This window comes from Gorilla gorilla, chromosome X (assembly GCF_029281585.2).
Source record: "Gorilla gorilla gorilla isolate KB3781 chromosome X, NHGRI_mGorGor1-v2.1_pri, whole genome shotgun sequence".
Classification (NCBI taxonomy): Eukaryota; Metazoa; Chordata; class Mammalia; order Primates; family Hominidae; genus Gorilla; species Gorilla gorilla.
In genome coordinates this window covers 78,629,059-78,773,237 of record NC_073247.2, presented here as the reverse complement: position 1 = coordinate 78,773,237, position 144,179 = coordinate 78,629,059, and positions in this window count along the sequence as shown.

Here is a 144,179-nt window from a genome sequence, read left to right as displayed (position 1 = left end):
CAGGATGGTCTCGATCTCTTGACCTCGTGATCCGCCCGCCTCGGCCTCCCAAAGTGCTGGGATTACAGGCGTGAGCCACCGCACCCGGCGACAATATATTTTTTTAATATGGATGGAGGAACACATGAATGCAACAAGCTTAATAAATAATAGTTCTCCTGCTGAACTCATCCTCAATGTTTTGGGCATGGAAACATTAAAAGGCTATCCTCATCAGTCTAGGTTCCCTTTTATACCCAGCCATGTCTATCCATACTTCCCACTGGCTCTCCTTCTCCGCCTCAACAGATATCAGAGGACTGGGCATTCTGAGAGACTTATGACTGACTCCTTTCAGAAGCAGAAGGCTGAGAAATACTTGTATTTATGTTTAAGAGTGTTTGTGTCTGGTCCTAGATGAAATCAAATAGGGCTGATTTGGAAGCTACCCCAGATGGCAGAAATCTGGAGAGCCCCTGATCTGTGTAATTTACTGGGGGCATGTGGTGTCATCAGACTCAATGTCTGTATCAGTGTCAAGAAATTAGAGGAGCTCCTCACCCCCATCTCCACCGTAAGGGAAGACTCCAAAGTTTGAAACAACTACTAACTATAGGGTGGCTTGCCTAGGCTAGGCCTATTCTAGTCACCTTCAACTGCTGGGCTTTGGTTTAAAGATACCCATATAGAAAATATTAACACAAAATAAAAGTGTCTGCAAAGAGGCGGTGAAAGGCTTGGCAGGCTTAACTTCAGAATGAAACTTCCATCAGCTTATTGCAGGCTGCAGCTGCCACTGCTGAGCGTAACAAGAAAGAGATGATTACAATTCAACGATTCACTGCACTTAAAGGTCCTGTGCCATATATTGTGCTAAACACTGTAAGCAACAGAGAAAAGTGTAAATTTCCATTCTGGAACATAAACAGTCAATCAAGAGAGAGGTACCTACACAAGTTAATCAAAGGCAGAAATTGATAAGCACTATAATGAGAGAGGTGTAAACAAATTACTCTGAAAGTGTTGAGAAGGAAAGGCTGGCTTCTATCAAAAGTAATCCAAGAAGGTTACAAAGAGGGTGGCATTTGACCTGGGCTGAGAAAAACAAATTGAGTTTTTACACATACAGATTAGATGCAGGCAACGACATGGACTAATACACAGAAACAGGACAATGCAGAATACAGAATGTATAGTAATGGAATGAGAGAAGGTGATTATAGAAAGTAACACCAATAGTTAATATTAGTTCATTACTTACTGTATATCAGAAACAATACTGAGTTTAACATGTATTATCCTCACAATAACCCTAGGAGACAGATTAATATTATGAACATCATCATTCCCAGTTGACAGTTCAGAAACGGAGACCTACAGAAGTTAAGTAACTTATTGAAGATCCCACAGACAGCAAGTAGCAGAGTCAAGATTCAAACCCAGGAAGTTTGGATCCAAACTTCCTGGATCCAAACACATGCTCTCAACCTCTATAGCACATTACCTTTCAACAAAGGCTGGAAAAAGGTTATGAAGAAACTTGAATGCCAGGGAAAAGATTTGGGGCTCTATCTTGTAGTCTTTTGTTTGATTTCTGGCTCTAGAATTCACTAGCTGAGTGATCTTGTCCAAGTTACTTAATTTATCTGAACTTTTGTTTCCAAATTTGTAAAATGGAGATAATAAAATAAAATATTATGGGGATATATGATATAGTACATAGATTGTCCTGAGATACTTAGTAAATATAATTTCCAATATTCATAGTAGATGTAGTATGAGATGGGGGGCACATTCCAGTTGGAAGGAATAGACTGAAGTTTTCTGGTATTGTTGGAATATGGGCTATGATGATATATGGTGATGAAGCTAGGAAAGTAATGTGAGGAACAGCTTATGAAAGACCTTAAATGTGACCTTTAAGCATGTAGCCTTTATTCTACAAGTTACAAGCGACCCATTAAGCAGAATAAAATTTAAAAAGACATGTGTGAAAGGTAGAAAAAAATAATAGCTATATATGACATTCAACAAGTACCTGCTTTATACCCAGGCCTGGGCTAGGTGCTATGAGGCATACATAGATGAAGCCCCTGTATTCTAACCAGTGGGATTGATGAGACAAAAGCTCAGTCCTATTTCACAAGAAACAAGTGAAGGAGGGGGAATGTAAAATTATACAACCGTTTTGGAAGACAGTTTGGCAGTTTCTTTAAAATTTGTACTTACCACATGACCCAGAACAGCTCCTTTGAGCATTTAATCTAGAAAATTTAAAACTTACATTTACATAAAAATCTGCACATTAATTATAATATCCCTATTCAAAATCATCAAAAACTGAAAACATTACAAATGTTCACCAACGGTTGAATAGATAAGCAAACCGTGATACTTGGATTCCATGGGATACTACTCAGGAATAGAAAGGAACCAACTACTGATACATATAGCAGCATGGGTGTACTTGCAAATACATTATGCTAAGAATAAGAATCCAGATACAAAAACTTACTTACTATATAGTTGTATTTACATTATATTCTAGTAAAAGCAAAACTACAGGAGCAAACATGTCAGTGGTTGCCAGTGTTTAGGGATGGCAGATGTAACTACAGAGGGGATAAGGAAATAATTTGACATCATCAAAACTGCACTGTATCTAGATTGTGGTGATGGTTACATGAATCTATGCATATGGAGGAACTCATAGAACTTTATGCTCCCCAAAAAGTAATTTTTAAAAAGGTAAAATACAATATTATACTATGAAAAACTTCCCAATTCTGGTAAGTTGCTTGTCATTGTCATAAGTTTATGCAAATAATGCAGATAAAATGTCTTATGAGAGTTACAGAAAAGTGACTTATGTTAATATTTTGTCCCTTTGACAAGGTTACCAGACTGAAAGCATGCAGATAGACGTTGCTTAAAACTGTTGAAATCAAGTTATTAAAAGTTGTGACATCTTTGTGGACTGTTAGATGAGTCCAACAGTCCTGCTGTTGAGTGACTAAATGATTCATCTCTATAAGAACTCATTAATTTATGGAGGTCTGTACTGGAGTCCCACAGATTCTATACTGAGCTCTATACTACTTGATATCGGTGACATAGATCAAGATATTGGTTGTTTACATTTATGGATAATATCAAGCTTCATGGAATAATCAAGGTTTTAAATATCTGCATATTTTGTGGAAAATATATTAAGTCCCTGTATAAGTTTTACTGTATGAGTACAGGAGAAAGGTAGGATATATAACCTAGGCTTACGGGGATTCTGTGATGCACATCTCAGTATCAGGTAGCATTCATAATCTTTCTATTGGACAGATCCTCACCTACAATATAAGCCAAGCTTGGTTCGTTGGTCTAGGGGTATGATTCTTGCTTAGGGTAAGTGAGGTCCCAGGTTCATCAGATATTTTTGCTGTCTGAGACTGGTTGTATAAGAGTTGAATTTATCAGCCTTCATAGAATCGTCAAAAGTCCTTTGCTTCTTAGAGTTTCCTGCTGAGCCTGGGTGATAAAATAACAGTCAAAAGTTATTTAGAACCAGAAAGACCGTAGGAATGATGACAACCGTCATTTAGTGAGCCTCTCTTGTATCACAGCCAGTTTCCTGTTCATTGCTATATTTAATTCTCACATAACCACACAAAATTGATACCACTAGTATTCCCATTTTTCAGATGAGGAAACTCAGACTTAGAGTAGATAACCTGCAGAGCTGTAAATACAGAATTTGAAATTATGGGCCCAATCTCTGGTGATTTTGAAGATAATATTTTTGAGCTTCATGACATGTGGCAACAGATGGAGGCTACTCTGGCCATTCTAGAGAGGCAGGTACAAAGTCCTGGGGGCTCCAGTAGTTAGTTCCCTATGGTCCTGGAAAGGTGTTATCACTCTGTTATGTTCTTGCCTGGTGGCTAAATTTTGCTCTTAGTCTCCGCAAATCTGCAAAATGGGAACCCCTACTGCCCAGCTGGACAGTACTAGAAAAATTGAGTGGGCACTAATGGAAGCAGTGACCCTAGGCTCTTCCCAGAAAAACAGTGAAAGCAATAGTACCTCAGCTGGGTGGTAGGACAAAAAGGAACCTCAATTCTCAAACTCAATTAGGCATCAGGGCCTCCCTAAATGATGTACATGCAGATTCCCATACCCCAGCCCTTAAATCCTGATTCAAGAGGTCTGGTCATAAGACCCAGAAATCCGTATCTGGAATACACTCCCCAAGTGATTTGGATGCAGATTTTCCTGAGCTGTACCACCCTCATAGAGAGTTAGACCAAATAGACTTTGAAGTCTTTTATATCTTTGAAATTCTTACTATTCTTTAAGTATTCAGATACGTGGCTTGGAAGATAGGTATCCTGGTTAAATTAAAGAGAGGAAAGAGATGTTGGTGCGAACAGTTAGAAATATATGGTCAGAGATGGCTTCATGGGATCAGTCACCCTTATGCTGGATCTCGGAATGGAAATTGGATAAATACAGAAGAGGTAAATGATACACGCAGCAAGAGAGCTGAGAGAAGCAAAGCCTCAAGCACAGAAATGACTATGGTTTGTGTGTGATTGGGTGTAGCAGGAAGGCTGATATTAAGGAACCCAGCCAGTCTCCTTGAAGCAAATAACCAGAGATAACTTTATTAGAGAAGAGCCAAAATAAAATGAGTATTAGATGCAACCTGGAGGATTTAGGCCTCAGAAACAAATGGAGGTATTTGTAACTTTTGTTGCATAGAACAAAATGGAGTCTAAAGAAATACATTTGAAAATTTTTTGGCTGCGATCCATAGTAAAAAAAAAAAGTACATTATTAGTATTTTTGCGTGTGTGCGTGTGTGTGTCTGTGTGTATACATATATGTATATATATGTGTGTGTATGTGTGCATGTGTGTGTGTGTATATATATGTGTGTATATATATGTGTGTGTGTATATATGTGTGTGTGTATATATATATATGTATATATATATATATATATATATACATATATATATATATATATATACACACACACACTACTGGTCCCAATCCACCCACTAAATACATTTTATGCCTTTTCAGTGGATTATAAACTACAGTTTGAGAAACACTGGTCTAAAGTTACTGCCCTCCCTGTTTACTTTTTAAGCTAATAGGCAACTATAAACTTATCTAATGAAAGTCTTCAGAAAATTCACAGACATTTAATTTTAGTTTCATTTTTGAAATACATCTTAAGGATGTTTTCAAATTATCATAGTTAAAAACAGAATTCACATGCAAATGTGTGTGTGATGTACTAAATTTGGATTCTTTTGGAAACCAGTTATGAATTAACCTTGACTGCATGGTTAATTTGTTTGTCATTTAAGTAAGGATCCTGGAATTTCTGAACTTTATATTTAATCGTCCTCTAAGTGCACCACTATTCAGAAAGGTGTGAGTTTTGTCCAGTATTTCTTTGAATTCAGTCTGTACATGTCTACTCAAGTGGACAACCAAGGTTCAGGCCCATTGGTTTGGCACCTGCACTCTTCTGGACGTGAGTGATAGTCAGATGCAAAATATCAGAAGGATTTGTAACATGTTGCATTGTGATAATATTCTATTATGGATATTTTAAATGCTTGTGCTAAGTTTTAGATGCATCACATCAAACTTTTATATTTATTACTAGCTGTCTTAACTGATGTTGTTCAGAGATATCAATAACCTTGTTAAATACAGTTTAATAGAACAAACAAAATAATTATTCTTGGATTTATATTATTGACTTTATTTGTAATGATGAATATGGAGCTGTGGTAATTCTCAACGTTGAAATAAAGTTCTTTATACACCACCTTTGTTTTTCTACTGTAAATCTTTGAAATTCGTCACTCTAGAGCATGCTACTTAGAGCTAACCATGCAGGAAGCAGCTCTATCACAAATCAATGCCTGTTATTTGGAGCATTTGCAATTGTGACTTATAATAGTGGTTATGCTACAAAGCAAATGCTTCCAGGTAACTACAAAGTTTGAAAGCAATGAGGTCGTTCAAGGGTAGCTGGAGGAATTAGACTTACACTCTTTACCACAGCACTTTGAAATGTGCTGTTGCAACCTCTGTTGTTAGTTTTTTTATTTGTTTTAATTCCAAATGTATTCCATGAATCCTCTTTTCTGTGCTTTGGGATCTCAGAAGCTGGCTCCAAGATGACCTAACCATTGGAACAGAGTGTACTTTTAGCCTCACCTTTCCATTTCAGGGAGCTGAAGCAATGTTACTTAGCAAAGTCAATTTGAGCTTATTTGAACTGTCTGTTTGTTTTCATTCTTCAGAGCATGTCTCCTTCCAAGTGGCTGCCAAAAGTCCTTTTTGCTGGACTTTTCAACTAACTGGAATAAAGCCTCTCACATTGGCAGTCATGCACGCCCTGGGTTGTAGCTTGTTTTCAGCTCTTCTAGAAGGTAAATTCTTCTTGTTTGGTGCTCAGCTATTCCTTATACTGAACCTAACTCACAGTTGCTGCTGTGTCTCTGGCATCTAGCACAGGGTAGGCAAACGGCAGGTGCCCCATTAATTTTTGTTGAAAGAAGAAATGAAATGTCTTCTTCTCCAATAAGACATATATGGCTCTTCTGAAATTTATTACTTTTTTCCCAGAGATCTCATAGCACTTTGTCCATATGTTTATTAATGATTTTGTCACATCATATTTATAATTATCTACTTATCTGTCTATTTTGCTTATTGGACTGCAATCTTCTTGTTGGAAATAATGACTTGTCCTATTTGTTTTGGTCTCTGTAGTGCCTAGCACAGTGCCTATCACAAGTAGGCAATGAATATTTTTTGAAGGAGTATATCAATAAAAGTAAGGACAAGGCAAGGGATTATTTTTTTTTTGAATGTTAAAGGTTTATTAACATATATAATACTTCAGGTATTTATGAGTCATCTATGAATACTTAACTTCCCCAGTTATCATTGATCTTCTTTTTATTTATTCATTTATTCATTTACTCATACATCCATTTACAAATATTAGTTGACCACCTACTTTGTGCCAGGCACTGTTTTAAGCTCTAGGAATGCAGTACTGTATAATACAAAGTCCCTACTCCCAATAAGCTTACATTCTTGTGAAAGAGATAAGTAATTGGAGTTTAAGTAGTGATATGTTCTGTAAAGAAAAATAAAACAGGGTAAGAGTGATGAGGAGGTGAGATTTTAGATAGGAGAGTCAGGAAAGTCTTCTCTGAAGAAGTGACATTTAAACAGAGACCAGTGAAAGATTAGTTAAGTGAATGGGTACAGGTGAAGGGGAAAATAAATAGAAGAATAAATAAACAAACAAAAACATGAGTGGAGCCTTGCATGGATCAGTGATAACAAGTGCCATAAACTGAAACATATGAGTAACTCAACCTTGCCACATAAATAATTTTTAATGAAGTTTTACCAGTCTAAGCAAAAGAAGAAAACCCATTCATAGCACAAAATGTGATCCTTGATTCCTTGTTATATCCTGCCTTGAATTTGTCTTTTGTTTTATGAGTAGTAATCATATTTCCTCAACTAATTTTTAAGAACCTAAAGGAAGAATAATGGATTGTAATTTCTTTTCTTGTCCTTTATAGTGCCAAGGACTGTAAACTCCTCATGACATTCAACCTGTGCTCTTCTAATGCAGGGGTTTTTGTCTTTGTTTATGCACTGCTCCTACTATGCAGCAGGCACCGTTCTAGGTGCTTAGGGTGCTTTGGTGTGTCCTAAGCACCTAGAACAGTGCCTGTTGCATAGTAGCAGCAGAAGATGTTCTTGATGAATAAATTAAGTTAGCTTTTTGAAAGCAGTATCAACCATGGATTCATCTCTCTTTCATCAGAACTTACTACAGAATCTTGCACATAGTAGATACTCAGTATATGTGAGTTCTTTTCATTTGTTCTGCTCATCCTTCACTTCTACTGACCTTATTTTTTTTTCATTGTTGAAAGATTGATCTCTCTCAGTTGGAAGAAGCCCAGATATACAGAGCTTTTCCTATGTGCCACAAATTCTTGAATTCAGTCTTAACCAAAAGCTGTCTGTGTCTCCAGGCTAGAACTACTGACCTGCCTTAAGCTCTCATGGATTTTGTCACTACAGCTGATGTGGAATTCATACAGCGCTAGTTGGTGATACTCTATCTTTTGTTTAAGCTTAAGCTGTGAGTACTTTTTATTTCATTTCTCCTAACTGTGTTCAACACAAGCTCCATAAGAGAAGCCCACTGGAGGCTCTATAATATACCCCGGGTTGGCATGTGTAATTCAGGAAAGAACTAATTGTGATTATCTCATGTTCTCCCAACTCCTCAGATTAGAGGTGGGGAAACTGAGGCACAGTGAGACAATTAGACTGCTCTGTGGTCACACCAGCAGGCCGTGACAGAGCTGAGGTTAGAACTTATGTCTCATGTCTTGGCTGTGGATACAGAAACAGCCCTATATATTGGCTCGAGCCCCAACAGCTTCTTTTCTGAGAACAGTACTGACTGCCAGGATTCTGGAGGAAGACATGCCTATACACACCCTCAGAGGCAGGTCTGCAGACCTCAATCTCAGCTTTGGACCCTGGTATGGACTTGTGACCCATACCCATCTCTTCTCCTGGTAACAGGCCCATGGTATGTGGGTACTGAAGAAGACCCTTATCTCAGTGTCAGCCCTACTGACCAAGGCCCTGGAGACAGTCCAGTCCACCCAGGGTCCATGTCTGTATAAGTTTCTTGTAAGAGGCTCACCAACTGTGAACCACACTAAGGACCCAGCAGGAGCCACATAAGTTTAATCCAAACCCATTCAATTAAAAGCCAAGAGGCAATCCCATAAGACTGGGGACCCAACAGGAGAAGATCTTTCTCTGCCAAAACCAGTCAGTAAAGACTGGAAATGCACAGACACAAGGCTGCACAGATAATGAAGAATCAGGCAAACATGACACCACCAAAGAAAGCTAATAAAAATACAGTCACCAACCTCAAAGAAGTGGAGATCCATGAATTGCCTGAGAAGCTCAATGAGATGCAAGGAAACCCAGATAAACACCTAAAAGAAATAGGGAAAAGAAGATATGAGTAAAATGAAAAGTTTAATAAACAGAAAACATAAAAAGAATCAAACAAAAATTCCGGAGCTGAATAATGCAATGACAGAAAAGAGACTCATTACATTCAAGGTAAACTCAATAATGATATCAGCAAATTTCTTAACGGAAACTTTGCAGGCCAAGAAAGAGTGGGATGAATATTTAAAGTGCCAAAAGAAAAAACAACATGGCAACTTTGATGGTTAATAATGAGTGTAAACTTGATTGGATTAAAGGATGAAAAGTATTGTTCCTGGGTGTGTCTATGAGGGTGTTGCCAAAAGAGGTTAGCATTTGAGTCAGTGGACTGGGAAAGGCAGACCCACCATCAATCCTGGTGGGCATAATCTAATCAGCTGCTAGTGCAGCCAGAATAAAAGCTGGCAGAAGAATGTGAAAAGACTAGGCTGGCTTGGTCTCCCAGACTGTCTTTCTTTCATGCTGGATGCTTTTCACCTTCGAATATCAGACTCCAAGTTCTTCAGCTTTGGGACTCAGACTAGCTTCCTTGCTCCTCAGCTTGCAGATGACTTATTGTGGGACCTCACCTTGTGATTATGTGAGTCAATACTCCTTAATAAACTCCCCTTTGTATAAACATCTATCCTATTAATTCTGTCTCTCTAGAGAACTCTGACTAATATAGCAATGAAGAATAATACATTCAGGAAAATGGCTTTTCAGAAATGAAGGAGAAATAAAGACATTCCCAAACAAACGCTAAGGGAGTACATCAGCACAAGACCTACCTTAGAAGGATACTAAGGAGAGTTATTTGAGTTGAAGTGAAAGAATACCAATTAACAACATGAGAATATAAGGCAGTATAAAACACTCTGGTAAAAGTAAATATATAGTCAAATTCTGAACACTATAAGATTGCAGGAGTGATGTATAAATCACTTTTAACTCTGGTATAAAATGTAAAAGATAAAATTATTAAAATAGCTATAGCCACAATAATTTGTTAGTAAATACACAACATGATAAGATATTGTGATATCAACAGTATAAAATATGGTGGAGGGGAGTAAAAGTGTACATTTTCTGCATGCAATTGATGTGAAGTTACTACTAGCTAAAAGTGACTGTTATAACTATAAGATATTTCATGCGAGCCCATGGTAAACACAAATAGAAAACCTCTAGTAGATACACAAAAGATAAAGGGAAAGGCACTAAAGCAAATTTACTTTTAAAAAACTCAATAAATCACCAAATATACATAAAACAAAAAAAGGAACAAAGAATGCAAAAAATAGTCAAAAAGAAAGTAACGATCTTTACCTATCAATAATTACCTTAAAAGTAATTAGATTATATTCTCCAATCAAAAGACAAAGAACGAATGAATGGATTTTTTTCAGTGGGGTTGGTGGAGCAAGAGGGCTGAATAAAGGCCTCCAGCGATGATTCACTCTGCAGGAACATCGAATTGAAAAACTATCCACACAAAAAAACACCTTTATAAGAACCAAAACTCAGGTAAGTAATTACAGTACCTGGTTTTAACATCATATTAAGAAAAGAGGGTAGAAGAGGGCACTTGAATCTCATACAACACCCCTCCCCCATGCCCAAATAGTGGCAGCATGCCACAGAGAGAGAATCTGTACACTTGCAGGAGGGAAAGCACAGTGATTTGGAGACGTTGAATTCGAACTTGGTGCTGCATTGTCAAAGCGGAAAGCAACACAAAGTAGAATTCAGCTGGATCCCATGGAGTCAGCATTTAGAATAGCCCTAGCAAGAGGCAAATTGTACATACCAGTGGTCAGAAACTGAGGGCTGGCAAAGCGCACCACTACAGGCTAAAGTGCTCTGGGGTCCTAAATGAACTTAAAAGGCAGTCCAAGCCACAAGGACTACAATTCTTGGGCAAGTCCTGGTGCTGTGCTGGGCTCAGAGCCAGTGGACTTATGGTGCGCACAACCCAGTGAGACACCAGCTGGGGTGATCAAGGGATTACTTGCATAACCCCTCCTCCAACTCTAGGTAACCAGCCCACAGCTCTGGGAGATACTCCTTCCTTCTGCTTGAGAATAGATGGGTGAGTAAAGAGGACATTGTCTTTTAATTTGGCTACCACATCAACCACAGTAAAATAGGGCATCTGGAAGAGTCCAGAGGCCCCCATTCCAGGCTCTAGCTCTCAGCTGATATTTATGGACTTACTCTGGGCCAAAAGTGGCCCTGTTGCCTTGAAGAGAAGGACCAAATACTGGCAGGATTCATCATCTGCTGACTAAAGAGCCTTTGGGTCTTGAATAAGTGGAAGTAGTAGCCAGGCCTTATTTTCCATGGGCCATGTGTGACACTCAGAACTATCCTGACTTTGGGTGTGACCCAATACATTCCCAGGTGTGATAGCTATGGGAAGAGACAACTTCTGCTTGAGGAAAGGAGAGGGAAGAGAAAAAATGACTTTCTCTTGCAGCTTGGGTGTTAGCTTAGCCACAGTAGGGGAGAGCAACAAGTGGGCTTCTAGGGTACACAATTCGAGTCCTGGGCCCCTAGATAGAAATTCTGGACCTGCCCTGGGCCAGAGGGAGCACACTGCCCTCATGGGAGAGAGCCAGGCCTGGGAGCACTCACTGCAAGCTGACTGAAGAGCCCCCAGGCCTTGAGTAAATATCAGCAGTAGCCAGGCAGTATTCACCACAGGCACAGGGCAGTGGTGGCTATGGGAAGGAAAAGTGGGAAGGACTTTGTGTTGTGGCTTGGGCACAAGCTCAGCCGCAATAGAATACAGCACCCAGTAGATTCTTAAGATTTCCAACTCCAGGTTGTGGTTTCTGGATGGCATCTTCAGAATGACCTGAGGCTGGAAGAAACTTGCTGTCCTGAAGAAAAGAATGGAAGCCTGGCTAAAGTTACCACCTAATGATTGTAGAGCCCTTTACCTTGAATGGACATAGGCAGTAGCCAGGCACTGATCACTGTGGGCTTTGGGCAAGACCCATTGATGTGCTAGATTTGGCTCTAACCCAACACAATCCTAGTGTTGGTAACTACAAGGGTGTCTGTGCCACCCCTCCCAGCTCCAGGCACCTCAGCACAAAGACAGAGATTGTGTTTGTTTGGGGCAAAGTAAGGAAAGAGAACAAGAGTCTCTGCCTGGTAATCAAGGGAATTCTCCCAGATCCTACCCAAGGAAACCAAAATGGTACATATATGAGACTGGAAAAGCCACAGTGTTATTAGGCTTGGGGTGTCCACTAATGCAGATATGTCTGGAGGGACCAAAAACTTAGATCAAAACACACCTTTGAATACTTGGAAAGCCTTCCCAAGAAGGCCAGGTACAAACAAGACTAGAATGTGAAGACTACAAAAAATACCTAAGTCTTCAATGCCATAACACCAACAAACATCCACAAGCATCAAGACTATCTAGGAAAACACGAACTTACCAAACAAACTAAATGAGTCATCAATGACCAGTTCCAGGGAGACAGAGATATGTGACCTTTCAAACAGAATTCAAAATATCTATTTTGAAGTTCAATGTAATCACAGATACGAAAGAAATAATTCAGAATCTTATAAGATAAATTTAACAAAGGATTGAAATAAAAAGAATCAAGCAGAAATTCTACAGTTGAAAAACGCAATTAGTATACTGAAGACTGTAACAGGGTCTCTTAATAGCAGAAGAAAGAATCAGTGAGCTTGAAGACAAGCTATATGAAAGTACACAATCAGGGGAGACAAAATAAAAAAGAATAAAAAAGAATGAAGCACACATACAAGATCCAGAAAACAGCCTCAAAAGGATGAATCTAAGACTTACTGGCCTTAAAGATAAAATAGAAAGAGAGAGATCAGGGTAGAAAGTTTATTCAAAGGGGTGATAACAGAGTGTTTCCTAGACTTAGAGAAAAAATATTAATATTCAAGATATTATATTCAATATTATATTCAAGATATTAATATTAATATTCAAGATATTAATATTCAAGATAAAAGACAGTCTTTTATCTTTTATTTTAAGTTCAGGGATACATGTGCAGATTTGTTATATAGGTAAATGTGTCATAAGAGTTTGTTGTGCAGGTTATTTTGTCATCCAAGTATTAAGTCTAGTATCCATAAGTTATTTTTCCTAATCCTCTCCCTCCTCCCACACTCCACCCTCTGACAGGCTACAATGTGTGTTGCTCTCCTCTGTGTATCCATGTGTTCTCATCATTTAGCTCCCACTACAAGTGAGAACATGTAGTATTTGGTTTTCTGTTTTTGTGTTAGTTTGCTAAGTATAATGGCCTCCAGCTCCATCCAAGTTCCACAAAGGACATAATCTCCAGCTCCATCCAAGTTCCACAAAGGACATAATCTTATAATCATATATGTTTATGGCTGCAGAGTATTCTATGGTGCATATGTATCACAGATTTTTTTTTTTTGACGGAGTATCATTCTCTCACCCAGGCTAGAGTGCAGTGGTGCCACCTTGGCTCACTGCAACTTCTGCCTCTTGGGTTTAAGTGATTCTCCTGCCTCAGCCTCCTGTGTAGATGGGACTACAGGCACCCACCACCACACCAGGCTAATTTTTGTATTTTTAGTAGAGATGGGGTTTCACCATGTTGGCCAGGCTGGTCTTGAACTCCTGACCTCAAGTGATCCACCCACCTCAGCCTTCCAAAGTGCTGGGATTACAGATGTAAGCCACCGTGCCCAGTCCCACCTTTTTTTTTTCAATCCAGTCTACATTGATGGAAATTTAGGTTGATTTAATGTCTTTGATATTGTGAATAGTGCTGCAATAAACATACATACGCATGTGTCTATATGATAGAACAATTTCTATTTTGGGGTGTATATACCTTATAATGGAATTGCTGAGTCGAGTAGTATTTCTGTTTTTAGGGGAAAGACAATCTTAAGTAGCCGATATAACCGCTCTCATATCCCTGAGCAGTGGCTGGTGTGACCTGAAGGGAGAGTCTCTGCACTTGGCAGAGGGAGAGCACAACGACTGGGGCATTCTACTTTGAACTCATTGCTGCCATGTCACAGTGGAGAATAAAGCTGTGCTGGGGTCAGACAGCTTCTGTGCACAAAGGGAGAATTTATGGAACCCAAATTCTACTAATTTTGGGTTCAACTTACTCTTGCTTTTCTAGTTCTTTAAGATGTATTGTTAGATTGTTTATTTAAAGTGTTTCCCCTCTTTTGATGTAGATCTCATTTTTTATGGACGAATAGTGCTCTACTGTACAACAACATGGATGGAACTGAATGTCATTATGTCAAGTGAAAGAAGCCAGGCACCGAAGGTCAAATATTACATGTATTTACTTATTTGTGAGATTTTAAAATTGAAATATTTGAAATGGTGATAAAGAGTGAAAAGGTGGTTACCAAAGGCAGAGAAGAGCAGCATGGTGGGGGCGGGCATCGGGGAGAGGTTGAGATGGTTAGTGAGTACAAAAAAAAATAGGTAGAAATAATAAAGACCTAAAATTTGGTATCACAACCGGGTGACTATAGTCAATAATAATTTAATTGTACATTTTACAATAACTAAGAGAGTATAATTGGATTGTTTGTAACATAAAGGATAAATGCTTCAGGAGATGGACACCCAATTTTCTATGATGTGATTATTATGGATCATATGCCTGTAAACATATATCATGTACCTTATAGATATGTACACCTACTATAAACCCACAGAAAGTGAAAATAAAAAAAATAAAAACTACATAGACTGGGTGAATGGATAAACAAAAACAAACTAGACCTAATGATATGTTGCCTACAGGTAACACTCTTAACCAATAAAACACATATAGTCTGAAAATAAAGGGATAGAAAAAGATATTCTGTGCAAATGGAAACCAAATGAGAGCAGGCAAAGCTATATTTATATCAGACAAAATAAATTTCAAGACAAAAGTTATAACAAAGACAAAGGTCATTATATAATGATAAAGGGGTCAATTTAACAAGGGGATATAGCAATTTTAGATATGTATTTGCACCCAACACTGGAGTAGCCAGATTTATTAGATAAATATTATTAAAGATAAAGTGAGAGACATAGCAAAATACAATAATAGCTGGAGATTTCAACACCCTGCTTTCAGCATTAGACAGATCATGCAGAGAGAAAATCAACAAAAACAAACTTAATTTACACAATAGACCAAATGTACCTAATAGATATATACAGAACATTTCAATCAACAGCTGCAGGACACACATTTTTCTCTTCAGAACATGGATCATTCTCAAGAATAGACCATATGTTAGGTAACAAAACAAGACTGTAAAATGTTTTAAAAAGTAAAATTGTATCCAGCATCTTCCCTGACCACAATAAAATAAAACTAAAAATTAATAGCAATAAGAATTTTGGAAACTATAAGAACACACAGAAATTAAATCATACGCTCCTGAATGACTAGTGGGTCAATGAGGAAATTAAGAAGAAAATAGAGTAATTTATTGAAACAAATGATAATGAAAAATATTGTACCAAAACCTATTAAATACAGTGAAAGCAGTAATAAGAGGAAGGTTGATGGCTAAACGTGCCTACAAAAAAGTAGAAGAACTTTAAATAAACAACCTTAAGATGCATCTTAAAGTACTAGAAAAGTAAGAGCAAAACACACCCCAAATTAGCAGAAGAATGTGAATCATAAATATCAGAGCAGAAATAAATAAATTTTTAAATTTTTAAATTTTAAAAATGAAGAAAAACAACAAAAACTACCAATGAACCAAGGAGTTGATTTGCTAAAAACATATATGAAATAAACAAATCTTTAACTCAGCTAAATGAGAGAATAGAAGAATCAAATAAATGAAATGAGAGTTAGAAAAAAAGACAACACAACTGATACTGCAAAAATTTGAAAGCTCATTAGAGGCTACTATGAGCAACTACATGGCAATAAACTGGAAAATCTAGTGGAAATAAATAAATTGCTAGACACATACAACTGCCAAGATTGAACCATGAAGAAATAACAACAACGAACAGACCCATAGGAAGTAATGAGATCAAAGCTGCAGCAAAAAGGCTCCTAACATAAAATGGCTCAGGACACGATGGCTTCTCTGCTAAATTTTGTCAAATATTTAAATAAAATCAATACCAATTCCACTCAAACTATTCCAAAAAATAGAGGATGAGCGAATACTTCCAAACTCATCATTCAACCCAGTATTATCCCAATAGCCAATCCTGAGGAAGACACAGACAGAAAGAAAGAAAGAAAGAAAGAAAGAAAGAAAGAAAGAAAGAAAGAAAGAAAGAAAGAAAGAAAGAAAGAAAGAAAAGAAAGAAAGAAAGAGAAAGAAAGAAAGAAAGAAAGAGAAAGAAAGAAAGAAAGAGAAAGAAAGAAAGAAAGAAAGAAAGAAAGAAAGAAAGAAAGAAAGAAAGAAAGAAAGAAAAGAAAAGTAAAAGAAAGCTACAGGCCAATATCTCTGATGAATATTGATGCAAAAATCCTCAACAAAATGCTAACAATCCAAATTCAACAGCATATCAAAAAGATCATTCATCACAACCAAGGGGAATTTATCTCAAGGATGCAAAGATGGCTCAACATATGCAAATCAATGTGTACACTGTATCAACAGAATAAAGGACAAAGCCATATGACCATTTGAATTGATACTGAAAAAGCATTTGATAAAATTCAACATGTCTTCATGATAGAAACCCTCAAAACAGTGGATATAGATAGAACATATCTCAACACAGTAAAAGCCATATACAAAAAACCCACAGCTAGTATCGCACTGAATAAGGAAAAACTGAAAGCCTATCCTCTAAGATCTGAAGTAAGACAACAATTCCCACTTTCACTGCTGTTATTCAACATAGTACTGGAAGACCTAGCTAGAGCAATCAGACAAGAGAAAGAAATAAAGAGCATCCAAATTGGAAGGGAGAAGTCAAATTATCTTGGTGAGCTAGGCACAGAAAGATAAACTTTACATGTTCTCACATATTTGTGGGAGCTAAAAATTAAAACTGTTGAACTCATACAGACACAGAGCAAAATGATGGTTATCAGATCCTGAGAAGGATAGTGGGGTGAAAGGGGGAAGTAATGAAAGTAGTAATATTTAATGGGTACAATAATATAGCTATAATAAATATGGTCTTGTGTGTGATAGCACAGTAGAATGACTAGAGTAAAAAAAAATTGGACATTTAAAAATAACTAAAATTGTATAATTGGAGTGTTTATAACATGAAAAGGATAAATACTTGAGGTGACTGATACCCCATTTACCCTAATATGATTATTACCCATAGTATGCCTGTATGAAAGTATCTCATGTACCCCATAAATCTATGTACCCACAATTTTTTAAGTTAAAAAATAAGGACCAAGGTTATATTACTTAGAATAGACTCACTGTAGCCTTAATGAAACACATAGGCCTGAAAGTTAAAGAATGAAAATGGTAGTCTAAGAAACTTTTAGCCGATAGAGTGCATGAGTGGCTATACTTATATCAGGGAGAACAAACTTTCAGTTGAATTCTGTCATAAGAGACTAGGAACATCAGAATATAGTGATAAAGGGGTCAATTCACGAAAAGTGTATAACAGTTATAAATGAATACTCATGCAACATTGAAACACCTAAATATATAAACCAAATATTAATAGAACTGAAGAAAACAACAAAAACACAATATAGTAGGGGACTTCAATATTCCACTTCTGAAAATGAACAGATCATCCAGACAGAAAAGTCAATAAGCAAATGGTGAACTTGAACTACACTTTAGACAAAATGGGCCTAACAATAATGTAAAGAACATTTCTTGAAACAGCAACAGAGTACACATTCCTCTCAAATTTACAAAAATTGAAACAATATCATGTATCTTTTACAAACACAATACTATAAACTAGAAATCAACAACAGAAGGAATTTTGGAAAATTCACAAATATGAGGAAATCAAACAACACACTTCTAAAAAACCAGTAGGTCAAAGAGAAACCAAAAGGGAAATTTTAAAAATATGTTGAGAAAAACAGAAATGACACTACCACCTGCCAATGATCAAGGAATGCAGCAAAGGGAGTTCTGAGATGAAAAGTTAATAGAAATAAATGCCTGTAATAAGAAAAAAGAGACCTCAAATGAACAACCTAACTTTAGACCTCAATGAACCAGCAAAAGAAAAACAAAGTAGTCCAAAAAATAGCTGAAGGAAGGAAATACTGATGAATAAAGCTGAAATAAAATAAAGACAATAAAAAACATCAATAAAACTGAGTTGATATTTTTTCTTTTTTCTTATTATACTTTAAGTTTTAGGGTACATGTGCACAACGTGCAGGTTAGTTACGTATGTGTACATGTGCCATGTTGGTGTGCTGCACCCATTAACTCGTCATTTAACATTAGGTATATCTCCTAATGCTATCCCACCCCACAAGAGGCCCTGGTGTGTGATGTTCCCCTTCCTGTGGCCATGTGTTCTCATTGTTCAATTTCCACCTATGAGTGAGAACATGCAGTGTTTGGTTTTTTCTCCTTGTGATAGTTTGCTGAAAATGATGGTTTCTGGCTTCACCCATGTCCCTACAAAGGACATGAACTCATCATTTTTTATGGCTGCATAGTACTTCATTGTGTATATGTGCCACATTTTCTTCATCCAGTCTATCATTGTTGGACATTTGGGTTGGCTCCAAGTCTTTGCTATTGTGAATAGTGCCGCAGTAAACATACGTGTGCATGTGTCTTTAGAGCAGCATGATTTATAATCCTTTGGGTATATACCCAGTAATGGGATGTCTGGGTCAAATGGTAATTCTAGTTCTAGGTCCCTGAGGAATCGCCACACTGACTTCCACAATGGTTGAACTAGTTTACAGTCCCACCAACAGTGTGAAAGTGTTCTTATTCCTCCACATCCTCTCCAGCACCTGTTGTTTCCTGACTTTTTAAAGATCGCCATTCTAACTGGTGTGAGACGGTATCTATTGTGGTTTTGATTTGCATTTCTCTGATGGCCAGTGATGATGAGCATTTTCTCATGTGTCTGTTAGCTGCATAAATGTCTTCTCTTGAGAAGTGTCTGTTCACATCCTTTGCCCACTTTTTGATGGGGTTGTTTGTTTTTTTCTTGTAAATTTGTTCGAGTTCATTGTAGATTCTGGATATTAGCCCTCTGTCAGATGAGTAGGTTGTGAAAATTTTCTCCCATTCTGTAGGATGCCTGTTCACTATGAATGGTAGTTTCTTTTGCTGTCCAGAAACTCCTTAGTTTAATTAGATCCCATTTGTCAATTTTGGCTTTTGTTGACACTGCTTTTGGTGTTTTAGACATGAAGTCCTTGCCCATGCCTATGTCCTGAATGGTATTGCCTAGGCTTTCTTCTAGGGTTTTTATGGTTTTAGGTATAACATTTAAGTCTTTAATCCATCTTGAATTAATTTTTATATAAGGTGTAAGGAAGGGATCCAGTTTCAGCTTTCTACATGTGGCTAGCCAGTTATCCCAGCACCATTTATTAAATAGGGAAACAGTTCTCCATTTCTTGTTTTGGTCAGGTTTGTCAAAGAGCAGATGGTTGTAGATATGTGGCATTATTTCTGAGGGCTTTGTTCTGTTCCATTGATCTATATCTCTGTTTTGGTACAAGTACCATGCAGTTTTGGTTACTGTAGCCTTGTAGTATAGTTTGAAGTCAGGTAGTGTGATGCCTCCAGCTTTATTCTTTTGGCTTAGGATTGACTTGGCAATGTGGGCTCTTTTTTGGTTCCATATGAACTTTAAAGTAGTTTTTTCCAATTCTGTGAAGAAAGTCATTGGTAGCTTCATAGGGATGGCATTGAATCTATAAATTACCTTGGGCAGTATGGCCATTTTCATGACATTGATTCTTCCTACCCATGAGCATGGAATGTTCTTCCATTTGTTTGTATCCTCTTTTATTTCATTGAGCAGTGGTTTGTAGTTCACCTTGAAGAGGTCCTTCACGTCCGTTGTAAGTTGGATTCCTAGGTATTTTATTCTCTTTGAAGCAATTGTGAATGGGAGTTCACTCATGATTTGGCTCTCTGTTTGTCTGTTATTGGTGTATAAGAATGCTTGTTATTTTTGCACATTGATTTTGTATCCTGAGACTTTGCTGAAGTTGCCTATCAGCTTAAGGAGATTTGGGCTCAGACGATGGGGTTTTCTAGATATACAATCATGTCATCTGCAAACAGGGACAATTTGACTTCCTCTTTTCCTAATTGAATGCCCTTGATTTCTTCTCCGGCCTGATTGCCTTGGCCAGAACTTCCAACACTATGTTGAATAGGAGTGTTGAGAGAGGGCATCCCTGTCTTGTGCCAGTTTTCAAAGGGAATGCTTCCAGTTTTTGCCCATTCCATACGATATTGGCTGTGGGTTTGTCATAGATAGCTCTTATTATTTTGAAATACATCCCATCAATACTTAATTTATTGAGAGTTTTTAGCATGAAGGGTTGTTGAATTTTGTGGAAGGCCTTTTCTGCATCTATTGAGATTATCATATGGTTTTTGCTCTTGGTTCTGCTTATATGCTGGATTACGTTTATTGATTTACATATGTTGAACCAGCCTTGCATCCCATGAATGAAGCCCACGTGATCATGGTGGATAAGCTTTTTGATGTGCTGCTGGATTCGGTTTGCTAGTATTTTATTGAGGATTTTCGCATCGGTGTTCATCGGGGATATTGGTCTAAAATTCTCTTTTTTGGTTGTGTCTCTGCCAGGCCTTGGTATCAGGATGATGCTGGCCTCGTAAAATGAGTTAGGAAGGATTCCCTCTTTTTCTATTGATTGTAATAGTTTCAGCAGGAATGGTACCAGCTCCTCCCTGTACCTCTGGTAGAATTCGGCTGTGAATCCATCTGGTCCTGGACTTTTTTTGGTTGGCAAGCTATTAATTATTGCCTCAACTTCAGAGCCTGTTATTGGTGTATTCAGAGATTCAACTTCTTCCTGATTTAGTCTTGGGAGGGTGTATGTGTCAAGGAACTTATCCATTTCTTCTAGATTTTCTAGTTTATTGGCATAGAGATGTTTATAGTATTCTTTGATGGTAGTTTGTATTTCTGTGGGATCAGTGGTGATATCCCCTTTATCATTTTTATTGTGTCTATTTGATTCTTCTCTCTTTCCTTCTTTATTAGCCTTGCTAGCGGTCTATCAATTTTGTTGATCCTTTCAAAAAACCAGCTCCTGGATTCATTGATTTTTTGAAGGGTTTTTTGTGTCTCTATCTCCTTCAGTTCTGCTCTGATCTTAGTAATTTCTTGCCTTCTGCTAGCTTTTGAATGTGTTTGCTCTTGCTTCTCTAGTTCTTTTAATCTTGATGTTAGGGTGTCAATTTTAGATCTTTCCTGCTTTCTCTTGTGGGCATTTAGTGCTATCAATTTCCCTCTACACACTGCTTTGAACGTGTCCCAGAGATCCTGGTACGTTGTGTCTTTGTTCTCATTGGTTTCAAAGAACATCTTTATTTCTGCCTTCATTTTGTTATGTACCCAGTAGTCATTCAGGAGCAGGTTGTTCAGTTTCCATGTAGTTGAGCGGTTTTGAGTGAGTTTCTTATTCCTGAGTTCTAGTTTGATTGCACTGTGGTCTGAGAGACAGTTTGTTATAATTTCTGTTCTTTTACATTTGCCGAGGAGTGCTTTATTTCCAATTATGTGGTCAATTTTGGAATAGGTGTGGTGTGGTGCTGAAAAGAATGTATGTTCTGTTGATTTGGGGTGGAGAGTTCTGTAGATGTCTGTTAGGTCCGCTTGGTGCAGAGCTGAGTTCAATTCCTGGATATCCTTGTTAACTTTCTGTCTCATTGATCTGTTTAACATTGACAGTGGGGTTTTAAAATTTCCCATTATTATTGTGTGGAAGTCTAAGTCTCTTTGTAGGTCTCTAAGGACTTGCTTTATGAATCTGGGTGCTCCTGTATTGGGTGTATATATATTTAGGATAGTTAGCTCTTCTTGTTGAATTGATCCCTTTACCATTATGTAATGGCCTTCTTTGTCTCTTTTGATCTTTGTTGGTTTAAAGTCCATTTTATCAGAGGCTAGGATTGCAACCCCTGCCTTTTTTTGTTTTCCATTTGCTTCGGAGATCTTCCTCCATCCCTTTATTTTGAGCATATGTGTGTCTCTGCAAGTGAGATGGGTTTCCTGAATACAGCACACTGATGGGTCTTGACTCTTTATCCAATTTCCCAGTCTGTGTCTTTTAATTGGACAATTTAGCCCATTTACATTTAAGGTTAATATTGTTATGTGTGAATTTGATCCTGTCATTATGATGTTAGCTTGTTATTTTGCTCAGTAGTTGATGCAGTTTCTTCCTAGCCTTGATGGTGTTTACAATTTGGCATGTTTTTGCAGTGGCTGGTAGTGGTTGTTCCTTTCCATGTTTGGTGCTTGCTTCAGGAGCTCTTTTAGGGCAGACCTGGTGGTGACAAAATCTCTCAGCATTTGTTTGTCTGTAAAGGATTTTATTTCTCCTTCACTTACGAAGCTTAATTTGGCTAGATATGAAATTCTGGTTTGAAAATTCTTTTCTTTAAGAATGTTGAATATTGGCCCCCACTTGTACAATTGGCTTGTACAATTTCTGCCAAGAGATCAGCTGTTAGCCTGATGGGCTTCACTTTGTGGGTAACCCGACCTTTCTCTCTGGCTGCCCTTAACATTTTTTCCTTCATTTCAACTTTGTTGAATGTGACAATTATATATCTTGGAATTGCTCTTCTCGAGGAGTATCATTGCGGTGTTCACTGAATTTCCTGAATTTGAATGTTGGCCTGCCTTGCTAGATTGGGGAATTTCTCCTGGATAATGTCCTGCATTGTGTTTTCCAGCTTTGTTCCATTCTCCCCATCACTTTTGGGTACACCAATCAGATGTAGATTTGGTCTTTTCACACAGTCCCATATTTCTTGGAGGCTTTGTTTGTTTCTTTTTATTCTTTTTTCTCTAAACTTCTCTTCTCACTTCATTTCATTCATTTCATCTTCCGTCACTGATACCCTTTCTTCCAGTTGATCAAATTGGCTACTGAGGCTTGTGCATTCGTCACGTAGTTCTCGTGCATTGGTTTTCAGCTCCATCAGGTCCTTCAAAGACTTCTCTGCATTGGTTATTCTGGTTAGCCATTCATCTAATTTTTTTTCATGGTTTTTAACTTCTTTGCCTTGGGTTCGGACTTCCTCCTTTAGCTCAGTGTAGTTTGATCATTTGAAGCCTTCTTCTCTCAATTCATCAAAGTAATTCTCCATCCAACTTTGTTCCATTGCTGGTGAGGAGCTGCATTCCTTTGGAGAAGGAGGGGTGCTCTGATTTTTGGAATTTTCAGTTTTTCTGCTCTGTTTTTTCCCCATCTTTGTGGTGTTATCTACATTTGGTCTTTGATGATGGTGATATACAGATGGGGTTTTGGTATGGATGTCCTTTCTGTTTGTTGGTTTTCCTTCTTACAGTCAGGACCCTCAGCTTCAGGTTTGTTGGAGTTTGCTGCAGGTCCACTCCAGACCCTCTTTGCCTGGGTATCAGCAGCAGAGGCCGCAGAACAGTGGATATTGGTGAACAGCAAATGTTGCTGCCTGATCGTTCCTCTGAAAGTTTTGTCTCAGAGGAGTACCTGGCCATGTGAGGTGTCAGTCTGCCCCTACTGGGGGTTGCCTCCCAGTTAGGCTACTTGGGGGTCAGGGACCCACTTGAGGAGGCAGTCTGTCCATTCTCAGATCTCCAGCTGCATGCCGGGAGAACCACTACTCTCTTCAAATCTGTCAGACAGGGACGTTTAAGTCTGCAGAGAATTCTGCTGCCTTTTGTTTGGCAATGCCCTGCCCCCAGAGGTGGAGTCTACAGAGGCAGGCAGGCCTCCTTGAGCTGCAGTGGGCTCCACCCAGTTTGAACTTCCCTCCAGGCCTCTTTGTTTACCTACTCAAGCCTTGGCAATGGTGGGTGCCCCTCCCCCAGCCTCACTGCTGCCTTGCAGTTTGATCTCAGACTGCTGTGCTAGCAATGAGTGAGGCTCCATGGGCATAGGACCCTCCAAGCGATGCACGGGATATAATCTCCTAGTGTGCCATTTGCTAAGACTATTGGAAAAGCACAGTGTTAGGATGGGAGTGACCCGATTTTCCAGGTGCCTTCTGTCACCCCTTTGTTTGACTAGGAAAGGGAATTCCCTGACCCCTTGCACTTCCCAGGTGATGCAATGCCTTGCCCTGCTTTGGCTCATGCTCAGTGCACTGCACCCAGTGTCCTGCACCCACTTTCCGACACTCCCCTGTTAGATGAACCCAGTACCTCAGTTGGAAATGCAGAAATCACCAGTCTTCCCCATCACTCATGTTGGAAGCTGTAGACTGGAGCTGTTCCTATTAGGCCATCTTGGCTCCACCTCCTGAGTCAATATTTTAAATTGATAAAATCAGCAAACTCTTAGCTAGACTAACAGAAAAGAGAAAGAACTCAGATAAATAATATTTAAAATGAAAGAAAAAGCATTGCAATTGATACTACAGAATTACAAATATTCGTAATATGCTACAGTTAAAAATACTACACCAATATATTAAATTGCCTGGACAAAATGTATAAATTCTTAGAAACTTACAACCTACCAACACTAAATCATAAAGAAGCCGGAAATTTAAACAAACCAGTAACAAAGAAGGAGCTTAAAGGTGTACAAAAAACCTGCAACAAAAGAAAATTTCAGGACATGGTTTCACAGGTAAATCCTACAAAATTTTTAAGAAAAAACAAATGCCTACTTTCAAACACTTCCAAAAAAATAAAAAGAGAACACTTACAAACTCACTTTACAATTCTACCATACAAATCCGAATAAGGTTCCTACAAAAAATGAAAATTACAGACCAATGTCTCTGATGAGTAGATGCAAAAGTTTTCAGCAAAATACTAGCAAACTGAATTCAACAGCTTATGGAAAGAATCATACACCATGATCAAGTGTAATTTGTCCCTGAGATGAAAGTGTGGTTCTACATACAAAAATTGATAAGTGTGACATACCTCATTAACAGAATGAAGAATAAAAATCATATAATCCTCTCTATAGTTGCAGAAAAAGCATTTGGAAAAAAACAACATTCTGTCACAATAAAAAACCAAAAAATTTAGATGTAGAGGGAGTGTACCTAAACAAAATAAAGGCCTTGTGTGACAAGACCACAGAAAACATCATACTAAACAATAAAAAGCTAAAACGTTTTCCCCTTAAGATCAGGAGCAAGATAAGAATGCCCATTTTTCATGTCCTTTGCCCATGAACAGTAGGCACAAAAGAAGACATGCATACAGCCAACAATTATATGAAAAAAAGGCCCAACATCACTGATCATTAGAGAAATGCAAATTAAAACCACAATGAGATACCATCTCACATCAGTCAGAATTGCTATTATTAAAAGTCAAGGCCGGGCATGGTGGCTCATGCCTGTAATCCCAGCAATTTGGGAGGCTGAGGGGGTGGATCACCAGGTCAGGAATTAGAGACCAGCCTGGCCAATATGGTGAAACCCCGTCTCTACTAAAAAATACAAAAATTAGCCAGGCATGGTGGTGCATGCCTGTAGTCCCAGCTACTCAGGAGGCTGAGGCAGGAGAATCGGTGGAACTTGGGAGGTGGAGGTTGTAGTGAGCCAAGAGTGTGCCCCTGCACTCCAGTCTGGATGACAGAGTGAGACTCCATCTCAAAAAAAAAAAAAAAGTCAAAAAATAACAGATGCTAGTGAGGTTGTGGAGAAAAGGGAATGCTTACACACAGTTGGTGGGAGTGTAAATTAGTTCAGTCATTGTGGAAGACAGTGTGATGATTCCTCAAAGGCCTAAAGATAGAAAATCCATTCAACCCAGTAATCCTACTACTGGGTATATACCCAAAGGAATACAAATTATTCTATTATAAGGATGCATGCACACCTATGTTCATTGCAGTACTATTCACAATAGCAAAGACATGAAATCAACTTAAACTTACATCAATGATAGACTTGATAAAGAAAATGTGGTATATACACACCATAAAATAGTATGCAGCCTTATAAAAGAATGGGATTATGTCCTTTGCATGGACATGGATGGAGCAGGAGGCCATTATTCTTAGCAAACTAATCTAGCAACAGAAAACCAAATAACATATGTCCTCATTTATAAATGGGAGCTAAATGATGATAACACATGGACAAATGAAGGGAACAACACTCACTGGGGACTTTCAGAGGGTGGAAGGTGAGAGGAGGGAGAGGATCGGGAAAAATAACTAATGGATACTAAGCTTAATACCTGGGTGATAGTCTGTACAATAAACTCCCATGACAGAAGTTTACCTAGGTAATAAACCTATACTGGTACCCATGAGCTTAAAATAAAATTTAAAAAAATTATGCTCACTCTTGTCACTTCTATTCAATATTGTACTGGAAGTCCTAGCCAGAGCAATTAGGCAAGATAAACAAATAAAATTAATCCAAAAAAAGTAAAATTGTCTCTGATTGCAGATGACATATACTTACACATAGAGAATTCTAAAGACTCCACCAAAAAACTGTTAGAACCAATAAACATATTCAGCAAAATTGCAGCATACAAAATCCACACACAAAAATCAGTTGTGCTCTCATATACTAACAATAAGCTATCTGAAAAAGAAATTAAGAAAACAATTAGACTTAGAATAGCATAAAAATGAAATACTAAGAAATAAATTTAGGTACATTGAAAACTGTAGGAAATTGATAAAAGAAATTAAAGAAGACACAAATAAAAAGATACCCTGTATTCATTGGCCAGAAGACTTAGAAATGTTTAAATGTCTGTATTTTGCAAAATGATCTACAAATTCAATGCAATCTTTATCAAAATTGTAGTGACATTTTTTTTTTCACAGGAATAAAAGTAGAATCCCAAAATTCATATGAAATGACAAAACATCCTAAATATCCATAGCAATCTTGAGAAAAACAAGGCTGGAAGCATCACAGTTTCTGGAGTTAAATTATATTACAAAGCTATAGTAATCAAGGCAGTATGACGCTAATATTCAAAAAAAACCACATAGACCAATATAATAGATTTGAGAGCCCCAAAATAAATCCACACATATATGGTCAACTGATATTTGACAAGGACACCAAGAATATTCAATAGGGAAAAGTCTCTTCAATAAATGATGCAGGGGAAACGGGGTGTTCACAGACAAAATAACAAAATTAGACCCTTGTCTTACATTATATACAATAATGAACTCAAAATGGTTGAAAAACTTAAATGTAAGACTTGAAACCATAAAACTACTGGAAGAAAACAGGAAAAATATCTCCTTGGCATTGGTCTTGACAATGATTTTTTCAATATGAGACCAAAAGCCCATGCAAGAAAATAAATAAACAAGTGGCCTGCACCAAACTAAAAAGCTTCTGCACAGCAAAGAAAACAATCAACAGCATGAAAAGGCAATTCACAGAATGGAAGAAAATAGTTTCAAACCATGTATCAGATATGAGTTAACATCCAAAATTTATAAGAAACTGTCACAACTCAAAGACAAAATGAAATAATAAGTAAATAAATTTATTAATTTGAATTGAATGAGCAAAGGGCTTGAATAAACATTTTTTCCAAAGAGGATATACAAATGGCCAACAGCTATATAAAAAGGTGCACAGTGTCACTAATCATCATGGAACTGTGACTCAAAATCACAATGAGATATCACCTCACACCTATTAGGTGTCTATTACCAAAAACATGAAATAATGTGTCAGCGAGAGTGTGGAGAAAAGGAAATCCTTGGAAATTGTTAGTGGGAATGTAAATTAGTACAGCCACTATGGAAAACAGTATGGAGTTTCCTCAAATAGTTAAAAGTAGAATACAATCCAGCAATTCTACTTCTGGGTATATATCCATAGAAAATGAGAAGCAATTTTATTTCTAGGTATATATCCACAGAAAATGAGATCAGTATCTTGAAGAGATATTTGTATGTTCTTTGCAGCATTATTCACAATAGCCAACATATGGAAAAAACCTAACTGTCTGTTGATGGATGAATGGATAAAGAAAATGTGAGATAAAGATAAATTGATACATCATAGCTAACTAGCTAGATAGATAGATAAATAGATAGATAAAATGGAATATCATTCAGCCCTACAAAGAAGGAAATCCTACCTTTTGTGACACCGTGGATCAATCTAAAGGGCATTACACTAAGTAAGTTAAGTCGGACATAGAAAGACAAATGCTGTGTCATCTTACTTATATATGGAATCTAAAATAAAAAGTCCAATTCGTAGAATCAGAGAGTAGAATAATGATATCCAGGGACAGGGGTGTGAGGGAAATGGAGAGATATTGGTCAATAGGTACAAACTTTTATTTGTGAGATGAGTAAGTTCTGATACCTAACATATAGCACAGTGATTCAGATAACACTTCAGTTTTGATTACTTGAAATTTGTGAAGACAGTAGATTTTGTGTTCTCATCCCCAATACACACAAATCATAACTAATTGTGGTGATTGATGTGTTAATTAATTTTACTGTGATTATCATTTTGCCATGTATATGTATAGCAAATAACCACGTTGTACCCCTTGCGTATATGAAATTTTTATTTGTTGATTATAACTCAACAAAGCTGGAAAAAATATAAATTTCAACTTCTACTGCTGTATGGAAAATGGATTAAAGCAAAGGCCAGAGGTTGAAAGCTTGAACTTCTAGCATGAGTCTTGGAACTGGGCTGACAACCCTACATCTCCATCACTTTCTCCTGGCAGTAAATTGACATGAGCATGGTACTAATACAGCCTTTGCACTCCAGCTCTTTGCTTGAAAAATATAGCGACAGTTATTTTCATTACAAATATATTTATTTAACACCTACTCTTTTCTAGGTACTGCACTAGACAACCAAGATGGAAGTCTTAGCCCCCATCACCTTTAAATTCTAGTTTCAGATACCGACAATAAACAAATAAATGTAGAACCAAGCATTAAGTAGTAATATAAAATCAGTTTAAGTAGAGGAAATAGCTAGTGCAAAGGCCTCTAAAGACACAGGAGCTTGGTGGTATCAAAGAATAATTTAAAAAAAAAAAACTACAGCTGGTATATAGTGAATGAGAGAAAGAGTAGTATGAGATGAGATTGCAGATGTGGGCAAGGTTCAGGTTATATAAAGTCTTGATGGTGATTATAAAAGAGGTTAGGGCAAGAGGTGTTATTTCAAACAAATACATGGATACGTGAAAGACTATTATGTGACTGAGATGTGGCAAAATGTTTGGTATGTCTGGAAGATAGAGTAGAAAGCCAAAGGTAAGATAAGCATACTTCTTTTGTCCTTCTTAATGAAGAAGCCAAATGATCTGATCAGAAGATACATTTCTTGCTTGGCCCAGTGGTTCTATCACGGAATGTAGGATGGCATGGAGGCATCTTTAGAAAGTCACAGTTTAAAGGAAGCATCATGAGAAGGCTAAAAGCTAAGGCCCATTTGAAAACAAAGTTCATGGTACATGAGTGTATTGCTTAGGACCTCAGGGGTCCTAGGATTGGAAGATTCTGCTTTACAAGAGTAACAACAGCAAACTGGGGAAGACTTGAGGATTATCCTGGCATAATAGAAGATCCTCAGGCACCATAAGAGCTCTGCCAAGCCAGATTCCTATGATAGCTAGGATGATATCAGCAGGCTTGCTAATAGCATCTAGTCAGGTCTGTTTTCCCAGAGACAAAATTGAGGGAATGGGAACCCTCCCCTCTACAATGTAACTAGGCCTTTGGTGGTAAAGTAATATCCCAAATATGTCCTCCATTCACATATGTATTTTCCTCCCTTGCAAAACTGCAAATTAAGGACTACATAATGATCATCTTTAGGTCTCTCTTTTCACCTCACCCACTTTGTCAGGTCCAGTGCCTATAGAGTTATGCCAGGCACTTTTCATCTATAACCAGAAAAAATTATCCTGTTCCCTGAGATATGCTTTGGGATAGAGAAGTAGCTATACTCCTCCTCCTCCCATATTGGTGTTGGGCCCACAATCCTAGGCTATAGGCTTAAGAAACACTTTTTTCTCATAAAGACTCCTGGGAAAATGGGAATCCCAGGTCCTCTGTTCTTCATCCCCAGCTAAGAAAAATGTCTCTGGAACCTTTGAAAGCTTGACAAAATATCCTGTAGCTCTTCCAGTTGGGATGGAAAATTGAGTTAAGCCTTGGGAGTGGAGGTGGGAGGTGGGACCTAAGAGCAAAACAGCAGAAACTTGTAGGGAGCAGCCTGAAGAAAAGCAGTTAAGAAAGGGCAAGAAATGCCTAGCCTGGAGTGTAGTAACAGTTCCAAGAAAAGTGGCTGGCTGAAGTGGTGAGAAGCAAAATGACCAGAACATACTAGTATAACATGGAAGTTCCTTAGCTACTTCCAGAAATAAATTGGGGAGGAGAATCTGCTAAGACATGTGACTGCTTATGGTAAATGATATGAAAGTTGTTGGAACTTTAAAGGGAAGCGAAAGTGCTAAAGAAATCAGTTGAGTCTATTGAAGTGATGTCTTCATCACCTCCTAACAACAATCCATGTAGTGAGTGAGGAAACTGGGTTTAGAGGGTTCACTAACTTGCATAAGACTATAAGCTATGTGGCTATGAAAATGGGGCTAGGATTTGAACTAAAGCCTACCTGACTACAAAGCACTGTTTCATTGCTCCATCATAATAGACTGTAATATCCAAAACTAAATCTAAAAAATCTAGGAATGTAGCACAGACATATATGCTAATGTGGAAGGTGAACGAACATTGTCCTGGAGACTGAATTGGCAGCCTGACTTGGAGTGTTTTACGGGAAATCTCCACTAAGCCTTATGCTCCCTTAAATAACAAGGGTTCTTCCAACACTTAGTCTCCACAGAGTTTTTGTGACTACTGCACAGCTCTAATTGCTAGCCATCAGTTTGCAGCCCAGCTAAAAATCCAGACATCTTTGTGGGGGCAGGGAAAGCCTTCAATTATGAAAATGACTCTGTTAAGGATGGGTTTTGAGGCAGGAGTGTTGCAAGCCTCTGTCTGAGTCTGTGTCCAGCTAGGAATTATCTTGTTACTTGCCAGAAAGCAAGAAAACAGCTTTTCACTATCTGTTTTCTCCCACTGGAATATAAGCCCAACAGAACAGGAAAGTATCTGCCTTATTTAGTGTTCTGTTTCTAGTGTCCAGAGCGCTGCTTGAGTAAGTATTATAGTAAATATTTATCAAATAAGTTAGTAGATTCAGATTAGAGCAGAGAAAGGAATGGGCTATCTGCCTCTGGAATCAGATCCCTGGGGAATAGGGTGGGGCTGTGTGGCATTCAGGGCATTCAGGGAAGACGTGGTAAGTTGGATCAGGAGAACTTACTTTAGAAAACACTAACAAAATTCCAAAAGGGAGTTAGTTACCAAATTTCATAATGTAGCTCTCTTTTCTTCTGGCCAGACCCACATCAGGGGAGTAGCTCTAGACCCAGAACATGAAGAGAGACACAAACTGAGGTCTGTACAGAGGAAAGTGAGTAGCTTGGTGTATTAGTGTGCTCAGGCTCCTATTAGCAAAATACCATAAAATGAGTGCCTTAAACAACAGAAATTTATTTTCTCACAGTTCAGGAGGCTAGGCATCTGTGATCAAGGTGCCAGGAGCTTTGGTTTCTGAAGAGGAATCTCTTGCTGGCTTGTAGATTGCCACCTTCTCATAATGTCCTCCCATGGCTTTTCTTCATTATGTGAACAAGGGCATGTTAGGGAGCAAGCTCTGTGGTGTCTCTTCTTATAAGGAAACTAATCTGATCAGATAATGGCCCCACCCTTATTACTTCATTTAATCTTATGTACTTCCTTACTCCAAATATAGGCACACTTGAGTTGGGGCTTCAGCATATGAATTTGTGGGGCAAACACAAATATTCAGTTTAAAACAAAAAGGGCTTGGAAAACATTCCAATGAGGAACAGTTGGATGTCCTGGGGCTGTTTAGTTTGGAAAAGAGAAGAATCAGTAGGACTTGGTCTCAGACATCAGATTGCCCAAAGGCTATAACAGCAGAGGGAGCAAATGTTTTCAGTTTGTCCTTCGTGGAAGACTTCAGAAGGAAATAAACACATCATCATTGGGGACAGGAAGGCTGGTTCTGACATCATTTGGGAGGGATGGAGTGTAAGCTTGACTTGTGTGAGTAGCCTAAAATATTACTTCGGATTCCCAAATTCTGGAATAACTGTTATGAGAATACCTCCAAACCCTATTTCAACTTTCCTCAGCAAGAAGTTTTTCTGGGTGCAAGAACATTACTCTATCCCTCTTGTATTCTACCTCTTCACTCATTCCTTCCCAACCAGAGTCTCAGCCAAGCCAGGCCTGGCTTAAATTAGGGGGTGAATGAACTGCTCCATAATTTTCCTGAGTTCTAAAGAAATTTACCACCAAAAACCAGAAAAATGCATTCAGGTCTTCCTCATTGTCTCTTCCTATTATGCTAAGTTTTAGTGAGAAAATGTGGGTACCACAGCTATGTGGAGGCTATAGCAAAAGTAGTTAAGCATGTCAGCTGAGTGACATAAGAAAGAGGCAAAATGAAGCCTGGGGTTTTACAGGTTTTCCTTCCAGGGCCGGATTAAGCAACTATGCCTTGCCCCTGTTGGGAAAGTTGGCAGTGCTGGGTAGCAGTAGGAATGGGGCATGGAGAGAGAAGACTGGCTTAGTAATACTGATTGGACCCAGAAATGTCTTGGACTAGATCTGAAATAGGGAATGGCAATCTATGGCAAACGTTAAAGCATCTCATCTGTGTGAGAGAGGCCTTTTCTTTATATGCTAGATTTCTTCCTTGAGAGTTGTGATTCTGAAATGTGAGCGGACATAAAAATTCCCTACAGTGTTTGTTAAAATGCAGATTCCAAGCCCCCTTCTACAACAATTGAATCTAAATTTGTGGGGATGTGCCCTTGGCATCAACATTTTAAAAAGCTTCTTAAGTGATGTATAACACACTCAAGTTGGAATATCACAGACTAATGAAGTCAAAATATAAACAATTTTTGAAAAATAAAGTGCAGATACAGCTTATACTGAGTTTGATAAAAAAAAATTATAAGACCTTCAATAGAGAGATATTCCTGCACATGGCTTAGAAATACCTTAATGGTATTTGCTGATATTGCTGTTCTTCATAATTCATATTTTAAATTGACAAATACAAATTGTATATATTTATCATGTACATATTTTTTGGAAATATTTATACATTGTGAAATGAATAAATCAGTTTAATTAACATCTGCTTTACCTCATATTTATTATTTTTGATAAGAACATTTAAAATCTACTCTTTTAGTAATTTTCAAGAATACTATACATGGTTATTAATTATAGTCACCATGTTGTAAGACAGATCTCTTGAACTTATTACTCCTATCTAACTGAAATTTTAAGTCTTTTCATCAACATCTCAACTCCCCTACTCGTGTCCTCTGATAAACAATGTTCTACTCTGCTTCTATGTGTTCAGCTTATTAGATTCTACATATAAGTGAGATCATATGGTATTCGTCTTTCTGAGCATGGCTTATTTCACTTAACACAATGTTCTTCAGGTTCATCCATGTTGTCACAAATGACAGGATTTTATCCTTTTTAAAGGCTTAATAGTATTCCATTCTGTATGTATACAACATTTTCTTTATCCATTAATCCTTTAATGGACACATAGTTTGTTGATTTTATATCTTGGATATTATAAATAATGTTGCAATAAGCATGGTAGTGCAGGTATCATTTTGACATACAGATCTTATTTTCTTTGGATACATACCCAGTAGTGGGATTGCTGGATTGTATGGAAGCTCTATTTTTAGTTTTTTGAGGAACTTCCAAACTGTTCTCCATAGTGGTAGTACTAATTTACTCTCCCACGAAAAGTGTTTGAGGGTTTCCTTTGCTCCACATCCTAGCCAGCATTTGTTATTGCCTGTCCCACTACTTTACTGAATTCATCGATTAGTTCTAACAGTGTGTGTGTGTGTGTGTGTGTGTGTGTGTGTGTGTGTGTGTGATCTGTAAGGTTTTCTACATACCATCTGTAAACAGTGACTGTCTGAATAAAGACTACCTCCTTTCCAATTTGGATGCCTTTTATTTATTTCTCTTGCCTAATTACTTTGGCTAGGACTTATCTTACTGTGTTGAATAAAAGTGGTAAAAGTGACCATCCTTGTTTTCTTCCAGATTTTAGAGAAAAAGATTTAAAAGTTTCAACATTAAGTATGATGTTAGCTGTAAATTTGTCATATGTGGCTTGTATTATGTTGAGGTGCATTTCTTTTATACCTAATTTTTTTAACAGTTCTTTAATCATAAATAGATATTCAAATTTATTAATTTTTTTTGCATTCATTTAAATAATCATACGGTTTTTATTTTGATTGTTGTTAATACAGTGTATCACACTAATTGATTTTTGTATGTTGAACCATATTTTCAAGAAACCAACTCTTCATTTTGTTGAACTTCTATGTTGTTTATCAGTCTCTATTCTGTTTATTTATGCTCTTTTTTTATTATTTTTTATCGTCTACCATTTTTGGCCTCAGTAAGTTCTAGTTTTTCTAATTTTTTGAGATGTAGTGTTAGATTGTTTATTTGCAATATTTCTAATTTTTTAATGTGTGTGATTATTTCTATAAACTTTCTTCTTAGTATTGCTTTTGCTGTATCCAATACATCTTGGTATGTTGTTCTTCATTTCCATCTGTCTCAAAATTTTTTAAAATTTCCTTTTAATTTATTTATTGATCCATGTGTTATTCATGGGTATGTTATTTATTTTACATATACGTACATAATTCCCAAAGCTCTTCTTGTTATTCATGATTAGTTTTATTACATTTTGGTAAGAAAAGATACTTGATATAATTTTGATTTTGGGCCTAACATATGATCTATTCTAAAGAAAGTTTTATGTGTTGATAAGAAGAACGTGTATTCTGCAGCTGTTGGGTAGTTTTGTAAATGTTTATTAGATTCATTTGATCTAGGGTGTGGTGTTAATCTGATATCTCTTTGTTGATTTTCTGTCTGAATAATCTGTCCATTTCTGAAAGTGGGGTGTTTAAGTTTCCTCCTATTATTGTATTGCAGTCTATCTTGCCTTTTAGGTATAATATAACTTGTTTATATATTTTTGTGCTCTGGTGTTGGGTTCATATATTTTACAATTGTTATATTCTTTTGATAAACTGACACAGTTATCATTATATAATGACCATCTTGGTATTTTTTTACAGTTTTTTACATAAAGTCTATGTTAATTGATATGAGTACACCAACTTCTGCTTTCTTTTAATTTCCATTTGCATTGAATATCATTTTCCATCCCATTACTTTCACTTTATATGTGTCTTTTAAGGCAAAGTGAGCCTCTTCCAGACAGCATATAGATGAATCTCAGGGTTTTTAAAAATTATTTTAACCTTTATTTTAGGTTCACGGGTACATATGAAGGTTTGTTACATAGGTAAACTCATATAATGGGGATTGGTTGTACAGGTTATTTCATCATCCAAGTATTAAGCCCAGTGCTCAATAGTTATCTTTTCTTCTCTTCTCCCTCCTTCCACCCTCCACCTAAAGTAGACCTCAGTGTCTGTTGTTTCCTTCTTTGTTTTCATAAATTCTCATCATTTAGCTCCCATTTATAAGTGAGGACATACGGTATTTTGTTTTTTGTTCTGGCATTAGTTTGCTGAAGTTAATAGCCTCCAGCTCTATCCATGTTCATGCAAAAGACATGATCTCATTGTTTTTTATAACTCCATAGTATTCCACAGTGTATATGTATCACATTTGTTTATTCAATCTGCCACTGATGGGCATTTAGGTTGATTCCATGTCTTTGCTATTGTGAATAGTGCTGCAATGAGCATTTCTGTGCATGTGACTTTATGGTAGAATGATTTATATTCCTCTGGGTATATACCTAGTAATAGAATTGCTGAGTTGAATGATAGTTCTGCTTTTGGCTCTTTGAGGAATAGCCATAGTGCCTTCCATAATGTTTGAACTAATTTATACTCCCACCAACCAAGAGTGTATAAGTGTTCCTTTTTCTCCGCAACCATACCAGCATTTGTTACTTTTTGACTTTTTAGTGATAGCTATTCTGTCTGATGTGAGATAGTATCTTATTGTGGCTTTTATTTACATTTCTCTAATGATCAGTGATATTGAGCTTTTTTTATATGACTGCTGGCCACATGTGTATCTTCTTTTGAAAAGTTCATGTTCTTTATCGACTTTTTAATGGGGTTGTTTATCTTTGGTAATTGTTTAAGCTCCTTATAGATGCTAGATATTAGACCTTTGTCAGATGCATAGTTTTCAAATATTTTTCTCCCATTCTGTAGGTTGTGAGTTTACTCTGTTGATAGTTTCTTTTGCTGTGTAGAAGCTCCCATTTGTCAATTTTTGCTTTTTATTGCGATTGCTTTTGTTGTCTTTGTCATGAAATCTTTGCCCATTCCTGTGTTTAGGATGGTATTGCCTATGTTGTCTACCAGGGTTTTCATAGTTTTCAGTTTTACATGTAAATCTTCAATCCATCTTGAGTTGATTTTTGAATATGGTGTAAGGAAGGGGTCCAGCTTCAGTCTTCTGCATATAGCTAGCCAGTCATCCCAGCACTACTTATTGAATAGAAATGCTTTTCCCCTTTGCTTTTGTAGCTTTTGTCAAAGATCAGGACATTGTAGTTGTGTGGCCTTGTTTCTGGACTCTCTATTCTGTTTCATTGGGCTATGTGTCTGTTTTTGTACCAGTACCATGCTGTTTTAGTTACTGTAGCCCTGTAGTGAAAATAATTGTAAAATAGTTTTTTTCTAGTTATCTGAGTAATGTCATTAGTAGTTTGATAAGAATAGCATTGAATTTGTAAATTGCTTTGAGCAGTATAGCCATTTTAATGATATTGATTCTGCCTATTTATGAGAATGGGATGCATTTCTGTTTGTTTGTGTCTTCTCTGATTTCTTTGATAATTTTTTTTAAAATTCCCATTGTTGAGATATTTCACCTCCCTGTTTAGCTGTATTCCTAGGAATGCTATTTTTGTGGTAACTGTGAATGGGATTGCCTTTATGATTTGGCTCTTGTTTTGGCTGTTGTTGGTGTATAGGAATGCCAGTGAGTTTTGTATATTGATTTTGTATCCTGAAACTTTCCTAAAGTTTTTTATCAACTGAAGTAGCTTTTGACCCAAGACTATGGGGAATTCCACATATAGAGTCATGTCTTCTGCAAAAATAGTTTGACTTTCTCTCTTCCTGTTTAGATTCCCTGTACTTCTTTATCTTGCCTAATTGCTTTAGCTAGGACTTTCAATACTACATTGAATAGGAGAGGTAAGAGAGGACATACTTGTCTTGTGCTGGTTTTCAACAGAAATGCTTCCAGCTTTGCCTACTCAGTACAATGTTGGTGTGGGTTTGCCATAGCTGGCTCTTATTATTTTGAGGCATATTCCTTCAATATCTAGCTTATCCAGATTTTTTAACATAAATGGTATTGAGTTTTGTTTAAAGCCTTTTCTGTGTCTATTGAGATAATCATGTGGTTTTTGTCATTAGTTATGTTTATGTGATGAATCACATTTATTGATTTGCATGTGTTGAACCAACCTTGCATCCTGGGGATGAAGCCTACTTGATCATGGTTGATTATCTTTTTGATGTGCTGCTGGATTCAGTTTGCAATTATTATGTTGAAGATTTTTGTATCTCTGTTCATCAAGGATGTTGGCCTGAAGTTTTCTGTTGCTGTTGTGTCTCTGCCAGAGGATTAGGAAGATTCTCTAAGATCAGGCACAGGTATCAGGATGATGCTGGCCTCATATACTGAGTTGGAGCGGAGTCTCTTCTCCTCATTTTTTTGGAATAGTTTTTGTAGGAATGATATCAATTCTTCATTGTATATCTGGTAGAATTCTGCTGTGAATCCATCAGCTCCTGAGCTTTTCATGGTTGGTAGTCTATTACTGATTCAATTTCAGAGCTTGTTATTAGTCTGTCGAGGAAATTAATTTTTTGGTTCAGTCTTGGAAGGGTGTTATGTGTCCAGGAATATATGGTTCAGTCTTGGAAGGGTGTTATGTGTCCAGGAATGTATCAATCTCTTCTAAATTTTCTAATTAGTATACATAGAGGTGTTTGTATTTGTTTCTGATGGTTATTTTTATTTCTGTGGGGTAAGTGGTAACATTCTCTTTGTCATTTCTAGTTGTGTTTATTTGGATCTTCTCTGTTTTCTTCTTTATTAGTCTAGCTAGCAGCCTATTTTATTAATTTTTTTCAAAAAACCAATTCCCATAAGCATTGATCTTTTGAATGATTTTTTATGTCTCGATTTCCTTCAATTCAGCTCTGATTTTGGTTAGTTCTTGTTTTCTTCTAGCTTTGGGGTTAATTTGCTCTTGCTTCTCTAATTCTTTCAGTTGTGATGTTAAGTTGTTAATTTATTTCTTAATTTTCGATGTGGGCATATGAATTTCTCTCTTAACATTCCCTTAGCTGTTTTCCAGAGATTCTTGTATGTTGTACCTTTGTTTTCATTAGTTTAAAAGAACCTCTTGATTTCTGCCTTAATTTTATTATTTACCCAAAAGTCATTTGGGAGCATGTTGCTTAGTTTCTATGTAATTGCTTGATTTTGAGTGATTTTCTTAGTCTTGACTTCTGTTTTTATTGCATTGTGGTCTAAGACTGTGTTTGGTATGATTTCAGTTCTTTTGCATTTGCTAAGGATTGTTTCATGTCCAATTGTGTGGTCAGTTTTAGAGTGTATGCTCTGTGGCCATGAGAATGTATATTCTGTTGTTTTTGGGTAAAGAGTTCTGTAGAGGTCTATCAGATCCATTTGGTCCAATGTTGAATTAACTTCCTGAATATCTTTGTTAATTTTATGCCTTGATGATCTGTCTGGTACTGTAAGTGGAGTGTTGAAATCTTACACTATTACTGTGTGAGACTCTATGTCTCTTTGTAGATCTTTAATAACTTGCTTCATTAATCTGGGTGCTTCTGTGTGGGTGCATATATATTCAGGATAAATATTATTCCTATCCATATTCCAAATTCCATTTCTGTCATTTCAGCCAGTTCAGCTTGGTTAAGAACTCTTGTTGAAGAATTGGTCCAGTTAATTGGAGGACATACTCCAGTCTGGCCATTTGAGTCACCAGAGATCTTGCATTGGTTCTTTCTTATCTCTGCATGTGTGTGTTACTTTAACTGCAGTGTAGATTGAATACAGTTAATACACCTATTTTCTGGATGTTTACATCTGGCTGAGGATTTTTGCAGTGCCTTTATTTGAAACTGACTTTTTTTTTTGTTTCAGATTTGGGTACATTAGTGAGGTATTTTTGATGTGGAAACTTTGGGATGTGATTCAGTAGGTGGCACTTATTGGTCAGTTGGTAAACTCTTGCTCAGTTGTGTGGCTCCAATATGTTCCCTCACAGTGGCAGCTGTGTTCCCTGTCAATATTCTGAAAGTGTAGATTCCTCTCTTTCTTGAGTGCTGGCTGTAGATCATGGCTTGGAACTCCTGGTCTGCCCACTGCAGCTTTGGTTGGATCTCAGTGTTTATGTTTCTTCCCCAACTTGGGGGAGCAACAAAGGAAGGGACCTTATTAATGGTTGTAGAGTCTTTTGCTCACCTGCTAGAGTCTCCACCCCAGAGAATGCAGGTCATCGTCATTCAGTGCAATCAGCCCAGGATGGAGGGTCTGTGCTATGGGCTCAAGGTGGAAGTTCCCTGTCTGGTGATGAACGGAAGTGGGTGTGTGAGACCCATGGAAGATGGACTGGTCCCCTCTCCTTCAGTCAACTGAAGCTTGTTGGAGGTGTTAATAAAGCACTTAGGATCTTTGTTCCTTCATTAGTCCATGGGTGGAAAGGGCAGTTCCACTGCCGAGGTAGTGGCAGAGAGGCTTTCAGTTGCCCCTGGAGGCTTTGTCCAGGGAGCTTTTGAGTTACTACTGGCTCGATAGCTCTGGTGGAGGGTGGCTGGAGGCCTATGCCTGGAGGACCTGCCAATTGAGGAGATATGGGAGCAGGCACCCACATAATACTCTGTCCAGTTTTTCATAGGGCTGCTGCAGTATGCTGGAGGCCCATTCCATTCCCTAGTAGCCTTGGATTTTCCAGTACCTGGAAGTGTCACCAGTGAAGGCTGCAATATAGCAAAGATGACAATCTGCCTCTCCCTCTGGAAGCTCTCTCCCAGAGAGGTATGGACTTGTTGCTGGCCCAAACACACCTGTAGGAGGTACCTGGAGACCCTGATTGGGAAGTTGCTCCCAGTGGGGTGGAACAGGATTGGGGGCCCCTTTAAAAAACAGTCTGGCTATGTTTTTGTAGAGCAGCTGTGCTATGTTGAGGCTTCGCTTCAGCCCCCAATTACCTCAGACACTCCAAAGGCCGAAGCTGAAATAGCTAAGTCACCCAAACAGCAAAGATAATGGCCTTTCCCTCCCTTTGGGACATCAACCCAGGAAGGTTTCAAGTCTTTGTTGGATGAAGAGCACTGGTGAGGCTGACTGGAGACCCTAGTTGGGAGGTCCTGCCCAGTGAAGAGGGATGAGGTCAGGGATCTGTTTTAAGAAATAGTCTAGCTACATTTTCACAGAGCAGCTGTGCTGTGCTGGGGGGAACTGCCTCAGCTTCCATTTGGCTTGGACTCTCCAAAGCCTGAAGGTAGAAACAATTAAGTCACCTAAACAACAAAGATGGCGGCCCAGCTCTCCCTCTGGGAGCTCCATTCCAGAAACCTCTGTCAGCCAGAGAACACCAGTTGGGGTAACAGGAGACCCTGGTTGGAAGTCCCCACCTGGTTATGAGGAATGGGATGAAGAACCCACTGTAAAAGGCAGTCTGGCCACATGTTGATAAAACAGTCATGCTGTGCTGGAGTACCACTTTCACCTCCAGTCAGCTTAGACTCTCCCGAGCTTGAAGGCTTGAAAGGCTAAGTCACCCAAACAGCAAAGATGGTGGTCCACCCCTCCCTCTGGCAGCTCCATTCAAAGGAGACTTCAAATCTATGTCAGGTGAAGAACACTGGTTGGGGTGGCTGGAGGATATAGTTGGGAGAAATGAGATCAGGGAACTGCTTTAAAAAAAGCAGTCTGACCACATTTTGTTAAAGCAGCTGTGTTGTGCTGGGGGATCCCTTCCACCCCCAGTTGGCTTCGGTTCTCTAAAGCCTGAAGGCTGGAACAGCTAAACCACTCAAAAAGCAAAGAAGGCAGCCCTCTTCTCCCCCAAGGAGTTCCATCCCATATAGGTGCAGTGCTGCTACCGGTGGCTGGCTGGAATTCCAAGCCAGTGAGTCTTATCCTGCAAGTTCCTGTGGAAGTGGGATTTGCAGGTGTTCGCTGCTCAGCCCTTTGATTCAGCCTCTTTCCTAGAGGTATGTACAGGGGTCTAACCTCCCACTTTGCTGGAGTAGCAGCTACTTTTGCCAGGAAGACCAGAGAGCCTGAGTAAGGCTCCAAGGTCTCCATGTACTCCTAAGTAGCTGCTTTGCTGAGATTCCATATAGTTCTTTGTGTCAAACTAAAGGCCCTTGTGGAGTTGGTTCAGAAGGAAATCTCCTGACCTGATGGTTGCAAAGATCCGTGGGAGAAGTGTTGGTTCCCAGGGTCACACATTTACTCACTACTTCCCTGGGCAGGAGAAGTTCCCTTGGCTCCATGTCACTTTTGAATGGTCTGTGGTCCTGCCTTGCTCTTCTCCACTTTCTGCAGGTCAACTTGTTTCCTTGATTACTCGTAGTGCAAATACCTGGGCATTTCAGCTGATGGTGCTGTATTTACTCACCCCTTCCATTCCTCTTTGTGAGAGCCACACACACTAGCCTCTTCTAGTTGGCCATCTTGGCCACCTTCTGAATCTTGTTTTATAATCTACTTAGTTACTCCTTTTTTAACTGGAGAATTTAATTCACTTGCGTTTAAGGTTATTTTTGATAGGTATGGACATTTTTCTACCCTGTTATATAATTTTAGTTATTTTGTATTTTTTTGTTCTTTTATTCCTCTTTTGTTTTTTACCTGTGTGGTTTGATTGTTTTTCCTAGTGATAAGCTTTTATTATTATTTGGTCTCATTTATGTAGCTGCTGTAATTTTTTTTCTTTGTGGTTACTGTAGGGCTTACATTTAAAATCTTGTAGTTCTAGAATACTATTTAAGCTGATTACAACCTAACTTTGGTTGTATACAAATAGTCTAGACTTTTACTCTCCCCTCCCATAATTTGTAATATTCCTACCTTAATTTACATATTTTTATATTGTGTATTTCTTAGCAATTTATTATAGCTATGGTTATTGTTTGCTATTTTGACTTTTATCATTAGCGCTAGAGACCTGAAAGATTACATACCACCATTAAAGTAAAGACACAATTTGATTTTGATTATGATGTTACCTCTACCAGTGAGTTTTACGCTTTCATGATTTTGTGATAATAATTAACGTTCTCCTACTTCTGGTCAAAGCACTCCCTTAAGCATTTCTTGTAAGGCTGGTCTAGTGGTTACAAATTTTCTTAGCTTTTGCTTGTCTAGAAAATATTTTATTTCTCCTTCATTTCTGCAAAATAGCTTTGCTGAGTTAGTATTCTTGTCTAGCATGTTTTTTTAACACTTCAAATATAATATTCCACTTTCTCGCCCTCCAAGATTTCTGTGAGAAATCATCTAAAAATCGAACAGAAGTTCACTTATATTGACTTCATCCTCTTCTCTTGAAGCTTTTAGAATTTTTTCTTTGTCTTTTAGAATTTTTTCTTTGTCTTTGACTTTTGACAGTTTCATTATAATGTGCCTTGGAAAAGACCTCTTTGGGTTGAAACTAATAAGACTTTATAAGTTTTGTGGATCTAGATGTTCATATCTGTCTCAAAACGTGGGAAGTCTTCATCTATTATTTTATTAAATAAACTTTCTGCATATTTGTCTGCCTCATCTCCCTCTGAACATTTAATAATGCAAAATTTTGTTCACTTAATGGTGTCTCACAGATCTCAGATTTTCTTGGATCTTTTATGTTTTTTTCTTTCTGACTGAATTATTTTAAAGAATGGTCTTCAAGTTCAGTATTTTTTTTTAAATTCTGCTTGATCTAGTCTGCTTTTGAAGCTCTCATTTCTATTATTAATTTTACTCATTAAAGTCTTCACCTCCAGGATTTATGTTGTCTTAACAAGATCTCTCTCTTTTTCAAATGTCTCATTCAGCTAATAAATTGTTTTCCCAATTTTGTTGAATTGTCTATCTTTATTCTCTTGTATTTCAGTGAGTTTCCTTAAGATCATTATTTTAAATTCCTTTTCAAGAAACCCATAAATTTTCATTTTATAGGGTCTGTTTCTGGAGAGTTATTGTGTTTCCTTGGTAGTACTATATTTTCTTGCTTTTTAATATTTTGTGTGTCTCTGCATTGATATCTATGTGTCTGATGAAATGGTCACCTATTCCAATTTTATAGAGGTGTTATAATAAAAAAAATCACCTAAAGATGTGTCCCAGGGAGTCAATTATGTAGAGCATGTTGGCTTTGGTTCTGGATGAATGTAGTAGTGTAGTCTCTGTGCAGTTTCTTCATCTGTAGTCAATTTTAGCAATGCTTACAAATCCACTAGTGGCTTAGGCTGCAAGAATATGTGGATGCTCCACCAGGTCAGGTGTGGTTACCCTATTAGGGGTGGGGGTGCTGGGCTATTTTGTGAGTGTGCAAGGGCTGCTTCACCAAGGCCACATGCAGCTTTCCCACTGGGGACAGAGATGCCTGGCTGTTCCACATGCCAAAGGTGTGTGGAAGCTACTCTACCAAAGTAAGGCCCAACCCCTCTGCTGGGATGAAAGCGTCAAGGTAATCCCTGTGCCACAGGTGCACAGGATCTGTATGCCAGATCTTACAGTGGGAACTGCAGTCACTCAATTACAAAATTTAAATGTGATGAGAATAATTGAGTCCTGAGGTGTCAGGGGCCAAGTGGTGGCACTCAACCATCAGAGACAAGGTGGACATAGTTACCATAATAGACAGCAGAGGCAAAGTAGTAATCAGAGTAGTCTGAGTTGTGTAGAGCTCTATCATTGGCTAATTAATCACGGAGTTCCTAGAAGTGAAATTGATAGGAAGCCTACGGCATTCTTAATTTGTATAAGCAGAAAACATCCAGGTCGGTGGACAAATGACTAATATGAATTATTAAAATAGAAAATCATGGCCCCTCAATCAATTTCCAGGCTTGCATCATTTTACAGACCCAGAACCCCTTGAATGAAGGGGACGCTGGTTCCCCTTGAGGAAGGACCCCATTACACCACTGACAATTTATACTGGTAATCTTTATCCCATCCTTCCCCAAGAAGACCTCCAGCCTTTTACCAGGGTAACTGTGCATTGGAAAAAGGGGAATGATTGGACCTCTTGGGGACTACTGGACACTGCCTGTGAGCTGATGTTAATTCCAGGAGCCCCAAACATCACTGTGGCCCTCCAGTTAAAGTAGGGGGTTATGGAGGTCAGGTAATAAATGGAGTTTTTGCTCAGGTCTGCCTTACAGTGGGTCCCTGGACTCATCCTGTGGTCATTTTCCCTGTGCCAGAATGGATAATTGGCATAGACATACTTAGCAGCTGGCAGAATCCCCACATTGGCTCCCTGACTCGTAGGCTGAGGGCTATTATGGTGGAAAAGGCCAAATGGAAGCCATGAGAGCTGCCTCTACCTAGGAAAATAGTAAATCAAAAACAATATCACATCCCCTGGAGAGATTTTGAAGAGCAGTATCACCATCGAGATGCAGGGGTGGTGATTCCTATAACATCCCCATTCAACTCTCTTATTTGGCCTATGCAGAAGAGAGACGGATCTTGGAGAATGATAGTGGATTATTGTAAGCTTAACCAAGTGGTGAATCCAATTGCAGCTGATGTATCACATGTGGTTTTATTGCTTGAGTAAATTAACACATCTTCTTGTACCTGGTATGCAGCCATTGATTTGACAAATGCCTTTTTTTCCCCTTTCTGTCCACGAGGCCCATCAGAAGCAATTTGTATTCAGTTGGCAAGGCCAGCAATATATCTTCATTGTCCTACCTTAGGAGTGTATCAATTCTCCAGCTGTGTGTAATAATCTTGATCACAGATATCTTGATCGCTTTTTCCTTCCACAAGATATCACACTGGTCCATTACGTTGATAACATTATGCTGACTGGACACAGTGAGTGAGAAGTAGAAAACACACTGGACTAATTGGTGAGACATTTGTGTGTCAGGGGGTGGGAAATAAATTCAACTAAAATTCAGAGACCTTCTACCTCAGTAAAATTTCTAGAGGCCCAGTGATGTGGGAACTGTGGAGGTATTCTTTCTAAGGTGAAGGGTAAGTTGCTGCATTTGGCCCATCTTACAACCAAGAAAGAGGCACAACACCTAGTGAGCCTATTTGGATTTTGGAGACAACACATTCCTCATTTGGGTGTGTTATTCCAGCCATTTATCAAATTACCTAAAAGACTGCCAGTTTTGAGTAGTGTCCAGAACAGGAGAGGCCTCTGAAAGAGGTCCAGGCTGCTGTGCAAGCTCTTTCATCACGGAAAGGGCAGGGTTTGTCCTCACTAGAACAGACACTTACTCTGGATGTGGGTTTGCCTATCCTGCATACAATGCTTCTGCCGCAACTACCATCCATGGACTCAAGGAATGCCTTATCCACCATAATGGTATTCCACACAGCATTGCCTCTGACCAAGGCATTCACATTAGAGCTAAAGAAGAGCAGTAGTGAGCTCATGCTCATGGAATTCACTGGTCTTACCATGTTTCCCATCATCCTGAATCAGCTGGATTCAATGCCCTTTGGAAGTCACAGTTACAAAGCCAACTAGGTGACAATACTTTGCAGGGATGGGGCCAAGTTCTCTAGAGGGCTGTGTATGCTCTGAATCAGCATCCAATATATAGTACTGTTTCTCTCATAGCCAGGATTTAAGGGTACAGGAATCAAACTGTTGAATTGAAAGGGACACCACTCACCATCAACCTTAGTGACCCACTAGCAAAAATTTTGTTTCCTGTTTCCATGACAGTATGTTCTGCTGGCCTAGAGGTCTCAGTTCCAGAGGGAGGAATGCCGCCATCAGAAGACACATTAATAATTCTATTAAGGTGGAAGTTAAGATTGCCACCTGGCCACTTTGGGTTTCTCCTACCTCTGAGTCAACAGGCTAAGAAGGGAGTTACAGTATTGTCTGGGGTGACTGACCCAGACTCTCAAGATGAAATCAGTCTACTACTCCACAATGGAGGTAAGGAAGAGTATGTGTGGAATACAGGAGATCCCTTAGGGCATCTCTTAATATTACCATGTCTTGTAATTAAGGTCAATGGGAAACTACAGCAGCCCTATCCAAGCAGGACTACAAATTACCTAGACCCTCCAAGAATGAACATTTGGGTCATTCCACCAGATAAAAAATAATGACCAGCTAAGGAGTTTGCTAAAGGCAAAGGGAATACAGAATGGATGATAAAAGAAGGTAGTTATCCATACCAGCTGTGACCATATGACCAGTGGCAGAAATGAGAACTGTAATTGTCATGAATATTTTCTCCTTATTTAGTTAATAATATGCTTGTTCTTGTATACATATGTACTAAGAAAATATCTTTGTTTTCTTTTTTCCCTTTATCATGTGACATAAGATTTAGTGACTCCATATCAGCATTTCAGTGTTGTTAACTTCTCGTAATAGCATTTAGATTAGGGATTAGTGTGCTTCCTGTTGTACAAAGGATAGCTGTATTATGTTAGGTGTAATTGTGATCTTATTATTTTCTTTATTTGGATATGTATATGAGTTCAATTTGATGAGGAGTTGACTTGTGATGGTTAATATTAAGTGTCAGCTTGATTGGATTGAAGCATTGTGCCTGTGAGGGTGTTGCTAGAGAAAATTAACATTTGAGTCAGTGGACTGGGAGAGATAGTTCCACTTTTAACCTGGGTGGGCACCATCCCCTAGGCTGCCAGAGCAGCTAGGAAAAGCAGGCAGAAATGTGGAATGAGCAGGCTTGCTGAATCTTCTGGTCTTCATCTTTCTCCCATGCTAAATACTTCCTGCCCTCGAATATCAGACTCCAAGTTCTTCAGCTTTTGGACTCTTGGATTTACACTCTTGGTTTGGCAGGGGATCTCTGGCCTTCAGCCACAGACTGAAGACTGCACTGTAGGCTTCCCTACTTCTGAGGTTTGGGGATTCAGACTGATCCACTACTGGCTTCTTTGTTCCTCAACTTGCAGACTTCCTATCCAGGGACTTTACCTTGTGATCCTGTGAGTCAATTCTCCTTAATAAACTTTCTTTTATATATACATATATCCTATTTGTTCTGTCCTTTTAGAGAACCGTGACTAATACAATTACTTTTTATTCTTTTCTTCTCTGTTTATATATTTTTAAATAACCTGTCTTTGATTTCCCATATCTTTTTTTTTTTTTTTTTTTTTGCAAGGTATTTCTCTGTTACCCAGCCTGGAGTGCAGTGGCATGATCTCAGCTCCCAGAAGCCTCCAATTTCTAGGCTCAAGCAATCCTCCTTCCTCAGCATCCTGAGTAGCTGGAACTACAGGCATGTATCACCACACCCATCTAAGTTTTGTATTTTTTTTTTTTTTTGTAGAGATAAGATTGTGCCGTGTTGCCCAGGCTGGTCTTAACCTTCTGGGCTCATGATCTGCTTGTCTCAGCCTCCCTAAGTCCTAGCATTACCAGCATGATCAACCGCAACCGTCCTCACAGATCTTTCTTATACTTGATTAATTCTAGTGACCTTGATCAACTCTATTGGCATTCTCTATTGCATTTTTCATTTTTTCATCATAGTTTTCAGCTTCAGAACTTCTGGAGATTTTTTGTAGAGTTTGTATTTAGTTTAAATTTCTCATTTTAGTCATTTATTGTTTTCCTTACTTAATTAACTTGTTTCTTTGCATTTCCTTGAAATTCACTGAGCTTCCTTGAAAGTAAGTTATTTTAAATTATTTTTCAGACAGCTTGTGTATCTTTATTTCCTTTGGTTCTGTTACTAGAAGATTATTGCGTTCTTTTGATGCTGTTGTGTCTCTTTGGTTGTTCATGTTTCTTGTAGTCTTAGATTGATGTTAGTACATTAGAAAAAGTATGGATTTATTCCAGTCTTTGCAGACTGGCCTTATTTGGGGAATTCTTCACCAGTTAGCTGTTCAGGTTCCAGGCAGGCCATTTGGCATAATCCAAGGGTGGATTTGGTGCTGAAATCCCCAGGCAAGCTGACCTTGTGCCTGATTCAGCATGTGTGCAATCACTATACCTGTGTGTTTAGGGCTTGGCTTGAAGCTTAGATTTACTATGGTGAACCTGCTAATTCAATCTTCAGAGATAGGCCGAAAGCCGGAATCAACATGAGAGGCTTTGGAGCCCATATCTGTATGAGCCAGTCAGAAACCTAGGTTCATCAAGTTGAACCTGTCACTGAAATGGGTCCTGAGCTTGAGTCTGCAGGCTCTGGCAAGGTACTGAGATGAGCTTAATGCCTGAAACAACTGGCATAGGCTTGGAGCCTGAGTCCATAAAGACTGGCCCGGTACTAAGTCAGGCCTTGAAACTTATTCCATGGAGGTGGGTGTGGGTCCTGGGCACGTGAGGGCTGGCCTGCAGACTGGGCCTGAAGAGGTGGTATTAGAGCTCATATCCACAGGATCTGGGTGGGCACTTTGGTCTACTTGGGTGTGTCTGGTCATTAGGTATGCTACAACAAGCCAAGACTCAGAGTCCCTAAAGTCTGGGGCCACAGGGACCACCTTGGAGCCTGTGGCCAGCCTGATGCTATGGCCAGCATGGAGCCTGGGTCCATGGGGGCTACTCTGGCACCTAGGATCGTGGGTGGTGACCTGGTGCCTTGAGCTACTGGAGATAGCCTGGAGCCCAAGACTTTGGGGTTTAGCCTGGAGTCTTGTCCACTAGTGTCAGCCTGGAGCCTGGCTGTGCAGATGCTGGCCTAGAGGCTAGCTTCATGAGATCTGACCTGGGTCAGAGAGCCTCTGGGGCTAGCATGGGTGCTGGGTACACTAAGGTAGTCTTGAAGCCTGGATTTGTGGAGGCCAGTCTAGTGATGGGGTCTACTAACAGAACCAGAACTTGGGTCTGCTGAAGCAGAGTTGAACATTGAGTCTGCTGGAGCATGGGGCTACAGGGGCCAGCCTGGAAGATACAACTGCAAGAATCAGTCTGACACTGGATAGGCCAGGGCTGTTTCCATAGATGCCTGTCTGGTGCTTGAGGTCAAAATGCCAACCTAGCACAGTGGTGGATCTGAAGTCTGGTACCACAGGGGCTGGCTTGAAGCTCTGTAGACATGGAGTTTGCATTTTAGGGGCTTGACTAGCGGTTGGATCCTTGAGTGCCATCCTGATGACTTGGGATGATGCTACCAGCTTGGTGTTGGGCATGCATGATGTCCAGTTTTGTGAGAAGCAGCCTGGTTTTGGAAGCAGTCCAGAGCACAGGGCCACTTAGGTCAGCCAGGCAGTGATGCTTGTATCAGCTGATATTAGGTGGGGCAACCCAGAAATCAAGTCTGCCAAGCAGGCCTGGAACATGGGGCTGCAGAATGCAGCTTAGTTTCAAGGCAGGCCTGAAGGCCTAGTCTGATAATCTTTCTCCTGTCCTTCCTCAAGGAGACCTGTGGCCTCAAATGCCTAGATGTCCAGGCAGATATTTGCTGCAGATGTGGAGCCCTCATGAAGAACCTCTGCTAGGGCAGTGCAGAAAGGAAATGTAGGATTGGAACCTCACACAGAGCCTCCACTGGGGCACTGCCTAGTGGAGATGTGAGGAGAGGGCCACTGTCCTCCAGACCCTGGAATGATAGATCCACTGACAGCTTGCACTATGTGCCTGAAAAAGCCACAGAAACTCAATGACAGCCCAGAAAAGTAACTGAGAGGGAGGCTGTACCCTGCAAAGCCACAGGGGTGGAGCTGCCCAAGGACATGGAAGCCCACTATTTTCATCAGCATGACCTGGATGTGAGACATGGAGTCAAAAGAGATTATATAAGAACTTTGATGTTCAATGATGGCCCTATTGGATTTCAGATTTGCATGGAGCCTGTAGCACCATTTTTTTTTTTTTTGGCCAATTTCTCCCATTTGGAGTAAATGTATTTACCCAATGCCTGTACCCCATTGTATCTAGGAAGTAACTAATTTGCTTAGGATTTTACAGGCTCATAGATAGAAAAGACTGGCTTTGTCTCAGATGAGACTTTCAACTGTGGACTTTGAGTTAATGCTGAAATGAGTTAAGTTTTTGGAGGACTGTTGGGAAGGTATGATTGGTTTTGAAATGGGAGGACATGAGATTTGGGAGGGGCTAGGAGTGAAACGGTACAGTTAGGCTTCGTGTTCCCACCAAACTCTCATTTTAAATTGTAATCTCATAATCCCCACATGCTGTGGGAGTAACCCAGTGGGAGGTAATTGAATCATGGGGGAAGTTTCCCCCATGCTGTTCTATTAATAATGAATTAGTTCTCATGAAATCTGATGGTTTTATAAGTGTCTGACATTTCCCTGCTGGCACTCTCATTCTCATTCTCATTCTCCCTCCTGCTGTCATGCTGCTGCCATGTTAAGAGGTGCCTTCTGCCATAAATTTACAACAGAAGGTGCCTTCTGTTGTAAATTTCCTGAAGCCTCCCAAGCCATAAAGCACTATGAGTCAATTAAATCTCTTTTCTTTATAAATTACCCAGTCTTAGGTATTTCTTAACAGCACCAGGAGAATGCACTAATGTAGATGGTGACAGCCTCGAGTCTGGGGCTGTATAGGTATGCATAGTCCTGGGTTATACTGAGTTTGCAGGTTTGAGGCAAAGTCCTCCTAAGCAAATGGTGTCTCTCTCAATGTTGTGTTGCCTGGAATTTGCAGAAGGATGATGTGTGCAGTGTAAAACTAAGATTCATACTTTCTTCAATGCATCTTTTCTTATTTCTGTGCTATACATAGATACTATATTCTTTCACCTGGTTTTCTTAGTTCTTGTGGAGGTATTTTCACGTGTGAATAGTTGTTTGAACTGATATCTATGTGGGAAGAGGAGTATTGAAAGGTTCAGTTTTGTTGTATTGCTCACTGTTGTTTTAAGTGAGGATTTTAATTCACATTTAAAAGAAGAAAATTGGAGAAATTGGAGGAATATGCTCAAAATCAGTTTATATGGTATCTTAACTTAAAAAAATCAACAGGTACACTTCTAAGTTCTTACAAACTGTAAAATTAGAATTAGGAATTCAAATAAAAATCAACATTAGGGTGTTTGAGAGAAGTCTGCAGAAATGCCAGGATGTACTGGTAAATCCCAGCCTAAAACGATTATTGGTCAGCTTTCAAAGAGCTAGGTTCTGTTGGAAATAGGAAGCAAGGAGGAAGCACTAGTAAGTTATTTTCCACAAGAAGGCAAGAAGTCTTATATGTCAATATCTCACAGTAGTGGTTTGCTTAAGTAATGGTTGTAGATAGCAGACATTTTACAAAAGGAGGCTGGCATGGAGTGGAAAATTGCTCATGTGGCACTAAAAAGTAGAAATTATGCAACAAATTTTAGACTTATCCTCTAAGTTCAATAGATTATGTAAATAACTCAGGGTTCTTCAGAAGTCATCTCATTCATGTTGTGGTAAAGGCTTGTCCATCAAATAAAGAACACAAAGAAAGGCCATATTGTTTATTTTCAATTGTTTCAGGTGGCAAATATTAAGGAGTTTAATTGCACTAAATATCAGAGCTATGTATTTTATTTTTACATGAACAACTCTGAAAATTAATGTACTAGTTATGTGCAACATGAACAAATAATAATAACAATGTTGTGTAAAAAAAGCAAGTCCATTAAAATAATATATTGTGTATATATTGACTTTATATAAAGTTTAACAAGTTATTTTACTTGTATAGTAAAATCAGCATTAGGGTGTTCAAGAGAGGTTTGCAGAAATGCCAGTAGAAAAATATAAAAATATATTTTACAAAATAAACTGTTTGTATATTGTTTAAGAGGGCTTCTGGAATGATGTAGTGAGGAGTTGTGTGCCCTCTCCCCAGCAAAACAATAATTTAACAAGTGAAAATAATTTTTTAAAAATCTATCACATAAAGTCTTTGGAAATAGTCCTGAGAACAAAAAGGAAATGGAGAAATGTGCATTCAAAGAAATTTACTAAATTTCCTAAGACCAAACATCTAGCATTTGATCAAAAACCTGTTATTAACCCACCCACCTCCATTTCTCCATCCTATCTGTGTTTTACAGAAGATATACCTTGGTCACTCTACTCTGAGTATGTGCTGTCAAGAAGGTGGGAATTCTCTCTCCTGAGTTTCCAGTATGAGACTGTAGTTTCACATTGGAAGAGGCAGGCCATCATTAGCATTTCTCAGCCTCCCCGAAGCCCTGTGTCACCAATAATCTGTTAAACGTGGTTAAGGGAATCAGGTCTCTCTTCTCCCATCCAGTCTTTACTTATAAAATGAAACATCTATCCTTGGTGCAGTAGTGTCTTAGTCCAGTTAGTGTTGCCATAAAGAAATACCTGAAGCTGGGGAATTTATAGAGAAAAAATATTTATCTTTTTATATAATTCTGCTGTATAAAAGATTGGGCATCTGGTGAGGGCCTCAGGCTTCTTTCACTTATGCTGAAAGGTAAAACAGAGCTGACATGCGCATAGAACTCATGGTAAGAGAGGAAGCAAGTGGAGGAGGAAATTCAAAGCTCATTTTAACAACCAGCTCTTGTAGGGACATGGATGAAGCTGGAAACCATCATTATCAGCAAACTATTGCAAGGACAGAAAACCAAATACTGCATGTTCTCACTCATAGGTGGGAATTGAACAATGAGAATACTTGGACACAGGAAGGGGAACATCACACACTGGGGCTTGTCATGGGGTGCAGGGAGGGGGAAGGGACAGCATTAGGAGATATACCTAATGTAAATGATGAGTTAATGGGTGCAGCACACCAGCATGGCACATGTATACATATGTAACAAACCTGCATGTTGTGCACATGTACCCTAGAACTTAAAGTATAATAATAATAGAAAAAAGAAAATCATAGAGTGAGAACTTACTCATACGCCCCTAGGGAGGGCCTTAATCTATTAATGAGGGATCCACTCCCATCACCCAAGCACCTCTCATTAGACCCCACCCTCAATGCTAGGGATCAAATTTTAATATGAAGTTTAGTGTGACAAAAATCCAAACTATAGCAAGTAGGCTGCAAACATTGGGACCCAAAATATTTCTCCTACATTTCTTTGCTTACTTTGTGAACTGTAACAGAGGACTCTGGGCAACAAACACACATCCAACGGTAAAAAATATACATGTGACTGGCTCAAAAGCTAAGTCACTAAACAAACACACAACACCACCAACCACTGGGGTTGAGGGAAAGAGAAAATAGGGTCAGTGTCTAGAACTGGTTAAATATACTATCTCATATGTCCATGTCTAAACAACAAAAAACAATGACACACAAAAACATTGTTAAAAATAGTGTCTTGTACACAAAAACGAAAGCAATATAATTTTCCTTGAATGTGCTTAGATGACAGACATAGTAGATTAAAAAATCAAAAAAGCTGTAATAAGTATATCTAAATAACTAAAAATATGCTTAAAATGAAAGGAAATTATGGTGACAATGTCTCATGTAGAAAATATCAACGCAAAAAATATTTAAATGTTTTATTTAAAGATTTGTATAGTTTAGAAGTAGAATAAATAGAATACAAAATTCACTAGCAAACTGAATTCAGAAACACATAAAAGGAATTAGCCAGCATAACCTAATGAAATTTATCTCAGAAATGCAAAGTTGTTTTAACATCTGTAAACCACCTAATGTAATGCATTATATTAGTAGAATAAAAACCAAAATTACATAATAATCTCAGTAGATGCAGAACAGCATTCAGAGAAAAATCCAACACTCTTTTGTGATAGAAACATTCAATAAACTAGGAACAGAAGAAAATTTTCTCAACCTGGTAACAGGCATCTATGAAAAATCCACAGGTAACATTATATTCTATGGTGACTAGATATCTTACCCTTAAGACCAGTAACAACACCAGGGTGCATTGTCTTACTACTTCTAATTTAATATTGTACTGAATGTGTTTCATCCAGGGCAATTAAGCAAGATAACTAAATAAAAAGCATTCAAATTGAAAAGAAAGAAATAAAACAATCTCTACTAAGAGACAATGTAATTTTTTTTACAAAAATTCTAAGGAATCCACTAAAAACTATTAGTACTAATAAAAATACTTTAGCAAAATTGCAGAATACAAGATAAATATGCAAATGTCAATTGTAATTCTATACACTTGCAATGAACATTTCAAGAATAAAATAAACAGAACAACTGCATTTGTAACAGCAAAAAAATATAGACTTCTTGGCAATAAACCTAACAAATCAAATGAAAAATTTAAATTTGTAAAAACTACAAAATGTTAAAATAAATTAAAGAAGACCAAAATAAATGAAAAATATATATGTTTATAAATTGAAAGATGTAACATTGTTGTGATGCCATTATTTGCCACACTGATCTACAATCAGTACCAAAATTCCAGCTTATTTCCATGTAAAAATGGAAAAGCTGAGTCTAAATTTTATGTAAAAAATTGCAAGGGACTCAGAATAGCTGAAACAATCTTGAAAATAAAGAACCAGGTAAAGGAGATTCAGGCTGGCTGAATATAAACAGCACCAGTCTGCAGCTCCTAGCAATATCAACACAGAAGGTGGGTAATTTCTGCATTTCCAACCGAGGTACCCAGTTCATCTCACTGGGACTGGTTGGACTGTAGGTGCAGCCCATGGAGGGTGAGCAGAAGCAGGCTGGGGCATCACCTCACCTGGGAAGCACAAGGGGTCGGGGAATTTGTTCCTCTACCCAAGGGAAGCCATGAGGGTCTGAGCCTGAGGAGCTATGGCACAGATACTGGGCTTGTCCCATGGTCTTCACAACCTGCAAACCAGGAGATTCCCTCCGGTGACTACCCCACCAGGGCCCTGGGTTTCAAGTACAAAACTGGGTGGCCAATTGGGCAGACACTGAACTAGCTGCAGGAGCTTTTTTTTTTTTTTTTTTTTTACCACACTGGTGCCCGGAGACAGAACCACTTTTTTTTTTACCACACTGGTGCCAGCGAGACAGAACCATTCACTCCCCTGAAAAAGGGTTTGAAGCCAGGGAGCCAAGTGGTCTGGCTCAGAGGGTCCCACCCCAGCAGAGCCCAGGAAACTAAAATCCACTGGCTTGAAATTCTCACTGCCAGCACAGCAGCAATATGAGATCCACCTGGAATGGTCCAGCATGGTCGGGGGAGGGGCATCCACCATTACTGAGGCTTGAGTAGCTGGTTTTACCACACAGTGTAAAGGAAGCTGCTGGGAAGTTAGAAGTGTGTGAAGCCCACTGCAGCTCAGCATGGCTGCTGTGGCCAGACTGCCAGATTGTTCCTCTCTGGACAGGGCATATCTGTAAAAAAGGCAGCTGCCCATGTCAGGGGCTTATAGCAGACTTAAACGTCCTAGCCTGATGGTTCTGAAGAGAGCAGTGGACCTCCCAGCACAGGGTTAGAACTCTGTTAAGGGTCAGTCTGCCTCCTCAAATGGGTCACTGAACCCTGTGTATACTGACAGGGAGACACCTCCCAGTTGGGGCCAACAGACACCTCATACAGGAGAGCTATGTCTGGCATCTGGCAGGTGCCTCTCTGGGTTGAAGCTTCCAGGAGAAAAAAAAGGCAGCAATCTTTACTGCTCTGCAGCCTCCACTGATGATACCTAGGCAAACAAGGTCTGGAGTGGACCTCCAGCAAACTCCAGCAGACTGGCAGCAGAGGGCCCTGACTGTTAAAAAAAAAAAAAAAAAAAAAAAAAAAAAAAAAAACAGAAAGGATTAGCACTTCCACTCAAAGACCTCATCCGAAGGTCATCAACATCAAAGACCAAAGATAGATAAATCCACAAAGATGGGGAAATGCCAGTGCAAAAAGGCTGAAAATTCCAAAAATCAGAATGACTCTCCTCCTCCAAAGGATCACAATTCCTCACCAGCAATGGAACAAAACAGGCTGGAGAATGAGTTTGACAAACTGACAGAAGTAGGCTTCAGAAGGTGGGTAATAAACAACCCCAAGCTAAAGAAGCATGTTCTAAACCAATGCAAGGAAGCTAAGAACCTTGAAAAAAGGTTAGTTGAATTGCTAACTAGAATAACCAATGTAGAGAAGAACATAAATGACCTGATGGAGCTGAAAAACACAGCACGAGAACTTTGTGAATACACAAGTATGAATAGCTGAATCAATCAAGTGAAAGAAAGTGTATCAGAGATTGAAGATCAGCTTAATGAAATAAAGAGAAAAGACAAGATTAGAGAAAAAAGAATATTGTATATTTAGAAAATCTCATCCTCTCAGCCCAAAACCTCCTTAAGCTGATAAGCAACTTTAGCAAAGTCTCAAGATACAAAATCAATGTGCAAAAATCACAAGCATTCCTATACACCAATAACAGACAAACAGAGCCAAATCATGAGTGAACTCCCATTCACAATTGCTACAAAGAGAATAAAATACCTAGGAATCCAAATTAGAAGGGATGTGAAGGACCACTTCAAGGAGAACTACACACCATGGCTCAAGGAAATAAGAGAGGACACAAACAAATGGAAAAACATTCCATGCTCATGGATAGGAAGAATCAATATCATGAAAATGGCCATACTGCCCAAAGTAATTTACAGGTTCAATGCTATCCCCATCAAGCTACCACTGACTTTATTCACAGAATTGGAAAAAAACGACTTTAAACGTCATATGGAACCAAAAAAGAGCCCACATAGCCAAGACAATCCTGGGCAAGAAGTACAAAGCTGGAGGCATCACTCTACCTGACTTCAAACTATACTACAAGGCTAAAGTAACCAAAACAGCATGGTATTGGTACCAAAACCGATATATAGACCAATGGAACAGAACAGAGGTCTCAGAAATAACACCACACAGCTACAATCATCCGATCTTTGACAAACCTGGCAATAACAAGCAATGGGGAAAAAGTTCCCTATTTAGTAAATGGTGTTGGGAAAACTGGCTAGCCATATGCAGAAAACTGAAACGGGGCCCCTTTCTTACACCTTTTACAAAAATCAACTCAAGATGGATCAAAGACTTAAACATAAGACCTAGGGCCATAAAAACCCTAGAAGAAAACCTGGGCAATACCATTCAGGACATAGGCATGGGCAAAGCCTTTATGACTAAAACACCAAAAGAAATGTCAACAAAAGCCAAAATTGACAAATGGAATCTAATTAAGCCAAAGAGCTTCTGCTCAGCAAAAGAAACTATCATCAGAGTGAACAGGCAACCTACAGAATGGGAGAAAATTTTTGCAATTTGTCCAACTGACAAAGAGCTAATATCCAGAATCTACAAAGAACTTAAAAAAATTTACTAGAAAAAAGCAAAAAACCCTATCAAAAACTGGGCAAAGGATATGAACAGACACTTCACCAAAGAGGACATTTATGTAGCCAACAGGCACATGAAAAAATACTCATTATCACTGGTCATTAGATAGATGCAAATCAAAACCACAATGAGATACCATCTCATGCCAGTTAGAATGGTGTCCATTAAAAAGTCAGGAAACAAGAGATGCTGCAGAGGTTGTGGAAAAATAGGAACGCTTTTACACTGTTGGTGGGAGTGTAAATTAGTTCAAACATTGTGGAAGACAGTGTGGCAATTCCTCAAGGATCTAGAACTGGAAATACCATTTGACCAAGTAATCCAATTACTGGGTATATACCCAAAGGATTATAAATCCTGCTACTATAAAGACACATGCACACATATGTTTATTGCAGCACTATTCCCAAGAGCAAAGACTTGGAACGAACCCAAATGTCCATCAATGATAGACTGGATTAAGAAAATGTGGCACATATACACCATGGAATACTACGCAGCCATAAAAAAGGATAAGTTCATGTCCTTTGCAGGGACATGGATGAAGCTGGAAACCATCATTTGTTAGCCAACTATCACAAGATTAGAAAACCAAACACCGCATGTTCTCACTCACAAGTGGGAGTTGAACAATGAGAACACATGGACGTAGGGATAAGAACATCACACACCAGGGCCTGTTAGAGGGTGAGGGGCTAGGAGAGGGATAACATTAGGAGAAATACATAATGTGTGTGACGGGTTGATGGGTACAGCAAACCACCAGGGCACATGTATACCTATGTAACAAAACTACATTTCTGTACATGTAACCAAGAACTTATAGTATAAGAAAAAAAAAGAAAATAAAGAACCAAGTTGAAGGACTTGCACTTTTTGATTTGAAATCTTACTACAACGCAATGATAAAACAGTGTGGTGCTTGTACAAAATTAAACATAAAGATTAATGAAATATAATTAAGAGTCTGACAAATCCCATACATCTATGGCAAACTAATTTTCAACAAAGTTGTCAAGACTATGCAATGGGGAAAACATTGTTCTTTCAACAAAATGTGCTGGGAGAACTGCATAGCCACATCTAAAAGAATGAATTTGAACTCTTACCTCACATTTTACATGAAAAATTAACTCAAAATTGATGAACTAGCTACCTAAATGAAAGAGCTAAAACTATCAATCTCTGAGAAGAAAAAATAGGGGCAAATATTTATGACTTTAGATTTGTAAAACAATTCTTAGCTATTACACCAGAAGTGTGAATAACAAGAGCAATAAACAAATTAGTTAAAATTCATCAAAATTCAAAATTTTGCGTTTAAAATAACACCATCAAGAAAGTGAAAACACAACCCATGGGATGGCAAACATATTTGCTAATTATAAATCTTATAAGAAACCTGTATCTAAGGTTTATGAAGATCTCTTGCAACTCAATTAATAGAAAGACAAATATCCTATTAATCTGGAAAAATAATCTGAATAAGCATTTCTTCAAGCAAGATACACACATATCCAACAAGTGCATGAAAACATGTTCAACATTATTAGTCATCAGGGAAATATAATTCAAAGCCACAATGAAATGCCATTTCACATCCACTAAGATGGCTACAATCAAAATGAGAAACAGTAATAAATGTTGGTGATAATGTGGACAAATTCAATCTCTCATACACTTCTGGTGAGAAAGTAAAATGGTGGAGCTACTTTGGAAAACAATCTGGCAGTTTCTTTAACATATATACACATACCATAAGACCCACCAATTTCGCTTCTAGGTATATACCAAAGAGAAATGTAAAAAAAAGGTCCATGATACTTGTACATGAATGTTTATAGCAATATTCTTCATAATAGCCAAAAAGTGGAAAAAAACAGGTGCCCATCAATAAATGAATGGATTAAAAATTGTAAGATATCCATACAGTGGAATATTATTTAGCCATAGCAACAAATAAAGTGCTAATATATGCTACAATATGGATAAACCTTGAAAAAAACATGTTAAGTGAAAAAAGCTAGTCAGAAAAGATCTCATATTATGATTCTATTTACATTAACTATCCAAAACAGACAATTCATAGAAAGAAAGTAGGTTAGTGGCTTCTTAGGATTGTATATAAAGAGGGTGAATCATGCTGTGAAACAATAAAATTCTTTTTAAATTGACGAAGTTGATGGTTTCACACATAACTACTCATTTTAATTGGTGAATTGCATGAAATGTGAATTGTATCTTAATAAAGCCATATAAAACACTTTTTAAAATGAACTGAATAAAACTCTAGAATTGATAAGCACAATAACCAAAATAAAAAAATTCACTAGCAGTGCTCAACAGTAGATTGGAGTAAGCAGAATAAAAGAATTATCTAACTTGAAGATACATATTATGCAATCTGAAGACCAGAAAGAAAAAAAGTAATCCTTAGAGGAAAATTTATAGCTACATCTATATTTTAAAAGAGTAAATGTTTGAAATGAATAATTTAACCTTTCATCTTAAGAAACTCGAAAGATATCAAACCAAATTTAAAAAGCAGAAGATTAGAATGGGAACAAATAAAATGGATAACACAAAAAAAGAGAAGGTCGATAAAATCAAAAGCATTATCTTTGAGAAAAGACAACAAAATTGACACAATCTTTGTTAGACTGAGGAAAAAAGTGGATAAAAAAGCTACTAAAATAAGGAATAAAATAATAAACATCACTAATAACCAAACAGAAATAAAAAGAACTATAAGAGAAGAGTATAAACAATGGCTTGCAAAAAAGTTAGATAAATTACCTGGAACTGACAGTTGTTAGAAAGGTACAAACTACCAAAATTGACCCAAGAGTTAATAGAAAATCTCAGTAAATCTATAACAAGTAAAGGGAGTGAATTAGTATAAGAAAAAACTCACAATTAAAAGCCAAATCAGATGACATTACTGGTAAATTCTACAAAGCATTAAATATTGCATAACAATCTTTCACAAAATTTCAAAAAATAGAGAATCAAAAAATACTTCTTAGCTCAATCTGTGAGACCAGTATTACCCTGAAACAAAAACCACACAAAAACATTACTAAAAAACTACAGAACAATATCTCCTCTTAATACAGACATTAAAATGCTGAACTTCATACTAGTTAAATGAATCCTGCAACCTATAAAAAGGATCTCATGCCATGATAAACTAGAATTTATCCCACAAATGCAAAGTTGGTTAAACATTTGAAAATCAGTTAGCATAATATGCCATATAATATGATTTGGCTGTGTTCCCACTCAAATCTCATCTTCAATTGCAGGTCTCATAATTCCCACATGTTGTGGAAGGGACCTGGTGAAAAATAATTGAATCATGGGGCCAGTTTCCCCATGCTGATCTCGTCGTAGTGAATAAGTCTCATGAGATCTGATGGTTTTATAAATAGAAACCCCTTTCACTTGCCTCTCATTCTCTCTCTTGCCTGCTGCCATGTAAGATGTCCCTTTCACCTTCTGCCATGATTGTGAGGTCTCCCCAACTGCATGAAACTGTGAGTCCATTTAACCTTTTTCTTTATAAATTATGCAGTCTCATATATGAATTTATTAGCAGCATGAAAACAGACTTATTCAGTAAACTGGTACCAGGAGTGGGGCACTGCTATAAAGATACCTGAAAATGTGGAAGCGACTTTGGAACCAGGTAACAGGCAGAGGTTGGAACAGTTTGGAGAACTCAGAAGAAGACAGGAAAATGTGCGAAAGTTTGGAACTTCCTAGAGACTTGTTGAATGGCTTTGACAAAAATGCTGATAGTGATATAAACAATAAAATCCAGGCTGAGGTTGTCTTTGATGGAGATGACGAACTTGTTAAGAACTGGAGTAAAGGAGACTCTTGCTATATTTTAGCAAAGATATTGGTGGCATTTTGCCCTTGCCCTAGAAATTTGTGACACTTTGAACTTGAGGGAGATGATTTAGGGTATTTTGCAAAAGAAATTTCTAAGCATCAAAACATTCAAAGGGTAACTTTGGTGCTGTTAAAAGCATTCAGCTTTAAAAAGGAAACAGAGCATAAAATTTCAGAAAATTTGCAGCCTGGTGATGTGATAGAAAAGAAATACCCATTTTCTGAGGAGAAATTCAAGTAGGCTGCAGAAATTTGCATAAGTAATGAGGAGCCGAATGCTAATCGCCAAGACAATGGGGAAAATATCTCCAGGGCATGTCAGAGACATTTGCAATAGCCCCTCCCATCACAGGACCAAAGGTCTGGGAGAAAAAAAAGGTTTTGTGGGCAGGGGAAGAACTCTCCTGTTGTGTGCAGCCTAGGGACTTGGTGCCTTGAGTCCCAGCAACTTGAGGCCAAGATGCAACTCAGGTTGTGGCTTCAGAGGGTGCAAGCCCCAAACCTTGGAAGCTTCCACATGGTTTTGAGACTGCCAGTGCACAAAAGTCAAGAATTGAGGTTTGGGAAACTTTGCCTAGATTTCAGAGGATGTATGAAATTGCCTGGATGTCCAGACAGGTGTTTTGTGCAGGGGTGGGACCCTCATGGAGAACATCTGCTAGGGCAGTGCAAAGGAGAAATGTGAGACTGGAGGCCCCACACAGAGTCCCCACTGGGGCACTGCCTAGTGGAGCTGTGAGAAGAGGGCAAACATTCTCCAGACTCCAGAATGGTAGATCCACTGACAGTTTGCACCATGCACTTAGAAAAGCCACAGACACTCAATGCCAGCTGTGAAAGCAGCCAGGGAATGGGGCTATACCCTCCAAGAATGATAGTTACATTGACCAGCTTGCACTGTGCACCTGGAAAAGCTATAGACAATCAACACCAGCTTGTGAAAGCAGCTGGAAGGGAGGCTGTACCCTGTAAAGCTACAGGGGCAGAGCTGTCCAATACTGTGGGAACCCCCATCTTGCATTAGTGTGACCTAGATAGGAAACATAGAGTCAAAGTAGATCCTTTTGGAGTTTTAAGATTTGACTGCCCTTCTGGATTTTGGATTGCATGGGGCCTGTAGACCCTTTGTTTTGGCAAATTTCTTCCATTTGGAATGGGAGCATTTATCCAATGCCTGTACCACCATCCCCCATTGTATCTGGGAAGTAACTAACTTACTTTTGATTTTACAGGCTCCTAGGTTGAAGGAACTTGCCTTGTCTCAGGTGAGACTTTGGACTGTGGGCTATGAGTTAATACTAAAATGAGTTAAGTCTTGGGGGACTGTTGGGAAGGCATGATTGGTTTGAAAATGGGAGGACATGAGATTTGGGATGGGCCAGGGGTGGAATTGTATAGTTTGGCTGTGTCCCCACCCAGATTACTTCTTTAATTGTAGCTCCCATAATTTTCACGTGTTCTGAGAGGGACTTGGTTGGAGATAATTGAATCATGAACAATCCAAAAATTTGAATAAAATAACAATTCTTAAAAATAGCATAAAATGTAATAAACTACATAGAAATGAATTTACATGTGTAAGACTTACAGACTAAAAGTTACAAAACATCAAAAAATTAAAGATAAAAACACAACCACATTTTATGTTCTTAGATCAAAATAAATATTTAAATACATAATTTACATAATTCAGAATTCAAATTTAAATTAAATTAAATTTAATTTAAACTTAATATTTAAATTAAATGTTAAAGTTAAATATACAAAATTTTTAGAAAACAACAACACAGGAATAAATCTTTATGACCTTTAGTGAAAATGCATTATGACTTCAAAGCACACACAACAAACTATTAATAAATTGGACTTTATCAGAGATAAAAAGTTTATATGGTTCAAAAATATCATAAGAAAAGTGAAAAACAACCCAAAGAATGGGAGAAAATGTTTTGAAAGCATAATTTTGGTAAGGAATTTGTATATAAAATACATAAAAACCTCTTAACACTTGACAGTAAAAAGCCAAATAACACAGTATTTTTAAATAGACAAAGGAATTAAATAAACATTTATCAAAAAAATTAACATAGTCAATGAGCATATTTATAGCACATGGCTATAATAAAAAAGGGAAAACAATAATAAAAAAAGAAAACAATAATAAGTGTTGTCAACAACGTGGAAAGTTTGGAGTATACATACACTGCTGGAAGAAATGTAAAATAGCAGAGCCACTGTAAAAAACAGTCCGGCACTTCCTCAAATATTTAATATAAAGTTACATATGGTCCATCAATTTTACTACTAGGTATGTACCCACAAGAAATAAAAACAAGATGAGTGGAACAAGATGGCCAAATAGAAGGCTCCACCGATTGTTCCCCCTGCAAGAACACCAATTTAATAACTCTGTCTACACATACTTACACACAAAGCATCTTCATAGGAACTAAAAATCAGGTGAGCAATCACGGTACATGGCTTTAGCTCCATATTGCTGAAAGAGGCACTGAAAGATGGCAGAAAATACAGTCTTGAATCACTGATGCCACACCTCCTCTATACTCTGACAGTGGCCACGTGGAGTGGAGAATAAATCTGTGTTCTCAGGAGAGGGAGAGCACAGCAATTGTGAGACATTTGAGTAAAATCAGTGCAACCCTGTCACAGCAGAAAGCAAAACTGGGTTGAACTCGCTGAAACCCACCCACCAATGGAGCATTTAGAGCCAGAGGGAAATTGCCCATCCCAGTGGTCAGAACTTGAGTTCTGGCAAGCCTTATACCATAGAATAAAGCACTCTGGAAACAAAAATAAACTTGAAAGGCAGTCCAGGCAACCAGGGCTGCAACTCATAGGTGAGTCCTAGTGATGAACTGAGCTCAGAGCAAATGGAGTTGAAAGGCATGTGACCTACTGAGAAAACAGCCTGGGTGACTAAGGGAGTGCTTGCATCATCCCTCCTCAAACTCCATGCTGCACAGTTCATGGCTCCAAAAGAGACCCCTTACTTCCACCTGAGAAGAGGAGAGGGAAGAGTGGGGAGGACTTGGTCTTGCATATTCAATACCAGCTAAGGCTCAATAGAATATGACCCCAGTCAGAACCATGAGGGTTACTCTTTCAGGCCATATATCTCAGATGACCTTTCTTAAGGCAATCTGGGACAGAAGTAAACCTATTGCCTTGAAGGAAAAGACCCAGTCCTGGCAGGACTCATCACCTGATGACTCATCATGCTAGGACCCTGAATAATCAGCAGTATACTGTGGGCCTTTGAGGAAAGCAGATGGGAAAGTAAAGGAGTCTTTGTAGTGCACCTTATGTACCAGCTTGACCACAGGAGTGTAGAGAATCAAGGGGGCTCTTGTGGTCCCAATTCCAGGCCTTGGGTCTTAGATGGCATTCCTGGACCTTCCCTGGGCCAGAGGGGAGCCCACTGCCCTGGAGTGCAGGACTCAGGCCAAAAAACATTCAACTCAAGTTGACTTAAGAGCCCTTAGGCCCTAAGTGAACATCTGCAGCAGCCTGGCAGTACTACCCATGGGCCTGTGGTTGTGGTGGCCATGAGGTGAGGTTCCTCTGCATGTTGGAAGAGAAAATAAGAGTGGGAAGGACTGCAACTCATAATTTGAGTGCTAGCGCAGCTGCAATACAGTAGAGCACCAAGAGATTTGACTCCAATCTCTGGCTCCCAGATAGTATCTCTAGACTCACTTGGAGCCTGAGAGAACTTGCTGCCCTGAAGGGAAAAACAAACTTGGTTGGTTTTACCACCTGCTGATTGTACAGCCCCAGGATCTTGAGCAGACATAGGCAGTAGCTCGATAGCAGTCAAAGAGGACCTTGGGTGTGACCCAGTGCTGTTCTGGATTCAGGTCTGATAGAACAGTCCTAGTGTGGTGGCCACAAGGCCACTTGTGTTATTGGACTTTATTGGATTTAGCATCCCCAGCTCCAAGTAGCTCAGTATAAAGAGAGAGACTCCATTTGTTTGGAAGAAAGTAAGGAAAGAGAACAAGTCTCTGCCTGGTAATCCATAGAACACTTCCAGAACTCATCCAAGACCACCAAGGTGGTACCTCTACAAGTCTGCAACAACCACAGTGTTAGTGTGCTTGGAGTGTCTCCTAATTTAACCAGAGCTAAGATCACAACATCCAAGTCATTTTGAATACCTGGAAAGCCTTTCCAAGAAAAATGAGTACAAGCAATCCCAGAATGGAAAGAGTAAGATAAACACCTCTCTTCAATATCCAGAAGAAAATAAACATCCCCAAATATTACAAACATCCATGAAAACGTGACCTTACAAAATGAACTGAATAAGAAAGAAGATACCAATCCTGGAGAAAGGGAGATATGTGACTTTTTAGAAAGAAAACTCAAAATTGCTGTTGAGAAAATACAAAGAATTTTAAGGTAACAAAGAAGAAATTCAGAATTATATCAGATAAATTTAACAAAGAAAATGAAATAATTAATCAAGCAGAAATCCTAGGGTTGAAATAGGCTACTCACTTATAGAAAGAATGCATAAGAGTCTCATAATAGTGGAATTGATCAAGCATAAGACAGAATTAGTGAGATTAAAGACAGGCTATTTGAAAAGGCAGTCAGAAAAGACAAAAAATACAATTAAAAAAATGAAGCTTTCCTACAGAATCTAGAAAATAGCCTGAAAAGGACAAATCTGAAATTTATTGGATTTAAAGATAACATAGAGAGAGAAATGGGGGTAAAAAGTTTAGTTAAAGGGATAACAATAGAGAATGTCCCAAGTCTTAATAAAGATATAAACATCCAAGTATAAGGTTATAGAACACCAAGTAGATTTAACACAAAAAGACTACCTCAAAGCATTTAATAACTGAACTCCTAAAAGTCAAGAATAAGGAAAAGATTTTAAAAGCAGCAAAATGCAATAAACAATAACATACAATGGAGGTAAAATACATCTGACAACAGACTTCTCAGTGGAAAACTTACAGGTTAGGAAACACTGGCAGGACATATTTAAAGTGCTGAAAAAAATAATTTTTACCTGAGAATAGTATATCTAGTGATAATATCTGATATGGTGGGCTTTGTGTTCTCACCCAAATCTCATCTTGAATTGTAATCCACAAGTGTTGAGAGAAAGACCTGTTGGTAGGTGATTGGATCATGGAGGCAGTTTCCCCCATGCTGTTCTCATGATAATGAGTGAGTTTTCAGGAAATCTGATGGTTTTATAAGCATCTGGCATCTCCCCTGCTTGTACTTCTCTCTCCTGCCACCGTGTGAAAAAGGTCCTTGCTTCCCCTTCACCTTCCACCATAATTGTAACATTTCTGAGGCCTCCCCAGTCATGCAGAACTGTTAGTCTATTAAACCTCTTTTCCTTATAAATTACCCAGTCTCAGATAATATATTTATAGCAGTGTGAAAACAGACTAAAACAGTAAATTGGCGCAACAGAGAGTGGGGTACTGCCATTAAGATACTTGAAAATGTGGAAGAGACTTTGGAACTGGGTAACAGACAGAGTCTGGAACAGTTTAGAGAGCTCAGAGGAAGACAGGAAGACGTGAGAAGGTTTGGAGCTTCCTAGAGACTTGTTGAATGGTTTGGACCAAAATACTGATAGTGATGTGAACAATGAAGTCCAGGCTGAGGTGGTCTCATATGGGGATGAGAAACTTATTGAGAACTAGAGTAAAGGTCACTCATGCTATGTTTAAGAAAAATGACTGGTGGCATTTTGCTCTTGCACTAGAGATCTATGGAAATTTGAACGTGAGAGGGATGATTTAGGGTATCTGGCAGGAGAAATTTCTATGCAGCAAAGTATTCAAGACATGACCTGGATTATTCCAAAAGCATTCACATACATATGTTCAAAAAGAGGTGGTTTGAAATTGGAACTTATGTTTATAAATGAAGCAGAGCATGAAACTGGAAAATTTGCAGCCCGATAATGTGATAAAAAAAAAAAGAAGAACCCATTTTCTTGGGTAAAATTTAAGCTAGCTGCAGAAATTTGCATAAGTAATGAAGAGCCAAATGTTATTGCCAAGACAGTGAAAAAAATGTCTCCAGGGCATGTCAGAGATCTTCACAGCAGCCCCTCCCATCACAGGCCCAGAGACCCAGGAGGGAAAATTGATTTCATGGGCTGGGTTCAGGGGACCCTGCTGTGTGCAGTCTTGGGACTTAATGCCCTTCAAGCCACTCCAGCTCAGGCCATTGCTTCAGAGGGTGCAAGTCCCAAGCCTTGGCAGCTTCTGTGTGGTGTTGTGCCTGTGGGGGTGCACAAAATTCAAGGATTGAGTTTTGGGAATCTCTACCTAGATTTCAGAGGATGGATGGAAATGCCTGAATGTCCAGGCGGAGGTGTGCTTCAGGGGCAGAGCCTTCAAGAAGAACCTCTGCTAGGGAAGTTCAAAGGGGAAATGTGAGATTGGGGGCCCCACATCAAGTCCACAATAGGGCATGACCTAGTGGAGCTGTGAGAAGAGGGTCACCATTCTCCAGACCCCGTAATGGTATATCCACCGATAGTTTGCACCATGCACCTAGAAAAGCCACAGACACTCAATGCCAGCCATGAAAGCAGCCAGGGAAGGGGGGCTACACCCTCCAAAGCCACAGGAGCAGACGTGCCCAAGGCCGTGGGGGCCAACCTCTTGTGTCAGTATTACCTGGGTGTAAGACATGAAGTCAAAGCAGATTATTCTGGAGCTTTAAGATGTAATGACTGCCCCACTGGATTTTGGAGTTGTGTGCATTCTGTAGCCTCTTTGTTTTCGCCAGTGTGTCCCATTTGGAACGGGAGCATTTATATCATCCCTCTACCCCCATTGTATCTTGAAAGTAACTAACTTGCTTTTGATTTTGCAAGCTCCTAGGTAGGAGAAACTTGCCTTGTCTCAGATGAGACTTTAGAATTGGACTTTTGGGTTAATGCTGGAATGAATTAAGATTTTGGTGTACTGTTGGGAAGGCATGATTGGTTTTGAAGTGTGAAATGGACATGAGATTCGGGAGGGGCCAGAGGCAGAATGATATTGTTAGACTTTGTGACCCCACCCAAATCTCACCTTGAAATGTAATACCCAAATGTTGAGAAAGAGACCTGGTTGGAGGTGATTGGATCATGGGTACAGTTTGCTCTATGTTGTTCTCATGATAGTGAGTGTGTTCTCACAAGATCTGATGGTTTTATAAGCATCCTGCATTTCCCATGCTTGCACTTCTCTCTCCTGCCATCATATGAAAAAGGTCTTTGCTTCCCCTTTACCTTCTGCCATAATTCTAAGTTTCCTGAGGCCTCCCCAGTCATGTGAAACTGTGAGTCAATTAAACCTCTTTTTGTTATAAATTAACCAGTCTCAGGTAGTACTTTTATAGCAATGTGAAAATGGACCAATACAATATCCTTCAAACATAAAGGAGAAATAGACTTTCCCAGACAGACAAAACCGGAGGGATCCCATCAACACCAGACTACAAGAAATGCTAAAGGAAGTATGTAAATAAAAAAGAAAAAGATGTTAATGAGCAATAAAAGATCATCTGAAGGTATAAGACTCACTGGATAATAGTTAGCACACAGAAAAACACAGAATATTATAACACTAACTGTGGTTCATAAATTGCTCTTACCTTAAGTAGAAAGACTAAATAATGAATAAATTAAAAATAATAACTACAACAACTTTTGAAGGCATAAGCAGTACAATAAAGTATGAATAGAAACAACAAAGTGAAAAAGCGGGGGAATATTTTTAATGTGTAGCATTTTTATACATTTCATTTTTGCTTGTTTGTTGATGCAACCAGTGTTGCTAAAAGCTTAAAATATATGGTTATACAATAGTACTTGCAAGTCTCATGGTAACCTCAAATCAAAAAACATACAATGGATTTAAAAAAAGCAAAAAATTAAATCATACCATCAGAAAAAAATTACCTTTACTAGAAGGAAGAAAGCAAGGATAAAAAGGAGAAAAGCAAGGTGACAAAACAACAAGAAAACAGGTAACAAAATGGCAGGAGTAATTTCTTAATAATAACATTGAATGTAAATGAAGTAAACTATCTAATCAAAAGGCATAGGCTGGCTAAATAAATTAACAAAAATAAAATACAATAATCTGTTGCCTACAAGAAATGCACTTCATCTATAAAGACATCAACTGTGAGTGAGAACATGTGGTGTTTGGTTTTTTGTCCTTGCAATAGTTTGCTGAGAATGATTGTTTCCAGCTTCATCCATGTCCCTACAAAGGACATGAACTCATCATTTTTTATGGCTGCATAGTATTCCATGGTGTATATGTGCCACATTTTCTTAATCCAGTCTATCATTGTTGAAAATTTGGGTTGGTTCCAAGTCTTTGCTATTGTGAATAGTGCCGCAATAAACATACGTGTGCGTGTGCCTTTATAGCAGCATGATTTATAATCCTCTGGGTATATACCCAGTAATGGGATTGCTGGGTCAAATGGTATCTCTGCAGCTGTTGTTTCCTGACTTTTTAATGATCGCCATTCTAACTGGTGTCAGATGTTATCTTATTGTGGTTTTGATTTGCATTTCTCTGCTGAACAATGAGTACACATGGACACAGGAAGGGGAACATCACACACCGGGGACTGTTGTGGAGTGGGGGCAGTGGGGAGGGATAGCATTAGGAGATATACCTAATGCTAAATGACGAGTTAATGGGTGCAGCACACCAACATGGCACATGTATACATATGTAACAAACCTGCACGTGGTACACATGTACCCTAAAACTTAAAGTATAACAATAATAAAATTAAAAAAGAGAGAAAAGGGTTAAAAAAAGTTATCGTGCAAAAAAAGAAAGGAATTAAAAATAAAAGACTAGAATGTGATGCTAAAAAGAAGACATCAACTGAAAATAAACGGATGCAAAAAAAGTTTTCTATCAATAAAAACAAGAAAGAACAGGAATAGCTATAGTTGTAACAGCCAAAATAGATTTTAATATGAAAAATGAAAGAAGAGACAAAGAAGGTTACTATATAAAGATGTCAATTAGCAAGAGAATATAAAAACTGTATACATATGTGCACCTAACACCAGAAAACAGAGATATGTAAAGCAAATACTATTATAGCTAAAGAGAGACAAAGGCTCCAATAAAATAATAGCTGGTGATTTTACACCCCATTCTCAGCACTGAACACATCTTGCTGATAGTAAATCAACAAAGAAATATTGGACTTAATTTCTACTATAAACGAAATGGACCTAACAAAAATTTACAGAATATTTTGTCCAACAGTTGCAAATTTCATATACTTTTGCTCAGCAACACATAGCTTATTCTCAAGGATAGACCCTATTTTAAGTCACAAAAAAGTCTCAAAACATTTTAAAAAGATGAAATAATATCAAGCATCTTCTCTGACCACAATGGTATAAAATTAGAAATACAAAACAATAGAAATTTTAAAAACTAAAAAAAAATAGAAATTAAACAATATGTTCCTGAATGACACATGTTCTTCTTAATGAAGAAACTAGAAGAAAATTTAAAAATTTCTTGAAAAAAAGATAATGAAAATGCAGCATACTAAGGGATACAGAGAAAGCAGTACTGAGAGGAAAGCTTATAGCTGTAAGTGCCTATTTCAAAAAATACATTTATCAAACAACATAATAATGCATCTTTTTTTCTGTTTTTTTTATTATACTTTAAGTTCTGGAGTACATGTGCAGAACGTGCAGTTTTGTTACATAGGTATACACGTGTCATGGTGGTTTGCTGCACCCATCAACCCGTCACCTGCATTAGGTATTTCTCCTAATGCTATCCCTCCCCTAGTCCCCCACCCAATGACAGGCTCCGGTGTGTGATGTTCCCCTCCCTCTGTCCATGTGTTCTCATTGTTCAACTCCCAATTATGAGTGAGCATATGCAGTGTTTGGTTTTCTGATCCTGTGTTAGTTTGCTGAGAATGATGGTTTCCATTTTCATCCGTGTCCCTGCAAAGGACATGAACTCATCCTTTTTTATGGCTGCATGGAATTCTGTGGTGTATATGTGCCACATTTTCTTAATCCAGTCTATCATTGAGGGACATTTGGGTTCGTTCCAAGTCTTTGCTATTGTGAATGGTGCTGCAGCAAACATACATGTGCATGTGTCTTTATCAGAAAATGATTTATAATCCTTGGGGTATATATCTACTATGGGACTGCAGGGTCAAATGGTATTTCAAGTTCTATATCCTTGAGGAATCCTCACAATGTCTTCCAAAATGGTTGAACTAATTTACACTCCCACCAAGAGTGTAAAAACATTCCTAATTCTCCACATCCTCTTCAGCATCTGTTGTTTCCTGACTTTTTAATGGTAGCCATTCTAAGTGGTGAGAGATGGTATCTCACTGTGGTTTTGATTTGCATTTCTCTAACAACAAGTGATGATGAGCATTTTTTTATACATTTGTTGGCTGCATAAATGTCTTCTTTTGAGAAGTGTCTTTTCATATCCTTTGCCCAATTTTAGAGGGGGCTGTTTGTTTTGTTTATTTTTTCTTGTAAATTTGTTTAAGTTCTTTGTAGATTCTGGATATTAGCACCTTGTCAAAAGGATAGATTGCAAAATTTTTCTCCCATTCTGTAGTTTTCCTGTACACTCTGATGATAGTTTCTTTTGCTGTGCAGAAGCTCGTTAGCTTAATTAGACCCCACTTGTCAATTTTGGTTTTTGTTGCCATTGTTTTTGGTGTTTTAGTCATGAAGTTTTTGCCCGTGCCTATGTCCTGAATGGTATTGCCTATGTTTTCTTCTAGGATTTTTATGGATTTAGGTCTTATGTTTAAGCCTTTAATCCATCTTGTGTTAACTTTTGTATAAGGTATAAAGAAGGGTTCCAGTTTCAGTTTTCTGCATATGGCCGCAAAGTATTCATAACACCACTTATTAAATAGTGAATCATTTCCCCCTTGCTTGTTTTTGTCAGGTTTGTCAAAGATCAGATGGTTGTAGAAGTGTGGTGTCACTTCTGAGGTCTGTGTTCTGTTCCATTGTACTATATATCTGTTTTGGTACAAGTACCATGCTGTTTTGGTTACAGTAGCCTTGTAGTATAGTTTGAGGTCAGGTAGTGTGATGCCTCCAGCATTGTTCTTTGTGCTTAGAATTCTCTTGACTATGCAAGCTCTTTTTTAGTTCCATATGAAATTTAAAATAGTGTTTTTCAAATTCTGTGAAGAAAGTCAATGGTAGCTTGATGGGGATAGCATTGAATTTATAAATTACCTTGGGCAGTATGGCCATTTTCAAGATATCGATTCTTCCTATCTGTGAGCATGAAATGTTTTCCATTTGCGTCCTCTCTTATTTCCTTGAGCAGTGGTTTGTAGTTCTTCATGAAGAGATCCTTCACTTCACTTGTAGGTTGTATTCCTGGATATTTTGTTCTCTTTGTAGCAATTGCAAATGGAAGTTCACTCATGATTTGGCTCTCTGTTATTGGTGTATAAGAATGCTTGTGATTTTTGCACATTGATTTTGTATCCTGAGACTCTGCTGAAGTTTCTTATCAGCTTAAGGAAATTTTGGACTGAGACGATGAGGTTTTCTAAATATACAATCATGTCATCTGCAAACAGAAACAATTTGACTTTCTTTTTTCCTATTTGAATACCGTTTATTTCTTTCTCTTGCCTGATTGCCCTGGGTAGAAAATTCCAGTACTATGTAGAATACGAGTGGAGAGAGAGGGCATCCTTGTCTTGTGCTAGTTTTCAAAGGGAATGCTTCCAGTTTCTGCACATTCAGTATAATATTGGCTGTGGGTTTGTCATAAATGCCTCTTATTATTTTGAGATACATTGCATCAATGCCTAGTTTATTGAGAGTTTTTAGCATGAAGGGCTGTTGAATTTTGTCAAAGGCCTTTTCTGTATCTATTGAGATAATCATGTGGTTTTTGTTGAATAAAGAAGAATCAAATAGACACAAAAAAATGACAAAGGAGATATCAGCACCAATCCCACAGAAATGCAAACTACCATCAGAGAATACTATAAACTCCTCTATGCAAATAAACTGGAAAATCTAGAAGAAATGGATAAATTCCTGGACACATACACCCTCCCAAGACTAAACCAGGAAGAAGTTGAATCACTGAGTAGACCAATAACCGGCTCTGAAATTGAGGCAATAATTAATGGCCTACCAACCAAAAAAAGTCCAGGACCAGACAGATTCACAGCCAAATTCTATCAGAGATACAAAGAGGAGCTGGTACCGTTCCTTCTGAAATTATTCAAATCAATAGAAAAAGAAGGAATCCTCCTTAACTCATTTTATGAGGCCAGCATCATCCTGATACCAAAGCCTGGCAAAGACACAACTAAAAAAGAGAATTTTAGACCGATATCCCTGATGAACGTAGATGTGAAAATCCTCAATACAACACTGGCAATCTGAATCCAGCAGCACATCAAAAAGCTTATCCACCACGGTCAAGTCGGCATCATCCCTGGGAAACAAGGCTGCTTCAACATATGCAAAGCAATAAACATAACCCATCACATAAACAGGACCAACAGCAAAAAACACATGATTATTTCAATACATGCAGAAAAGACCTTGGACAAAATTCAACAGCCGTTTATGCTAAAAACTCTCAATAAACAAGGTATTGATGGACTGTATCTCAAAATAATAAGAGCTATTTATTACAAACCCACAGCCAATATCATACTGAATGGGTAAAAACCGGAGGCATTCCCTTTGAAAACCGGCACAAGACAGGGATGGCCTCTCTCACCACTGCTATTCAACAAAGTGTTGGAAGTTCTGGCCAGGGCAATCAGGCAAGAGAAAGAAATAAAGTGTATTCAATTAGGAAAAGAGGAAGTCAAATTGTCCCTGTTTGCAGATGACATGATTGTATATTTAGAAAACCCCATCATCTCAGCCAAAACTCTCCTTAAGCTGAGAAGCAAATTCAGTGAAGTCTCAGGATACAAAATCAATGTGCAAAAATCACAATGATTCCTATACACCAATAACAGACAGCAGAGAGCTAAATCATGAGTGAGCTTCCATTCACAATTGCTACAGAGAGAATAAAATACCTAGGAATCCAACTTACAAGGGAAGTGAAGGACCTCTTCAAGGTGAACCACAAACCACTGCTCAATAAAATAAAAGAGACACAAACAAATGGAAGAACATTCCATGCTCATGGAGAGAAAGAATTAATATTATGAAAATGGCCATACTGCCCAAGGTAATTTAGAGATTCAATGCCATCCCCATCAAGCTACCAATGACTTTCTTCACAGAATTGGAAAAAACTACTTTAAAGTTCATATGGAACCAAAAAAGAGCCCACATTGCAAAGACAATCCTAAGCAAAAAGAACAAAGCTGGAGGCATCACTCTACCTGACTTCAAACTATACTACAAGGCTACAGTAACCAAAACAGCATGGTATTGGCATCTCAACAAATATACAGACCAACGGAATGGAAGCGAGACCTCAGAAATCACACCACACATCTACAACCATCTGATCTTTGGAAGCCTGACAAAAACAAGCAAGGGGGGAAAGGATTCCCTATTTAATAAATGGTGCTGGGAAAACTGGCTAGCCATGTGTAGAAAGCTGAAACTGGATTTCCTCCTTACAACTTATACAAAAATTAATTCAAGGTGGATTGAAGACTGAAATGTTAGACCTAAAACCACAAAAACCCTAGAAGGAAACCTAGGCAATACCATTCAGGACACAGGCATGCGCACAAGAACTTCATGTCTAAAACACCAAAAGCAATGGCAACCAAAGCCATAATTGACAAATAGGATCTAATTAAACTAAAGCACTTCTGTACTTCAAAAGAAACTACCATCAGAGTGAACAGGCAACCTACAGAATGGGAGAACATTTTTGCAATCTACCCATCTGACAAAGGGCTAATATCCAGAATCTACAAAGAATGCAAACAAATTTACAAGAAAAAACAAACAAAAGTGGGCAAAGGATATGAACAGACACTACTCAAAATAAGACATCTATGCAGCCAACAGACACATGAAAAAATACTCATCATCACTGGTCATCTGAGAAATGGAAATCAAAACCACAGTGAGATACCATCTCACACCAGTTAGAATGGAGATAATTAAAAAGTCAGGAAACAACAGATGCTGGAGAGATGTGGAGAAATAAGAATGCTTTTACACTGTTGGTGGGAGTGTAAACTAGTTTAACCATTGTGGAAGACAGTGTGGCAATTTCTCAAAGATCTAGAACTTGAAATACCATTTGACCCTGCAATCCCATTACTGGGTATATACCCAAAGGATTATAACTCATGCTACTATAAAGACACATGCATACGTATGTTTATTGTGGCACTATTGACAATAGCAAAGACTTGGAACCAACCCAAATGTCCATCAATGATAGACTGGATTAAGAAAATGTGGCACATATACACCATGGAATACTATGCAGCCATAAAAAGGATAAGTTCATGTCCTTTGCAGGTACATGGATGAAGCTGGAAACCATCACTTGTCAGCCAACTATCACAAGATTAGAAAACCAAACACCTCGTGTTCTCACTCATAGGTGGGACATTGAACAATGAGAACACCTGGACACATGGTGGGAAACATCACACACCAGGGCCTGTCAGGGGTTGGGAGTCTGTGGGAGGTATAGCATTAGGAGAAATACCTAATGTAAATGACAAGTTAATGGGTGCAACACACCAACATGGCACATGTATACCTATGTATCAAACCTGCATGTTGTGCACATGTGCCCCAGAACTTAAAGTATAATTTTAAAAAACCTGTCTTATAAAAAAAATTCCCTCTACACTCTGCTTTAAATGTGTCCCAGAGATTCTGGTACATTGGGTCTTTGTTCTCATTGGTTTGAAAGACCATCTTTATTTCTGCTTTCATTTCAATATTTATCCAGTAGTCATTCAGGAGCAGGTTGTTCAGTTTTCATGTAGTTGTGTGGTTTTTACTCAGTTTCTTAATGCTGAGTTCTAATTTGATTACACTGTGGTCTGAGAGGCTGTTTGTTATTAATTCCGTTATTTTGCATTTGCTGAGGAGTGTTTTACTTCCAATTATGTGGTCAATTTTAGAATAAGAGCGATGAGGTGCTGAGAAGAATGAATACTCTGTTTATTTGGGGTGGAGAGTTCTGTAAATGTCTATCAGGTCAGCTTGGTCGAGAGCTGAGTTCAAGTTCTGAATATCTTTATTAAGTTTGTCTCTTTGATCTTTCTAATATTGCCAGTGGGGTGTTGAAATCTCCCACTATTATTGTGTTGGAGTCTAAGTCTCTTTGTAGGTCTCTAAGAACTTGCTTTATGAATCTGGGTGCCCCTTTATTGGGTGTATATATATTTAGGAAAGTTAGCTCTTCTTGTTGCATTGATCCCTTTACCATTATATAATGCACTTCTTTGTCTCTTTTGATCTTTGTTGGTTTACAGTATTTTATCAGAGATTAGGATTGCAACTCCTGCTTTTTTTTTTTTTTTTTTTTTTTGCTTTCCATTTGCTTGGTAAATATTCCTCCATCCCTTTATTTTGAGCCTATGTGTGTCTTTACACGTGACATGGGTCTCCTGAATACAGTACACTGATGGGTTTTGACTCTTTATCCAATTTGCCAGTCTGTGACTTTTTATTGGTGAATTTAGCTCATTTACATTTAAGGTGAATATAATTATGTGTGAATTTGATCCTGTCACTATGATACAAGCTCGTTATTTTGCCCAATAGTTGATGCAGTTTCTTCATAGTGTTGATGATCTTTATGATTTGTTTTGTTTTTGCAGTGGCTGGTAATGGTTTTTACTTTCCATGTTTACTGCTTCCTTCAGGGACTCTTGTGAGACAGGCCTGATGGTGACAAAAACTCTCAGCATTTCCTTCTCTGTAAAGAATTTTATTTCTCCTTTGTTTGTGAAACTTAGTTTGGTTGCATATAAAATTCTGGGTTGAAAATTATTTTGAGGCCAGCATCATCCTGATACCAAAGCCGGGCAGAGACACAACAAAAAAAGAGAATTTTAGACCAATATGCTTGATGAACATTGGTGCAAAAATCCTCAATAAAATCCTGGCTAACCAAATCCAGCAGCACATCAAAAAGCTTATCCACCATGATCAAGTGGGCTTCATCCCTGGGATGCAAGGCTGGTTCCATATATGCAAATCAATAAACATAATCCAGCATATAAACAGAACCAAAGACAAAAACCACATGATTATCTCAATAGATACAGAAAAGGCCTTTGACAAAATTCAAAAACCTTCATGCTAAAAACTCTCAATAAATTAGGTATTGATGGGACGTATCTCAAAATAATAAGAGCTATCTACGACAAACCCACAGCCAATATCACACTGAATGGGCAAAAATTGGAAGTATTCCCTTTGAAAACTGGCACAAGACAGGGATGCCCTCTCTCACCACTCCTACACAACATAGTGTTGGAAGTTCTGGCCAGGGCAATCAGGCAGGCGAAGGAAATAAAAGATATTCAATTAGGAAAAGAGGAAGTCAAATTGTCCCTGTTTGCAGATGACATGATTGTATATCTAGAAAACCCCATTGTCTCAGCCCAAAATCTCCTTAAGCTGATAAGCAACTTCAGCAAAGTGTCAGGATACAAAATCAATGTACAAAAAACACAAGCATTCTTATACACCAATAACAGACAAAGAGAGAGCCAAATCATGAGTGAATTCCCATTCGCAATTGATTCAAAGAGAATAAAATAACTAGGAATCCAACTTACAAGGGATGTGAAGGACCTCTTCAAGGAGAACTACAAACCACTGCTCAAGGAAATAAAAGATGATACAAACAAATGGAAAAACATTGCATGCTCATGGGTAGGAAGAACCAATATCAGGAAAATGGCCATACTGCCCAAAGTAATGTATAGATTCAATGCCATCCCCATCAAGCTACCAATGACTTTCTTCACAGAATTGGAAAAAACTACTTTAAAGTTCATATGGAACCAAAAAAGAGCCTGCATGGTCAAGTCAATCCCAAGCCAAAAGAACAAAGTTGGAGGCATCACGCTACCTGACTTCAAACTATACTACAAGGTTACAGTAACCAAAACAGCATGGTACTGGTACCAAAACAGAGATATAGATCAATGGAACAGAACAGAGCCCTCAGAAATAACACCGCATATCTACAACTATCTGATCTTTGACAAACCTGAGAAAAACAAGCAATGGGGAAAGGATTCCCTATTTAATAAATGGTGCTGGGAAAACTGGCTAGCCATATGTAGAAAGCTGAAACTGGATCCCTTCCTTACACCTTATACAAAAATCAATTCAAGATGGATTAAAGACTTAAACGTTAGACCTAAAACCATAAAAACCCTAGAAGAAAACCTAGGCATTACCATCCAGGACATAGGCATGGGCAAGGACTTCATGTCTAAAACACCAAAAGCAATGGCAACAAAAGACAAAATTGACAAATGGGATCTAATTAAACTAAAGAGCTTCTGCACAGCAAAAGAAACTACCATCAGAGTGAACAGGCAACCTACAAAATGGGAGAAAATTTTTGCAACCTACTCCTCTGACAAAGGGCTAATATCCAGAATCTACAATGAACTCAAACAAATTTACAAGGGAAAAACAAACAACCCCATCAAAAAGTGGGCGAAGGACATGAACAGACACTTCTCAAAAGAAGACATTTATGCACCCCAAAAACACATGAAAAAATGCTCACCATCACTGGCCATCAGAGAAATGCAAATCAAAACCACAATGAGATACCATCTCACACCGGTTAGAATGGCAATCATTAAAAAGTCAGGAAACAACAGGTGCTGGAGAGGATGTGGAGAAACAGGAATACTTTTACAGTGTTGGTGGGACTGTAAACTAGTTCAACCATTGTGGAAGTCAGTGTGGCGATTCTTCAGGGATCTAGAACTAGAAATACCATTTGACCCAGCCATCCCATTACTGGGTATATACCCAAAGGATTATAAATCATGCTGCTGTAAAGACACATGCACACGTATGTTTACTGCAGCACTATTCACAATAGCGAAGACTTGGAACCAACCCAAATGTCCAACAATGATAGACTGGATGAAGAAAATGTGGCACATATGCACCATGGAATACAATGCAGCCATAAAAAATGATGAGTTCATGTCCTTTGTAGGGACATGGATGAAGTTGGAAATCATCATTCTCAGTAAACTATCGCTAGAACAAGAAACCAAACACCACATATTCTCACTCATAGGTGGGAATTGAACAATGAGAACACGTGGACACAGGAAGGGGACATCACACTCTAGGGACTATTGTGGGATGGGGGGGAGGGGGGAGGGATAGCATTGGGAGATATACCTAATGCTAGATGACGAGTTAGTGGGTGCAGCACACCAACATTTCACATGTACACATATGTAACTAACCTGCACATTGTGCACATGTACCCTAAAACATAAAGTATAATAATAATAATAATAATAATAATAATAATAAAAGAAAATTATTTCGTTTAAGAATGTAGAATATTGGCCCCCACTCTCTTCTGGCTTGTAGGGTTTCTGCAGTGACATCCACAATTAGCCTGATGGGCTTCCCTTTGTGAGTAACCTGACCTTTCTCTCTGGCTGCCCTTAACATTTTTTTCTTCATTTCAGCCTTGGTGAATCTGACTATTACGTGTCTAGGGGTTGCTCTTCTCGAGGAGTATCTTTGTGGTGTTTTCTATATTTCCTGAATTTGAATGTTGGCCTGTCTTGCTAGGTTGGGGAAGTTCTCCTGGATAACATCCTGAAGAGTGTTTTCCAACTTTGTTCCATTCTCACCGTCACTTTCAGGTACATCAGTCAAATGTAGGTTTGGTCTTTTCACATAGTCCCATATTTCTTGGAGGCTTTGTTCATTCCTTTTTATTCTTTATTCTCTAATCTTGCCTTCTCACATTATTTCATTAAGTTGATCTTCAATCTCTGATATCCTTTCTTCCACTTGATTGATTCAACTGTTGATATTTGTGTATGCTTCACAAAATTTGTGTGCTGTGTTTTTCAGCTCTGTCAGGTCATTTGTGTTCTTCTCTAAACTGATTATTCTAGTTAGCAATTCATCTCACCTTTTTTCAAGGTTCTTAGCTTCCTTGCATTGGGTTAGAACATGCTTCTTTAGCCCAGAGGAGTTTGTTATTACCCACCTTCTGAAGCCTACTTCTGTCAGTTCATCAAACTCATTCTCTGTCCACTTTTGTTCCCTTGCTGGTGACAAGTTGTGATGCTTTGGAAGAGAAGAGGCATTTTGGTTTTTGAAATTTTCAGCCTTTTTGCACTGGTTTCTCCCCATCTTTTTGGATTTATCTACATTTGTTCTTTGATGTTCATGACCTTCAGATGGGATCTTTGAGTGTGTGTGCCCTTCCTTTCTGTTTGTTAGTTTTCATTCTAACTGTCAGTCCCCTCTGCTGCAGGTCTGCTAGAGCTTGCTGGACCCTACTCCAGACCCTGTTTCTCTGGTATCACCAGTGGAGGCTGCAGAACAGCAAAGATTACTGCCTGTTGTTTTGTCTGGAAGATTTGTCCCAGAGGGGCATCTGCCAGATGTCAGCCAGAGCTCTCCTGTATGACGTGTCTGTCAGCCCCTACTGGGAGGTGTCTCCCAGTCAGGATACATGGGGTTCAGCGAACCACTTGAGGAGGCAGTCTGAACCTAAGCAGAGCTCGAATGCTGTGCTGGAAGATCTGTTGCTCTCTTCAGAGCTGTCAGGTAGGCATATTTAAGTCTGCTGAAGCTGCACCCACAGCTGCCCCTTCCTCCAGGTGCTCTGTCCCAGGGAGATGGGGGTTTTATCTGTAAGTCCCTGACTGGGGCTGTTGCCTCTTTTTCAGAGATGCCCTGCCCAGAGAGGAGAAATTGGGGAGTCTGGCCTCAGCGGCCTTGCTGAGCTGCCATGGGCTCCACCTAGTTCAAACTTCCCAGTGACTTTATTTACACTGTGATGGTAAAACCGCCTACTCAAGCCCCAGCAATGGCAGACGCCCCTCCTTCCACCAAGCTGGAGTGTCCCAGGTTGATCTCAGACTGCTGCTGTGCTGGCAGCAAGAATTTCAAGGCAGTAGATCTTAGTTTGCTGGGCTCCGTGGGTGTGGGACCCACGGAGCCAGACTACATGGCTCCCTGGCTTCAGACCCCTTTCCAGGGAAGTGAACAGTTCTGTTTCACTGGCATTGCAAGCACCACTGGACTATGAAAAAAAAAGAAAAAGAAAAAGAAAACTCTCTTGCAGCTAGTTTGGTGTCTGCGCAAATGGCCATCCAGTTTTGTGCTTGAAGCCCAAGGCCTTGGTGGGGTAGGCACTGGAGGGAATCTCCTGGTTTGTGGGTTGCGAAGACCATGGGGAAAGTGCAGTATCTTGGCTGGAATGCACTGTTCCTTAGGCTCATTCCCTAATGGCTTCCCTTGGGTAGGGGAGAAAATTCCCCACTACTTGCACTTCCCGAGTGAGGCAACGTCCCACCCTCCTTTGGTTCACCCTCCATGGGCTGTACCCACTGTGCAACCATTCCCAGTGAAATGAACTGCAGACCACAGTTAGAAATGCAGAAATCACCTACCTTTTTCATCAATATTACTGGGAGCTGCAGACTGGTGCTATTTTTATTCGGACATATTGCCAGCAGTCCCAATAATGCATCTAATACACTAAAACAGAAAAATCAATCTTAACATAAAATTAGTGGAATAAAAGAAATTCCAAGGATCAAAGCAGAAATAAATTTAAAATACAGAAAACAATTAAAAAGAGCAATAAAATAAAAAGTTGGCTTTTTAAAAAGGCAAATAAAATTGACAAACTTTTAGCCAGACTAAGAAAAAAAGAGAGAAAACCAAAATGAATAAAATCAGAAATGAAAAAGCAGACATTACAACATGTATTGCAAAAATCCAAAGGCTCATTATTGGCTATTATGATCAACTATATGTCAATACATTCAAAAATCTAGAAGATATGGACAACTTCCTAGACATATACAACCTACAAAACTGAACAATGAAGAAATCCAAAACCTGAACAGACAAGTAACAAGTAATAATATTAAAGCCATAATATAAACACTCTGAGGAAATAAAAGCCTGGAACCTGATGGTTTTACAGCTGATTTTTTTTTAGATGGAGTCTCACTCTGTCACCAGTCTGGAGTGCAGTGGCATGATCTCCGCTCACTGCAACCTCTGCATCCCGGGTTCAAGTGATTCCCCTGAGTGAGCCTCTCGAGTAGCTGAGACTACAGGTGCATGCCACCATGCCCAGCTAATTTTTGTATTTTTAATACAGATGGGGTTTCATCATGTTGGCCAGCATGGTTTTGATCCCTTTACCTCATGATCCTCCCGCCTCAGCCCTGCAAAGTGCTAGGATTACAGATGTGAGCCACCGTGCCTGGCCTGCTGAATTTTGAAAAACATTTAAACTAGTACCAATTCTACTCAAATTATTCTGAAACATAGAAAATAAAGGAGTACTTCCAAGCTCACTCTATACAGCCAGTATTACTGTGATACCAAACCAGACAAAGACACATTAAAAAAAAAAAAACTATAAGCCAATATAACTGATAGATATAGATGCAAAAATCCTTTAGAAAATACAAGAAAATCTGTTTCAAAAACATCTTAAAAAGATTATTCATCATTACCAAGTGGGATTTACCCCTGGGAAGCAAGGATGGTTCAACACACACAAATAAATTAAGGTGATACATCATATTGGAAGAATAAAGGGAAAAAATAAATGATTATTTCAACTGATGCTGAAAAGTTATTTGATAAAATTCAACATTCATTTATAATAAAATCCCTCAAAAAGCAGGGTATAGAGGGAACTTACCTCAACATAATAAAAGCCATTTACAACAGGCCCAGAGCTAGTATCATACTAAATGGCAAAACAACTGAACGCCTTTTTTCTAAGATTGAGGAAATAGCAAGGATGCCCACTTTCACTACTGTTATTCAATATAGTAATGGTAGACTTCACTTGTGCAATTAAACAAGATAAAGAAATAAAGGACAAATAAACTGAAAAGAAAGAAGTCAAATTATTCATGCTTGTGGATGATATAATCTTATATTTGGAGAAATTTAATGACTCCACCAAAAAACTTTTAGAACAAATAAACAAATTTAGTAAATTTTCAGAATATAAAATCAACATAGAATAATCAGTAGCATTTTTATATGCCAACAGTGAAAAATCTGAAAAAGAAACCGAAAATAATCTCACTTACAATAGGTACATATATAAAATATCTATGTATTAACTTAATGAAATAAAGATAAGATCTCTACAATGAAAACTATGAAATAGTGTTGCAAGAAATTGAAGAAAGCACGGAAAAATGGAAAGAAATTCCATGTTTATGAATTTGAAGAACTAATATTGTTAAAATATGCATACTACTCAAAGAAGTCTAAAGATTCCAGCAAACTGCAACAGACCTGCAGCTGAGGGTCCTGACTATTAGAAGGAAAACTAACAAACAGAAAGGACATCCACAACAAAAACCCAACTGTATGTCACCATTATCAAAGACCAAAGGTAGATAAAACAGCAAAGATGGGGAAAAAGAGCAGAAAAAACGGAAACTCTAAAAATCAGAGCGCCTCTCCTCATCTAAAGCAACGCAGCTCCTCGCCAGCAACGGAACAAAGCTGGACTGAGAATGACTGACGAGTTGAGAGAAGAAGGCTTCAGAAGATCAAACTACTGCAAGCTAAAGGAGGAAGCTTGAACCAATGGCAAAGAAGTTAAAAACTTTGAAAAAAAATTAGACGAATGGATAACTAGAATAACCAGTGCAGAGAAGTCCTTAAAGGACCTGATGGAGCTGAAAACTATGGCACTAGAACTACGTGATGAATGCACAAGCCTCAGTAGCCAACGTGATCAACTGGAAGAAGGGGTATCAGCAATGGAAGACGAAATGAATGAAAGAAGTGAGAAGAGAAGTTTAGAGAAAAAAGAATAAAAAGAAATGAACAAAGCCTCCAAGAAATTTGGGACTATGTGAAAAGACCAAATCTACATCTGATTGTTGTACCTGAAAGTGACAGGGAGAATGGAACCAAGTTGGAAAACACTCAGCAGGATATTATCCAGGAGAAATATCTGGATTACCCAATCTAGCAAGAGAGGCCAACATTCAAATTCAGGAAATACAGAGAACGCCATAAAGATACTCCTCGAGAAGAGCAACTCCAAGACACATAATTGTCAGATTCACCAAAGTTATAATGAAGGAAAACATGTTAAGGGCAGCCAGAGAGAAAGGTCAGGTTACCCACAAAGGGAAGCCCATCAGACTAACAGCTCATCTCTCAGCAGAAACCCTACAAGCCAGAAGAGAGTGGGGGCCAATATTCAACATTCTTAAAGAAAAGAATTTTCAACCCAGAATTTCATATCCAGCCAAACTAAGCTTCATAAGTGAAGGAGAAATAAAATCCTTTACAGACAAGCAAATGCTGAGAGATTTTGTCACCACTGGGCCTGCCCTACAAGAGCTCCTGAAGGAAGCACTAAACATGCAAAGAACAACCAGTACCAGCCACTGCAAAAACATGCCAAATTGTAAACACCATCGAGGCTAGGAAGAAACTGCATCAACTAACGAGCAAAATAACCAGCTAACATCATAATGACAGGATGAAATTCACACATAACAATATTAACCTTAAATGTAAATGGGTGAAATACTCCAATTAAAAGACACAGACTGGCAAATTGGATAAAGATTCAAGAGCCATCAGTGTGCTGTATCCAGGAAACCCATCTCACGTGCAGAGACACACATAGGCTCAGAATAAAGGGATGGAGGAAGATCTACCAAGGAAATGGAAAACAAAAAAAGGCAGGGGTTGCAATCCTAGTCTCGGATAAAACAGATTTTAAACCAACAAAGATCAAAAGAGACAAAGAAGGCTATTACATAGTGGTAAAGGGATCAATTCAACAAGAAGAACTAACTATCCCAAATATATATGCACCCAATACAGGAGCACCCAGATTCATAAAGCAAGTCCTGAGTGACCTACAAAGAGACTTAGACTCCCACACAATAATAATGGGAGACTTTAATACCCCATTGTCAACATTAGACAGATCAATGAGACAGAAAGTTAACAAGGATGTCCAGGAATTGAACTCAGCTCTGCACCAAGCGGACCTAATAGACATCTACAGAACTCTCCACCCCAAATCAACAGTATGGCCATTTTCACGATATTGATTCTTCCTATACATGAGCATGGAATGTTTTTCCATTTGTTTGCATCCTCTCTTATTTCCTTGAGCAGTGATTTGTAGTTCTGTTTGAAGAGGTCCTTCACATCCCTTGTAAGTTAGATTCCTAGATATTTCATTCTTTTTGTAGCAATTGTAAATGGGAGTTCACTCATGATTTGGCTCTCCATTTGTCTATTATTGGTTTATAGGAAAGCTTGTGATTTTTGAACATTGATTTTGTATTCTGACACTTTGCTTAAGTTGCTTATCAGCTTAAGGAGATTTTGAGCTTAGATGATGGGGTTTTCTAAATATACAATCATGTCATCTGCAAACAGAGACATCCTGCTCAAGTATCCCAGAAGTTAAAGTATAAAAAAAGCATCAAAGCCTCTGTGACATATGGGACATCATAAAGTGAACAAATATTCAAATTTCCAGAGTCCTGAAAGGCAAAATGAAAATTAATAGATGAAAATAGAACAAAACCAGAAAACTTACTTAACATAAAAACTAAAAGATGAAAATTTCCAAAGTCTAGCAAGACATGTAGACATCCAGATACAGGAGTTTCAGAGATCCCCAAATAGATACAATGCAAAAGGGTCTTCTATACATCATATAATATTCAAAAGTCAAAGATAAAAAGAGAATTCTAAAAGCAGCAAGAAAAGTGTGTCTATTCATCTATAAAGTCACCCGCATCAGAGTAACAGTGGATTTCTTAGTAGAAACCTTACAAAACAGGACAGAATGGAATGATGTATTCAAAGTGCTGAAAGAAAAAAAAAACCTGCCAGTCAAAGATACTATATCCAGCAAAACTATACTTCCTAAATGAAGGAGAAATAGTCTTTCTCAGACAAGAAAAAGCTGATGAAATTCATAGCCACTAGACTGGACCTACAAGAAATTCTTGAAGGAGTTCTACCACCAGATGTGTAAGAACCTTATCTGCCATTATGGAAATATAAAAAAAACACAGGTAGAGAAAATACACAAACAAAAGAGAAAAGATTCAAATGTTACCACTAGAGAAAACTACCAAATCACAATGATAAACAATAAGAGAGAAAGAAAAGAACAGAAAATATTCAAAGCAGCAAACAATTATTTAATAAATTGACAGGAATATACTCTCACATGCCTCGAGTAACTTGAATGTAAATGGCTTATAGTTTCCACTTAAAAGATAAAGACTGACTGAAATATTTTTTAAAATCACTTAACCATAGGCTGCCTACAAGAAACTCAACTTCCCTGTAAAGAAATACAGATTGAAAAGAAAAAAAATGTAAAAAGGTATTCCATGCAAAAATAAGCAGAAGTACCTACACTTAGATAAAACAGACATTAAGTCAAAAACTGTAACAAGAGACAAAGAAGATCATTATATATTGACAAAGGGACTATTTCATCAAGAGGATATAACAATTATAAACATATATGCACCCAATACTGAAGCACCCAGATATATAAACCAAATTCTATTAGATTTAAAGGGAGCAATAGACTATAATTTAATAATAGTTTCCTACTTCAACACTCCATGCTCAACATTAGACATATTAACAAAGAAAAATTAGACAAAAAAATTAACATAGACAGAACATTAACAAAGAAACATTGGATTTTAACTACACATTAAACCAAACAGACCTAACAGACATTTATGGAACAGTTAATCCTACAGTTATGGAATAAACTTTCTCCTCCTCAGCACATGGAATATTCTTCAGGACAGGCTATATGTCAGAACGCAAAACAAATATTGAAAAATTTTTAAAAATTGAAGTCATATTAAGTTTCTTCTCAGATCACAATGGAATAAAAGTAGAAATTCAAAACAAGAGAAACATTAAAAATTACACAATACATAGAAATTAAACAGTATGATGCTGAACAATCATTAGATTAATAAAAGAATTGAGAAATAAATCAAAACATTTTTTGAAACAAACAAAAATTGAAGCGGCATACCAGAAAATATGAGATACAGAAAAAGTACTGCTTAGAGGAAAGTATATAGTAGTAAGTGCATACATAGAAAATTAGATGATTTTAAGTAAAAAATCTAATGATGCACCTCAAGGAACAAGAAAAACAAGACAGGAAGCAGAGCAAGGTGATGGAATAAAATGTTCTGTGGATGATTGTACCCCCTGCAAGGACACCAATTTAACAACTATTTACACAGAAAAAAAAAAAGGAAAAAAACAAACACTTCATAAGAACCAAAAATCAGGTAAGCACTCATAGTACCTACTTTTAACCTCATATTACTGAAAGAGTCACTGAAGAAGTAGAAAAAAAATCTTGAATTGCTGATATCACCTGTCTTCCAACCCCCTGCCCAGGAGCAGCAGAGTAATGCAGAAAGCATCTCTGCAGGAGAGAACACAACAATTGTGAGGCATAAAGCTCAGTACTATTCTGTTAGAGCAGAAAAGAAAGTCAACCACACTCAGCTGACACTTGCCTACAGAGGAAGCATTTAAAGCAGTCCTAGCCAGAGGGGAACAAATGATTCTAGTGGCTTGAAAATGAGTGCCTGTGAATCTTGCCACAGGGGGCTACAGCACTCTGTGTCTCCAAAGTAAATTTGAAAGGCAGTGTAACCCATAAGAACTGCAACTCTTAGGCAAATTCTAGTGCTGAACTAGGCCAAGAGAGTGGACTGGGGTCATGTGACATACTGAGACACCAGCTGGGGCAGCTAAGGTAGTGCTGGTATCGCCCCTTCCCTAACCACAGACTGTACAACTTGAGGCTCCAAAAGAGAGTTCTTTCTTCCACTTCAGAAGAGGAGAGGGAAGAGTGAGGATGACTACATTTTGCATCTAAGATACCAGCTCAGCCACACCAGGATAGGGAAACTTTCAGAGTCATGTGGATCCCGTTTTAAGATCTATCTCCCAGAAAACATTTCTAGACACATTGTGGTCTGGAAGAAAACAGTCTGCCTTGCAGTCAATCTTAAGCCAAAAGAACAAAGCTGGAGGCATCACGCTACCTGACTTCAAACTATACTACAGGGCTACAGTAACCAAAACAGCATGGTACTGGTACCAAAACAGAGATATAGACCAATGGAACAGAACAGAGTCTTCAGAAATAATGCCTCATACGTACAACTATCTGATCTTTGACAAACCTGACAAAAACAAGAAATGGGGAAAGGATTCCTTATTTAATAAATGGTGATGGGAAAACTGGCTAGCCATATGTAGAAAGCTGAAACTGGATCCCTTCCTTACACCTTATACAAAAATTAATTCAAGATAGATTAAAGACTTAAACGTTAGACCTAAAACCATAAAAACCCTAGAAGAAAACCTAGGCAATACCATTCAGGACATAGGCGTGGGCAAGGACTTCATGTCTAAAACACCAAAAGCAATGGCAACAGAAGCCAAAATTGACAAATGAGATCTAATTAAACTAAAGAGCTTCTGCACAGCAAAAGAAACTACCATCAGAGTGAACAGGCAACCTACAGAATGGGAGAAAAGTATTGCAATCTACTCATCTGACAAAGGGCTAATATCCAGAATCTACAATGAACCCCAAGAAATTTACAAGAAAAAAACAAACAACCCCATCAAAAAGTGGGTGGAGGATATGAACAGACACTTCTCAAAAGAAGACTTTTAAGTAGCCAAAAAACACATGAAAAAACGCTCATCATCACTGACCATCAGAGAAATGCAAATCAAAACCGCAATGAGATACCATCTCACATCAGTTAGAATGGCGATCGTTAAAAAGTCAGGAAACAACAGGTGCTGGAGAGGATGTGGAGAAATAGGAACACTTTTACACTGTTGGTGGGACTGTAAACTAGTTCAACCATTGTGGAAGTCAGTGTGGCGATTCCTCAGGGATGTAGAACTGGAAATAGCATTTGACCCAGCCATCCCATTACTGGGTATATACCCAAAGGATTATAAATCATGCTGCTATAAAGACACATGCACACGTATGTTTATTGTGGCACTATTCACAATAGCAAAGACTTGGAACCAAGCCAAATGTCCAACAACGACAGACTGGATTAAGAAAATGTGGCACATATACACCATGGAATACTATGCAGCCATAAAAAATGATGAGTTCATGTCCTTTGTAGGGACATGGATGAAACTGGAAACCATCATTCTCAGCAAACTATCGCAATGATAAAAAACCAAACACCACATGTTCTCACTCATAGATGGGAATTGAACAATGAGAACACATGGACACAGGAAGGGGAACATCACACACCGGGGACTGCTGTGGGGTGGGAGGAGGGGGGAGGAATAGCATTAGGAGATCTACCTAATGCTAAATGATGAGTTAATGGGTGCAGCATACCAACATGGCACATGTATACATATGTAACAAAACTGCACGTTGTGCACATGTACCCTAAAACTTAAAGTATAATAATAATAATAATAATAAATAATAATAATAATATTGACCAAAAAAAGAAAAGGACCCAGTCCTGGCAGCATTCATCACCTGCTAGCTGAAGATTCCTTGGGCCCTGCATAACCAGCCACAATACCCAGGTACTATGTTGAGGGTCTTGGGTGAGCCTCTGAGACTTGCTAGCTTCAGGTGAGACTCAGCACATAACCAGCTCTGATGACTACAGAGCAAAACTCTATCTTCTTGAGAAAAGTGGAGTGTAAAATAAATGGGACTTTGTCTGGCACCTTAGATGCCAGCATGGCCACAGGGTAGTAGAGCACCAGGTGGACTCTTGGAGTCCCCACTTCCATAAATTGACTGCAGGATAGCATTTCTAGTCCTGCTCTGAGTCAGAGAGGAGCCCACCTCTGTGAAGGGTGATTTCCAGGCAAGGCAGCATTTACCAAAGGCTGCCTTAAGAGCCCTTGGGCTTTAAGGGAACATTGGTGGTATTCTGGTAGTATTCACTGTGGTCTGTGGTGGTAGAGATTATGGGGTAAGTCTCCTCTGCCTTTGGAAACAATAATGAAGAGCGGGAAGAACTGCACCTTATGGTTTGAGTGCCAGCTCAGCCATAGTATAATAGAGCAATAAGCAGACATCTAAGGGTTTTTACTCTAGTCCCTCACTCCTGGACAGCACCTCTGGACCCACCTGGGGCATGAGGGACCTTGTCACCTTAAAGGGAAGAACACAGGCCTGGATGGCTTTGCCACAGGCTGATTGTAGAACCCCAGGGCCAAGAGTGAAGATAGGCAGTAGGCAGGGAGTATTTACAGCAGGTCTTGTGCAAGACTCAGTGCTGTGTTAGCTTCGGGTCAGACGCAACACAATCATAGTGGTGGTGCCCCCAGGGGTGCTTGTGCCACTAGATCCCCAGCTATACATGCTCTGAACAGAGATAGAGATACTTTGTTTGTTTTGAAGAGAGTAAGGAAAGAGAACAAGAGTCTCTGCCTGGTAATCCAGAGAATTTTGGATCTTATTCAGAACCATGAAGGCAGTACCTCTATGAGTCTGCAAGAACCACAGACTTACTGGGCTTGGGATGCCCCCTAAAGTAGACACAGCTCAGATCACAATATCCAAGGACTTTGAATATCTGGAAAGCCTTATCACGAAGGATGAGTACAAATAAGCCCTGACAATAAAGAATGCAATGAATACCTAACTCTTAAATGTCCAGAAAAAACAACAACAAAATCTACTAGCGTCAAAACCATTCAGGAAGACATGACATCACCAAATGAAACAAATAAGGCACCAGGGACTATTCATGGAGAAACAGAGATATATGACCTTTCAGAGAGAGAATACAACATTGTTGAGGAAACTCAAATAAATTCAAGATAACACAGAAGTAAATCAGAATTCTAACATGATCAAATGAACAAAAAGACTGAAATAATTAAAAAGAATCAAGCAGAAATTCTGGAGCTGAAAAATGCAATTGGTTTACTGAGGAATGCATCATGATATTTTAAGAGTAGAATTGATCAAGCAGAGAAAAGAATTAGTGAGCTTGAGGACAGGTTATTTGAATATACACAGTTTGCCCAGGCATGGTGGCTTACACCTATAATCCCAGCACTTTGGGAGGTCAAGGAAGGGTGAATAACTTGAGGTCAGGAGTTCAAGATCAGTCTGGGCAACATGGTGAAATCCCTTCTCTACTAAAAATATGAAAAAAAAATTAGCTGGGCGTGGTGGTTGGCACCTCTAATCCCAGCTACTCAGGAGGCTGAGGCAGGAGAATTACTTGAACCCAGCAGGGGGAGGTTGCAGTGAGCTGAAATTTCACCATTGCTCTCCAGCCTGGGGAAAAGAGCAAAACTCCACCAATAAATAAATAAACAAATAAATAAATAAATAAGAAAATACACAATCAGAGGAGACAAAAAAAGCAAGAAAAGAAAACAATGAAGCTTGCCTATAAGCTCTAGAAAATGGCCTCAAAAGGACAAATATAAGAGGGTTATAGGCCTTAAGAGGAGGCAGAGAAAGAAATAGGAGTAGAAAGTTTAACAGACTAATAACAGAGAAGTTCCCAAACCTAGAGAAAGATATCAATATCCAAGTACAGAAAGGCTATAGAAAATCAAGCAGATTTAACCCAAAGAAGACTACCTCAAGACATTCAATAACCAAACTCCCAAAGGTCAAGAATAAAGAAAGGATTTTAAAAGCAACAGGAGAAAAGAAACAAATAACATACAATGAAGCCCCAGTAAGTGTGGCTGCAGACTTCTCAGTGGAAACCTTACAGGCCAGGAGAGAGTGGCACTTATTTCACATTGCATGCCTACATCAAAAACATCTCATGTATACCATAAATGTATACACCACAAATATTAAAAATTAAAAAAATTAAAAGAAGAAACAAGACAAACTAAACCCCAAATTAGTAGATGGAAAGAAATATAGATCAGAGCATAACTAAACAAAATAAAGAAAAGAAAAACAATAAAAAGATTAACAAAATGAAAAACTGTTTTTGTATGTGTTAAAAAATAATATAATACACCACTTGCTAGATTAACCAAAAAGAAAAAAGAGAAGACTCAAATAAACAAATCAGAAATGAAAACAGAAACTTCACAACTGATACCGAAGAAATACAAAAGTTCAGTGAAACTACTATAAACAACTGTACACTAACAAACAGTAAAATGTAGAGAAAATTGATAAATTCCTGGAAACATGCAATCTATTAAGATTGGATCAAGAAGAAATTGAAAACCTGAACAGACTAATAACAAGTAATGAGCTCAAAGCAGAAACTGAATGACTTCACTGCCAAAGTCTACCAAATTTTCAAAGAAGAAGTAACACAATTCTCAAACTATTCCAAAAAAATTGAAAAGGAAGAAATTTTCTCTAACTCATTCTAAAAGGCCAGCATTACTCTGATATCAAAACCAGGCAAAGATGCAACAATCAAAAAAGAAAACTAGAGACCGGTATCTCTAAGAAACACAAATGCAAAAATCCTCAACAAAATACTGACAAACCGAATTCAACAGCGCATCAAAAAATAATATATCATGATCAAGTGGGATTTATCTCAGGGATGCCAAGATAGCTCAACATACACAAATCAGTAAGTATGATACATCACATTAACATAATTAAAGACAAAAACCTTATGATCACCTCAACCAATGTAGAAAAAGCATTTGATGAAATTCAGCATCCCCTCATGATTAAAAACGCTCAACAAACTAGGCATAGAAGGAGTGTACCTCAACAATAAAGCCCATATATAACAAACCCACAGCTAAGACCATTCTAAACGGGGAAAAGCTGAAAGCCTTTCTTCTAACAACTGGAATAAGACAAGAATGCCCACTGTCACCATTCTTATTCCACAAAGCACTGGAAGTCCCAGCCAGAAAAAAACAGGCAGGAGAAAAAATTAAAAGGCATTCAAACTGGAAATGGGGAAGTCAAACTGTTTCGGCCAATGACATGATCATATATATGTGTGTGTGTGTGTATGTGTGTGTGTGTGTGTGTGTGTGTTTGCCTAAAGACCCTACCTCAAAATCTTAGATCTGATAAATGAATTCAGTAATAATGCAGGATACAAAATAAACATAAAAAGTCAGTAGCATTTCTATACACCAGTAATGGATTAGCCAAAAAAGAATTCCAGAACGCAATCCCATTTACAATAGCTACAAAAAAAAAAATACCTACAAATATATTTAACCAAAGAGGTCAAACATATCTACAAGGAAAACTAGAAAGCATTGATGAGACAAACTGAAGAGGACACTAACAAATAAAAAGATATTCCATGCTTCTGAATCTGAAGAATTAATATTGTTAAGCGACCATACTGCCCAAAGAAATCTACAGATTCAATGCAGTCTTTAGCAAAATGCCAAGGTCATTTTTTATGTAGTTAGAAAACGCTATCATAAAATTTGCAGGAATTCAAAAAAGAGCCCAAATAGCCAAAGCAATCCTGAGCAAAAAGAACAAAGCTTGGAGGTATAATACTACCTGACTTCATGTTATATTCATAGGCAGAAGCTAAAATAGTTGATCTCATGGAGGTGGAGAATAAAATGATAGACACTAGATCCTGGGAAGGATGTATGGATGGGAGGAGAGATGAAGAGAAGTTTGTTAATGGGTAAAAATACACACTTACATAAAAGAAATAAGTTCTAATGTTAAACAGCAGAGTAGGCTGACTACAGTTAGTAACAGTATATTATATATTTCAAAGTAGCTAGAAGAGTTGACTTAAAATATTTCTAATACATAGAAATGATCAATACTCCAGCGGATAGATACCCCAAATACACTAATGTGATAATTGCACATTCAATGCATGTAAGAAATACAAGTATTACTATACAAAATATGTATCAATAAAAAATTATTTTCAGTCAAGCACAGTGGTGGCAGGGTCTAGATGCTACAAAGAAGACATGTTTTAGACAACAGTAAAGTGTATGGGCAAAAAACTCAAAGGTTGCATTTGTGCCTAATTGTATAACAGGTTGTTTTAATTTTTGTTCTGTAGAAAGTGTAAAGCATTCCAACAAAGGGTTTTAATGTAGTGAATTTTGTTTTGCACTCATGCTGTTGATTGCTAAATGCAATAGTCTGATCATAACTCTGAATAAATGTTTTTTTAAAAATACATATGCTAAAATGAAAGAAGACAATCACAAATGATTGCAAATGGTATAATTCCATTTATATGAAATGTTCCAAATAGATACATTCATAGAGGTATAGCATAGCTTACTGGTGACTTTAGGCTGGGCCTGGGATAATGATTGACTACTAGTGTGTGTGTGTGTGTGTGTGTGTGTTTGTGTGTGTGTGTGTGTGTGTTTAAGGGGAGATCAAAATACTCTTATATTGAGATGATGGTTGCACAACTCTGAATATGCTAAAAACCATGGAATTTATGATCCACATACTTTCAATGACTGGATTTTATACTGTGTGATGGTATCTAAAGAAAGTAAAGAATACGTCGTTAAGACTAAAATATAAGACTGAAGTGTTTTTTGGCTGCATAAATGTCTTCTTTTGAGAAGTGTCTGTTCATGTCCTTTGCCCACTTTTTGATGGGGTTGTTTGTTTTTTTCTTGTAAATTTGTTGGAGTTCATTGTAGATTCTGGATATTAGCCCTTTGTCAGATGAGTAGATTGCAAAAATTTTCTCCCATTTTGTAGGTTGCCTGTTCACTCTGATGGTAGTTTCTTTTGCTGTGCAGAAGCTCTTGAGTTTAATTAGAACCCATTTGTCAATTTTGGCTTTTGTTGCCCTTGCTTTTGGTGTTTTAGACATGAAGTCCTTGCCCATGCCTATGTCCTGAATGGTAATGCCTACGTTTTCTTCTAGGGTTTTTATGGTTTTAGGTCTAACGTTTAAGTCTTTAATCCATCTTGAATTGATTTTTGTATAAGGTGTAAGGAAGGGATCCAGTTTCAGCTTTCTACATATGGCTAGCCAGTTTTCCCAGCACCTTTTATTAAATAAGGAATCCTTTCCCCATTTCTTGTTTTTGTCAGGTTTGTCAAAGATCAGATACTTGTAGATATGTGGCGTTATTTCTGAGGACTCTGTTCTGTTCCATTGATCTATATCTCTGTTTTGGTACCAGTACCATGCTGTTTTGGTTGCTGTAGCCTTGTAGTATAGTTAGAAGTCAGGTAGTGTGATGCCTCCAGCTTTGTTCTTTTGGCTCAGGATTGACTTGGCAATACAGGCTCTTTTTTGGTTCCATATGAAATTGAAAGTAGTTTTTTCCAATTCTATGAAGAAAGTCATTGGTAGCTTGATGGGGATGGCATGGAATCTATAAATTACCTTGGGCAGTATGTCCATTTTCACGATATTGGTTCTTCCTACCCATGAGCATGGAATTTTCTTCCATTTGTTTGTATCCTCTTTTATTTCCTTGAGCAGTGCTTTGTAGTTCTCCTTGAAGAGGTCCTTCACATCCCTTGTAAGTTGGATTCCTAGGTATTTTATTCTCTTTGAAGCAATTGTGAATGGGAGTTCACTCATGATTTGGCTCTCTGTTTATCTGCTGTTGGTGGATAAGAATGCTTGTGATTTTTGCACATTGATTTTGTATCCTGAGACTTTGCTGAAGTTGCTTATCAGCTTAAGGAGATTTTGGGCTGAGACAGTGGGGTTTTCTAGACGACAATCATGTCGTCTGCAAACAGGCACAATTTGACTTCCTCTTTTCCTAATTGAATATCTTTTATTTCCTTCTCCTGCCTAATTGCCCTGGCCAGAACTCCCAACACTATGTTGAATAGGAGTGTTGAGAGAGGGCATCCCTGTCTTGTACAAGTTTTCAAAGGGAATGCTTCCAGTTTTTGCCCATTCAGTATGATATTGGCTGTGGGTTTGTCATAGATAGCTCTTATTATTTTGAGATACGTCCCATCAATACCTAATTTATTGAGAGTTTTTAGCATGAAGGGTTGTTGAATTTTGTCAAAGGCCTTTTCTGCATCTATTGAGATAATCATGTGGTTTCTGTCTTTGGTTCTGTTTATATGCTGGATTATGTTTATTGATTTGCATATATGGAACCAGCCTTGCATCCCAGGGATGAAGCCCACTTGATCATGGTGGATAAGCTTTTTGATGTGCTGCTGGATTCGGTTTGCCAGTATTTTATTGAGGATTTTTGCATCAATGTCTATCAAGGATGTTGGTCTAAAATTCTCTTTTTGGTTGTGTCTCTGCCCGGCTTTGCTATCAGGATGATGCTGGCCTCATAAAATGAGTTAGGGAGGATCCCCTCTTTTTCTAATGATTGGAATAGTTTCAGAAGGAATGGTACCAGTTCCTCCTTGTACCTCTGGTAGAATTTGGCTGTGAATCCATCTGGTCCTGGACTCTTTTCCGTTGGTAAGCTATTGATTATTGCCACAACTTCAGCTCCTGTTATTGGTCTATTCAGAGATTCAACTTCTTCCTGGTTTAGTCTTGGGAGGGTGTATGTGTCGAGGAATTTATCCATTTCTTCTAGATTTTCTAGTTTATTTGCGTAGAGGGTTTTGCAGTATTCTCTGATGGTAGTTTGTATTTCTGTGGAATCGGTGGTGATATCCCCTTCATCATTTTTTATTGCATCTATTTGATTCTTCTCTCTTTTTTTCTTTATTTGTCTTGCTAGCGGTCTATCAATTTTGTTGATCCTTTCAAAAAACCAGCTCCTGGATTGCTCACCGTCACTGGCCATCAGAGAAATGCAAATCAAAACCACAATGATATACCATCTCACACCAGTTAGAATGGCAATCATTAAAAAGTCAGGAAACAACAGGTGCTGGAGAGGATGTGGAGATTTAGGAACACTTTTACATTGTTGGTGGGACTGTAAACTAGTTCAACCATTGTGGAAGTCATTGTGGCGATTCCTCTGGGATCTAGAACTAGAAATACCATTTGACCCAGCCATCCCATTACTGGGTATATACCCAAAGGACTATAAATCATGCTGCTATAAAGACACATGCACACGTATGTTTATTGCGGCATTATTCACAATAGCAAAGACTTGGAACCAACTCAAATGTCCAACAATGATAGACTGGATTAAGAAATCGTGGCACATATACACCATGGAATATTATGTAGCCATAAAAAATGATGAGTTCATGTCTTTTGTAGGGACATGGATGAAATTGGAAATCATCATTCTCAGTAAACTATCGCAAGAACAAAAAACCAAACACTGCATATTCTCACTCATAGGTGGGAATTGAACAATGAGAGCACATGGACACAGGAAGGGGAACATCACACTCTGGAGACTGTTGCGGGGTGGTGGGAGGGGGGAGAGATAGCATTGGGAGATATACCTAATGCTAGATGACGAGTTAGTGGGTGCAGCGCACCAGCATGGCACATGTATACATATGTAACTAACCTGCACATTGTGCACATTTATCCTGAAACTTAAAGTGTAATAATAATAAATAAATGAAAAAAAACCTGATAAAACACTCAATTATCGTGGAAATGATAAATGTAAAATTCAGACTAATGGTTAGACCTGAAGGAAAATAGAAGGATGAGGTAGGAGAGGATTACATCAATTTTTCACTTATGTCATATTTTTTGGTTTGGCTTGTGGGATAATGGGTTTCCTTTTTGTTATTATGTTGACTACATTTTTTAAAAATCTGTCTATGGACTGGTGCTATATTAGAATCATCTAAAAATCTTGTTCAAAATACAAATGCCCTTGCCCTCATCTAATATTTACTCTATGAAAATCTCTGAGGGTATTATATCTTGAGCATAAAGATTATCCTGATGTACCATGACTTAACAAATGCAACAGTCTATCAGGAGAAGATAGACATTGGGGAAATAAATAAAAGTGCACTGAGTGTTACAAAAAAGAAGTGATAAGTGAACCTACACGAGTTGATACATATTAGAAATGAAGTTAGAAAACTACTGTTTTGGATTTTGAATATTATTTCCCAGACAATATGACACTTGGGAACAGTATCTTCCACCTCATGTTCATTATTATTATAATTCTTATTATCTTCCTCAATTTTTTTTCTCCTTTTCCCAGGATGCCAACTTGGTCTGTATTATTCTTAGGATAATGCCAAACGTTTTCAACGTGACATACAAGAAAATTCCTGAGCTATTGGAAAAGATATAAATTTCCAAAGCTCAAATAACTTGTGAATTCTGAGAATTAGTAAATGAATTATTTATTCAGGATGTGTCCTGATTTTTGCAACCATCCTCAACACATACCAACTATAGTAAATTCAATCTGTACCTTTTTGTAGTATTCAGTGCATTTGTAATTATTTGTTTAATATCTATCTTTTCTGATAATTATAAATTATATAAACCATGTCTGCCTTATTACTACTTTATTCCCAATGCCTAGCTCAGTGCCTTGTCTTTTAATGCATATGTGTTACATAATTTAATAAATGCATGCATTATTTCTTTAAGATCCTATGAGGTAATTATTATTCCACTTTGTAGGTGAGAAAACTGAAAGTCAGATAAATTAAATAACTCAATATAAATTAAGTAGTTCATCTTCCACATTGTGTTCATATATATATTTTTTTGTTTTTAAGCATAATTTACATCTTATTACTTCATTGTTTAAATTTCAAAAGCTGTTCTCTACTATTCTTACAATAAAGGCCAAGGGTGAACAGCCTCAAACCCAATCTTTCTGATTCTAGAAATCAAATGCATGCTTAATCCATACATGAGAGTTTCCTAACAGGAGTGCCATAGATGGTTTTCAGTTTTACTAAGATATTGCTATGTATAGCTAAGAAGACTTAGCTCTTGAGAAGGCTTAGAGGGGTCCTGTGGCAAACCGATCCCTCTGGGCTGATTGTCTCTAGCTTCAGACAACATATTTTCTTTACCTCGATGTGCCATCCAGATGTTATAATTTCTATAAATCCATGATGTGGAAAAGATAGAGAAGGATTCACTTTTTGAGATAGAAAAAGGTACATGTTTAGCCTATATTAGAAACTCTCTTTAATGTCATAAAAATATAAAATTGTAACTTGACCTGCTTTGTTCTGTAGATTGAAATTCTAAAAGGCAAGGAAAATTTGTTACATATTTTAGAATTTGTTTTAGTAGTTAAAACTGACTGGCTCTAATACAGTTAGAATATTTTTGGAGGAAATATTAGAATTAGAAGTGCAAAAATACTTTAGCAATCATGTAGTCTAGTGTTTATGAAATTTTCAGCACAATGATGTGCAGTTGGTACCCATAGATGTTGTTTTTAAAAGACCGATTACAAAATATTATTTTTTATTTTTTTTCTTTTAACATTAATTTTAGGTTCAGGGGTACATGTGTAGGTTTGCTATATAGATAGGTAAACTTGTGTTACGGGGGTTTGGTGTACAGATTATTTTGTCACCCAGTTACTAAGCATAGTACCCAATAGGTATTTTTCTGATCCTCTTCCTCATCCCACCATCCACCTTCAGGTAGGTCTCAGTGTCTGTTGAGCCCTTCTTTGTGTCCACGTGTTCTCATTACTTAGCTCCCACTTATAAGTGATAACATGCATTACTTAGTTTTCTCTTCCTGAATTAGTTTGCTAAGAATAATGGTCTCCAGCTCCATTCACGTTGCTGAATAAAAAACAAAAACAACAACAAGAAAACATGATCTAATTCTTCTTTACGATCCCCACAGTATTCTATGGTATATATGGACCGCATTTTCTTTATCCACTCTTCTACTGATGGGCATTTAGGTTGATTCCATGTATTTGTTATTGTGAATAGCGCTTCAATAAGCATAGTCATGCAAGTGTCCTTATGGCAGACTAGTTTATATTTGTTTGGGTGTATATGAAATAACGGGATTGCTAGGTCGAATAGTAATTCTATTTTTAGTAATTCTGTTATTCGAGGTATTAACACACTGTTTTCCCAAATGGCTGAAGTAATTTACACTCCAATTAGCAGTGTATAAGTGTTCCCTTTTCTCTATAACCTCGCCAGCATCTGTTATTTTTTTTATTTTTAAATAACAGCCATTCTGTCTTGTGTGAGATGGTAACTCATTGTGGTTTTGATTTACATTTCTCTAATGATTAGAGATGTTCAGCATTTTTTCATATACTTCTTGGCCACATCTACATCTATAGAATGTGAGAAAATATTTGTAAACTACGCTTCTGGCAAAGGTCTAATATCCAGAATCTATAAGAAACTTAAACAAATTTACAAGCAAAAAACAATCAGCTTCATTAAAAAGTAGGAAAAGGCCATGAACAGACACTTTTTGTTTTTATCTCTTTTTTAATTTTTTAAATTATACTTTAAGTTTTAGGGTACATGTGCACAACGTGCAGGTTTGTTACATAATTATACATGTGCCATGTTGGTGTGCTGCACCCATTAACTCTTCATTTAACATTAGGTATATCTCCTAATGCTATCCCTCCCCACTCCCCCCACCCCACAAAAGGACCTGGTGTGTGATGTTCCCCTTCCTGTGTCCATGTGTTCTCATTGTTCAATTCCCACCTATGAGTGAGAACATGCGGTGTTTGGTTTTTTGTCCTTGCGATAGTATGCTGAGAACGATGGTTTCCAGCTTCATCCATGTCCCTTCAAAGAACATGAACTCATTATTTTTTATGGCTGCATAGTATTCCATGGTGTACATGTGCCACAATTTCCTTTTATTTTATTTTTTTACTATTCAGTTGATTTCTTTTTATTTTTTCATCTTTTTTTTTCAAATTATACTTTAAGTTTTAGGGTACATGTGCACATTGTGCAGGTTAGTTACATATGTATACATGTGCCATGCTGCTGCACTGCACCCACTAACTCGTCATCTAGCATTAGGTATATCTCCCAAAGCTATCCCTCCCCCCTCCCCCCACCCCATAACAGTCCCCAGAGTGTGATATTCCCCTTCCTGTGTCCATGTGACCTCATTGATCAATTCCCACCTATGAGTGAGAATATGCAGTGTTTGGTTTTTTGCTCTTCCGATAGTTTACTGAGAATGATGTTTTCCAATTTCATCCATGTCCCTACAAAAGACATGAACTCATCATTTTTTATGGCTGCATAGTATTCCATGATGTATATGTGCCACAATTTCTTAATACAGTCTATCATTTTTGGACATTTGGGTTGGTTCCAAGTCATTGCTATTGTGAATAATGCCACAATAAACATACGTGTGCATGTGTCTTTATAGCAGCATGATTTATAGTCCTTTGGGTATATACCCAGTAATGGGATGGGTGGGTCTAATGGTATTCCCAGCTCTAGATCCCTGAGGAATCGCCACACTGACTTCCACAATGGTTGAACTAGTTTACAGTCCCACCAACAGTGTAAAAGTGTTCCTATTTCTCCACATCCTCTCCAGCACCTGTTGTTTCCTAACTTTTTAATGATTGCCATTCTAACTGGTGTGAGATGGTATCTCATTGTGGTTTTGATTTGCATTTCTCTGATGGCCAGTGATGGTGAGCATTTTTTCATGTGTTTTTTGGCAGCATAAATGTCTTCTTTTGAGAAGTGTCTGTTCATGTCCTTCGCCCACTTTTTGATGGGGTTGTTTGTTTTTTTCTTGTAAATTTGTTTGAGCTCATTGTAGATTCTGGATATTAGCCCTTTGTCAGATAAGTACGTTGTGAAAATGTTCTCCCATTTTGTAGGTTGCCTGTTCACTCTGATGGTAGTTTCTTTTGCTGTGCAGAAGCTCTAGAGTTTAATTAGATCCCATTTGTCAATTTTGGCTTTTGTTGCCATTGCTTTTGGTGTTTCAGACATGAAGTCCTTGCCAATGCCTATGTCCTGAATGGTAATGCCTAGGTTTTCTTCTAGTGTTTTTATGGTTTTAGATCTAACATTTAAGTCTTTACTCCATCTTGAATTAATTTTTGTATAAGGTGTAAGGAAGGGATCCAGTTTCAGCTTTCTACATACGGCTAGCCAGTTTTCCCAGCACCATTTATTAAATAGGGAATCCTTTCCCCTTTTCTTGTTTTTGTCAAGTTTGTCAAAGATCAGATAGTTGTAGATGTGTGGCATTACTTCTGAGGGCTCTGTTCTGTTCCATTGGTGTATCTCTGTTTTGGTACCAGTACCATGTTGTTTTGGTTACTGTAGAGTTGTAGTATAGATTGAAGTCAGGTAGCGTGATGCCTCCAACTTTGTTCTTAAACCACATGATTATGTCAAAGATGCAGAAAAGGCCTTTGACAAAATTCAACAGCCCTTCATGCTAAAAACTCTCAATAAATTAGCTATTGATGGGACATCAATCCTTTACAGGCAAACAAATGCTGAGAGATTTTGTCACCACCAGGTCTGCCCTAAAAGAGCTCCTGAAGGAAGCACTAAACATGGAAAGGGATAACCGGTACCAGCCACTGCAAAATCATGCCAAATTGTAAAGACCATGGAGGCTAGGAAGAAACTGCATCAACTAATGAGCAAAATAACCAGCTAACATCATAATGACAGGATAAATTCACACATAACAATATTAATTTTAAATGTAAATGGACTAAATGCTTCAATTAAAAGACACAGACTGGGAAATTGGATAAAGAGTCAAGACCCATCAGTGTGCTCTATTCAGGAAACCCATCTCACGTGCTGAGACACACATAGGCTCAAAATAAAAGGATGGAGGAAGATCTACCAAGCAAATGGAAAACAAAAAAAGGCAGGGGTTGCAATCCCAGTCTCTGATAAAACAGACTTTAAACCAACAAAGATCAAAAGAGACAAAGAAGGCCATTACATAATGATAAAGGGATCAATTCAACAAGAAGAGCTAACTATCTTAAATATATATGCACCCAATACAGGAGCACCCAGATTCATAAAGCAAGTCCTTAGAGACCTACAAAGAGACTTAGACTCCCACACAATAATAATGGGAGACTTTAGCACCCCACTGTCAACATTAGACAGATCAACGAGACAGAAAGTTGACAAGAATACCCAGGAACTGAACTCAGCTCTGCACCAAGTGGACCAAATAGACATCTACAGAACTCTCCACCACAAATCAACAGAATATACATTTTTCTCAGCACCACACCACACTTATTCCAAAATGGACCACATAGTTGGAAGTAAAGCTCTCCTCAGCAAATGTAAAAGAACAGAAGTTATAACAAACTGTCTCTCAGACCACAGTGCAATCAAACTAGAACTCAGGATTAAGAAACTCACTCAAAACCACTCAACTACATGGAAACTGAACAACCTGCTCCTGAATGACTACTGGGTACATAACAAAATGAAGGCAGAAATAAAGAGGTTCTTTGAAACCAATGAGAACAAAGACACAACATACCAGAATCTCTGGGATGCATTCAAAGCAGTGTGTAGAGGGAAATTTATAGCACTAAATGCCCACAAGAGAAAGTAGGAAAGATCCAAAATTGACACCCTAACATCACCATTAAAAGAACTAGAAAAGCAAGAGCAAACACATTCAAAAGCTAGCAGAAGGCAAGAAATAACTAAAATCATAACAGAACTGAAGGAAATAGAGACACAAAAAACCCTTCAAAAAATTAACAAATCCAGGAGCTGGTTTTTTGAAAAGATCAACAAAATTGATAGACCGCTAGCAAGACTAATAAAGAAGAAAAGAGAGAAGAATCAAATAGATGCAATAAAAAATGATAAAGGGGATATCACCACCGATCCCACAGAAATACAAACTACCATCAGAGAATACTACAAACACCTCTATGCAAATAAGCTAGAAAATCTAGAAGAAATGGATAAATTCCTCAACACATACACCCTCCCAAGACTGAACCAGGAAGAATTTGAATCTCTGAATAGACCAATAAGAGCCTCTGAAATTGTGGCAATAATCAATAGCTTACCAATGAAAAAGAGTCCAGGACCAGATGGATTCACAGCCAAATTCCACCAGAGGTACAAGGAGGAACTAGTACCATCCCTTCTGAAAATATTCCAATGAATAGAAAAAGAGAGAATCCTCCCTAACTCATTTTATGAGGCCAGCATCATCCTGATACCAAAGCCAGGCAGAGACACAACCGAAAAAGAGAATTTTAGACCAATATGCTTGATGAACACTGATGCGAAAATCCTCAATAAAATACTGGCAAACCGAATCCAGCAGCACATCAAAAAGCTTATCCACCATGATCAAGTGGGCTTCATCCCTGGGATGCAAGGCTGGTTCAATATATGCAAATCAATAAATGTAATCCAGCATATAAACAGAACCAAAGACAAAAAACACATGATTATCTCAAAAGATGCAGAAAAGGCCTTTGACAAAATTCAAAAACCCTTCATGCTAAAAACTCTCAATAAGTTAGGTATTGATGGGACGTATCTCAAAATAATAAGAGTTATCTATGACACACCCACAGCCAATATCATACTGAATGGGAAAATACTGGAAGCATTCCCTTTGAAAACTGGCACAAGACAGGGATGCCCTCTCTCACCACTCCTATTCAACATAGTGTTGAAAGTTCTGGCCAGGGCAATTGGGCAGGAGAAGGATATAAAATGTATGCAATTAGGAAAAGAGGAAGTCAAATTGTCCCTGTTTGCAGATGACATGATTGTATATCTAGAAAACCCCATTGTCTCAGCCCAAAATCTCCTTAAGCTGATAAGCAACTTCAGCAAAGTCTCAGGATACAAAATCAATGTGCAAAAATAACAAGCATTCTTATACACCAATAACAGACAAAGAGAGAGCCAAATCATGAGTGAACTCCCATTCACAATTGCTTCAAAGAGAATAAAATACCTAGGAATCCAACTTACAAGGTATGTGAAGGACCTCTTCAAGGAGAACTACAAACCACTGCTCAAGGAAATAAAAGACGATACAAACAAATGGAAGAACATTCCATGCTCATGGGTAGGAAGAATCAATATCATGAAAATGGCCATACTGCCCAAGGTAATTTATAGATTCAGTGCCATCCCCATCAAGCTACCAATGACTTTCTTCACAGAATTGGAAAAAACTACTTTAAAGTTCATATGGAACCAAAAAAGAGCCCGCATCGGCAAGTCAATCCTAAGCCAAAAGAACAAACCTGGAGGCATCACACTACCTGACTTCAAACTATACTACAAGGCTACAGTAACCAAAACAGCATGGTACTGGTACCAAAACAGAGATATAGATCAATGGAACAGAATAGAGCCCTCAGAAATAACCCCATATATCTACAACTATCTGATCTTTGATAAACCTGCGGAAAACAAGCAATAGGGAAAGGATTCCCTTTTTAATAATTGGTGCTGGGAAAACTGGCTAGCCATATGTAGAAAGCTGAAACTGGATCCCTTCCTTACACCTTATACAAAAATTAATTCAAGATGGATTAAAGACTTAAACGTTAGACCTAAAACCATAAAAACCCTAGAAGAAAACGTAGGCATTACCATTCAGGACATAGGCATGGGCAAGGACTTCATGTCTAAAACACCAAAAGCAATGGCAACAAAAGACAAAATTGACAAATGGGATCTAATTAAACTCTAGAGCTTCTGCACAGCAAAAGAAACTACCATCAGAGTGAACAGGCAACCTACAAAATGGGAGAAAATTTTTGCAATCTACTCATCTGACAAAGGGGTAATATCCAGAATCTACAATGAACGCAAACAAATTTACAAGAAAAAAAACAAACAACCCCATCAAAAAGTGGGTGAAGGACATGAACAGACACTTCTCAAAAGAAGACATTTATGCTGCCAAAAAACACATGAAAAAATGCTCACCATCACTGGCCATCAGAGAAACGCAAATCAAAACCACAATGAGATACCATCTCACACCAGTTAGAATGGCAATCTTTAAAAAGTCAGGAAACAACAGGTGCTGGGGAGGATGTGGAGAAATAGGAACACTTTTACACTGTTGGTGGGACTGTAAACTAGTTCAACCATTGTGGAAGTCAGTGTGGCGATTCCTCAGGGATCTAGAACTAGAAATACCATTTGACCCACCCATCCCATTACTGGGTATATACCCAAAGGATTATAAATCATCCTCTATAAAGACGCATGCAGACATATGCTTATTGTGGCACTATTCACAATAGCAAAGACTTGGAACCAACCCAAATATTCATCAATGATAGACTGGATTAAGAAAATGTGGCACATATGCACCATGGAATACTATGCAACCATAAAAAAGATGATTTCATGTCCTTTGTAGGGACATGGATGAAGCTGGAAACCATCATTCTCAGCAAACTATTGCAATGACAAAAAACCAAACACTGCGTGTCCTCACTCATAGGTGGGAATTGAACAATGAGAACACATGGCCACAGGAAGGGGAACATCACACACTGGGGCCTGTTGTGGGGTGGGGGTAGTTGGGAGGAATAGCATTAGGAGATATACCTAGTGTTAAATGAAGAGTTAACGGGTGAAACACACCAACATGGCACAGGTATACATATGTAAGAAACCTGCATGTTGTTCACATGTAAAACTTAAAGTATAATAAAAAAGAGATAAAAATTCACAAAGAACCCTATGAAAATTGTACAATTACAATATTATAACTAGAGTAAATATTCATTAGAGGAGCTAAACAATAAATTCAATAAAAAGATGAAATAATAAGCAAATGAGAATAGATCAATAGAGATTATATAAACAAAAACAACAGAGAGGTAAAGGATAAAGAAAACTAAATAGAACTTTAAAAATATGTGGGGGCACCATTAGGGTACCAACAGACATATAATGGGGGTACCAGAAAAGGAAGAAGTATATAAAGAAGAAAACACAAATATTTGAAGCTATAATAGCTGAAGTATTTTCAGATTTATTTAAAAACAATAACCTACCCATTCAGGAAGCTCAAGAAACTCCAAGTAGGAAATTTCAGAAACTCTCAAGTAGACATAACATAGCACAGTGCAGGAAGTCAAAGATGAAAAAACAATTTTTGGCAGAAGCAGGATTAAAAGGACACATCCCTTCCAAGGGAACCCCAATAAGATTAAAAGCTGACTTCTCAACAGAAACATTGAAGGCCATGAGATAACATATTCAAAGCACTTGAAGAAAAAAACCTGTCAACCAAATATTTCACATCCAGCAAAGCTATAATAAAAAAAATAAAGACTGCCCCAGATAAACAAAAACAGAGAAATTGTTGCTAGTAGGCTTACCTTACAAGAAATACCAAAGAAAATTCCTAAGGCTGAAAGCAAGTGATTCAAGATGGTAATTTAAATTCACATGAACAAACAAAGTACACAGGTAAAGGTAATTACATCATTGTTAAAGATGCTATAAATGTATACTATTTCCTTCTTTTTTATTTTCATGAATTTAAAACACAATTATATAAAATAATGTGCATAGTACATATTGTTGGGCCTATAAAATATAAATGTAATATATGTATATAATATATTTGCCTATAACAGTACTAAAGAGGTAAATAAAAGCACAACTTTAATGAGCTAAGAAAACAAAAAGAGATGATAAAGTGATAATTTAAAAAATATACTGTTGCATTCATAACATTAATAGATGTAATATGTACAATAATAATACCATGAAAAGGGTAAAAGGTAACAGAGCTATACAGGAGTAATATTTCTACATATTAAGAGATTTAGGAAAGTATAAATCTAAAGCTGATTCTGATAAGATGTAGTGTAGTTTCCCCTTATCTGTGGGGAATATGTTTCAAGACCCCCAGTGCATACTTGAAACTGAATCTAACACCAAACCCTATATATACTATAATTTTTTCCTATACATACTTATCAAAGATAAGATTTAATTTATAAATCAAAGTAAGAAATTAACAACTAATAATAAAATAGAATAATTATAACAATATACTGTAATAAAAGTTATGTGAATGTGTTCTCTCTCTTTCTCAAAGTATCTTATTTTTCTTTACCTATTTTTGAACAATGGTTGACCACAGGTAACTAAAACTGCAGAAAGAGAAACTGTGGATAAGGGAGAACTACTCTATATAGTAAACTCTAGAGCAATCAGTAAAAGTAAACTGGAAAATACAGTGCAAAATTATTAGTGAAATTAAAATGCTAGAAAGCAATAAAGAAGAAATAGAAAATTAACAATAAAAAAGAAACAGAAGGCATATAGAAAATAAAAAGTAAAATAGACATAATTATAAATATATTAACAATAAACGTAAATGTTAGACAAATTCAAACAAAAGGCAAAGATTTTCAGACTGTATCAAAAAAAGAAGTTCCAAATGTGTGTTTTATGTGAGACATTTTAGATTTCCAGAAACAAATAGACTAAAATCGAAACAGTGGAAAAATATGTATCATGCAAGTAGCAACCATTGGAAAGCTGAAGCAGTTATACTGATATCAGGCAAAACTAACTTGAAAATAACCACAAAAACTGTTACTAGAGATAAAGAATGACATTTTATAATAAAACTTTTAGCCCATCAAGAATATGTAACAATTATAAACTTACATGCACTTCATAACAGAGCACCAAGATATTGGGGGAACCTGCCCCCGATTTCATGTAGGTTCTTTTCTATTTTCCCTAAGTGTCAACCGGTTTGAGAAACCGGGACAGAGTACAAAAGAGAGATATTTTAAAGCTGGGCATCCAGGGGAGACATCACATGTCAGTAGGTTCCGTGATGCCCCCTGAGCCGTAAAACCAGCAAGTTTTTATTAGTGATTTTCAAAAGGGGAGGGAGTGTACAAATAGGGTGTGGGTCACAGAGATCACGTGCTTCACAAGGTAATAGAATATCACAAGGCAAATGGAGGCAGGGCAAGATCACAGGACCACAGGACCGGGGTGAAATTAAAATTGCCAGTGAAGTTTCGGCATGCATTGTCATTGATAACATCTTATCAGGAGACAGGGTTTGAGAGCAGACAACCAGTCTGACCAAAATTTATTAGGCAGGAATTTCCTCATCCTAATAAGCCTGGGAACACTATGGGAGACTGGGGCTTATTTCGTCCCTACAGCTCGACCATAGAAGATGGCCGCACCCAAGGGGGCCATTTTAGAGGCCTACCCTCAGGGACACATTCTCTTTCTCAGGGCTGTTCCTTGCTGAGAAAAAGAATTCAGCGATATTTCTCCCATTTGCTTTTGAAAGAAGAGAAATATGGCTCTCTTCCACCTGGCTCACCAGCGGTCAGAGTTTAAGGTTATCTCTCTCTTATTCCCTGAACATTGCTGTTATCCTGTTCTTTTTTCAAGGTGCCCAGATTTCATATTGTTCAAACACACGTGCTCTACAAACAATTTGTGCAGTTAACGCAATCATCACAGAGTCCTGAGGTGACATACATCCTCCTCAGCTTACGAAGATGATGGGATTAAGAGATTAAAGTAAAGACAGGCATAGGAAATCACAAGGGTATTGATTGGGGAGGTGATAAGTGTCCATGAAATCTTCACAATTTATGTTCAGAGATTGCAGTAAAGACAGGCGTAAGAAATTATAAAAGTACTAATTTGCGGATCAAATAAATGTCCATGAAATATTCGCAATCCATGTTCTTCTGCCATGGCTTCAGCGGGTCCCTCCATTTGGGGTCCCTGACTTCCTACAACACCAAAATACATGAAGCAAAAACATAAAAATGAAGGTAGGGGAAGACAATATAATAAGAATATTTGAAGACTTCAATATCCTACTTTTAATAATAGAGGAAACATCTAGACATAAGGTCAACAAGGAAACAGAAGACTTGAAAAATGCTACAAAGCAAGTAGACCTAACAAACATCTCTGGAATAACCCACCCAACAATAGCAAAATATGCATTCTTCTCGTGTGCACATGGAACATTCTCCAGGATAAACCATATGGTAAGTCATTAAACAAACTTCAATAAGTGTAAAAGCATAAAATAATACAAAGTATGTTCTTTGATCAAAATAGAATGGGATTAATTTTTTTAATGAGAAAACTTGGGGAAATTTAACTATGCAGAAATTAAACAACACATTCATAAACAAGTGGGTTAAAAAATAAATGAAAATTAAAATCAGAAAATACTTTTAGATATATGAAAATGAACGTACTACCTATTAAAACTTACGGGACATAGCCAAAGCAGGGCTTACAGGGGAATTTATGGCTGCAAATCCTAAATTAAGAAAAAATAAAGATCTCAAACCAATAATCTAAACTTCTACTTTTAGACATTTGTAAAAGAAGAGAAAACTAAAAGCAACCAAAAAAAAGGAGTAATTATTAAAGTGGAAATAAATGAAATAGAGAATAGAAAACATTAAAGAAAGTTAATTAAATCAAAATCTAGTTCTTTAAGAAGATCAACAAAACTGACAAACCTTTAGCTAGTTTGATCAAGCAAAAACATAAAAGGTTCAAATTGCTAGAATCAGATATAAAAAAGAACTTTATTACCAACATTAAAAATAAAAAGTATTATAAAAGAACGCTATAAAAAACTGCCTGTCAGCAAATTAGATAACTTAGATGAAATGGGCAAATTCCTAAACGCACACAAGCTACTTTCTGCAAACTGACACAAGAAGAAACAGATAATCTGAATAGGTGTATACATCTGAAGAAATTGAAACAGTAATCAAAAGAACTACTCACACAAAAAAGCTAAGGCCCAGATTGCCTCATCTCTGAATTCTATTAACAATCAAAGAAGAACTAATACGAATCTTCAGAAGTTCTTGCAAAAGTGGAAAATGAGGGGTCACTTCCCAACTCATTCTATGAGACCAGTATTACCGTGATACCAAAAGCAGCCTAGGACGACACAAGGAAAAAACAAAAACAAAACAAAACACTACAGACCAATATCTCTTGTTGAATATAGGCTCAAAAATTTTCAACAATGTAGTACCCAATACAGTTGGCAACATGTAAAAAGAAATAAATACCATAACCAAGTTGGATTTATTCCAGGGATGTGAGGCTGCTTTAGTATCTGAAGATTAATTAATGTAATAATCATACCAATAGAATAAAAAACAAAAACAACATGATCACATCAATAGACACAGAAAATGAATTTGACAAAATTCAACAAAACTTATACTTTCAAAATTACAAAACTTTGAAAAAATTTAAAGAAGATCTAAATATTGAAAAAGCATCCTACATTCATTTCTCAGAAGACTTAACATTGTTAAAATGGCAATATTCCTTATACTGATCTACAATTTCAACATAATCCTTATCAGAATTCCAACTGAGTTATGTTTAGAAATTGACAAGGTGGTTCTAAAATTCATATGGAATTGTATAGACTCAAGATAGCCAAAACAATTTTAAAGTGAAAAAGGAAGTAGGAGGACTCACACTTCCCAATTTCTCAGCTTACTACAAAACAGCTGTAATCAAGACAGTATGGTAGTAGTAGAAAGATAGGCATATAGATCAACGGAATATTATATAATTGAGAAAAAAGGAATAAACTGATACATCTATGGTCAACTAATTTTTGACAAGAGTGCCAAGACCATTTAATGGAGAAAGAATAATCTTTTCAACAAGTGGTGTTGGAACAAATGGATAGCCATATGCAAAAGAATTAGGTTGGAACTCAAAACGGATCAAAGTCCTAAATGCAAGAGCCAAATCTATAAAACTCTTAGAAGAAAACATAGGAGTAAATCTTCATGACCTTGGATTTGGCAAAGGATTTGCCAAATGGATAAACTGGACTTTATCAAAATTTAAGATTTTGTATTTCAAAGGACATCACTAAGAAAGTGGAAAGACAAAGCAAAGAATGAAAAACAATTTTGAACCATATATCTGATAAGCGACATGTATCTAGAATATATAAGGAACTCTTACAAATCAACAATAAAAGGACAAATAAGCCAATTAAAATGGGCAAAGTACCTGAGTAGACATTTCTCTACAGATATATAAATGGCCAATAAACACATGAAAAGATAATAAACATTGTTAGTCACCTGGGAAATGCAAATCAAAACCACAATGAGATATCACTTCCTGCCTACTAGGATGTATAGAATGAAAAACTCAGATAACAAAGAAGTGTCAGCAAGGATATAGAGAAATTAGAACTTTTTTACATTGCTGGTAGGAATGCAAAATGGTGCAGCCACCTTGGAAAACAGTCTGACAGCTTCTCAAGTAATTAAAGATAAAGTTATCAGATGACTCACTAATTCCAGTCCTAGGTACATAGCCGAAAGAAATAAAAATATGTACCCAGACAGAAACTTGTACACAAATGCTACAGCAGCATTATTCATGATAGTTGAAAGGCAGAAACAACTCAAATGTCCATCAGCTCAACAGATAAGAAAAGGTGGTATATTCATACTATGTAATATTATTCAACCATAAAAAGAAATGAAATACTGATCCATGCTTCAGCATGAACAAACCTTGAAAACATTATGCTAAGTGAAATAAGTCAGTCAAAAAAGATTACCTGTTATATGATCCCATTCATGTGGAATGCTATAGTCCAGAACTCTATGGAGACAGAGAGTAGATTAATGATTGCTTAGAGATGTGAAGTGGGATGCAGTTGACAGGTAGACAATAAAGGGTATGTGGTTTCTTTTTGACATGATGAAAATGTTCTAAATTTGGCTGTGGTGATGGTTGTACATATCTGTGAATACACCAAAATAGTTTAACTGTACATTTTAAATGGGTGAATTGTATAGTGCATAAACTATATTTTTTATAAAGATGATTTTAAAAAGACAGAAAGAATGACTGAATAACTGAGTAAATGAAGATACTTGGAGATGAACATAAGTTCAACCCCTCACCAAATAGCACAAAATCCTAATTAATATGATATGCATGAATGAGGTATTTTATTGTCATTGCAAAGCCATGAATAAACAACTGCTGTTGACCCTTGAACAACACACGCTTGAACTGCACAGGTCCACTTGTATGCAAATTATTTTCAATAAAAGATACATGGCGTGTGCCTGCCTCTTTGGCCTCCTCTTCCACCTCCTCCACTCCTTCCTCCTCTGCCACCCCTGATACAGCAAGACCAATGCCTCCTCTTTCTCCTCCTCCTCAGCCTACATAAGGTGAAAACAAGGATGAAAACCTTTTTGAGTATCCACTTCCACTTAACAAATAGTAAATATATTCCCTCTTCCTTATAACTTTCTTAATAATATTTTCTATTAGCTAGATTACTTTACTGTAAGAATACAGAATATAATACATATAATATATGAAATATGTTTTAAGTTACTGTTTATGTTATCTGAAAGGCTTCCAGTCAACAGTAGGGTATTAGTGGTTAAGTTTTTTGGAAGTCAAAAGTTATACATGGATTTTTGAGACTGGGTGCAGTGGCTCACACCTGTAATCCTAGCACTTTGGGAGGCCGAAGTGGGCAGATTGCCTGAGTTCAGGAGTTCGAGACCAGCCTGGGCAACATGGCAAAACCCTGTCTCTGCTAAAAATACAAAACAATAGCCAGGCATGGTAGCACACACGCTTGTAGTCCCAGTTACTCAGGAGGCTGTGGCACAAGACTCGCTTGAACCCAGGAGGCAGAGGCTGCACTGAGCCCAGATTGCACCACCACACTCCAGCCTGGGTGACTAAGCAAGATTCCATCTGAAAAAAAAAAAAAAAGTTACACGTGAATTTTTTACCGCACAGAGGGTCGGTGTCCCTAACTCCCATGTTGTTTAAAAGTCAACCATACAAATAAATTTAACACCAATTACCAAAATGCCTAGAGAGAAAAGTTCTAAAAATGGATCTGAAGCTGGTTTGGGTGATTAGAAAACAGTTTCTTAATTAAGAAAATGTGGCACATATACACTATGGAATACGATGCAGCCATAAAAAAGGATGAGTTCAAGTCCTTTGCAGGGACATGGATGCAGCTGGAAACCATCATTCTGAGCAAACTATCACAAGGACAGAAAACCAAACACCACACGTTCTCACTCATAGGTGGGAATTGAACAATGAGAACACTTGGACACAGGGTGGGGAACATCGCACCCCAGGGCCTGTTGTGGGGTGGGGGGCTAGAGGAAGGATAGCATTAGGAGAAACACCTAATGCAAATGATGAGTTAGTGGGTGCAGCAAACCAACATGGCACATGTATACCTATGTAGCAAACCTGCACGTTGTGCAGATATACCCTAGAACTTAAAGTATAATAAAAAAATAAACACAAAGAAAACAGTTTCAAGAGCTGATGAGTGTTAAAGTAATAAACTCATGGGTCAAAAATACATTAGAAGTGTGTGGTTTGTGAGTGGTCAAACGGCCACTGAGCAAATCTGAAGACAATAACAAATGAGGCACAAAAACAAAAAATGAGGAAATTAGAGCAATTTACATAGAGTCTGCCAGAGAGTTGGTCTAAGCCAGTGGTTTTTACCCTGGCTGCCCATTGGAATTACCAGGGGAGCTTTTATGTCAGAATCTCTGGAGGTGGATCCTGAGTCTTGGCATTTTTAAAGTTTCCTGTGTGAGTCTAATGGACTGCCAGAGTAGAAAACTACTGGAGTAGGCCAAGAAAAACTGGATATGACTAAAAGAGAAGGGACCAAGAGAGGATTGCTCACCGGAGGTTTGGTCCAGTTAGGTCCTTTGGTGCACCCTGGAGATTGTGGGAGGTGGAGTTATAATTCCACACCTGGGTGTGGAAGGTGGAGTTATAATTAAGCCTAAAATGTCAAATCTAAAAGGGCACTTAGTAGTTATCAAGTCTAATTCCTGCTTCCCACCCCCACCCCTTTACCCAGTGTGAATGAGACCCTGATGTCTAGAGAAGGGAAAGGACTTTCCCAAGATTACAATGAGTCATTGGCACAGCCCAGGTCTTCTGACTTCAAATTAGTGCCCTTTACCATGCCTCACTGCCTTCCTGCTTCACAGTCTGAAAATAGGTTTAGGAGGCAGGCAGTTCTTAAATGGCCCATTAATGCGTTCAGGCCTTTTCCCACTCTCTTTCCAAACCTGCCTGAGGGCTTCAAATCTTTATCTTAAATAGTGCTCTTTCGAAGCTACATTACATAATCAGTTCAGCAATAAACCTTTCAAGTTATACGACTTTTAGTTAAAGCAAATCTTTTGGCCTTGTTTTCCTGCCAAGACTCATGACTCCTGCCTGTCTCATCCAATGAGCATAATAATAAATCTCCTTTGCTGAATGCCAACAGCAGGCTGGACATTGTAAGGCACTTAGGACTTGGAAGCTGGTGAAGGAGGTATAGCTTGAGTCCAGTGCCATCTTTTTTTATCCTGAGTTTTGACCCTTATGAAGACCATAAACAACTTCCACTCACACGTAACAATCCACACAAAGTCTACGATTTCCATGTTTGTAGGAAGTTCATTCAAATTGCTTTATAAGCCAGCTGAGATTCTCTCTTTGCATTTCGAAACTTACTTTCCTACTTTCCTAATACATAGCAATTTGTGCTATTTTATATGTAAGTTAGTGTCTACTATAAGTTTAATTTAATTCCTTGGTGAGCTGGCCAAAGTCTTCCTGTTTGTGTGACAAGTGCCTTCATTACCCATGTCTTTGTCTGCCCTTTCTCAGGGTAGATTACTGCTTCTCCAGGTCACAATTGCCTCCACCATTCATTTCACAATTTCCTTTCCTATCCTTGAGGAGAGCTGAACCTGATATACAAAGAGTAGTGTATTTGCTTGTCTTGACCTCACTTTTTTCACCCTTAGAATCAGAATCCACTTTTCAGAGAGCAGGCAAAGCTTTATAGCCAGCCCTAGGTTATCCCTCGCCCAGCAGTAGTGCTCCAGGGTAGAATGGGCAAGAAATGGATGAAACTTTGGACCTTACTCTCTCACTACTTTAGCTCTGGGGATTTCAGACAGTATCCAGTAATATTTTCCCTAGTTCTATCCTGATTGTTTTGTTGGGCATCCAAGTGCCCAGTGATGTTTCAGAAAAATAAACTCTGACAGTTGTGAATGTCTTCAGCCCACAGCACGCAAGCACACTTAGGAGATGAGTCATAAATGATTGACTGCCCCAGAGTCTTCTTTCCAGAATACCCAGGGGAGAGAAAAGGAGGTACAGGACATGGACGTGAGACCCCATTGAGGGAAGGCCAGGGCAGTTTACACGCTACAACAGGATGCAAGAGATTCCTATTTCTCACTGCTGTAACCCTCCCAGCTCACCATTTTGTCCAATGATTTAGGCCTGAGAAGAGAGCAACATTTTGTAATTCTCTGGCAGTGGACAGTGACCTGTAAGATTTCCCCAAATATACTTTGCCCCAAACACAGCTTCTGCTACCACTTTGCTACTGCAATAGCCAAAGTATTTTTGTGGCCTAGAAGACAGTATCCACCCCCAACCACCACACACACACATCCCTCTTATCCTTGCCTAACTGTCACCATGTGGTGGCTAGGATGGCTGAAGCTTGTATTCCAAGCAGAAAATGTATTTGATTGGATGGAAACCTCCATGGTAGACTGAGAACTTTGGATGCAGAAGGGAAGACTGCCAGGCCAGAGGTGGCAACCTTGTGCAGTTCAACCCTAGGCATGCCAAGCAGTTACCCAGGATGGGCCTCTCCCTGCAGGCACCATGAGCACCAAGATGGTAGCTCCCTTTTCACAGCCATATCCTCTAGGGTTCTAGGGTTCTAGGGCATAATGTATTGGTCCCTGTCCCTATTCATCCAAAGGCTGCTTGCGGGGAAGGCTATGAGGCTGATGCTAAATGATAGTTTATTAAGGTCATGTAGAGAGAATCTTGATTAGCCTTGGCCTGACTGAACCTGATACTGACTGATTTATGTGTGATTGTGAACAAATTATTTTCCTTCTCTGGGCCTCAGTTTCCTGAAAAACAAAGCAGTTGGAGTAAATAAAAACCACTGATTTAGGTTTGTTTTAGGCAACAATTTCTTTAAAAAAACAATTCCTTTAAAATAATGCCCAATATACAGACCCAAAAAACAAACAAACAAACAAAAACAAACAACAAAAAAACAGAGGAAATGATGGCAGGGATAGTAGCTGTTAACGGGAGGGGATTCTACCCTGGAGCCCTACTTGATTACTATATTCACAAGCACAACCAACCCCATGGTAGCCCTAAAGCACCTTGGGAGAACAAAATTTGGAAACTTCTGATCTAAATAGCCCTGAAGTTCCTATACAAATAAGATGCTATTATAGTGAACAGTGGTGGGGAAAATTGGGTGCTTGGGAATAGGGAAGAAGAAAGAGGCCCAGGCTAAGGGTGTCTAAGATCGCCCTCTTCAGTCTTTCACAGAAAAAAAAAAAAAAAGATAATCCAAGGACATTGGTGGATTTCTAGGATTTGAGTGGAGTCAAGAAAGTGGTCCTCCTCCCTCAAACCCTACCTTTAAGAACAAGGATGAAAGGAAGGAGTTGGAGGGCATGAGCTCTAAGTGGAAATGGTGTAGCCAGCAGCAGGAACCAAAGGTTCTCAAGTCCTCATCTGATTCCAGCCCTGACTTGCTGTGCAACCTTTGTCAAGTAAATATCTCTCCTTCTCTGGACCTGTTTCTGCCTTTCTGACACTAGAAGGGAAAAACTGATTAACTTCATGGGCAGGCTCAGGCAACGCGGATGAAAATGCTGACAGTTGCAGCAGAAAGGCTTTCCTTTGTCTTTGTTCCCTGACCCATGTTTGAACCCCTTAGCATCTTGCCTCCCTCAAACATCCCTGTGCAGTTTCATCAATTATTTTTCTCTGGGCCCTTTCCAGAGCTCATAGGGAAAACATATGAACAGGCCCTAGACCCTGTTCATTAGAGACATGAAGTAGAAAGCAAGCTGAAATAATAGAAAGGACACGTTTCCACAATAGGTGAGGCAAAGCCCTCAAAATGAATGAGCTTGTGACTTAGAAAGGCAATCAGCTAAACATCTTGAGTATTGCCAAAGGGCCACTGTGAGAAGGTCCCCAGGATAACAAGGGTAGGGCATTTTAAGGCACCTTGGCCAATGCAGGAAAATCAAACCAGGTTCCTCTTTACCATAACTTAGATCTAGAACTCAGAGGGGCAATAACAAATCTGCTTCCAACAGATTTCCCTTACACTTTGGTCCCACAAGGAAACAGCGCATGCAAATTAGGAGAATTAAAGAAGGGTTTAATAAAGAGACTAATTACAAAGTTGTGAGTGGTGTGTAAAAGAACCACAAGGCATGGTGAAGTACTCACAGTGGGCTTTGTCACCACTTAAGCCTGGAGGGCTGGGAAGAGGCAGTTACTGAAATTTAGAAAGCAAGATTCCTGTGGAACAGGCTGCCTTGAGAGACACTGTAATCTTTGGTTGAAAGGATCAGCCAGCTCAAGGTAACACCACAGGGAGGGAGCTGGGAGAGTAAAGACCCCGACTTTACTCTCTTCCCATCCTCCTATTTCCTGCCAGGGCTTTCCATGAGCAAACCAAACTGGAAGCCAGAGGGCACTGGAACCTGTTAAAGTACAAGTCAGCCTGCTGAGTCAGAGAGCAGGTTGGAGGAGGGTGAACAGCAGATCTGAAGAAGCAAAAAGAATCTAGCTAGCCCAGTTTGGCTAATTAATGCAGCTCCTCACACCACCCTTCCTCTACAACAAAATACATCATAGTTCTCTCATCTCTATTCTGATATTTTAGATCCAAATCTCTAACTCCAGAGACTTTCAGCTCTAGCATTCAACCTAAAACCTTTGGCTCTCAGAAGCTTCTAAGATTAGAAATTTCCAGACAACTTTGACTCTAGAATTCTACTGCTCCAGAATCCTTTTAGATATCTTTGTCCTGAGAACCCAACTGACCCTGAAATACTCTTTCCTTATCAATTTATCCAGAGTATAGGCAGCATAGATGAGTTGCTTCAGCTTCCAGGAAGGCGTTGAGTCTCCTGCTCCTATGTACACCATGCAGGCAAGCTGTTGTCACTCTATAAGCAATAATGAAAGATGTGTCATAGAGACTGGCATTTCTCACTGACCAGACAAGCAAGGCAGGGTGGGAGGCAGAGGAGATTTAGAGAAGCAGAGGGAAATGCTGATCTGGCTAAATGGAATTACCTCTACCCGAGTGCTAGATGAGATAGGAAAGGGGCCACAGACACCATCTAAAGCCTTGCCTTGACCTCCTATATGGCTCACCAGAGGCAAAAGTTTACATTCTCAATTCCTCATGCAGAGTATTTTCACCAAAATGTCTCCACTTTTCCCATGACAGGCAGGTGCCACAGGGGTAATAACACTGAATTTGGCATCAAAATAAAGATCTGGGTTCCAGTCTCTGCTTAGTACTTGTGTGAACTCGGGCCATTCTTTACACTCTGTCTTTTAGTTCACCTGTGTAATAGAAATAATAGCCTTATTCCTGCCTCCATTCCCAAGGTGGCTTCTGAGGACCCAGTGAGATCACGGATGGAAAACCAGCAGCTTACACACTATAAAATTCTGGGTCCAGAGTGCCTCCATACTGCGTGAGTGATATATGCAAGAGTGAGTGATGTAATGTGTATGGGTGAGAGATTTCAGCATGTCCCTGTGTGTAAACAAAACTATAACAATGGCAGTTTCACAAGGTTCAGCCTACTATGTAAGTGTGTAAGAGTGAGAATATATGAGCGAGTTGTATGTGAACAAGCCAAGGTACATATTATGAGTAAATTAATTATGTGTTCAAGCACATGTGTATTTTTGTGTGAATTGTATGTGGAATCAAATATGTATGTTTTTCATAGAACATGTGTGAACATGAATCTACATGAGCATGCAAGTGAATATAAGTATTTAGAAGAAAGAATGAGATTGAGTGCAAATTCAAGTGTGTGTGCATGTGTGTGTGAGAGAGAGAGAGAGAGAGAGCAATAGTGAGCAAGAGAGAGAGAGACTGAACACAGAGAACATACCAATCTTTTGGACTCTGTGCTAGTGAAAAATAAATGCCCTCCCCTCAACTCATAATTTTCCCAAAAAACAAGCTTTCCAAGCAGAAATTTTCCACTCGGGCTTTCCACCCCAAAAGGGGGCCTTTTTATTTATTTATTTTCTCTTTTTGCTTTGAGCCTTACGCCTAGCCATTCTGGGCTGAGGAGAGGAGTTAGTGCCTAGTTCTACTCAGAGAATAATTGGGAACATTTTGCTACACACAGGAAACTGGAAAATGACTGGCGCGCAGGGCCGAAACTTAGTTCGGGTTGTAGTGAGCAAGACAAAGGGCCCCTCAGCTACTTTATTTGTTCTCTTTAAAAGTAGCCCTAAGTGACTGAAATATCGCTCACCACCACAAGCAGTATGAAATTTCACCACCAGTTGGAGTTACGTAACTGTCTCCATGGCAACCAAAGCCCATAAACATGTAGTATCACTGTTGGCTGGTTACATAGCAGTGGTTTTAGTGCCCCCACCACCCCTCCTCTTCAGCCCTTTCTTGATTGTTTTCTCTTTCTGTCCCCCTCCTCCTATTTTTCTTTCCAGTCCAAATCAGGAAAATTAATTGTTGAGTAAAATAAGTGGAAACCAAAGCTCTTCAAGCAATGGGCGCATGTGAGACACGTCTGCTGAGGAGCAGTGTAGGTTCTCAGCTTGCCTACATGCCGGCTTACACTAGGGAAATTATTGTTTCCCACAACTGTACTACAACCCACAGACACATATACCCTGTAGTAGCTACTGTTGAAATGAAATCAGATGGGCTGAAGAGAAAGCAGGCAGAGGGTCCAAGAGAAACGTTGAAAATTCAGTCTCCTATGAGCTTATTTATTTTTTTTGATAATCATCTTTTTTTTATTATTATACTTTAAGTTTTAGGGTACATGTGCACAATGTGCAGATTAGTTACCTAATGCTAAATGACAAGTCAATGGGTGCAGCACACCAGCATGGCACATGTATACATATGAGATTATTTCTTTGAACAGTTTTTAGGAGTCCTAGGGCAGTAGCATCATGGTGGAGATGATGATAGAAAATGTTTCTGAGTTGAGAAAATGAGATTTGGGAAAATGGGGATGAAATCTTCCTTTGGCAGGATCTCTACTTTTTCCAGAGCTTGGGGCTGAACTGTGTGCCACCCTCATCAAAAGGTAAGATTTGAGATCAAAAGTGCAACATCAGTCATCAGGATGCATAGATTTTAAGCCCTTAATCAATCTCTTAGCAGCTGTATGATCATAATTAACAGAAACACAGGGTTTCATGCCTGAACAGTCATGTTTCAATCCCCTTGTCAAACACTTGATGGGGGAGATCACTCTCAGAACACTTGAGAATGATGGAGAGATCTTTGCCTATGAACATGGCCCATTTCATCCATGGACTGCTCTGAGATAAAATTATTCTTTGTATTGAGTGACATTTTTGCTACCTGTGGAGTCTATCCACAGATCTTTGTTCTGTCTCCTGGGGTTCCCCAGCCCCTAGCTGTTCTCTTTACCTGATGAGAAGTACTTCAGATACCTTCCAGATGCCATATCTCCATTAGTCTTCTCTTCTTCCAGCCAAACAGCCTCATTTCCTTCAATTGTTCCTCACGGGTCTTTGGGATCTCACTCTTCAGCATGCCTATTCCCCTTTGTGTGAGTTCCTAATTTTCTGTGTCTGCATTAAAGTGTGGAACTCAGAGCTTGACACAGTCTTCTAGGTGATGTCTGATGATTAACCATGTCGTAAATTCTAGGAATGTCACTGCAGTCGAGAGTGGGAAGAAGAATGAAGTATAAAAAGGGAAAGGGGTCTCTTCTGTATTACTTTTTCAGGCTGAGTCTCCCTAGCCCTGAAAACTGGGCATTAAATGCTTTGAACTGCCATTCTAAGTCTAACCTGCAGCCCTCTGCTTCATAGCAACTGCTTTCCCACGATTATATGCCTGCCAGTGCCTCACCCCTAGCATAATTGGCACCTGGGTATGGATGTACATAGGTAGCCTCCATGGCAACTCCCCAGAAATATTGTTCTCACTGATAGCAGGGCCTTTATCCTCCTAGGGCCCTAATGTATTCTGCTCACAACCAGAGCCTCCCCCTTGCCCTGGGCAGGCCCAAAAATTCCTATCTGAGTTCCTCTGCAGCTGGTGCTCTGAGTTTACTTAGAAGCTGTATTTCTGCCAGGAACAATGTCAGAGCCAATGTATAGTGTCAGGGTGCCAGCTATAGTGAAAGAGGCAAAAAGAGGGTAACTTTTGAGTCTTATCCATTCTTTCCTGACAGTAGTGTTTCCAGAATCTCCATATAAGGGGGCTTAGGGAAGGCAAGAAGAAGCGGAACTAAGAGGTTTATCTTTAAGCTGCATTTTCCTGGAGAAGTACATCGATTTTATGTACAATTTACGTGTATTTGGGGTGTCTTTGGAAGGCTGATGGAGATTATGAAGGGGGAAAATTTTACATAAATATAAATAATTGAATTAATGATGACCATCATCACCAATCCAAATTCACAGTCTGCCAACGACGAGGATAGTCAGGTTAAAAGGAGCCTAAAGAGTCTTTCAGGAACTCTTAAAGGGGCCCTATCTTCAGGAACATGGAACATGGAGTTGAGAAAAAAAAAAAGACAATGGCAGTTTTGTCAGCTGTGCCTAGTTGTCAAAGTTTCGTGGTGCAAGAGATAATATGAGGCTGTGAGGAAGTTTGGAGTTTGGTTGGTGTCACCAAGACTATCCCACTTCTTGTGCACAAGCCAAAAAGACTGAGCAAAAAGTTGAGAATGTTCATGAAAATATCAGGACCCATCAACTCCAGCAGGAATGAAGTTGGGCCAATCAAAGGTTGATACGTAAGAAAACTATCATTCTTTGAGTACCTAAACTGTGTGCCAGATAAGGTATTAAATGATTTTATATAAATATATCTTACTTAATCCTCACAATCCACTGGCCACTCCTTCACTGCCCCCTATCCAAGGTAGGTATTATCATCCTAATTCACAGAGATGAAAATGGAGAAGTAGGAGTGACTTGCTCAAGTTCACATGGTTATCAGTGACAGAGATGGTATTCAGTCCCAAGAGTATCTGACTCTAGAGGGGATTGCCTTCTGTTTTTGAAGCAGTAAACTTCTCTTAAGTCTATTCAATGGCCTTAGGCTCCACCCCTCACATCTGAAAGCCATCTTGCTGAGGTGTGCTATTAGGCATGGGAATTAATGCTAGTCTGGCAGGAGAGTGACATTCATCCCCACTAATGTGGCCCACAGCATCAACAACACCTATCACCCTGTCATTGACTTACTGTGTAGTGTTAGGCAAATCTTTTCCCATTCTCTTGGCCTCAGTTTTCTCATCTCATCTGTAAAAGCAGTTGTGGTGAAGGCTAAATGAGATCACTTAGCACCATGCTTGGCATATCATAGGAGTTTAATTGGTGGTAGCTTAGGAGAAGGATGGGCTGGGACTTGCAAGGTCCAGAGAGACAACTTCAAGGTAAGAAATTCAGTTCCTTTAACAAGCTTTAGTTGAACGCTTCTTCTCAGTCATACATTTTGTTAACACTGGGTCAGATGTTGGGATTTCAACAATACATAATGTGGGCCTTGCTGTGTAGAAACTCTTAGGAGTTTCTAAGAAAATCAGGATGAGCAGAAGGCCTAAGAATAGGACACGAGAGAAAAGCACCAACAGCAACCCTAATCTCACCTTGAGAAGGCAGTGACTGAATCAGAGCCCTGGGGGAGAGAGCTAAGAAAGCTTGAGGAGGTATCAAAAGTGACTGCCAGAAGCCAGGGGGTGGTTTTAAGAGCAGCAGAAACAATGGCACTGAGAACTCATTACAATGGTCCATAAGACCTTTCATGATTTCCCCCACAGCCTCCCCGGCCACATCTCCTACTGCTCTGTGCCTTGCTCACTCACTCCAGCCACTCTGGCTTCTTTGTTATTCCTGTGATAATCCAGATACAGTATGACCTTTGCACTTGCCATTCCTTCTTCCCTCATATATTCACATGGCTTCATCTCACTGACTTCTGGTCTTCCTTGGCCATCCTACCTAAAATTACGTCTACCAGTCTGCTCTGTTTTATTTTTCTCCTGCTTAGCACTTACCACTCTCTAACAAAATATGTATTTTACTTATTCTCCTTGTTTCTGCCTTCCTCACTAAAATGTAAGCACCAGGGATTATTTTCTAATTTCTCCAACAAACATATCCCCAGTGGCTAAGACAGTATCCTGTACACAGTTGGTTCTCAACGAATACTTTTTGAGTGAATGAGTGAATAGAGAATGTTTACTAAATGTGGAATGAATCCATGAATATATCATTTACTACACTGTAAGGAGTCTGGGCCCCTTCGAGACTGATTAAAGATATGGACTTTGTCTGCAAAATAATGAATGTAACTGTGCATAAGATGCAATGGGATTCTCTTGCCTCTGAATACCCCAGCCATGAACTCTCAGCTTAAGAATCTCTGACTTTGCACAAGTCTCTAAATTTATGACTAAGAAAAACAAGGGCCCAGAACAGAGCAAGGTGTTAATCTCAGTCTTAAGTAGTGAAAGATTCAGCAGAGAAGAGACAATTTTCTATGGAAGGAAGAAGGCCTTACAAATCCACAGCCTGATTTTGTACAGGTTTTAAAAACACCTTGTTACTGAATGGCAGTTAACATAAAGAAAGGAAAAAAAAGTCACTACTTTTAGAAATCCAACATTATCAAAATCACACCAAATTCACAAGGCATGCCATTTAAACCCTCCTGGCTTGTCCTCTAGTAAATGACACAATAGGCTGTGGATGACAGAACTATGAAGACCATCTCTCACTCTCTCTTCTTTGTATCTTTTTGCCTGTCCCCTACATGTCATCTATCTTGTTCCCCCTCCCCACTCTGCATCAGATGCTTTCCATAGGAAAGGTTCTGAGATATGCTGCTTTTTCCTGGGGAGATAGTGGGGAGTGAAGTATTAGACAAGCGGATACAAACTCGGATGGCTATAGGGACCAGGTGAGTAAGGTTAGTGATGACAGCAGGCTGGATAAGAGAACATACATATACTTATGTGTTATGAGTGGCGGGAACTATGGTGAGCATATGACTTATCTAATGCCTACCCAGCTCCAGCCATTGCTACTATGCAGAATGAGAGCTCAAGGTTGCCAGATTGCCCAATTTTTCCAGAGAGGCTGAAAATCACAGTTTCTATCCGAATCTCTCAATTTTAAAATTCCTTTAAAACACTCAGTAAGCTAAAGAAAATATCCCTGCAGACCAGATATACTTCCTGGGCTTCCACTTGCAGTGCTGCCTTAAACAAACAAACAACAAATGCACTAATAATGGAATTTCAGGCACCAGCCTGTTTACTTTCCTTCTCCCTCTCCAGTCTGATACAGCCATTATTTATATAACAAAAGTGGAATAATGTCTCTAAAAAGTAACTGTAAAAGTCTCTATACAGGTAATACCTCCTGGCCTGGTGGAAAATGAGTTATCACTGCCATAGTTGCCACTGCCATTATTACTGTACCTTTCTTCCTTGCTAGATTATTAGCTCTTTTGAATCCAAAATCTCATTGCATTTTCACAACTCTGTAGGATAGGTATCATATCTCTACTTTGTTTGTGAGGGCAGTGAAGGTAATAGAGGTTAAGTCACCAAAGACCATGCAGTAAGTGGTGGAGCAGGGATTACAACCAAACTCTCCAATGTTCTTATCACTGCCATTTGCTGCCTCGAGGCACATGGTGTGCTTACGTTGTGCAAGGCTAAGGAACTTCAGCTGGGAATATCCAATGTGGTAGACAGCTTCTAAGAGGGCGCACATTGATCACCACCTCCTGGTATTCATACCCCTGTGTAATTCCCTCCCTTTGAGTATAGACTGAACCTAGAGACTTGCTTCTAAAAAATAAAATACGGCAAAAGTGATAGGATGTCACTCTGAGATTAGGTTATGAAAGACTGTTAACTGCTACCCTGCTCACTCTCTCTTGCAATTTCACTTGCTTGCTCTGATGAAGCAAGCTGCTATTTTGTGAGCTGCCCTATAGAGAAGCCCACATGGCAAGGAACTGATAGAGGTCTCTGTTTAAACAGCTGGCAAGGAACTGGGGCCCTCAATCCAGCTGCCCACAAAGAACTAAATCATGCCGATGGCCACTTGAGTAAGCTTAGAAACTGATTATACCCCAATCAAGCATTGTGATGACTGCAATCACAGATGACACCTTGACTGTAGCCTATGAGAGATGTTGACCCAGAGGCATCCAACTAAGTCATGCCTGGTTTCCTGACCCACAGAAATTGTGAAAAATAAATGTGCATTGTTTTTAAGGTGCTAAGTTTTGAATAATTTGTTGTATAGCAATAGATAACTAACAAAACCAGAAACACAAAATGGCTTACACGATACTGGCTCAGATGCCTCAATTACCACACCTCCCTCCCTCGTCTTCACTCCCAAAGCCTTTCTGCCACCCAAAATGTTGGGTACAATAACCTATTTGGGGCAAGAAGGAGCTGGAGCTTGTGGTAGGTAGAAGACTTTGGTATTTTTAACTAAAAGAAAAAATTGTCTTATTCACAGTCTGATTTCTTTCATACCCTGGACCTCTATGACCATGCCAATTTGCAAAGCTGCTTAAAATTATATTTGAAAAAAAATCATGGTTGAGCAATAAGAATTCTCACCTGGAAGTCAGGAGACCTGGATTATGTCAGTCACTCAATCCACAATAATTTTTAACTGCCATATTTGGCCTTAGCATTATGTTCAATAATGAGGAGACAATTGCAAACAAATAAGATCCAGTGCCTGACCTCACAAGACTTCCATTATGCTAGGTATACTCCTGTATTGGCCACTTGCAGGGGGCTCATGAGCAATTCTCTCCTATGACCTGTTTCTTCATCTCAATGAGTGGCAGCTGGTAGACATAAGAAGTCAGTTTCAGCTCCACAACACTGCACTTTTGTAAAAAGGCAAGCCTTGTGTTTGAGCGACTAAGAGGGGCTGCTTTCTGGATGGTTGGTTACTCAGGGTCACCAAGGTTAAGTGATGAGCCCAGGGTTCATGTGGGTAAATGGTGACAGTGTCCTAAGTTACCTCTCAAATTAACATTTATACTACGAAGAAAAAAAATGTGTTCAGTAATGCTTGCTTAATCACACTCTGTTCCCAAATAGACAGTAAACAAACAGAATGAAAAGAAAATAAATGTTTAATACTTTTAATAGCCCAATAATATTTAAATAGCAGACAATAATTATTTTATTAATATAAATGAACAAAAGCAAAGTGAACTTTCCTGGATCTCTATTTTTGTTGAGGCATCTAGGGGCTCTAAAAGTAAAAGATCATTTGCTCTAGTTGAGTTCTCTCCAGACTGAGAGAGCACTCTTCCCTAAACATGGTAAGTTAGGTTGGGCTGGGTGTAGGGTTGAGAGAAGAAAACCAAAGCTGTTTTTTGTGACACCACCCTGCACACAAACAATTTCAACTGACTAAATCATATCTAGCCATTAGCAGCATAAACTTTTGAGGCAGATGACCTGAGTTCAAGTTTATTCTCTGCCATTTAATAGCTGTGTGATTCTGACTAAGTTATGTTACCTCTCTGCATCTCCATTCTTTCATCTGTAAAATGGAGATGATGCTATAACTCTCCTCATAAGGTTATCAGAAGGATTAACTGAGTTAATATTTGTAAAACACTTGGAACAATGCTTGTCATAAAATAAACACTATATAAGTATTTGTTAAATAAAGTAAACACAGTTTTAACTTAATTATAAACAAACCCAATAGGCCAAACCAACCAGTAGCAAGAGAAAGTCTGCCTTAAGAGATCTCCATCTCTCCTTTCTGAGGCTTTCACAAGAAGTAATCAATCAAAAAACTCCTTGCATTAATTGCCTCGTCACATCAGCATAACATCAGCATAATAACTCAGAGATAGACTGATGACTTCTCTTCACATTTTGGGAATTAGGAAACTGAGGCCTAGGAGCTCAATATGACTGGTATAATTGGTATGCCGAATTCTCTAGATTTAACAGAGTGCCGTGATTCTAGTCCAAACCTTGCCACTTCCTGTGACCTCAGGAAACGGCCATCCTATCTTTGTGCCTCAATTTCCTCATCCATTCAAGGAGGTGTTACTTCTAAGATGATCTTAGAAGTAGCAGATGATTCAAAGGTCACACAACTTGTTTGTAATAGAGTGGGAACTGACTTTTCGCTAAGCTATTCCTTGAATTGTTTTATACCAATGAGTACAGAGCCTTGGAGAGTTCGAAGGATATATTCAGTTGGCTTGCCCTTCTATCCTTGCTCTCTTTTCCCTTACACAATACCGTGGGGTTAAGCAGTAACTAGGACAGGACACTGGCTCTTCTGCATTGAGGGTAATGACTTAGATTGTAAAATGTCAAAGCAGAGAGGGACTTTGGAGACATCTTTTACTTCAGTGGCCCTGAAATTGAAATGAGTACTCCTCAGGGGTCCTCCCCAGTGCATTGTAGGTACATGAACTATAAGGGCACTCTCCTCGAGAGAGTTGACTTTACTAGAAGTTTTGTAATAATTATATTAAATGAAGATATATTTGTTATGGAGTGGAATACAGAAAATACAGATGAGCTTTTTGAAGTAAATCAAAAGTCTACAAATAATTTGTACTTCGACTTGGACTGAAAAAGGTATAAAATGTAGTCCTAAATCATCATATTGCCATTGGGGAAGCAGATCCAGAGAAAGGAAGAATCTTCCTCCACAGGATTACAGAGACACTTAATAAGAAAGAAAGAAAGAACTTGAATCAAAACCACTGGCCTCTCAGACAATCGTGCTTTCCACCATCTAGCAACTCCTGTTGGCTCACACCCTGGAAGGCAAGAGAGAACCAAAGAGGGGATTAAAATAATTTCTTGTTGGGTGGAGAAGTACCTCACTAATGTGGACAAATTGCTTTGCTTCTCAAGGCTTCAGTTTCTTCATCTATAAGAAACTGATACGAGAGTACAATGTGTAGATAATAAGGTGGGCTCTGGATTCAGAGAATGCCTAGGTTAGGATCCTAGCTTTGTGACTGTCTAGATATCTGATCTTGGGCAAGCTTCTTGACTTCTGTGTGTCTCAATCTCATGTAAAAATTGAGTTATAATAGTACCTATCTCATAAGGTTGTTTTTTTTTCTTTTTTTATTATACTTTAAGTTTTAGGGTACATGTGCGCAAAGTGTTTTAAAAATTAAATAAGTTAATACAGGCAAAACACTTAAAAGAGTGCTAATTACCTAGTTATTTCTGTTAAAACTTGGAACACACAGGGCTACACTTACAGCACAGGTGCATCTTGGCATCTTTCTGTGGACTTCAAGTGTAGAAAGTATAGTTTATAACCTGCAGGTCATCCCAAAGGTGGTCCAGATCTGGTTTGTTGGAACTGAGATGTATGACAAGCTTAGAAGCTTTCAGAAAATAAAAATCATGCAGGCTATCTTACCATCCAAATAGATGTTGCCCTTGTGTGAGTTCCCTGAAAGGGCCAAAGTGTTGTCTTACATGGATACTAAAATATGTTCTCATATTTTCTTTAAAAATGCTGGATTTCCACAGAGAAAACTTCTGACTCTTTAGATGCCAGACACAAAGAAAAACACAGTAAGATGATTATTGAAAATAGTTTTGAAGAGTGAGAAATGGACCCTGAGAGAAGCCGATTCTCAGACAAGGGGCTTCGTTATCCTTGGCAGTGGAGAGGATTAACTAGAGTACTGGAAAGTTACTGAAGGCCAGTCCTGGGGTTCTGCCCTTCCCTAGGCAGAAGAGGCCGCTCATCAGGCATCTAGGGCCTTGTGAGCATTTTTTTTTTTTTTACTTTTTTCTGTGGGTGGTTATTATAACTCTTACCTGCTATTGTGAGGAAAACTTTAAACAAGTTGCCTAAGCCATGGACCTACAGCCCCCATCAGGTCTCCCGGGTCTCTGAGTTATGACATTTGCCAGTCAAGTCAAGTCACCAAGTATGTATCTTAATTTAAACATATTCTGGCCTATTGGTCTTTTGAAAGCATTGTTATAAAACTGTGCCTCATAGAATCCAAGAGTATTCTACAGAGATAGCCTAGGAATTACCAAGAAAGGATGGCCTTCCATATTACCCAAAATAGCTCTACTTTTATCTGTTTTCTATGCTATGAGTCCCTGTTGAATTTCACCTGCAGTAAAAGGTTCTATTTTAAAAAACAGGTTGAAAAACTCCTACCATAAACTGCTGAAATTGTTTCAACATTCCAGAAATGTCAATATGTTGGCAACCAAAGGACATATGTTTGCATTGCACCCAAGCTAGCGTCAAACAACAAGTCCTGACTTTTGAGACAAAAAGAAAAAAAATAATTATGATATATGAAGGAATAGTGATTTAATTCCTGCCTCCAAGGAGCTGATGTTCAGATTAAGAAGGCAGGACAAATAGACTGGAATCACTTCAGCCTTTAATAGTTCAGAGCAAAACTATGTGGTTCTAATTTTAGGAGCTCAGAGGGAGATAGACCTGGAGGAAAAAGAGGTGGAATTGTAGCTGGGACCCAAAGGATGATAAAGCAGGATTACTACAGGCAAATAAATAGAGATAAGTATAGATGCAGAGAAAGGAGTAAGGATGATGTTGGAAGTGGGAGAGATTATGGGGGAGGGAGGCTATGTAAGGAACCAAGGCCTAAGGGGCATGGGCCATTGGTTCTGGGGACTAATAAGAGAAAATGTTATTGGAGCCAAAATGGGGATATACTGGAATGTCAAGCAAGTATCTTCTCATCATGTACATTATGGATAGGGTGTAAAACGGGCTGCTGAAGGGAGGTAGCACTAACTGAGGGGATTTAAACAGTGATTAAAGTGGAGCTCATTCAAAGGTTGCTTTGGAGACTGAGACCCCCTCACCATTGGCCTTCAGCTCAGTGATTACAGGTCTAATCATTACTTATTTGTCTTTCCTTATTGTTGGCTTGTTATTTAGTCAAATGCTTTTTGGCCTGGTTAAGGCCCATCTCTCCATCTCTCAAAGCACCTAATGTGACATTCTACACATATTAAATGTTCAATAAAAGATTTTGGACAAAAATGAAAGCCATTTAAATGCAAAAGCTAAAGCCTTTGGTGGCTGATAAACGGGGGAAATCTGCAAGGAGGGGTCTGTGATCCACAGACCTTACCATCTCTCTACAGCTTTTTCATACCTCAGGCAATCCCCCTGCCCAATGACAGGTTTTATGAGCCTCATTTTACAGATAGCATAACTAAGATTCAGAAAAGAAATGGGGTATGCCCAAGGTCACCTAGGTAATGGCAAGATGGGACTGAAACCTGGGGCTTCTTATTGTAAATGCGTTATACTTTCTGTACCTCTGGTCTATTTGGAAACACTGGTGCTAACAGCCATTTCCCATTCTTCTCTGTGCACTGTCTAGTCACAGCAGTGCTAGGAACCCCCCCAAATACCTAAATTCCCTCTGCAGTCAACTACAGAGATTATTCGTAAGTAAAACTAGCTAAGGAAAAGTGGTAGGAATGGAGTTAAAGGTTTCTAGTCTGAATTCTACCATAGCCTCAGTTTTCCAATCTGTAAATTAGGCTCCCTGGAAAGCCTTCCTGTATGACCCATGCTCTCAGGCCAAGAAGCACATATCTATCTCCCTAGCTTGCTAAAAAGCCCAGGATTGCAATGCTTCTGTAGCCTGATTATTTCAACCTATTCTGCTGTTTCACAGTAAGATAGATCAACTTGTCAGGTGGAGCCTTGGACACCTAGGATCATGACAGTGTTTTTAATGATTGAGTGATGCCCCTTGAACCGCCATGCTTGGCTGGTTTTGGTGTGTGAACTCCAGCACACACTTCTATCAAAGTGGGTCCCTTTGCTTACTCAGCAAGTGCTCTGCCAACCAGGAAGCTCCTAAATCCTGCTCTTTGCCTTGCTCCCTTCCTATGTTTATTCATCGTTCTCAGACACCCGGAGGCAATTGCAATTGCACATCTTTGCTCATAAATCCAGGAGATCAGATAATATATCTTATTTATCAGTACAGACTCAAAAATGGGCAACTTCCAATGACTGTAGCAAATAAATAAAATCAAAATGATGAACTCCCTCGTCCTCTCCTGTTAAATAAATACTTGTCTAGGGAGATTATAGCTGGATAAGCAGAAGATGAAAACACTGTCTTGCTGAAAGCTTGCCTGTCTGGGGCCTCATTTCAGTAACTGATTTCCCTCCAACCCCATTGTCCTTTGTGTCTGCCTGTTTTTTTCTCATCTGGGTAGGTAACATGTGCTCACTGCAAATCCCTGAGAAAAGAAGACAGGACATAAACTTCAGCCGATATTTCCCCTTTACACTCTCAAAAATCCACAAGCCACATTCCCAATACAAAAGCTGAGCGACTAAACTCTCCACTCCCCAGAAGTACCCACCACAAACAGAATTCTTCCTTTTTTGACCACTGATACAGCTACTTGTTGTGATGGAAAAAGAAAATCCTCAGTGGCACCAACACCTAGGTTCAAAAACCCATTTGCTATTAGTAGCATTCTTGAGGAAGTAACTTTTCTGTAAGTCCCAGCTGAGAATCTATAGAGGATTATAGCTAAAAGCTCCTGTTGTAAAGTTACACTGGGTTGAAATTCTGTGTGAGTTTTGAGCAAATCGTTCCACCTCTCTATGCTTCAATTTCCTCTTCCATAAATAGGTACCGTAATGGGGTAAGCCTTGCAGGATTGTTGAGAGGATCAAATGAGATAATCTGTGTTAGGCATTAACTCAGTGCCTGGAGAAAAGAAAGTGCTCAATAAATGTTAACCATTATTATTAATGAAAAAGAGCAGACAACAAAACATTTGCCATGGAAAAAGCACTGTGTTTAGAACAAGAAGGCCTGGAATTAAGTCCCAGCAATCTTTACTCATTAGCTGGGTGAGACCTTAATACACCCTTAACCTCTTTCAATCTCAGGTTCCTCATCCATAAAATGAGGATAATTGTAGTATTTATTATATTGAGTTGTTACAAAGATGGCACAAGTTTAGTAGTTATTAAAAATATTTTGCATTCAAATCTTGTCAGCCAACATTCTTATAGCTCCCACTGTGTGCCAAGCTATGAGCTTGGGGTGGGGAAGAAATCAGTGAATAAGATTATGGCCTCTGCATTCAAGATCTCATGGCCTAACTGCAACAAATAGTCCCATAAACAAATAACTGAAGTACAAAGTTTAAGCCATCTCTACAGAAATGTGTGCAAGGTCGAAAGATTGTAATGCCTAGTTCAAGGGGGTGGGGAAGCATGGTGGCAGTAGTAAGGAAAGGCCTTCTGGAGGAGATGAAGCCTGAGATAGCTTTAGAAAGGGAATAATTTTGTGACTAAACATGATAGGGAGAACATTCCAGGCCAAGGCTAAGGCACACAGACATACAATCACCTAGTATGATTGGGCAGTGTTCTACTTATTCCATTCTTGAGGAATGCAATTTTAAAAGAAGGCAGTGAGAAATGAAGCTGGAGAGACAGGGACTGATTAAGAAGAAAACCTTACATGCCCTACTAAGAAAACTGCTTTTAATTATTTTTTAAATAGCACTTATGTAATATTTACTATGCACCAGCCAATATTGTAAATACTTTACAAATATTAATTCATTTAATCATCAAAAGAACCCTGTGACATAAATACTATTACTGATGCTCACAAAGATTAATTGATTTGCTTGACATTTTACAGATAGTAAGCAGAAGAGCCAGGGTACCTACCCAGGTTGTCTGGTTCCAGAGTTGATACAAAGATAAGATTAATAATCCCTTTATTAAACCCCATACCTAGGCCACTCAGTCCCCACTCTCAGCCAGTTCTGAAATTGCATATTTATGTGGCCTTGCTTTACGTAAACTTGCCTGTCCATCTGCCCCTCAGAGTTCAGACTCTTTCAATGGTATCTATTGGTACTTCCTGGAATTCCAGAGTTTGGGCTCTTCCTCAGCTTTGGTGATGATAAGATGACACACTTTCTGCTTGGCTTTCTGAGTGGAATTAAAAACTGACTGATTGTACTGAGTAAATACTAGACATCACCTCATTATGTCTCATCAAACTCTGTGCCATTCACTCCATGAGTTGCATGAATGGAGGGCCATAGTTGTAGTAGCAGGTGGGTTCTGGGAGCTTCAGGATCTTCTCTGAGCCCATCTAGTCACATACACATAATCTCTCCCCTCTTGCCCAAAATGCTTTGCAGATGCCAACAGTAAGGGAAAGCTACTCTTGGCATGCCTGTCTTACTTCAGGTTATTTATCTGCCTAAGCTGGCATCATAGTAAGAATTTATATTTTTATTGGCCCTTACATTCCCTGAAGCCTTTTCATATGCATCTGTTATCTGATTTATTCTTCCTGAAAACCCTTTGATGTCAGTATTAACCTTTTTTTCTTCAAATAAGGAAAGTGAAACTCAGAGACAGAAAGTTACTTGCCTAAGGTCACTTAGCTAGCAAGTACCAGGAACTCACTGCACAATCTCACTGTAAGGGTCCCAAAGCTTCTGCTCATGCCACTGCCAAAATAATCACAAAAATTACCTGGATTGAGGGCAACTGACCAAGACTTGAGATGAAGAGTGATGGCAGAGGTCTTTTATGGATTCCACAAAGCATTTAGGGTTGTAAAGCTTCTGATTACAGTTAGAAGAAACTCTCAGAGACCCTCCACCCTAGATGCAATCTTTTTAGACAGTTTGTGTCCTCGGGACCATCTGATTGTCTGTATTCTATCTTTTACCCTTCTCCCACCACTGTCAGTGCTTCAGTCGACTAGATGAAGACTTGAGTTTCTCTGGGGAGGGTCATTGTTTAGCCATTTACTCTCATTTAAACAATGAGTCGTTATCACCAGTGCCCCCCAGACAAGTTCTCTTTTATTTCTTGCTAGTTATAGGTACAAACCCTCAGTTTCAGATCAAACTGCCCTCACTGGAGCTACCTGAATGCTTATCTGATACTTTTGTTTCTTCCCCTGGATTCTGGCCTTCTTCAACATGCTTCCACACCTAAACCCTTCCTCTGTCTGGAGAGGGCCCCTTTAAAAGCCTTAGCTTTTTTTTTCTTCAATGTATTCAATTTATGCCTATCTTCTTCTCTTGCCACCTTCTTTTTCTGTCTTGTTTAAGAAGATCTCCTTCATTTCAAGATGAAGCAAATATTTTCTCTGACAAAAGACAGCAAAATAAGTCAAAAGGCAAAGAATAAACTGGGAAAAATATTTTCAACTCATATGAAAGATGAAGAGTTAGTGTCCTTATTAAACTTAATTTTTTTTCATCCAGAAGATTTTTATTCTTTTGTAGTCAAGTCTGTTAGTCTTTTCCCAATGGTTATTGACCTAGATCAAAAGCCATAATCTTGTTAATGTTAAATGAGCAAAATAAGTTGCTTTTTTCCATCTGAGAATGTAATGAGATGATGTTGTAAAAACATGTGCATATATGACCCCTTTTGTCTACAAAAACCAATTCTATGTATATGTATATTTGTCTAAACATCTTTTCGGGAGCATGAAGAAAAATGTGGAAGGAATTATGCCAAACTGATAGATAACATCAGTTACCTGCTGAATGGGATGACAGGGGACTTGAGAGAAATGATGAACCTTTTCTTTATGTATCTCTATGTTGTTTGACTTGTTACAGTGAGCTAGAATGAGTTGAAAAAAAAAAACGTACAATCTACCCATCTGCACTTCCTTTGAGGTATTTTAGACTTGAATTTTGTGAGAATGAGGGAGGTTGAGAGTAGAGAGCTGAAGAGGAAAAACTGGCTTTCAGAAGTTTAGAGAAGTGAAAGGACTTGCACATCTACTATATAGCAGTAGAGTGAGATCTGAATAGACTTGAACAAAATCAAGAAATAAGGTCAGAACCTCTGGAAGCTCTTAAAGGCCAAATGAGTTGGCAATCAGCCTCCGGGCAACTACAACAAGTTCACCTGGTACTTTTTCCAAAAGTCAAAGCCTTATGTTTTCCTCCCATGTCAGCGCCTACCCAAGGTTGGCTGCCATAATCTCAAAAAAGGCCATGGGCCACAAGAGAGCTCAACTTACTCCCTGTGTTCTTGGTTGGATCACACAAATCAGTGCAGCAAAGACAAAAATGCTTAGTCTAAAGGTGCTGCTTCCACTCTTTAGAAATCCATTTTCCTAAAGTATCACTTTCTATGAACTTCCTTGTTCAAGAAATGTCAGTGGCTCCCAGTGCTTTCCATATTAATTCTAAACTCCACGTTCTGGTCTTTGACATCCTGAATAAGATGCTCTAATTTCACCGAAACTCCACGTTCTGGTCTTTGACATCCTGAATAAGATGCTCTAGTTTCACCGAACTTGAGACAGTAGCTTTGTTTGAGTCTAGACTAGTGTAGTGGTTACAAGTGGGATCCCTGACATCAGAATTCTGCATTGGAATCCTAGCTTTGCCACTTCCGAGCTGCATAACCTTGAACAAATGAGTCAATCTCTCTGGCCCTCAGTTTCCTCATACATAAAATGAGGGTAAAATAGTGCCTCCTTTACAGGATGATTCTGAGAATGAAACAAAGTAATCCATAGTGTTTGCCACAGCACCTGGTTCAATTATATTGAGTGATTATTTTCACTTATTTTATTATTAATCCAGTTGTCAGAAAATAATTCCCATGAAGGCAATCATCTCAGCTAGCAACAATCACTTAATATCTCTTTATCCATGAAGTTGAAGGAAAGACAATTTTATGGAGTGCATCATTTTGGGAAATTTGCAAGAAGTCTTGCAGACATCTAAACAAGCTCATGTTCATACACACACATATACATACACACACACAGAAATGCTTACAAGCACTCACAATTTCTTGCATATATTCATTTACAAAATTCTCCCCTTCCCCACATGCCCGTGTATATATACACCGACACATATTCTTGTTGAGGGTTGCAATATTTGTTCCAAAAAACTGCTATGACTGTAAAAAAATCTCATTGCTGTGCTAAGCAGACAGACTCTCAGACACTGCCTATGTCCTTATAATAAATATGAATATAATGAAAGGATAGAAAAATGCTGCAGACAAAACTTCCGGGCAAGAGCTGTCTGAAGGTACTCCCTATGGAGACAATGAGACAGGCACTGCAGTGAGATGCCAGGTCTTTCTTTCCTATTTAGGCATTGAGCAGAATGTTTTTTAACACAAGCTAGATAGACCAATTGTACATATTGCCTGGGAGAGGGGAATTGAGAGGGAGGTTTCTGGGACTTAATACTTTGACCTACCTGTGAGCATAAAGCCCCTCAACCTTAGCCTAAGCCTAAAAATCCTGTAACTGTGGGCTTTCTTGGGCCAGAGGGGATGGGTGAGTGATATGGCTTTTTAGTTAAGAAAGGCAAGCTTTGGCTAGTCTTTTGTAAGTATCTGAAGAGTAGCAATTGTCCAGAGATCATTTTCTCTAGGATCCCTTAAATGACTCCCCGTGCCACTCTCCCAGTTGCGATATCATAGCCCCCATGCTTACTTTTGCCACGGCATTGGTCACTCTGCACTATAACACTGTTTATCATCTAACTTAAGTACTTAGCACAGTGCCTGGTATATAGTAGACACTATATATATAACTGTATATAAAACTGGTGATTGTCTGATTGTTTATCTTTCTGCTCTCCCACATTACTGGGGTTATGTATTCCCATGGTCCTCTGTATTCCTAGCACCAGCACAGAATTTAGCACATGTTTGCAGAATTAAGCTGACTTAGTTCCCTTGCAGTCTCCTGAGGCCTTCCTTACATATTAGCTTCCTTATCTGAAAAAAATGATAAAACATGCTTTTTACATAGAATTGCTGTGAGGATTGAATAAGTTATACATGAAAAATACTTGGGTCAGTGCATTGCACAAATGTAATAATAATAATTATTATTACTATTATGGCTTCCAGACCTGCTGATGGGGGTAGGACCCTCGAACTGTGCTGATCTTGGTTAGGGTAGTCCCTGGGAATAGGGATGGGGTGGCAGTTGTACTTACAGGTTTTCCTCTCTCTCCTGCCCTATCACATTGCTTCTGTTGCACTTAGACACTCTGTGTAGTATTAAAGCTGTAGCTGATCTTGGAGGTCATGCTCACCAGACTGGGAGCTCCCTGAGGACAGGGCCAGTTCATGGTTATCACTGGACCCATACAAGGTCTGACCCAGAGAAGATTCTTAGGGTGTATTTGCCAAGTTGACCTGAATGGCAGCCATGGTTTTTCAGTCACAGTCCAAAAGCTTCCTTTTACTGCTGGCATGCCTTGCTCTCCTCCACCTCCTAAGCAGTCCTCTTGCCTAGGTCCATAATGGAAGACACATGTGGAAAGTCTATGGAGGGTTAGTCAGAATGACACAGGAAGCTACTTGCTGGGCTGATGTTCTTCTCTTGGAAAGGGGGTGAAGTACTTATCCTTTCTATTCAGGCTGTCTGCCTCCACCTTTCTTCTCTCACCCAACACTCTAAGGCCATTTGTTGTAAAGTTTTCTGTGGGGGTACTGGAAGGAGTGCTTGGCTTGGAGGAAAGTAGATAGGGGAAAAAGGCATGACTCTGGCAGAGACTCATTGCATAACCTAAAACCAGGCCTTTCCCCTTTCTGGGCTTCAGTATCCTTTCTATAATGTGGATCTCATCTGTATGATTTGAATCTGCTCTGCATTCTTCAAAAATCTGTGTTGAGCATTAAAATTAGATAATATAACTGGAGAGGAATTGTAAATGTAAGGAGCCTTATATTCTTTATCCACATGGTTCTTAGGATCCATAGCCCTCCCCATTTCCCCCGTCACTGAAAAACAACAACTATCTCAGTTTCCAGAAGGCTTTTTGGCCTGACATCCCCAAATTCTCCAGTTCAATTTATCCTGGGGGTGAAGGTTACAGAACTCTGGGTCTATTGTTCTTTTCCCCCAACCTTACTTCCCCAAGTGGCCTGAAGGACAATATACAGAAGAAATAGGACATAGAGAATCTTGGGCTTGAATCAATTACTAACTGTGATAGAACTTTTCAGAGCCTCAGTGTCCTAATCTGGAGAACAGAGGAGAATATTGTGCTGTGTCTTGCCTCATTCAATTTTACATCACTTTGAGTTAGAAATTTTTACCACCATTTTATGATGGGAGAAAATGATGATCAAAAAAATAAAATAACTTGTCCAAAGTCACTCAGCCAGAAAATAGTAGAGCCAGAATTTGAATCTGGGGTGTCTGACCCAAGTACTCATGGACATAGTTACTATTCAGTTCCACAAAGGTTTTGCTATATTTTACATACAAAAGCACCTGCAATACGTGGTGAATCATGAAAGAGAGAAAATAAAGACCCAAGAGGGAGTGAGCCAGACTAGCATGGCAAACATAATTGCTGTATCTTGAGCTCCCTGGAAGCCAAGACAAAACAGTAACAGTACTTTCTGTGCAGAAAAAAGGTTTATTTAGGACTGAATTATAAAATGAAATAAAATGTTGTTGGTTCTGAGGTTCAGCTCTGTATGGGTTAAATGTGTTGTTGTAGGCTGACTTTGTATCTGCTCTGTGCCAGATACTACCCTTGGGGCTGAGGATACTGACACAACAAAGATACAGTCTGAACCCTTCAGGAGGTCACAATGTGGGGAGGCAGACAGACAGGTCAATATCTGACTCTAAAACACAGCAGACAAGTAATTTCTCCCTAGAGGTATAGGAAAAGTAGAACAAAACTTCATTAGCTAATTTCTCCTGTGTGTACTGCCCTTCACAGATTACAAATTGCTGACACATTTATTTTCTCATATTAAATGAATTAAATGCTCACACTAACCCTGGAATATAAGTGCTACCACCCTTGTTTTACTGTTGAGAAGACTGAGGCCTTGAGAAATGAAGTAATTTACCTAAAATTCTGTTTTTTTCCAACTCTAAATTTTGTGCACCTGCCATGGCCCACTGTCTTCCTTAAAAAAGAAAGCTGTCAGTTTAGTTTAGCAGATCAGACAGGGCTTTATAAAGGAGGTCACTTTTAAGGAGGTCTGACAGGGTGAGGAGGATTTCTACAAGAAGATACTGGGGGAAGAGCTTTGTGAATATTAATAATTGAGCCTTAAGAAGATTGGAGAGGAGAATTTGCTGCTATGGGAGGCTGGTAACATCCACTCTGGAGCCAGGTGATAGGGCTGGGCCCTAAGGGTCAAGCACACTGCTAATGTAATAGATACAACAGGCTGGGCTACATGGAAGGATGAAAGAAATTTAGAGATTTTACAGTTTAGTGAGTACTTCTCCCCAACTACCACGACACACTACCACCTCATTCTATGAATGATAACACTGAAGCTTAGAGAAGGTCAGGGACTGGTAGAGTAGGATCTAAAACTCACGTCTCTGGACTCCTAACCCTAGGTTCTTCACTTGCCTCAACTCTTGGCTTCCCTTCGCTATAGGGCCTTCCTCTAGACTGCCTTGTTGACTGGGCTTCCACCTGTAACCCTCCTTCTCCACCCTGCCTATAACCATGGGCCCTTTTATTTCCTGGGCAGTGCTTATCTTCAAAACCACTCTTACACCCACTGGTACGGCTTTCCCTGGCTCACTAGTAGCCTTCAATAAAAGGAGAGAAAAAAAGTAGAATTCACAGACCCTAAGCCCTGTCTCATGCAAGGTCCTGTGCTAGACAATCTCATATGGTTGGTCCTCAAAACTCTGTGAGGTTAGGAACTACTCTCCACATTTCATAGATGAGAAACTAAGTTTCCAAGTTAAAAAGGGACTTGCTTAAGGGCAGAGAGTTATTGAGTAATATAGCCAAGATTTGAACTCAAGTATGTCTCATCTTGAAGTTCTTTCTACCATTCTACACTGACAGAATTCTGCCCCCTCCATTCTCATAAGTCATAGAAGAAAAGCAAAGCAGGAATTCTCATTCAGATTTCACAGCTGTGTTGTTCAACATGGTAGGCACTATCATCCACATGTAGCTATTTGAATTTAAATGAACCAAAATTAAATGCAATTTAAAATTTACTTCCTCAGTAGTTCTAGCCACAGTTCAAGTGCTCAGAAACCACATGTGGCTAGTGGCTAGTATAAGCAGACAGGGAGGGTCTCCAGAGATTTAATCAACTTGAGTGATCAGCCTACTTTACAGCCTCCTTCCCTGCAGCCTGTTTCTTCCTAAGTTTTGTGTGGAATGCAGTCACTTCATTGGTTAAAACCAGCTTCTGACAGACCCCAACAACTTACAGATGAATCACAATGAACTTTCCTCATTACCGTGCTAAAACCTCTACCCTGGATGAAGCTATAGTTTCATTACCATAACATGTGACCTACGTGTTGGTATAATGATTTACTGCATCTGTGCAACTGGGACCCCTCCTCTACCTGTAATGATGCGCCCTCTCCTCCCTCCATCACCCCATAAAACCATCCTGTTACTTTCCCTCAGGAAGACATTGCTTTAGAGAATACTCCCAGTGTCCTCCTTACTTGTATGAAGTAACATAGCTCCTATTGATCAAAACTTGTGTTCTCATGGAGAGTCATTTGTTACTGACGAAGTGAACAAACCCTGTTTTTTTGTGGCTAATATTATCATATTAGATAGTGCAAATATAAAACTCACAGAAAGGTCTACTAGACATTTCTGGTCTAGAGAAATTAAGAAGAAGTCTGTTTTTACAGGATATTATCAAGATAGAAGTAGAATATGGCAAATGTAACAAACCTGCTTAGTAAAGTAGTAGCAAATCAAGGTCTCTGTAGTTCTGCCTTAAGATATAGACATGAATTGACTATATATTCCCCATGTCAGTGATTTACATATCAATGGGCAATGAGATAGAAGAGAAACTGCACTGGTTCTGAAGCTGTAAGTTGAAGTCCCAGCTTACTCTCTGACTCTGTGACTTTGAACAATTATCTTCTTCTCTCTTGCTCAGCACAATGAAGGAGTTTAAGTCAAAAGCCCTCACAGACCTTATGTTCTTTGGGCCTGTGAATCAATGGCTACATTTTCACTAAATTAATTTGCACATCTCTGTGAAGGCAGACTTGTGGAAAATTTGCCAGGAATTTGGATTACGAAATTCCAGCCTCTCTGTACTAAGTGCACAAAAAGAGTGAGAGCGTGAAGACTAAGAAAAAGGCACTTACTCCTTGGCTTGAAGAGGGCCTTTAATATGTGTGTTTGCTCAATGCTTGTTCATGTACCTCTTTGTCTTTTGGCAATCAGTCTGCCTTCTGTTGCTGGATCCTAGAGGGCAAAGTTGATGGCTATAACTATACAATACCAGCCAAAACAGTTTAAAAAAAGATAAATGTTGCTCTGGCAAGTCACCCCTTCTGAAAAGAAAGGTAATACTTTGATTCATTCAATCAATAATTAGTGGGCACTGTGTGCCAGACACTGTAATGGTGAGCAAAAACTGATCTAGTACTGAACCTTCCCTGCCCAAGGGGGAGACCTTTGGCTTCTTGTAACTTCTCCCAGCTGGAAACTTATGGGGTCTCTGGCTTTATATGATGCCAACACAGATATTTCAGACAAGAAAAAACCTTTTTTATCATTTGGCTACGTGATACTCCATGGAACAAAAAAAGCTTTGAGAAGAAATCATAAAATTAATGAGCTGTTTAACATGCTGAAGACCAGCTTCTGAATCTGAGAAACTCAGAGCATGCAATACTAGAAAGCAATACTTCCCCTTCCTTTCTTCATCCCCCAGGTCCACAGCCCATGTTTTCTTGGCTTTCTTGCTTCATACCACACTTGTATCTCCTTCCCAATTTACACAAGTTGACTCCCACTTTCTGAGAGTCTTGCCTTTCGAATCCTCGGGGAAGAAAAATAAAATGTATGGCTCTGTATTAGGCTCCTGGTGTGTCAAGCCCAGTGTTTTCATTTTTGCCATTTCACTATGTGCACCACAACCCCTTGAGGTTGCAGTTACTTACTCCACTAGATAGATGAGGAAATGTAAGTTCAGAGAGAGTAAGTACTTACCCAAGCCTAACAAAGCTAGTGCACTTGAGAACTGAGAGTTAAACTCATTTCTTCTATACATATGGCTCATTCTTTCGCTTTGTCTTCCAGTGACATAAAACC